Consider the following 144179-nt stretch of genomic DNA (forward strand, 5'->3'; position numbering starts at 1 on the left):
GCATAAAAATAAAACAAAAAAGGTGACTCAACCATGGCTAACAAGGGAAATTAGGGATAGCATAAGATCCAAGGAGTGGACATATAAATTGGCCAGAAAAAGCAATAATCCTGAGGATTGGGAGCAGTTTAGGATTCAACAAAGGAGGACAAAGGGATTAATTAAGAAAGTGAAAATAGGATATGAGAGTAAGCTTGCAGATAACATAAAAACTGACTGTAAAAGCTTTTATAGATATGTGAAGAGAAAAAGATTGGTGAAGTCAAGCGTAGGTCCCTTGCAATCAGAATCAGGGGAATTTATAATGGGGAAAAAAGAAATGGCAGACCAACTAAATACATATTTTGGTTCTGTCTTCACAAAGGAGGACACAAATAACCTCCCAGAGATGTCGGGGAACATAGGGTCTGGTGAAAAGGTGGAACAGAAAGAAATCAGTATTTGTAGGGAAATGGTGTTAGGGAAATTGATGAGATTGAAGGCCGATAAATACCCAGGGCCTGATAATCTACATCCTAGGGTACTTAAGGAAGTGGCCCTAGAAATAGTTGATGCTTTGCTGACCCAGATTCCATCGAATGCTGGAAGATGAACAGTACCCATGGATTGGAGAATAGCTAATATCACCCCACTATTAAAAAAAGGTGGTAGAGAGAAAACGGGGAATACAGACCGGTAAGCCTGACATCAGTAGTGGGGAAAATGCTAGAGTCCATTATAAAAGATGTAATAGCAGAGCACTTGGAAAACAGTGACAGGATCGGACAAAGTCAACATGGATTTACAAAAGGTAAATCATGCTTGACTAATCTACTGGAATTTTTTGAGGATGTAACTGGTAAAATAGAAAAGGGAGAACCAGTGGATATGGTGTATTTGGACTTTCAGAAGGCTTTTGATAAGGTCCCGCATAAGAGATTAGCGTGCAAAGTTAAGGCACATGGGATTGGGGGCAAGGTATTGACTTGGATAGAGAACTGGTTGGCAGACAGAAAGCAAAGATTTGGAATAAACGGGTCTTTTCCGAGTGGCAAGCAGTGACTAGTGGGGTACCGCAGGGATCGGTCCTTGGGCCCCAGCTATTCACAATATATATTACTGATCTAGACAAGGGATCTGGATGTAATATCTCCAAATTTGCAGACGACACAAAGCTGGGTGTGCGTGTGTGCTGCGAGGAAGATGCCAAGAAACTCCAGGATGATTTGGATAGGTTGGGTGATTGGGCAAAAGCATGGCAGATGCAATGTTACGTGGATAAATGTGAGGTTATCCACTTTGGTGGCCAAAACAGGAAGGCAGATTATTATTTGAATGGCAATAGATTGGGAGAAGGGGAAGTGCAAAGAGACCTGGGTGTTCTTGTGCACCAGTCGCTGAAGGTAAGCATGCAGGTGCAGCAGGCGGTTAAGAAGGCAAACGGTATGTTGGCCTTCGTAGCAAAAGGGTTTAAGTACAGGAACAAGGATGCCTTGCTGTAGGGGGGCATCTTTTTACTGGTTTAAGGTAATTTACCTGGTCTTGCAGCCTTTGCCTGCACTCTGACCAATTCCAATCTTTTACCTGGTTTACAGTAATTCACCTGGTCAGGCAGCCTGCTGCTACACTGTAAACCCATTTCCAATAAACCAATTTTCAAACAGCGGTTTCGAATCGCTACCCCACCTTCCAGTTCTGACTGAAGGACTTATAATTAATGATATTAAAACGGACACGTGGTTTGGATGAGAGAAAAAAATCAAGTTTTATTAACTAAATGAACTGCAATCAAATTATAAACTATACCATACGAACACAGTAATTACAGTAAAATTGCTAAAATGGGGGAATGCAGACGGTAAAAACGAGGGATTAAATGGCTACAATGTAAATTAAACAATCTTAGCAATATCCCCTTAATTCACCATCCCCTAACTAGGTTGCTTTGCTGAGGAGTCAGAAACTCTGCTCACATGTGGTCCAGCGAAGTGAGAGAGAGAGAGAGAGAAGCTCACCTGTGGTCCCAGGAAGTAAAGACAGAGCTATCTTATATACCTGGTGAGCCCCCCTGCTATTTGCCTGTCTGGAAAATTTGCACCCAAAAAGTTCCAATGCACAAGAGAAAAGCTGTTGATTGGATGATTCAAAGTGGTTGGAATGGGTTAATGTGTCTGCACTGTGGGGCCGAAATGTTCCCGCCCACATCCGGAGCTCACCTGGGCTAAAACAATAGGGAATGCAACAGCCCTATTGTCCAGAATGATGGGTGATTTAAACCCATTCAATGTTTAAACTGTTCCCATTCAAAATCCGGTCCATGGTTTCAATGTCTCATTGTGTGTCTGAGTAGTTATTGAATGTCTGAATGGCTGTGTAAACAGAAGCAGTTTCGAATCGATTGTCCTGCAGTTATTCTCAAGTGGGCTAATCTCTTAAGTAAATAAGCAATTTCAAGTGCTTCTGAAGGGAACCTCCCTTTGATTGGCAGGTCTATGACTGCCACTGTATCCGCCCACTTTTTTCACACAGACAACTCGAGCTGCTTTTTTTGAAGCTCCATTCTTCGTGGCCAATGCTTGCTGTGGCCATTTTAAAACCTTTTGTGATTGCCCAAACTCCAGGGAACAATTTTATTAATAAAAGCACTGTCTTAAGGTGTGTGAATATTTTCCACAGAGCTCTACGACTCTGGTGTTGTCCATGTTCTGTCCATCTCAGTGCAGTCTTTTGCGGTTCTCGGCACATTTTAAAACACAAGTCACATCACCCAATTCTTCGTCCATGATGTGGACCAATATTTTCAATCTTCAGGGAAATAGGGGATTTTGCAAAACCCCTACATTGCTACAGTTGTACAGGGCCTTGGTGAGACCACATCTTGAGTATTGTGCAGCTCTATGACTCCGGTGTTGTCAACATTCTGTCCATCTCAGGGCAGTCTTTTGTGGTTCTCAGCACATTTTAAAACACTGTAGAGAAGTCACATCACCCAATTCTTCGTCCACGATGTGGACCAATATTTTCAATCTTCAGGGAAATAGGGGATTTTGCAAAACCCCTACATTCCCCCCTTTTGATACTCCCAACCTGCTTGTAGTATCAACTCAAAGGAGTGAGCAAAATTTTCAGACCCCCTCACAAACAACCATCTCCTGTCTTTACCTAACAGCTATCTGCCACTGATCCCCCAAACCATCCATTCCCCTAAAATTCAAGAAAAACCGTGGTATGGTAGGCGTCTTACAGATACATCAGTTTTCAATAAGGGGGTCTCATACCCCTACACGCTTGTAAAATTACAATGCAATCAAAATTTACAATCACCTTTTACATTATAACTTATTACAAAATGTTGCAATCTTAGTTACACAATGTAATCAAAATGATCCCAAGCACGGAGAGGGTCCTACGCTCCTGCTCAACTTGGAGTTGTCACAAAATGATCCCAAGCACGGAGAGGATCCTATGCCTCTGCTCAACTTGGGGCTGTAACACAAAATACAAAAAAACTTGAACAACATGCTTAAACAAACCCCGACCATCATGTGCCAATGATGGGTTGCAAAATTCGAGTGGGTATTGCTCCTCCCACCCGGGCAGTAAATGTACCTTCCACCCCCCCTTTGATTGTCTTAAACTTTAAAACAGACAGAATGGATTTACAGACCAGCCTGCTCCGCCAGCCCCAAACCATTCCCTTGTCCCTTTGTGGAGGCGGGGTACCCCTCATGTTTAAAATTACCTTGGCACAGACCGAGACCGGGGAGTATGGGACCGTGACTCCCAGTCCCTCCCCCTCCCGTCTTCCCTCAACTGGCTGCAGAAAATGATGGGTGCCTGTGTGGCAGCTCTCCCTGGCCCCACACTAAAACTTGGAGCCCAGATCCGGCCACCCACTCATCCTTCCCAGCCACACTTACTCTCTTTGCCCGTGGGCCGCCGGGTGAGTTCCTCCCTCCCCCTACCGCACCCATGCGACTCTTGGGTCTCCCCCTTCTCTTTAAAATCTTTCCCGGGCCATCACCACCCACCTCCGGGGAACGCGTCCCTATCTAACAAGGTGCCCGCGCTTCCCCACCATGACTCCTCAACAGCGAGGTTTCCCGCACGTGAACTTCGGTCAGGATAGTGCTGGGTTGGGGGCCGTGCCCCACCCAGCTGGGGGCATCTCTTCTGCGTAGGAGGAGTAGGCAAGTTCCTCCGGACCCTGTCTGGTTTTTCCCGAAGGTCGCTGCGGGGTTTCCCTCTGGATTCGTCCGATGGCGAGGTGATCCCCAACATTCTGTATTCATATCTTCATTTGATGCCCAGCTCGGGCTGGGCGAATGGGGCAGCTTCTTTGTCCAATCTCCTGCAAAAACTTAAAAGGACATGCAGCCAGGTCTCACTGACCTGCTGCCTTAGGTGGAGACATGGTCGGGTCCCTTGACCTCAGACCAAAATACAAACATTTGGCACACATGTAAATTTAAACTCTTTAAACTTAAACTTAAAAATAGTTATATCAACAAAACTTAAAATACACCTTAAAAGCACACTATATTAACACCAAAGCTATAATACAAATGCCGCCCATCTCCGGATGGCCAGGCTAATCTCTGGCACTGTCGCAGATTGCTGCTGGCTGCAGCGAATCTGGCCTGCCTCCTGTCTCTGGTCCCCTGCAGCTGATGGCTGTTGAGTGGGGACCTCTGTTCTTTGGCTTCTCCCCGGTTTGGGAGGTTGCTCTTTGTGGCAGGTACCCTGGTGACCGCCTTTTCTTGGGCTTGTGGGCCTGCTTGTAGGGGTTGCAAAATTTCCCCTATTTTCCCTGAAGATTTGAAAATATTGGTCCACATCGTGGACGAAGAATTGGGTGATGGGACTTGTCTACAATGTTTTAAAAATGTGCCAGAACCGCAAAAGACTGTTTGGAGATGGAAAGAACGTGGACAACATGGGAGTCGTGGAGCTCTGTGGAAAATATTCACACATCCGAAGACAGTACTTTATTAATAATATCGTTCCCTGGAGTTTGGGCAATCACAAAAGGTTTTAAAATGGCCACAGAAAGCATTGGCCAAGAACCGTGGGGTTTGGAAAGCCTGTACAGCTTGTAATGTTGTCTGTGTGAAAAAGTGGGTGGATACAGGGGCTGTGAGTCAGACCTGCCAATCAAAGGGGGGTTTCCCTCAGAAGCACTTGAAGTTGTTTATTTACATAAGAGATTAGCCCACTTGAGAATTGACCGCAAGACAATCGATTTGAAACTGCTATGTTGACACAGCCATTCAGAACTACTCAGACACACAATGAGAGACTAAAACCCTGGAATGGACTTTTGAAAGGCTACAGTTTAAGCAATGAATGGGTTTTTAAATCACCCAGCATTGGACTATAGGGCTGTTGCATTCTCTTTTGTTTTAGCCCAGGTGAACTCCGGATGTGGGCGGGATCATTTCGGCCCCACAGTGCAGACTCTAACCCAGTACAACCACTTTGAGTTAGCCAATCACAGCTTTTCTCTTGTGAATTGGAACTTTTTGGGCGCGAATTTTCCAGACAGGCAAACAGCAGGGGGGGGAAGGGGCTCACAAGGTATATAAGATAGCTGCTGAGAAGCTATCATGCTCTTTACTTCCTGGGATCACAGGTGAGCCTCTCTCTCACTTCGCTGGACCACATGTGAGCAGAGTTTCTGACTCCTCAGCAAAGGAACCTAGTAAGGAGTTAAGGGATGGTAATTTAAGGGGATATTGCTAAGATTGTTTAATCAACATTGTAGTCACTTACCCCTCATTTTTACCGTCTGCATTCCCCCATTTAAGCAATTTTACTGTAATTACTGTGTTCGTGTGGTATAGTTTGATATTTTGATTATAGTTTCTTTTAGTTAATAAAACTTGATTTTTCTCTCATCCAAACCACGTGTCTGTTTTAATATCAATAATCATAAGTCCTGCAGTCAGAACTGGAAGCTGGGGTAGCGATTCGAAACCACTGTTTTAAAATTGGTTTATTTGGAATTGGTCAGAGTGCAGGCAAAGGCTGCAGACCAGGTAAATTACCTTAAATCAGTTAAAAGATGCCCCCCTTACAAAATGGCGACCGCGGCAGGACAAGAGGCCATTCTTGATATGATAAGTGGTCTGGATCTGAAGAAAGCATCAGCTCTTGTTTCTCTCATTGTTTTCGGTATGTGGGTAGCCCTGTGGATATTAGCAGCAGCGTGTAGGCTGACCTATCATGGTATAGGTGGCTGGGTTAAGAAGGGTGAGAAGAGGGTGCAGGAGGAGGTTGAAGAGGCCAAGAATCGGGAGTCCCAGCTTGAAAAATGCCTGGCGGAGGTAGAATGCCTCAGAGAGGTGTATGAGGCCAGAGCTAGTGGAATGAGGGTGCGGGAGAATGCACGCCTCACACTAGAGGTCACGAAATGCCAGGCATTTATAGAGCGCCTTGTGCAGGAAGTCACAGAGGCAAGGGACTGTGAGATGAGGCTACAGGAGGAAATCGCACACCTCACCCAAGAAGCTAGCGAGGGAAAAAGCCATGCAAGGAACGAGATAGAATTCCTAAAGTACCAAATTATAGGAGTAAAGAGGAGCGAGATGAGACTGCGGGAAGAGAATGCCCGCCTCACCTCAGAAGTAACAGAGCAGGAGGAGAAGGTTAGGGAGGTAAAGGCAGCTTATAAGCTGGCTTGGGACCTAAGGATTGAGGAAGTAGATCATGGCCCCTGTAGAGCAGGTCCAGTAGCAGAAATCTGGGACAAGGGAGGCACACAGGGGATAGTTTTGGCCCCAGACCAAAGGCAGGTCCTAGTCCAAAATTCCCCATTTAAAGCCACCCGGGTAAGAGAACATGAGTTTGCCCATAAGTCAAGTTCAAGTCCACAGACTGTAAAAACAGGTGCTGTGGCTTGTTTCCAGAGTAAAGTTGTCCAGCCCACAAATTGGGACACTTCCCCACCCCAGTGGGACCTAAATGTTGGCCAAAGTGTAAATTCAAACCAAAGTTTAAATTTGGAAAGGTTATGTGGCTTAGAAATGGAGAAACAGCAGCCTGGGATCAGAAATCAGCAGGCTGCTGCCTATCCATTCACAGATCGCTTGGAGACTGCCCGCGCATGCGCAGTCACTGGTCTGGAGACAGGAATCCCCCAGTCTTCTGAACAGAAGGTTCACGCAGGCGCGTCGTGCGCCTGAGGGGAGAGTTTTGCCAGGATCAGGTTTGCGCAAGCGCGGTTCCACAGCCCGTATCCCCAGCGGATTTTCTTAACTTTTCCCGCACAGGCGCAGTCGAGCGCCTGAGGGGAGAGTTTTGCCAACACCGGGTTTGCGCAGGCGCAGACGCGAACCCGGAACACCCAGTGACTCCTTTCCTCTGCGAGGCCGAGCGCGCAAGCGCAGTCGGCCGTTTAAAGATCCCTGCTGCTCAGTTTTTACGTGCAGGCGCAGAAGCCTGCTTGGAAGACCAAGTGGTTCTTCCAAACTTTTTTAAAGAGACCGAACGCGCAGGCGCGGTTGCCTGTGCTAGTGTAGCAGTTCCCCAGCCCGTTAAAGAAATTGTTCACTCTGGCGCGGTTGCCTGTGGAACCCTAGCGGCCCCTCTTCTGTGTTTCCGCGCAGGCGCGATTGCCTGTTTGAAGCCAGAGGCTTCACAGCCTCTGCCGCGGGACTCAGGGGAGGAGGTTCATGCAGGCGCACTCGCCTGCTTAACGGGACCAGCTTCCCAGCCAGCTTCTAGAGTGGTCCCCCCATGATGTGGGACCCGGGGGGGGGGGCAAGGATAGCAATCCCTCTTGCAGGAGACATAGTGAGGGAGCTGACACCAGGTTTTAAATATGGGGAGGAGAATTTCCAGCCACCAGCAGCGGGTGGTAAGAGTATACCTGCCCCCAGCACAGGAGTGGGCAGGGAAGAGCAGACAAACCCAGAGAGAGATTTGCACTGGCAGGCTGCCAGGTACATTATACAGTGCAGGCTACTTGGACATGGGGGAGAAGGTTCCCAGCCAGCTAGGGCTGCGACCCTGGCTCAGGGTCTGCCAGCCAAAGTTTCCCCCACTGAGACGCCCCTTAGAAGGTCTCAGCGGGTCCGCAAGCCCGAGAAAAGATGGTCACCCACTTTGTAGTGGAGTAAGGCAGACTCCCGAACCAGGGAAAAGCCAAAGAACAGGGGTCCCCACTCAACAGCCATAAGCTGTGGGGGACCAGAGACAGGAGGCAGTCCAGCTTTGCTGCAGCCAGCAGCAATCTGTGACCATGCCAGAGATTAGCCTGGCCGTCTGGAGACGGGCGGCATTTGTATTATAGCTTTGGTGTGAATATAGTGTGCTTTTAAGGTGTATTTTAAGTTTGTTGACATAACTAGTTTCAAGTTTAAGTTTAAAGAGTTTAAGTTTACATGTGTGCCAAATGTTTGTATTTTTGGTCCGAGGTCGAGGGGCCCGACCATGTCTCCAGCTAAGGCAGAAGGTCAGTGAGACCTGGCTGCATGTCCTTTTAAGTTTTTGCAGGAGATTGGAAAATGAAGCAGCCATGTTCGCCCAGCCCAAGCTGGGCATCGAATGAAGATACGGATACAGAATGTGGGGGATCACTGTGGTGTATGTGCCTTTAAGAGCCCCCTGTGTACTGTAATGCCGGTAATGGCCACTCGGGCTATATAAGCCTGTATAGTGTCTTGTATCTGTTGGTTCACCTCCAGACTTTGTTCAGTAAACACCTGTGAAACCAACTCCTGCATTCCGTGTCTCCATTAACACACGGATACAACAGTGGCGACGAATTGGAAAAGGACTTAACTGCAATTCGGCAGCACCTCAAGGAGATCGATTCCTCAGACGAAAGTCGAAGAAAAACAAGAAAGAAAAAAAAAAAAACTGTGGTTTCACCAGCTAGCCGAGCTGGTGGCAGGTACTGCAATAATCCTTCCTGGGCAGCGGGCTGGGGCTCCATCGGCTGGCTCTGCAGTGGGGCTGAGCAGCGAAGGTGGAGGCAAACAGAGACAGAGGGGGGGAGCACTCGGGAGACGGCCGGCGCGGCAAAGCAGGTCGGCGTTCAGGCCAAGCAGAGGGAGGGAAAAGTCCCAGAGAGTCCGGCGGAAACGAGTCTCCACCTATTGAAAAAAACCTATGTAAATAAAAACCGCGGAGAACAGCGTTGTCAGCAGCGGCAGCGGCGGGAAAGCGCGGGAAGCGCCATTTTTTCTGCAGGGAAGAAAGGAAAGCGCGGGAGGCGCCATTTTTTTTCAGGATGCCTAAGGCTGGCAATATTAATGCTTTCGATAGCGATATAGAGGATTGGACCACATATGTGGAAAGAGTGGAGGTATATTGCACAGCAAATGAAATAGAGGATGATAAAAAGGCATCAGTACTTCTAAATCTAATGGGCGCAAGGACAAACGGGCTGTTACGAAACTTAATCACTCCAGCCAAACCAAAGGACAAGAATTTTAAGGAGATTGTTGATACCCTACAGGAGCACTTACACCCAACACCGCTGCTGATAGTGGAATGATTCAAATTCTTCAAGAGGAATCAGCACAAAAATGAAAGTAACGCTGATTACCTCACCGAATTAAGGAAGCTGTCAAAGCACTGTCAATTCGGGGCAGGCCTGGCAGATTCTCTTCGAGACAAATTCGTCTGCGGTCTCCTAAGTGAAGGAACACAAAAAAGGCTACTTTCTGAGAAAGATTTGACACTGGACAAGACTTTCAGTGTGGCTGTATCATACGAAGCAGCCGCAAGAGGAGCTGCAGAGATACAGCAAAAGCCACAGGACTTCGGCACCCATGAAATGACACAGGGTTTCGAGAGATGTTATCGCTGCGGCAGATCCACCCATGACCAGAGGGACTGCTGGTTCAAGGACAAATCATGCAGGCAATGCGGAAAGATTGGACACATTGCACGTGTATGCCGATCTGGAAACAAAAAATCCACGGACAGGAAAAAAATCAATAAGGAAAAGTACAGAAAGGTACAAATGATGACGGACAGTAGCTCCGAAGACCAGAAGAGCGATAGCGACTCCGAAAACAAGAGACTAGGCTGTCTCAAATTACATAATGTAATTGCCAAAGAAGATTACCAGACCATTTGGGTTACCCTCACGATAGCGGGGTCCCCAGTTAAAATGGAGCTAGATACAGGATCAGCTCTGACCGTCATAAGTCGACGGGATTACGAGTGGCTATTTCCGCATATACCTTTGAAAGACACATCCATTATCTTGAAACATATACGGGGCAGAAAGTATACCCCAAAGGGAAAATAAAGGTGCCTGTTGTATACAATGGCAAGGAAATACAGAAGTTGTATTTATACGTTCTGCAAGATGGTGGTCCACCGCTGTTGGGACGTGAATGGATCAGGAAGATACGTTTAGACTGGCACTCCATTCAGGCACTGACGGTGACCAGTAAGAAAAAAAATGACGATGATGTCATACCTGAACGATTAAAAGACATCTTGGCCAACGTCAAGGAAGTGTTTCAACAGGAACTAGGAACCTTGAAAGGCGTCACCGCCTCAATAAAAGTGGAAGATGCGGCAATTCCCAAGTTGTTTAAGGCAAGGCCGGTGCCATATGCAATTCGTCCAGCAGTCGAGGCAGAGCTGGAGAATTTGGAAAAGGCAGGCGTATTATCTAAGATAGATTGGAGCGAGTGGGCAACACCCATCGTCCCAGTCATGAAGAAAACATTGAATAATGATAAATCTGAAGAACAGAGAAAAATTTGCATCTGTGGGGACTTCAAAGTGACTGCAAACCCGGTCCTTCACACGATACAGTATCCTCTTCCGAGGATAGAAGATATTTTCGCCTCACTATCCGGAGGGAAACGTTTCACCAAAATTGACTTGGCACAGGCATATCTACAGATGGAGGTTGAAGAGGCCTCTAAAAAGTATCTCACGATAAATACACACAAAGGCCTGTACCAGTACAATTGACTGGTTTTCGGAGTAGCATCAGCTCCAGCTATCTGGCAAAGAGCTATGGAGCAAGTCCTCCAAGGGATTCCGGGGACTCAATGCTACCTAGACGACATCCTTGTAACAGGAGAAAATGACAATGAGCACCTTGCCAATTTGGAGCAGGTGCTCACTAGGCTGAGAGAACGAGGCCTACGAGCAAATCGCCCCAAGTGCGAATTTTTCCAGAAACAAATATCATATTGTGGCCACATAATTAACGAGGAAGGGTTGCATAAGTCATCTGAAAAAATTGAAGCGGTGATAAAAGCCCCAGAACCTGAAAATGTCTCACAATTAAGGTCGTTCCTGGGATTGATAAATTACTATCATAAATTTTTACCGAACTTGTCAACTCTTCTGCACCCTCTTAACGAACTGCTACAAACGGGAGTAATTTGGAAATGGAGCGAAGACTGTAAACGTGCCTTCCATAAATGCAAAGGCTTGATCACGTCCAAGGAAGTTTTGGCTCATTACAACCCATCACTGCCAACCAGACTGGCGTGCGATGCATCCCCTTACGGCGTAGGAGCGGTATTATCGCATGGATTCCCTGATGGCTCGGAGCGGCCGATAGCTTTTGCGTCATGCTCATTGAACTCAGCTGAGCGTAACTGTGCCCAGACCGATAGGGAAGCACTCAGCCTGGTATGGGGAGTGAAGAAATTCAACCATTACCTACACGGACAAAAATTTACCTTGTTGACTGACCATCAACCCCTCATCTCCATATTCAACCCTAAAAAGGGTGTTCCCATTATGACAGCGCAAAGGCTACAGAGGTGGTCCCTTTTCCTAGGGGCACACCAATATGACATAGAATACAAAGGATCAAAACAGCATGGGAATGCTGACGGTTTATCGCGCCTACCGTTGCCAACGGTAGAAGAGGCACCTACAGTGGACCCAGTGGAGATGTTCCACTCAATCATAGTGGAATGTCTACCAGTAACAAATTCTGCCATTGAAAAGGAAACGAGAAATGACCCAACTCTCTCACGAGTCTACGATTTAACGGTGAAGGGATGGCCAGCACATGGCGAACCACTGTTGCCAGCATTCTCGCAAAGAAGAGAACAGCTGTCAGTGTGCCGAGGAACCTTGATGCGTGGATCCAGAGTGGTGATTCCACCCAAACTCCAGGATAAAGTGCTAAAGGAGCTTCACGAGGGGCATCTGGGTGGAGTGAAAATGAAGAACCTAGCCAGAGCGTTTGTGTGGTGGCCAGGTATCGATGGAGACATCGAAGAAATGACCAAGAGCTGCCTAGGATGCCAAAAGGTCCAAAACGCCTCACCACAAGCCCCTCTACATCCATGGGAGTGGCCCTCATCTCCATGGCAAAGGGTACACATCGACTTTGCTGGTCCATTTATGGACTCAATGTTCTTAATCGCGGTTGATGCACACTCCAAGTGGCCGGAGGTAATAAAGATGTCCTCCACCACCATGGAAAAACCATCACAGTATTAAGGACCATATTTGCCAGGAATGGGCTGCCTGAACAGATCTGTTCTGATAATGGACCGCAATTTGTGTCTGAAGAATTCAGGAAGTTCTTAAAAAACAATGGGGTTAAGCACTACACGTCCGCCCCATACCATCCCGCCACCAATGGATTGGCTGAAAGGTTGTCCAGACCTTCAAGAAGGCCATAAAGGCCATGGGTAATGAAGACATAAATCTATAGCATCAGGTAGATAACTTCTTGTTTGCATACAGGAATGCAACACATGTGGTTACAAACCAAACTCCCACCATGATGTTCTTCAATAGAAGCCTAAGATGCCGGCTGGATTTGATCAAGCCAAACATTAGAAGGGACGTGGAGAGCCGGCAATTTCAAGGCATGAATGAAAGGCCAACTAGAACCTTCCAGATAGGTCAACAAGTTTTGGCCCGGGACTACCGTACCGAGAAATGGCAGCCTGGAACTATTTGCACACGACTAGGACCGCTGATGTATACCGTGGACATTGGAGAAAGCATAATAAGGCGCCATGCTGACCAGATCATAGAGTCATCCGAAAAGGGGCAACCTACACCACAACTCCATACGCCTAATGATGAAGCAGAGATACCCATAGTATCTACCTCCGATCCGGTGATACTGGAACCAGATGAACCCGACACTGGCATTCAAGCCGAATCGACCTTGCCAAAAGAACCTACTACACCACCAAAAACTAGTACACCACCGAGGCGTTATCCGGACTGAGTCAGGAAGCCTCCAGAGAGACTGACTTATAATTGATTAACTGCAGCAAATGTGTAGATTATTGTTCTTGTAACATGTTAATTAATGATTACTTAAAATGTTATGTACTGGTTGTCTAAAAGGGGAGGAATTGTGGTGTATGTGCCTTTAAGAGCCCCCTGTGTACTGTAATGCTGGTAATGGCCACTCAGGCTATATAAGCCTGTATAGTGTCTTGTATCTGTTAGTTCACCTCCAGACTTTGTTCAGTAAACACCTGTGAAACCAACTCCTGCATTCCGTGTCTCCATTAACACATGGATACAACACACCTCGCCACTGGACGAATCCAGGAGACCCCGCAGCGATCTTCGGGAAAAACCAGACAGGGTCCGGAGGAACTTGCCTTCTCCTCCTATGGGGAGGAGATGGCCCCAGCTGGGTGGGGCATGGCCCCCAACCCAGCACCATCCTCACCAAAGTTCACTTGCGGGAGACCTCGCTGTTGGAGTCATGATGGGGAAGCGCAGGCGCCTTGTGAAAGGGACGCGTTCCTCGGGGGTGGGTGGTGATGGCCCGGGAAAGATTGTATAGGGGAAGGGGAGACCCAAGAGTCGCGTGGGTGCGGTCGGGGGAGGGAGGAACTCACCCAAGGGCCCACAGGCAAAGAGGGTAAGTGTGGCTGGGAAGGATGAGTGGGTGGCCGGATCTGGAATCCAAGTTTGTGTGGGGCTAGGGAGAGCCGCCATACAGGCACCCTTCATTTTTCTGCAGCCAGTCGAGGGAAGATGGGAGGGGGAAGAACTGGGAGTCATGATCCCAAGCTCCCCGGTCTCGGTCTGTGCTAAGATATATTTTAAACATGAGGGGAACCCCGCCTCCACAGAGGGACAAGGGAACGGCTCGGGGCTTGGCGGAGAAGGCTGGTCTGTAAATCCATTCTGCCTGTTTTAAAGTTTAAGATGATCAAAGGGGGGTGGAAGGTACATTTACTGCCCGGGTGGGAGGAGCAATACCCACTCGAATTTCGTGACCCATCATCGGCATGTGATGCTCAGGGTTTTATTTAAGCATGTTGTTTGAAATGTTTAATGTTTTTTTGTATCTTGTGTTACAGCCCCAAGTTGAGCAGAGGCGTAGGATCCTCTCCGTGCTTGGGATCATTTTGATTACATTTTGTAATAAGTTATAATGAAAAAAGTGTTTGTAAATTTGGTTTACATTGTATAATTTTACAAGCGTGTAGTGGTATGAGACCCCTTATTGAAAACTGATGTATCTGTAAGATGCCTACCATACCACGGTTTTCTCGAATTTTAGGGGAAAGGACGTTTTGGGGGATCAGTGGCAGATAGCTGTTAGGTAAATACAGGGGATGGTTGTTTGTGAGGGGGTCTGAAAATTTTGCTCACTCCTTCGAGTTGATACTACAAGCAAGTTGGGAGTATCAAAAGGGAGGAATGTATGGGTTGCAAAATTTCCCCTATTTTCCCTGAAGATTTGAAAATATTGGTCCACATCGTGGACGAAGAATTGGGTGATGGGACTTGTCTACAATGTTTTAAAAATGTGCCAGAACTGCAAAAGACTGTTCGGAGGTGGAAAGAATGTGGACAACATGGGAGTCGTGGAGCTCTGTGGAAAATATTCACACATCCGAAGACAGTACGTTATTAATAATATCGTTCCCTGGAGTTTGGGCAATCACAAAAGGTTTTAAAATGGCCACAGAAAGCATTGGCCAAGAACCGTGGGGTTTGGAAAGCCTGTACAGCTTGTAATGTTGTCTGTGTGAAAAAGTGGGCGGATACAGGGGCTGTGAGTCAGACCTGCCAATCAAAGGGAGGTTTCCTTCAGAAGCACTTGAAGTTGTTTATTTACATAAGAGATTAGCCCACTTGAGAATTGACCGCAAGACAATTGATTTGAAACTGCTATGTTGACACAGCCATTCAGAACTACTCAGACACACAATGAGAGACTAAAACCCTGGAATGGACTTTTGAAAGGCTACAGTTTAAGCAATGAATGGGTTTTTAAATCACCCGGCATTGGACTATAGGGCTGTTGCATTCTCTTTTGTTTTAGCCCAGGTGAACTCCGGATGTGGGCAGGATCATTTCGGCCCTACAGTGCAGACTCTAACCCAGTCCAACCACTTTGAATTAGCCAATCACAGCTTTTCTCTTGTGAATTGGAATCCTTTGGGCGCGAATTTTCCAGACAAGCAAACAGCAGAGGGGGGAGGGGGCTCACAAGGTATATAAGATAGCTGCTGAGAAGCTATCACGCTCTTTACTTCCTGGGATCACAGGTGAGCCTCTCTCTCTCTCTCTCTCACTTCGCTGGACCACAGGTGAGCAGAGTTTCTGACTCCTCAGCAAAGCAACCTAGTAAGGAGTTAAGGGATGGTAATTTAAGGGGATATTGCTAAGATTGTTTAAGCAACATTGTAGTCACTTACCCCTCGTTTTTACCGTCTGCATCCCCCCATTTAAGCAATTTTACTGTAATTACTGTGTTTGTGTGGTATAGTTTGATATTTTGATTATAGTTTCTTTTAGTTAATAAAGCTTGATTTTTCTCTCATCCAAACCACGTGTCTGTTGTAATATCAATAATCATAAGTCCTGCAGTCAGAACTGGAAGCTGGGGTAGCGATTCGAAACCACTGTTTTAAAATTGGTTTATTTGGAATTGGTCAGAGTGCAGGCAAAGGCTGCAGACCAGGTAAATTACCTTAAATCAGTTAAAATATACCCCCCTACATGCTGAGACCTTCTGAGGGGCATCTCTGTGGGGGAAACTTCGGCTGGTGGACCCTGAGCCAGGGTCGCAGCCCTAGCTGGCTGGGAACCTTCTCCCACATGTCCAAAACCCATTACCAGCTCCCCTGCAAGAGGAATTGCTTTCCCTGCCTCCCCGGGGTCCCACATCATGGTGGGAACCATTCTAGAGGCTGGCTGGGAAGCTGGTCCCTTTAAACAGGCGACTGCGCCTGCGCGAATCTCCTCCCCTGAGTCCCGCGGCAGAGGCTGTGAAGCCTCTGTATTCAAGCAGGTGAGTGCGCCTGTGCAAACCTCCTCCTCGGAGTCCCACGGCAGAGGCTGTGAAGCCTCTGTATTCACACAGGCGGCCACGCCTGCGCAAACCTCCTTCCCCTGGCCCCACGGCAGAGGCTGTGAAGCCTCTGGCTTCAAACAGGCGTTTGCGCCTGCGCGGGAAAACAGGAGAGGGGCCGCTGGGGTCCCGCAGGCAACTGCCCCTGCGCGAACATCTTTACAGGGTTGGGGAACTGCTACACTAGCACAGGCAACTGCGCCTGCGCGTTCGGTCTCTTTAAAAAAGGTTGGAAGAACCGCTGGGTCTTCCAAGCAGGCTTCTGCGCCTGCGCGTCTATTCTGGGAAGCGGGGATCTTTAAACAGCCGATTGCGCCTGCGCGCTCGGCCTCAAACTGAGCAAGAGCCGCTGGGGGTTCCGGGTCCGCGACTGCGCCTGCGCGAACCCGGTATTGAGAAACCTCTCCACTCGGGCGCGCGGCTGCGCCTGCGCGAACCTCCTGTTGGCAAGACTCTCCCCTCAGGCGCGCGACCGCACCTGCATGGGAAAACTGAGTAAGGGCCTCTCAGGGTATGGGCTGGGGAACCGCGCCTGCGCAAACCTGGTCTTGGGAAACTTCTACCCTGAGTCGCGCAACTGCGCCTGCGCGAACCTGCTATTCAGAAGACTGCAACCAGTGACTGCGCATGCACGGGCAGTCTCCAAGCGATCTGTGAATGGATGGGCAGCAGCCTGCTGATTTCTAATCCCAGGCTGCTGTTTCTCCATTTCTAAGCCACATAGCCTACTCAAATTTGAACTTTGGTTCGAATTTACACTTTGGGCAACATTTAGGTGCCACTGGGGTAGGGAAGTGTCCCAATTTGTGGCCTGGACAACTTTTCCCTGGGAACAAGCCACTGTGCCTGTCTTTACAGGCTGTGAACTTGAACTTGTCTGGTGGGCAAACTCATGTCCTCTCACTTGGGTGGCATTAAATGGGGAATTTTGGACTTGGACCTGCCTTTGGTCTGGAGCCAAAACTATCCCCTTTGTGCCTCCCTTGTCCTGGATTTCTGCTACTGGACCTGCTCCACAGGGGTCCCAGAACTCTTCTTCCCTGTTCCCTGGCTTAAACAGCTTACTCTGCCCAGGAATGGCTCCTCCCCCCACACAAGCCACAGCACTTGTCTGTGAACTTGAACCTACTGTGGGCTGAGGATTCCTATTCTCAGGCTCACTCCCAGCTGCCTGGTTGGGGTTGACTTTAAACCCCTTTCTTTCCAGTGGTTGTGGGGAGGCAGAGGTGGGTGAGGGGGCTGCAGCACCACTGATGGCTGCCCCCTTTCCCTGATTGGCCCTCATGAGAGATTTTAACATCTCCAGGACAGATTCGATTGTGTCTGTCTCTGCCTTCTGAGTTGGGGCTGTGGGGATCCTGGCTATATCATCTCTCCCAGGCTTTTAACAATCCCTGCGCCAGTGGCCCTCCTCCCCGCACTTGTAACAAGTGAACTTGTTCTGGGAGGGATGGCTCCCTTCCTGGCACCACTTTTTCTGATATGGAGCCCCAGGTTTATCGAATTCCCTATCCAGCACCATTCTGGGTGCTGCCTGTGGGATGGTTTTACTTGGGCTGCCAGTAAAATCCGGCTGACCTGCCTTCGGGCTGATCAGGCAAATCATTCCCCTTGCTACTTTTAAAGCCACGTTAAGGCTTTCTATCTCTGCCCTACAGGGGCCATGATCTGCCTACAGGGGCCATGATCTGCTTCACTAAACCTTTGGGCGCAGGCCAGCTTATAGGCTGCCTTTACTTCCCTAAACCTTTCCTCCTGCTCTTTTACTTCTGAGATGAGGCGGGCATTCTCTTCCTGCAGTCTCATCTCACTTTCCCTGGTCTCAGTGACTTCCTGCACCAGGCGCTATATAAATGCTTGGCATTTCTCAAACTGGGACTCCTGATTCTTGGCCTCTTTAAACTCCTCCTGCTCCCCCATCTCACCCTTCCTAGCCCAGCCACCTATACCCCGATAGGTCAGCCTACACACTGCCGCTAAAATTTGCAGGGCTACCCACATACCGAAAATGAGAGAAACAAGAGCTAATGCTTTCTCCAGATCCAGGCCACTTATCTAATCAAAAACAGCCTCCAGTCCTGCCACGGTCGCCATTTTGTAGGGGGGCATCTTTTAACTGGTTTAAGGTAATTTACCTGGTCTTGCAGCCTTTGCCTGCACTCTGACCAATTCCAATCTTTTACCTGGTTTACGGTAATTCACCTGGTCAGGCAGCCTGCTGCTACACTGTAAACCAATTTCCAATAAACCAATTTTCAAACAGTGGTTTTGAATCGCTACCCCACCTTCCAGTTCTGACTGAAGGACTTATAATTAATGATATTAAAACGGACACGTGGTTTGGATGAGAGAAAAAAATCAAGTTTTATTAACTAAATGAACTACAATCAAATTATAAACTATACCACACGAACACAGTAATTACAGTAAAATTGCTTAAATGGGGGAATGCAGACGGTAAAAACGAGGGATTAAATGGCTACAATGTAAATTAAACAATCTTAGCAATATCCCCTTAATTCACCATCCCCTAACTAGGTTGCTTTGCTGAGGAGTCAGAAACTCTGCTCACATGTGGTCCAGCAAAGAGAGAGAGAGAGAGAGGAGCTCACCTGTGGTCCCAGGAAGTAAAGACAGAGCGATAGCTTCTCAGGAGCTATCTTATGTACCTGGTGAGCCCCCCTGCTATTTGCCTGTCTGGAAAATTTGCGCCCAAAAAGTTCCAATGCACAAGAGAAAAGCTGTTGATTGGATGATTCAAAGTGGTTGGAATGGGTTAATGTGTCTGCACTGTGGGGCCAAAATGTTCCCGCCCACATCCGGAGCTCACCTGGGCTAAAACAATAGGGAATGCAACAGCCCTATTGTCCAGAATGATGGGTGATTTAAACCCATTCAATGTTTAAACTGTTCCCATTCAAAATCCGGTCCATGGTTTCAATGTCTCATTGTGTCTCTGAGTAGTTATTGAATGTCTGAATGGCTGTGTAAACAGAAGCCGTTTCGAATCGATTGTCCTGCGGTTATTCTCAAGTGGGCTAATCGCTTAAGTAAATAAGCAACTTCAAGTGCTTCTGAAGGGAACCTCCCTTTGATTGGCAGGTCTATGACTACCACTGTATCCTCCCACTTTTTTTCACACAGACAACTCGAGCTGCTTTTTTCAAGCCCCATTCTTCGTGGCCAATGCTTGCTGTGGCCATTTAAAAACCTTTTGTGATTGCCCAAACTCCAGGGAACAATTTTATTAATAAAAGCACTGTCTTAAGGTGTGTGAATATTTTCCACAGAGCTCTACGACTCTGGTGTTGTCCACGTTCTGTCCATCTCAGTGCAGTCTTTTGCGGTTCTCGGCACATTTTAAAACACAAGTCACATCACCCAATTCTTCGTCCATGATGTGGACCAATATTTTCAATCTTCAGGGAAATAGGGGATTTTGCAAAACCCCTACATTGCTACAGTTGTACAGGGCCTTGGTGAGACCACATCTTGAGTATTGTGCAGTTTTGGTCGCCTTATCTGAGGAAGGATGTTCTTGCCATGGAAGGAGTTCAGAGAAGATTCACCAGGTTGATGCCTGGGATGGCAGGAATGACGTATGAGGAGAGATTGGGTCGATTGGGCTTGTACTCACTGGAGTTTAGAAGAATGAGAGGGGATCTCATTGAAACTTATAAAATTCTGACAGGACTGGACAGACTAGATGCAGGAAGGATGTTCCCGATGGTCGTAGAGTCCAGAACCAGGGGTCACAGTCTAAGGATAAGGGGTAGGCCATTTAGGACAGAAATGAGGAGGAATTTCTTCACCCAGACAGTGGTGAACCAGAGGGCAGTGGAGGCCAGTTCGTTAAATATATTCAAGAAAGAGTTAGATATATTTCTTAAGGCTAAAGGGATCAAGGGGTATGGGGAGAAAGCAGGGACCGGGTACTGAATTTGGATGATCAGCCATGATCGCATTGAATGGTGGAGCAGGCTCAAGGGGCCGAATGGCCTACTCCTGCTCCTATCTTCTATGTTTCTATGGGCTCTTTTTCCTAAAGAAATTTCAGGCATAAACCATGGCTTGGTAAAGAAAACCATTATTATACACTAGGAAAAAAAATTGAAATTAGAGTTAAACAACTTTTTCGGTTGATGCATGATTTTTAGAATTGCTTTAACAACAATAATAAAAGCACCTTCTGATTCCCCAAAACGCATACACTTTTGGAAAGTAGAGGCCTATCTTAGACTAAGCCCTTAAAGTTTATATATACTCCTGGTTGGTTCAGGCTTGTGGAGGCCTTCTAAATATCTTGATGGACATGGGTTATGGTATAGCATTTGGTGTTTTCTCATGATCAAGGCAGCTGTTCCAGAAGCAATCTGCACAAAGTGGTGAGGTAGAGAACCCTTCTTCTAATTTTGCCCCACACCTCTGGGGCTGTTGCTTGCCAGCAATATGCTTCTTCAACCCCAGGATTGATTGACACTCCATTAGTTTTCTTTGTGTCTTTAATGTAGCCAAGTAAGGTAGGTCTTCACACGGGCCAGGGCAGGTTCTGCAAGTTGCTATGGTGATCAGTGGTTCTTTTGTTGTCTAAAGTAAAGACTTGCATTTATATAGTGCCTTTCACGACCACCAGACATCCCAAAGCGCTTTACAACCAATGAAGTGCTTTTGTTTTTGAAGTGTAGTCACTGTTATAATGTAGGAAAAGCGGCAGCCAATTTGCGCACAGCAAGCTCCCACAAACAGCAATGTGATAATGACCAGATAATTTGCTTCAGTGATGTTGATTGAGGGATAAATACTGGCCAGGACACCGGGGATAACTCCCCTGCTTCTCTTCGAAATAGTGCCGTTGGATCTTTTATGTCCACCTGAGAGAGCAGACGGGGCCTCGGTTTAATGTCTCATCTGAAAGACTGCACCTCCGACAGTGCAGCATACCCTCAGTACTGCACTGGAGTGTCAGCTTAGATTTTTGTGCTCAAGTCTCTGGAGTGGGACTTGAACACACAACCTTCTCCCTCAGAGGGGAGAGTGATACCAACTGAGCCACGGCTGACACTTTAACGAGCTATAACTCCGCAGCCCGTTTTTCTTCAGCCTGCCTGGAATGGATTTTACCCTTTTATATAAAAACTTTTGTTTGTTGTGTGTATTTTTACTGCAGGTGTTCTAGGTGACAACACAGAAAGCAGAATGTAGTGCGAAACTCATTGCTGAACATCAATTTCCCTAACTTCAGATTGGGTGGTACGTATAAAAAAACCTAATCTATTGTCCCTCCCCACAAGAAAAGCATCAACTCAGAAGAACCATCTTGCAGGAGTTTATCTAGCTACATCTAGTTTATGCTATCAATGTTGTAATGCCAAACTGAGTGCAAGCAACACTGGTTCCTGAATTTTGACGTTGTTTTCAATAGGTCTGCAAGGCCTTGGATTCAGGAACATCTGGCAAAGGTTTATTAGGAGCAATCCTAGAGAGAACATGAAGTAATTAAAAATGTTTATGCAGTAGCACAAGTGGTATAGTTTGTTCAGATCTCATCCAATCTTTTAACAAAGGAACTAACCACAGGCAAAACATCCAAGAAGACAAAAGCCATGTGAAACCTCTCCCAGATTGCTGACCGTAGCCAAGTAAAATTCCAGAATACCAATCTAACAGTGCAGCCCATACCATTGACACACTAAATTGGTGTGCTTTGTGTTCAATAACCAGGCACAACCCATACTAATTTCTACCCCAGTTTCTTTTAAAAAGGCCTTATCTGCTTTTGTTGGGAGTCTATTGCACATATTCATATGTGACCATTTTTCCTATCCTCTAGCCTTTTAGTAATTTCTTCCAGGGTTTATTTTGGGGAAAGGGTGAAAACAGGCACTAAGTGGGTTCTATGCTAATAAAAAACGCCTTTTTAAAAGTCTGGATTTAGTATGCAATCTTGGGGCTAATTGCAGATTACTATGATTTAAACGTGCCTGGAGGTGCTAAAACAGAGCCCTCCAGGTTTAGCACTCAAGCGGTGATGAGTAGCAATTTTCCTGGAGCGGCATTTATAGCTTCCACGCATGCACTTCCACTGAAGGTGTGGAGTGCACTGGCTGACTGTGAAGCTGAAGGAGCAGGACAATGGCACTTCTCAGGGTGGCTCAAGGACTGAGGGAGAGAGCTCACAGATTCTCCGAGGCTGCACTGTAGGTCCTGGTGGTGAAGGTACAGCGGAAGAGGGATGTCCTGTACCTGCAGGGGGGGAAAGGGGGCCACAAAGGCAACTACTGCAGCAGATTTTGGAGGAGATCGCTAAGGAGGTCACAGTCAGGAGCACTACCTCCAGGCCATGACTCCAGTGCTGAATTTTTCATTCATCTAATTTTAGCCTGAATGCACCACCATGTAGGGGCGAAGGGCCTACCTTGCACACTCTTATTAACAATACACTGGTATATGCAAACAGCAAACAACTCCGCCATTACCTCCCTACTCCCCTCCAACAGAAAAGCCAGATGGTGTTACCTGGAGTAGAAGAAGGCAAAGACCACAAGCTGCTGTCAGGAACTGTGAGAGAGAGGGAGCAAGGGAATAAGAGACAAAGGGAGAGATGGAACAAGTGAGTGAGGGAGGAATGATAGAGACAATGATGCAGAAAGAGGGGACAGAGGACAAATGAGATCTAGCAAGGGAATGTATGAAAGAGAGAAAGGATATAGGGGAATTGTGAGGGGGAATGACAGGTAAGGGGTTGAGACAGGTAGAGGAGTAAAGATTACAATTCAGATTTCAAGTAAACAAACAAGGCAAGCTATGTTTCAAACTTTTTGTATGGTGTATTTATAACTAGTGAGAATATCACTAAAAATGCTAGTATATAGCTGAATTTTAAGCAATCACTAATGATAACCTATGTTATTCTCTTAATGGAAAATTAGCACTAAAGCAGTACAGACTATGCCACTCTTAACACTGTTCAACCACTTCAATTGCTATGCAAGGGAAGTGAGTGATTGGTAATAGTAGTACAGCAGTTGCCACCAATTATGTCTATGTTAAAATTGCTTCACCTGTAGTACAGGATTTATAAAATCCAAAGACAAATATATTATGCTTAACATATTATTTTGTCAACAGCCCTTTTACAAGTCAAGTCTCTGGGGAGGCCTCCTCTGCCTCTCTGGGTAACATCTCTCCAGACTCTTTTGCTTTGGGGAATGAATCTGTACAGGTACAGGTGCATCAGGTGAGCTATCAGCACAGGTAGAGCTCTCAGCTGTGGATGAGGCTGGTGCTGATGCTGATGAATCAGGAGTGTCTGTTTCCATGTCAGGTGAGTGTGGGCGAGGTATAGGGGTGTTTTCCACCTGAACATCCAGAATTTGGTCCACATGATGTCTCAAAACGTTCTCTCCCACATCCACAGTATACATCAGTGGTCCCTCTCTTGTGGATATTGTCCCTGGTTGCCACTTTTCCGTCCGGAAATCACGAGCAAGAACTGACTGTCCCACACTGAAGCTTCTTGTTGGCTTAGCATTCAAATGTTTGAACTGTTTGTTCTCTACATCACGACGTACATTCGGTTTAAGAAGGTCCATGCGAGATCTCAGGTTCCTGTTCAGAAACATCATCGCTGGAGTCTGATTAGTGGCTGCGTGTACTGCGTTCCGATAAGCAAAGAGGAAATTGTCTATCTTGTGTTGCAGTGGTAGATTCTCGCTGTACATTGCTTTGATGGCCTTCTTGAAAGTCTGTACGAGTCTTTCTGCCAAGCCATTTGTAGCTGGATGGTACGGGGCAGATGTGTAGTGCTTGATTCCATTTTCCCTCATGAAACCTTGGAATTTGTCAGAGACAAATTGTCGTCCATTGTCTGTGCAGATTTGTTCTGGTAGGCCATTTCTAGCGAACATGGTCCTCAGAACTGAAATGGTCTTTTCAGATGTGGTTAATTTCATTTTAATGACCTCGGGCCATTTGGAATGTGCATCGACTGCAATCAAGAACATGGAGTCCATGAACGGTCCAGCAAAGTCGATGTGCACACGTTGCCATGGTTATGAGGGCCATTCCCATGGATGGAGAGGGGCTTGTTGTGGTGCGTTCTGGACCTTTTGACATCCTGAGCAGCTCTTTGTCAGGTCCTCGATCTGTTTGTCAATTCCCGGCCACCACACATGTATCCACGGGCAAGGCTTTTCATCTTTACCGTACCTAAGTGGCCTTCATGCAGTTCATCTAGCACTCGGTTACGAAGCTTGGGAGGAATCACAACTCGTGAGCCGCACATCAGTGTTCCCCGACACACTGATAACTGCTCCCTCCTAGCTGAAGATGCTGGAAACAATGAGTCACCAAGCGCTGGTCATCCCTTCACAGTGATGTCATAAACTTTTGACAATGTAGGGTCATTGCGTGTTTCTCTTTCAATGAGGGAGTTTGTCACTGGTAGCTGCTCAACTATTGTTGTGTGAAATACCTCTGCTGAGTCAACTGTTGTAGTTCTCTCTGAGGTCGGCAGTGGTAAACGTGACAAACCATCGGCGTTGCCATATTGCTTGGTCCCCTTGTATTCAATGTCATACATGTGAGCCCCTAGGAAGAGTGACCATCGCTGCAGCCGTTGTGCCGTCATCACTGGAACGCCCTTCCTTGGGTTGAAGATTGAAACGAGAGGCTGGTCAGTTAACAGTGTAAGCTGTTGACCATACAAGTAGTGGTTGAATTTCTTGACTCCCCACACAAGGCTGAGGGCTTTTCGGTCAATCTGTGCATAATTGCGTTCAGCTGTAGTCAATGATCTTGAGGCAAAGGCTATTGGTCTTTCTGAGCCATCTGGGAACTTATGTGACAACACGGCACCAATGCCATGGGGTGAAGCATCACATGCCAGTCGAATAGGTAAGGATGGGTCAAAGTGAGCTAGCACCTTTTCTGAAGTAATTAGTCTTTTACTCTCTTGAAAAGCTTGTTCACAGCTGTCACTCCACTTCCATTGTGACCCTGTCTGTAGTAGTGCATTTAGTGGATGTAACACTGTGGATAGGTTGGGCAAGAACTTGTGATAGTAGTTCACCAGTCCAAGATATGATCTCAACTGAGACACATTTTCAGGTGTTGGTGCATTAATCACAGCTTCAATCTTGGCTGGAGACTTGTGTAAACTGTCCTTGTCAATCACATGTCCACAGTATGAGATTTTCTTTTTGAAAAACTCACTTGTCTCAGTTCGCTCGGAGCCCATACTCCCGTAACCTGATGAGCACCTGTTCAAGGTTGGAAAGGTGGTTGTTGTCATTCTTGCCAGTAATGATGATGTCATCAAGATAACACTGAGTACCTGGGATCCCCTGCAGGACTTGGTCCATTGCCCTTTGCCAGATTGCAGGAGCTGATGCTATTCCGAATACCAGCCGATTGTACTGGTAAAGGCCTTTGTGTGTATTTGTCAGGTACTTCTTTGATGCATCATCAATTCCCATTTGGAGATAGCCCTGGGCCAAGTCAATCTTTGTGAAGCGTTCCCCTCTTGACAGGGAAGCAAAGATGTCCTCAATGCGAGGCAATGGGTACTGTACTGTGTGGAGGACTGGGTTAACAGTCACTTTGAAGTCTCCACAGATGCGCACTTTTCTTGGCTTTCCTGGTTTTGTGCTGGAGGTTTTCTTCATCACTGGAACTGTAGGTGTGGCCCATTCACTCCAATCCACCTTGGACAGGACCCCTAACTGCTCCAAGTTCTCCAGCTCTGCTTCTACTGAAGGGCGAATTGCATAAGGCACTGGTCTGGCCTTGTGGAACTTTGGATTTGCATTCTCCTCAATCTTAATTTTTGCTTTCATGCCCTTAAGTGTTCCTATTCCCTTCTTGAACACTTCCTGAGAGTCAGAGAGTATTTGTGACAGTCTCACAGGAGTGGCGTTGCTGTCCTCCTTTGCTGACACAAACAGTGCTTGGATGGTGTGCCAATCCAACTGTATTTTCCTGAGCTATTTGCGTCCCAGCAATGGTGGTCCTCCATTTTCCACTACATAGAGGTTCAATTGTGGTATTTTTTTTAATCACTTTTATTTTACCTTTGGGGCACACTCTTTGTCCTGTGTAGGTCTTTAACAGTACTTTAGTTGGCCTTAGCGGTATGTGTGAAAACAGTAGTTTGTAGTTATGTACAGAGATCACTGTTAAAGCTGAGCCTGTGTCCAACTCCATTTTCAGCCTAACTCCTGCCACTTCTGGAGTAACCCATATTATTCTGTGATCCCCTGTCTCTTTCACACTGTTAGTTTTAGACAAGCCAGATCCTCTTCCTCTGTGTCACTTTTTCCTTTACCTGATCTGTCTCCAGTCACGTGGTGTACCTTCTTGTATCTATCTTTGAAAGGCTTCTTGTTTTCAGTCACTTGATGTACCTTTTTGTTACTCTGTATTGTATCAGTTTTTGGCTTCTTATTTACTTTGCAGACTTTTTCAATGTGCCCTCGTCTGCCACATTGTCTGCAATCTTTGCCTTTAAACCAACAGTCATTGTGGTCATGTGACATTTTGCCACAGCGATAGCACTTCTTTTCTTGTTTGTGACATTTTATTAGTTGAATATTCCAGGGATTTTTGTTGAATTTCTAAAGCGCCACGTGCTGCTGCTTCCATTGATATTGCAATACTCAGAGCCTTCTCCAATGAGGTCTTTTTCAGACAGGAGCTTCTTTTGTGTGCTTTCACTTTGTATGCCACACACAAATCTGTCCCTCACTGCGTCTGATAAGCCCACTCCAAATTGGCAATGTTCTGATAATTTGCGCAACTTTGCCAAATATGCAGAAATGCTTTCATTTTTGCTCTGGTTCCATTTATGGAATTTAAATCTTTTGGCTATGAGCAGTGGTTTGGGGCTTAAATGGTCTTGGAGTGTGTCCACTATTTGTTTAAATGTTGTTTGCTGGCTTTTCAGGGGTTAATAAACTACGTAGCAGCCCGTATGTCTTTGCGTCCATAACACTCAGCAAAACAGTGGCTTTCTTTTCTACCTCCACTCTGTTAGCCACACAGTACAACTCCACTCTTTCAATGCAAGTTGCCCAGTCTTCAATGCTGCTATCAAATGCTGCAATCGTGCCAATCATCGCCATTTTTTTTTCCAAACCCGTTTTTCTTTCTTTACTAGTTAGCTAGCGTCATGCAAGTCCTGTGCACTTTTCACTTGACTTACGTATCCCCTGCCTAGCTTAGCAAGTGTGCTCCGTTTTCTCTGCCTTCTCGCTCCTTTCTTCCAAGTTTCGGTGTCCTCTGGCTGCGATGCCAGAATAGGAAGACGTAGGTTCATAATTCTCGTTGCCAATTTGTTGTGTTTATACCGCTATACACAACTACATAAAATAATAAAGCAGCAGAGACTAAGAGTAACTTCAAGTGATCTTTACTGGTTAACTGGAACTTCGGCACTGACTATACAAATCGATACGCGTCTGTTATATACACTCGCAACTAAGGATGTACATCCGTAAAACAAAGTAGTCCCTTCAATGTTGTATGCATTACAGTTTATCTGCACTGCACAGTGGGGAGAGATTAACCTTAATTAAACCTTTCTTATCCTCTTATTACAGTATTAGTTCCAGTTATAGTGGGGTCGATTTTAACTTGTTGAATTCAGCAGTAAACGGGGCCAGTCAACCCCCTGTCATTTCATAGACACCTACTGCTGGGTGGCTGAAGTGCTTGGGTATTTCAGATGGTAGGCCCCTTTTGCAAGTAATGCAAATTGGGGTATGATGTACATAGGACTGAAAACAGAGCCATTTCATAGGATGTCATAACATGATAATAAACACAATTAAACTTAATTAAGTACATCAAGAGTTAATTTCACATGACATACATACACAAATTAGAACTTACATTTTGGATGAATATTTTTGCCTTTATTCATCCATCTTAGGAAAACTTTCAGGATGTTAACTCACTGTCTTGAGCTTTCAGTCACATATCAAATACAGGAAACTTTTTTTTAATCTGGCACTGACGGGACCGACGTGGTGCCGGTTCATCAAAAATTCCAGATAACCGAGAGCTACAGTAAAAGATACGGAGAGCTGAGAGCTCTGTATAAAGCAACAAACCCTGTTGCTTAGCAACAGGTGCAGAACAATGGCCACAAGTTCCAAGCGTCTGTCGCTTAGCAACAGCTGCAGCCACACCCAATTGCACAGCAACAGATCGAGGAAGGCAAGTAATATGAAGTAAAACTTACCTGAACCTACTCCTGAATTTTGCTGGTTAACCGAGATTTCTGGTTATTTAGGTGCCGGTAAATTGAAAGTTTCCTGTAGCTAGATTGAGGCAACAAATCAAGTCTCTCTTACTTTGCATTATTTAACTAGTTGCTTCTAATTCATAACCTGTGTTGCAAGCGCCTAGCGGTGTTTATACTTGGCTTGTAAATTACAGGCATTTTACTAGTGTGGAAATTCCTCCAAATGTGCACAGATGGATGCCAGTGACTTCAGACTGCAAACCATCAAGGCAAAAGTAACTACAACTTTATTGATCATGTAACAAAAAGGGTGATACAGGCACAAGCTGTTTGTTTTGCTGCACAATATCAATGTACTGTATTCACTACTTTGTACATATTCTACTGCAATGAAATTTAAAACTAAATGAAATGTTCTTTCCAGGTTGTAAATATGCTGATTTGCAAACCATTTCAAGTTGTGGTATTTAGCCACCACAGCCACAATCTGCAAATTCCACCTATGCAAATGTCCATCAAATTCTTCCATTTCAACTCATTAAGCATGGTTTGTTTCTTTCCCACCTTATTACAAGTCATTTGTGAATGTTTTGCCATTAACTTCAAGTAATCTTCCAGTCATAAATACATATTATATTTCTAAACAATGAATATTTCACAATTGTTCTGTAAGTGTTTGTACAAGTAATGCATAGGGTTAACATTGTGCTTACTGGACTAGCATTTCCATTATAAAAATGAAACTCAGACTACAGGTCAAACTTACATTAAGATGACATGTATCCTTTCCACCCCAGGCAAGAAAAAATGCTATTTAAAAAAATCACATGTTCTGTTTTACTTGTGTTTTAAAATCCAATGCCAAACTCCACGATGATTTCTGCCCTTAATCTTGTCCAATGTTGTTTACATTAACTATAAATACACATAAATGTTATTAGGAACACACACACAACAAAATATTGCAAATTACTGTTCTGCTGAAGCTGGATTCTGCAGCAAGTCCTGGACTGGAAAGGATGACATAACCTCCATATTTGAAGTTCTAATAAAACTTATTTCATTTTTTTTAGCCGTCATAATACTGCAACAGGAAAACTTATCATACAAGCTTCCATTGGCTCCACTATTCAACAGACTTCTAAATAAATACAAATATCCCAAAAATAGTCAAGAGTGTTTACTTTACTGCTTATACGGAATCCATCAGATATACAAAGAATAGCATAGATTGTACAAAGTCACTATCATCTTAAATAATTCTCTTAAATAGCAGCCAGCACACAATAAAAGTCACTTCATAGAGCACCGGAATGTAGATGTAAATGTGACATTACACAGGAAACTGATCAGATTTAAAATAAATCAAGCACAACAAACGCAATTTAGAATAAGATTTTCCAACATATCTTTCAATACGAATTAGATATTTTTATTTGGTAGACAATTGCATGGTAAACCTTTTGTGAAACTATTTCAAACTGGAAGTTCAGCATGTCTTTTATTTAAACGAGGGCAGGTTTGGCACTTTTATGCTGATGTCTCCGATGTTAATATTTCGAGGAATTTCAGGCAGGTTCATATTCTTTACTGCTGATACAGCTCTGGCTGGAGCTCCTGCTAGGCCAGCCTATATAAGGGTGTAAATTAAAAGATAGTAATTAGTAGAAGAGTACTCAAGAACACAAAATTCGAATTCAGAAATCGATTTGTTGGGTGAAAAACTCAAGACTGTATCCATTGTTCACTAATTACAACAAAATTGTAGATGTGTTCTTTATACACACGGTCATGATTTTTGGGGTCAATAGCAAACACTGGAAATGTTTTTTCCACCCAGCTTCTGAAGTGATAGGGAACATTTTTAATGCATTAAATTCATAATTTCTCTTTAGACAAACTGGAAACCATGCCTCAGGCACCTGAAATATCCAAAGTGTAATAAACCAATTAAGTTACTGTAGTGAACACAAGGTTTGAACATGTAATTCACTCAATAACCCAAGAATATTTCTAAATCAAGGAACTGGAAAGGTTTGGATTTTGCATTATTTTAAGTGGAACCATGGGATATTTTCTCTTAATATTTTTGGCCATTTCTACAAAACAGGTAGTCACTTTATTTTGTAGCAGTTTCAATATCTACAAAGATGATATCCACATTACTGCCTTAAAAGAGCTGCAAAATTTTATTAAAAACCTTCTGCGATCTGTATAATGAAATAAGTATGATCATGTCCATCTGAAAATACTGCAATATTCCTTTATATTTCTATTATGGTCTGGAATACACTGCCTGAAAGGGTGGGGGAAGCAAATTCAATAGTAACTTCCAAAAGGGAATTGGAACTATACTTAAAAAAGGAAAAAAATTGCAGGTCTATGGGGAATGAGCAGGGGAGTGGGACTAATTGGTAGCTCTTTCAGAGAGCTGGCACAGGCATGATAGGCCAAATGATTTCTTAGTTAATTCATCATATATGATTATTCTGAAAATGGAAAAAAAAAAGTATTTAAACAAAAGAACAAACTTGCGTTTGTCTTCGAAATAGTGCCGTGGGATCTTTTACATGCACCAGAGGGCAGATGGGGCCTCGGTTTAATGTCTCATCTGAAAGATGGCACCTCCGACAATGGAGCACTGCCTCAGCACCGCACTGAAGTGTCAGCCTAGAGTAAGTGCTCAAGTCCTGGAGTGGGGCTTGAACCCATGATCTTCTGACTCTGGAAGTAAGAGTTCTACCACTAAGCTAAGGCTGACACCTTTACAAAAAAAATGTAGATAGTGCTTCTCGATTCTACTTGATCCCTTTTCTCCCCACTAGGAAAATGGCAGTAGTATTAAACGTTTCTGGTGCTTTTTTGGGACAGTTTTAGAAACCGTCAGCTGTAATTACCACAAGGGTTCTCCCAATCTCACACTAACTTTGACGCAAGATTAGTGGAAGACCTGGTGAAACGGTGTAAATGGATATTGTGGAACCCCCGTGGAAATTCTACCCATCTGTACTGCTCCAACAATAACTAACTCTGCAGAGTGACTGGTTTATTTCTCACACAGAGAAGACTGAACTTAATACATCCGAAGCACCAGTTTAAGTCTATGGGGCATCAACTAGAGATGGTCAGAACTCACTTAGCTAGTGAATACCCAACAGATATCATTATCATATAAGAAAATATCCCAGGGCTGTTCATTATTTTGCACAAGTGGAGGCAGGATTTCACAATACCATTTTCAACCACAACCATGTGAAGACCATTTTTGTTGTGCTTTCCTCGAATTATCACCGCTTCAAGTAAAACTTCAACTTTACTCCTCCTTTTATACTCTGAAAGAGTATACTAACCATCCTCTGGGCACAGTTTCAAATTGCAACATTTTTTTTTAGTTGATTCCATCAGTGGACATAGTTATTGGGATGAAAATGAAGGACAAAGAATTTCTTTGTGATGTAACAAACTAAATACTTAGGCTCAATCCATATCTGTTTGAAATCATTTGGAAAAATATGGTTAAGCAGGCAAGGATATTTCCTTTAGGAAAGCATTAACTGATCTGACAGAATTTTTGTGACAAAGGACACTGTCCAGAACATTAACCATCCAGATGTTGATGGACCTTTGTATATTTCCAGCATTATCTGTTGTTAACCTCAGAATACTCTTCTATGTTAAAGTGTTCAAGTCCACCTTGGAAGAAGTCCTAGTACTCGACAAAAATCGAAGAAAGCAAAACAAAATAATAGACATCCCAAGTTGAAGGCAATTTTTTTAAAAATTACGCAACTTCTCAATGCAGAAGAGAACCATAAAGGTTTTGCACAAAATACCCTGCTTCATGTAGTTACATTTGTTCTAACAATATTTTTAAAGTCATGCACTGAAAGTTAAAAAGACAAAAATTATTACTGGGCAAGCTCATGCAGTGTTCAAGCAAGGGAGTCACCAACAGCTTTAACATTCTGGAAATTCATCTGTAAGAGTTCATCCAACATCATAACAAGCGATGCACAGAACTAATGCTTTGCTCACAGCAAATGAAAAAAATATGGAAAATCATTTAGAAAAATGTCAGGCTCAAAATTAGAGAACACACCAGGTATGTGAGCAGCATGTAGAGTTTGATGGAATTACTTTACTATGGTTATCAAATGGTCTTTATGCAAATTAAACAACATGTCACAAATTAAAATTATTTATTGCATTAAAATGATTGCACAAACAGCACGCACAATAGGATGACAATGAAATGTAGAAGGGAAATTAAACATAAAAAATAAAGTAAATTTAATAAAATTACTCTAGTGAAAAGTCAGATGACATAATTGACCAAAGAAAAACTATAAATTAAGTAAAACAATATCAGATGGATTCTAAGGGAGTTTCATAGCTTAAAAGAAAATAAAAATGTAGAGGAAGAAACCCTCATTATTCAGGCAAGATGATCAGATTTTAGACAGCCTTGTATCAGAATTTATGATGCAGCATTTTGCCACTTCAATTGCTTTTAGTCAAAATTATAGATGGATGAGAAAGCATTGTTAATGACTACTGCAAGTTAAACCAACCCCTTTTTATTTTCTCAAAAGGAGAACTATTAGGTAATGAATGGATGAAACTCACGACGGCTAAGAAAGATTCATGTTGCTAGTCTGATGACACACTCTACAGGTTATACTGCATGCATGCAATTACTAGAAATAGAAAACAAAATGAAGTCTGCAAGTAGGAGAACAAAATGAGGAGAAACCTATAGGAAGAATTAAGATCATCGGAAGAATTTAGCATCTAAACCTCATAACGTCCCTACCAGGAGGCGTATGATAATGAGCTGTCTTCCCATGGTTCCCCCACAAGTGGCCCATTACTCTGATGACATCATTTTGCTTTCTAGTTGTGAACAACAAGAGGAGGAATTATGGCGGGCCATTTAAAGGCTGCAGTACCTGAGAGATTATAGTAACAGTATTTATCTGTCCTGTCTGGGAGACTGAAAGATAAAGGTCTGTAAGAGAGAAGAATGGAAATAGCTAGAAAGGTCACAAGTTTTGGAAAGTGAAGAATGATTTCAAGACCACTTTGAGGGGGGGGGGGGGGAAATGCACCTTTTATTGTTATATACACAAATAGTGGAGAATGAACTGCTCCACCACAAACAGACTTTTTTCTCCCATTTCACTCCTGAAGGCATTGGCCCATGCTGGGCTATAATCCTATGGTGCCAGCTATCCCAGTACCTCACCCAAGAAGTAATTTTTAAAATCGGAAACAGCAAGTGGCAGTTTACTATTCATCCATGGAGGGAATAAGTTTAACTTTGTCCTCTCTGATGCTCACAGGAACATTTTCCAATTGAGGTCACTGGATAGCAATCAGGGGTGGGAAATTTAATGTTTTTTCTCCCATCCAGCCCAGAAATGCCAAAGCCAATTGTAGGGCCCAATTAGAGGTCAGCTAACAGCACAGACCAAGGGTCGAACCCAGGACCTTCCTGGTCTGTATGGCACATTTACCAACAATCATTAAGGAATGCTCAGGACACCTTTTAACACCATTCAGCACCTGCGTACAGTATTTTACTGATAGAATCGGAAACCTGTTGTAATTTTTCTCACGCCTGTATATGGCAAGATATTTTACCTATTGAATACCCACCAGCTACAGTATACTGTAGTACAGCAAGTCACTGGGGAACATACAGGCATGTTTATAGAATGCAGGATGAGTGGTGGGAAGAGGGGAGATAAGTACATCTAAGAGTTAAGATACCAGCAAGGAAGAGTTCAAATTACCATTTCATATCCCTGCTCCTCTTCAATGGCTAAACCTCAAGAGAATTTAAAGTGGTCTATTTTCTACCATAAATCAGTTATACTTATTAGCAATATTTACAGGACTACCCAGAAGCTGGCCACTTCAGTCACTCCATTTTTTTGTTCCTGTAGCATATGCTAGCAAGCACTTTACAATGGGCACATAGCAAGAACAGCAATAACGGATCTCATCCCAGCCAGAACAAATTTCATCAGCATCTTCTGGTCGATATGAATTAGAAGGAGGTATCAACAAAAGCCAGCTCCATGACCTAATTACCAAATGGAAGAATTTCTGTCCCTGCCCTGCCACTCCCCAAAAACAGGAAGTAAGTTATAAAAAATATTACCAAGGTGTTTTAAATGTAAATTGCACACATTCTCGGTCAATAATCTCTTACTGGATTCTAATGAACTCTTGATCACTCTCAAGCTGCTTTTATATTATAGCTCCAGTCTTGGGAAAGCAGCCTGTAAATGTAACACTTACCTGGAGTTAGTTGTTGATAAGGCAGTTGATCATCTTGTAAACGAGCTGTACCTGTGGATCCTGATGTTTCACAGATCTTAAAACTGACTATGGTAACTTGGCCAGTGTGCATTTGTGAAGTACTGAAGTCATGATGTCAGTGGAATGTGACATTATGACGCTACAACTAAGAATCATGGTTTAGCTTTGCCATTTCTCCCAGATTGTCCTGGCCATTGCTGTAAGCAACCTGGGAGAAAATAGGAAAGTAGAATTGATGGTCAGCACCAGCACACCAATAAAAGGAGGTGGAGCTTTGATGGGTGGGCACGGAAGCCAATGGGCACAGAGCATGGGTGGGTTTCCGCTAGCAGCTTAGGCTGTGTTGGAGCCTGTGAGAGCACTGGAGGCAGTGAAGTTTCCAAATAGTAGCTGGTGTATGTAACCATTTTAGGCAAGTACATGTGGTAATTTTTCTATTCCAATCTGATCCTTTTTCCATTTTCCTCACCACCACCCCACCACTTTCGCTGCATCTTTCCTAAATCTATAGCCTACCTGTGAGGGAACGATCAGGTAATTTTGGGAATTAAGTGGACAAAAAGCGAATCTGTGAGCAGCCGTCACTCCCTCTCACCAATGGAAACGCCCATCAGGAGCAGCTCTCACTCCCAGACAATCTAAATAATTCTCAAGAGAGTTACAACATCAAAACAGGCCATTCATAGTAATTTTTCTATGCAAAACAACATGAAGTGGTTCCTGAAGGAGAGCGCAATTTTCATGAGCCACTTAACAATCCACCATGTGACTACAACTTGACCTTCACAGCGGACGCAAAAGCAGCTTATATCCTCTGAAGAGTTTAGTGATTGAAGCAGAGATTATGACAACATTTAAGAATAAGTTAGATACCAGGAACAGTATAGTGGTTATGTTACTGGACTAGTAATCCAGAGGCCTGGACTAATGATCCAGAGGCGCGAGTTCAAATCCCACCACGGCAGCTGGGGAATTTAAATTCTGTTAATTAAATAAATCTGGAATAAAAAGCTAGTATCAGTAAGGGTAACCATAACCATGATTGTCGTAAAAACCCATCTGGTTCACTAATGTCCTTACCCGGTCTGGCCTATATGTGGTTGATTCTTAACTGCCCTCTGAAATGGCCTAGCAAGCCACTCAGTTGTGAACGAATAAAAAAAAAAAAAAAAATAGGTATATGGGAACAAAGCAGGCACAGGGAATTAGGGCTATTGCTAGTGTGGAAGTAAACACCAACACTGAGTGTTGTACTTTCTATGTAATTCTGTTTAGGTGGATGTCCTATGCTGTTCTTCAAAAATGTATTTTCCTGATGTCTGGCCAACATTCATCCCTCAACCAACACTACTAAAGACAGATCAAGTGGTCATTCATCTCATTGCTGTTTATTGGTTGTGTGCAAATTGGCTGTTATATTGCCTAAACATCAGTGACAGCACTTCAAAAAATAATTCATTGCTTAAGTGTTTGGGATGTCTTGGGGATGTGAAAGGTGCAATACAAGTTTCTTTCTCACTTTTTAGGGTGCATCCACACTCCAGTTTAAAGAGTCGGTGTGAAGCATTTGATTTTGCCCAGACCCTGCAGTTACTTAGTGTATGTGTAGCCTGAATCTGGCATCAGAGGCCATGCACGTAGATGTCAGCCACAGTAAATATCTGATAGCATGACAAGAAAATCAGAAATTTTATGGCCAGTAAAAGCATGACATCAAGTGAGAATGATTCATGGCTGTTTTGGGTTTTCCAAAGCATCCCATTAAGATTGGAACTTCCCTCTACGAGCTGGAACGCAAATATAACAGAATAAACCTCAAAAAGCACTGTGGGGCACTAACCCAGCTTCCTATCAAGCTAATTATTAATTTAAAAATTACGTTCAGACTTTAGGTAATATACATTTGTAAAAAAAAGTTTTTAAAGCATCCATGTAAATCTTTTGTGAAGCCCAATGTAGAGAGAAGATGCAGAATGCAGATATGATATGCAGTAGGTTTCCCCAAAGGTCACATAAATAACAGCCATCTAACTATCCTCTCCATTTCTACTTAATCGTCGTCTCCATATTTCAAACAAATCGAGACTATTCTGTAAAGTCCTTTTCCTAGGCTAAGAATTTCAGCTGTGTGCTGATTCGAGCTATTTGGGAGGTAGCATAATAATATTAGTGTATAATTACCATGTGTAATTTATCTTTCTCTGCCACTACGTAAAAAAACACTTCCTGCATAGTCATGGGAAAGCTGCTTTTAAAAACAACACATTCTAGGACTCAATTTTAATGGATGCTGAACCAGATTGAATAAATCAATTAATTCCCCATGCTCCAGGACATCCGCTCGCTCCCACGTGAGCAACAGCAGCCAGCATGCATCAATAAACAGATGATGTTCAGCATTACAATAGCCCATGTGTGTTTCTGAGCAGTACGGGACAGGGGCGAGGGCTTTGACCTGCCATAAACAGCTGTATATGATTCACATTGCAGCAGGGATTCTATGGCAAGCGCAACTTGGGGTTGAAAATGTTGAGGATAAGACTGATGATCAATACATTTATGTATTTGTTCATTTCTATGACTCTTCCAATCAATCAATCATTCAGTTCGCATGTAGTCCATTCTTTGTAGGAACCTCCTCCTACAGGGTTTTGTATAGTATTTTTGGCAAAGACAAAATTACCTGAAATGTTAACGCCTCTGTTCTCCCCAGAGATGCTGCCTGACCTGCATGTGTTTCTAGCTTTTTCTGTTTCAGATTTCCAGCATCTGCAGTTTTTTTTTTTTTAATTTAAAATCCTGATCAGCTACATTGTTTAGTTGCACAAGTATGGTTTAAAACCTGTTGCTGCTTAACATTGTACAAACAAACAAAATCCTGACATATCACTTTTAGCTCCCCATTTAAAAAAAATACTATGGGTTTTCTGAATTTACAGACTGGTCGCCTGATTTTCAATTTCCCTTGGAGCCTTTGCTTATTATCAATGTGAGATTGATAAGATAAAAGTGAAGTAATTTTTAGGCAACTTTGCCAATGCTCAGCAAAAGTTTCAGTTGCTGAACATCCTCAGCCTTCTACCTTCATGCTCAGCCCCAGCTGACCCTAGATATCAGGAGTTAGAACCTAAATATTAAGCCAGTACTCATCCCATTTTCCTGAATTTCCAGAAAAACCCCCACTTAATTGACTGTTTAAGAGAAAACACCATTAGAAAAACATTACATTGTATTTAAAAAGGTGCAAGAGTTACATAGGAATGTTAAAATTAAATGTTTGAAAGTACAGGTACAATCTTGGTAGGCTGACAAAATTGTTTCTCCTTCACATCGAAGGATAATTTACTATCGTCAATCTATGTCAAATGCAGACATTGAGTCATTAAAGCAGTTTATCAAGCCTCAGTTAAAATGTCAAGCTTTTAATCCATAAAAATGACCCGTTTTACCATATATGCAGAGTCAGCAGTTTACCAACATTTGGTATAATATTCCTCATTCTTTTGAATGTACATTATTCTCCATACACCAAGGGATTGATACTCAGTTGCTCAACAGGTAAAATCAGAGTTTTTTGAAAGGCCTCCTCCTTCTTCTTAGGCAGTCCCTCGGAACGGAGGATGACTTGCTTCCACATTAAAAAGGAGTTCGCAGGTGACTGATGAGTCCAATGCTGGACCTACAGCCTCTGTCACAGGTGGGGCAGAGGGTGGTTGAAGGGGCGGGTGGGTGGGGTGCTTTGGTTGACGTGCGCTCCTTGCGCTTGGCTTCCGCTTGCTCCCGGCGAAGAGACTCGAGGTGTTCGGCGCCTTCCCGGATGTTTCTCTTCCACTTTGAAATTATTTACCTTGACGAGGATCAATGAGAATGGAATGCTTTTCCACTTTTAACACCCAGGCCTAGAAAGTTTGCCTGGGTGCTGGAATTTGCGCCGCAATAGCGATCGCCGCAAATTCAGTTGAAGTGCCCCTAGAGGGAGACGGGGCGCGGCTCGAGGCACTCCGCGTCCCTCTTGGGGCGCTGAAAGTGAATTTCGCAGCGCTGCGTGCCGCAGCAACACACGCTGCGGTACGGCACGCTGCGGTACTGCAGGCCTTCCTCCCACTGTTAAGGGGGAGGGGCCTGCAACAGCGCGAGCCCCGATCGCGAGTGCCGGCAAGAGAGCCCGGCACCAAGGAGAAGTGCCGGGCTCTTGGGAAACAGCCGGCAATGCCGCGGGGGGCGGGGGGGGGACCAGGAGGCCGGGGACGGAGGTGCTGGCAGGCAGCCGCGAAAAAAGCGGCCGCCCCGCACCTCCACCTTAACTTGTGCCTCTGCCGGCGCAGCAAGGCCCCGTGAACCGGGCAGCGAACGGCGCTACAGCAGCGTTCGCCACCAAATATCGCGATCGGGGCGCTGCGCACACCGATGACGTCATCGATGGCAGCGCAGCGCAAAAGGCTAATGCCACCATTAGCGCCCCTGCTGAATATCGCGGGAGGCGCAGCCAGTGGCGCTGCAGCCACTGACTGCCTCTTTAGGCGCTAACAGGTGGCGCTACTCACCCAATCCCCCCCCCCCCCCCCCCCCCCCCAAGTGTCAGGATCAAGTGCTCCCAGCTCACGATATCATGGGTTACCTATGGAGAAGCATTCATTGTACTCTATCCCAATGACATGTCTCAATTCTAACCTCAAAAAACACTTTTGACAAGTGTCAATTTTTCCAGTTCTTGTAGCCTGAGTGAGCTTGTCATTTTTGTATTAAATTATCTTTTAAGATAAATTCTTTAGTGCCATGAACTAACATCTACCAGACACTGGCCAAACACAGCTTACATAGGTCTCTTACAGATTTTGGTATTTATAAATAGAGTATAAGAGCAAAGACGTAACACTAAATTTATACAAGACTGTGTGCAGAGTTGAGTGCTCCATTATAGAAAGACATTAAAGCCAGAGAGAGTGGCCAGTGTATATTCACTAGGCTGATATCAGGGATGGGAAACTATAGTTTGAAGGAGAGACTTGAGACACTAGGACTACTGCCAATGCAGAGTAAACTAATGGATTTAACAGCGGTTTCTAAAATTATGAATGGTTTTAACAGGGTGAATAAGGTTAAACCATTTCCTCTGGTTGGGGAGTCATTGACGAGGGGCTGTCAACTTCTTTATGCAAAGAACATGGAAAGCTTCATAAGTGGAAGTTAGGGAGAGAGCAGGGCAATGAAATTAGTTTTGGAATGCTGTAGGAAAGAGCTGCCACAGACATGATGGGCCAAAAGGCCGCCTTCTGTGCTATAAACCTCTATGGTTCTATGACAGTCAGAGGAGATTTTCATCTCATCAGTCTGAGCTAGTTGCAAAAGGCAGTGTACTTTCATACTGCAGGACCTGAAATCGCTTCCCCACCACGCTGAAAGATCATGCTATTAAGACTTTGGGGGAAATTTTAACCTAAAAAAAGGGTGAGTTGGGGTCGTGCGCGAAGAAAAAAGTGTGTTAAAAATCTGAATCCTGACCAGAACCCACCTGCCCACTTTCGGTTTCAACGGAGGCGGGATAGGGGGCAGGCAGCCAACACACTCCCAGGAGGCAGGTCCATATTTAAATATTATGAGGCTGGAAGCCTCTGTTTTAACCTCCATTTTGAATTTAACTTTAGCTGGTCGGATTTTGCAGGCCTCGTGAAACCTGCCAGCTAATGCAAGGTGAGGACTGCTGGGTCCAGGAGGTAAGTGCCTTTACACTTACCTCATGGATCCAGCGTCCCTACCTAACCCACCCCCAGCGATCGGAGACCACCTCCCCCACGAGGCCTCCTCTCCCCTGCCGTGCCTCCAGCTGCCGATTGATCCCTAAACCTCCCCGCCCCCCCAGCTTCTCTGGCCCTCCCAGTGTCCCCTGGCCCCCTTGTGATCCCGCCCTCCCTCTTCGTTGCGGCCTAGTGCCACAGGCCTACCCATCTTCCCCATTAAAATTCAGGCCTTTGAAACTAGTAACCTGATCCACATCATGTGGCATGTATCTCCATGCTGTAACCACTATGCCTTTACAGCACTTTGCTAGCAAAGCAGTTTGAAATTATATTTTTGAATGTAAAGTTTTGAACAAATGCCCTCTTTTGTAGAAAAATATAACAATGTTAAGCAGCGAGAACAGCAGGCATGGCAACTTACAAATAGAGTCTATAGTAACAGAATTTACAGCATAGAAACAGGCCATTCAGCCCAACTGCTCTATGCTGGTGTTTATGCTTCACATGAGACTCCTCTCATCCTGCTTCATATACCCCTATCTGCATATCCTTCTATTCCTTTCTCCCTCATATGCTTATCGCTTCTTCTTAGGCAGTCCCTCGGAACCGAAGATAACTTGCTTCCACATTAAAAATGAGTTCTCAGGTGACTGATGAGTCCAATGCGGGACCTACAGTCTCTGTCACAGGTGGGGCAGATGGTGGTTGAAGGGGCGGGTGGGTGGGGTGCTTGGGTGGACGTGCGCTCCATGCGCTTGGCTTCCGCTTGTTCCCGGCGAAGAGACTCAAGGTGTTCGGCTCCTTCCCAGATGCTTCTCCTCCACTTTGTACGGTCTTGGGCCTGGGATTCCCAGGTGTCGGTGGAGGAGGCTTGGAGGGTGTCCTTGAAGCGTTTCCTCTGCCCACCTGGGGCTCTCTTGCCGTGTTGGAGCTACGAGTAGAGCATTCGTTTTGGGAGTCTCGTATCGGGCATGCAGACGATGTGACCCGTCCATCGGAGCTGAGAGAGTGTGGTCAAAGCTTCAACGCTGGCCTGAGCAAGAACACGGACGTTGGTGCGCCTATCCTGCCAATGGATTTCCAGGATCTTGTGGAGGCAGCGTTGGTGGTACCTCTCCAGTGCTTTGAGGTGCCTGCTGTACATGGTCCATGTCTCTGAGGCATACAGCAGGGCGGGTATCACTGCTGCTCTGTAGACCATGAGCTTAGTGCCGGGTTTGAGGTCCTGGTCTTCAAACACTCTCTTCCTCAGGCAACCGAAGGCTGCACTGGCACACTGAAGGCGGTGTTGGACTTTGTCATCAATGTCTGCCCTTGTTGATAGTAGGCTCCTGAGGTATGGAAAGTGGTCCACGTTGTATAGGCTATTCGCCTCAATAACTGCATGGGATAGCAAGTTCCACATTCTTCTTATTTTCTGGGTAAAGAAGTTTCTCCTGAATTCTTTATTGGATTTATTAGTCACTATCTAATTTATAACCCCTAGTTTTGGCCTCCCCCACAAGTTGAAACATCTTCTGTACATCTACCAACAACTTGTATTTATATAGAAACATAGACGATAGGAGCAGGAGTAGGCCATTCAGCCCTTCGAGCCTGCTCCGCCATTCAATGAGATCATGGCTGATCATCCAAATTCAGTACCTTGTCCCTGCCTTCTCCCCATATCCCTTGATCCCTTTAGCCTTAATATATACAACTCCTTTTTGAATATATTTAATGAACTGGCCTCCACCGCCCTCTGTGGCAGAGAATTCCACAGGTTCACCACTCTCTGGGTGAAGAAATTCCTCCTCATTTCAGTCCTAAATGGCTTACCCCTTATCCTTAGACTGTGACCCCTGGTTCTGGACTCCCCGGCCATCATAAACATCCTTCCTGCATCTAGTCTGTCCAGGCCTGACAGAATTTTATAGGTTTCGATGAGATCCCCTCTCAATCTTCTAAACTCCAGTGACTATAAGCCCAATCGACACAATCTCTCCTCATACGTCATTCCTGCCATCCCAGGTATCAGCCTGGTGAATCTTCGCTGCACTCCTTCCATGGCAAGAACGTCCTTCCTCAGATAAGGCGACCAAAACTGCACACAATACTCAAGGTGCGGTCTCACCAAGGCCCTGTACAACTGCAGCAAGACATCCTTGTTCCTGTACTCGAACCCTCTTGATACGAAGGCCAACATACCATTTGCCTTCTTAACCACCTGCTGCACCTGCATGCTTACCTTCAGCAACTGGTGCACAAGAACACCCAGGTCTCTTTGCACTTCCCCTTCTCCCAATTAATAAAATGTCCCAAGGTGCTTCACAGGTGTATTAAAAGACAAAAAAAATGACACCGAGCCACATAAGGAGAAAATAGGGCAGGTGAGCAAAAGCTTGGTCAAAGAGGTAGGTTTTAAGGAGCATCTTAAAGGAGGAAAGAGGTAGCAAAGTGGAGAGGTTTAGGCAGGGTATTCCAGAGCTTAGGGCTGAGGCAATAGAAGGCACGGCCATCAATGGTTGAGCGATTATAATCAGGCATGCTCAAGAGGACAGAACTAGAGGAGCGCCGATATTTCGGGAGGTTGTGGGGCTGAAGGAAATTACAGAGTTAGGGAGGGGCGAGGCCATGGAGAGATTTGAAAACAAGGATGAAAATTTTAAAATCGAGGTGTTGTTTAACTGGGAGCCAATGTCGCAAAGCACAGGGCTCATTGGGACTTGGTGCAAGTTAGGACACGGGCAGCCAAATTTTGGATCACCTCAAGTTTATGTAGGATAGAATGTGGAAGGCCAGTCAGGAGTGCATTGGAATAGTCAAGTCTAGAGGTAACAAAGGCATGGATGAGGGTTTCATCAGCAGATGAGCTGATCCAAGGGTGGAGACGGGCGATGTTACGGAGGTGGAATAGGCGGTCCTAGTTATGCTGCAGATGTGTGGTCGGAAGCTCATTTCAGGGTCAAATATGACACCAAGGTTGCTAACAGTGTGGTTCAGTCGCAGACAGATGTTAGGGAGAGGGATGGAGTTAGTGGCTACGGAACGGAGTTTGTGGCGGGGACGGAAAACAATGGCTTCGGTCTTCCCAATATTTAACTGGAGAAAATTTCTGCTCATCCAGAACTGGATGTCGGACAAGCTGTCTGAAAATTTAGAGACCGTGGAGGGGTTGAAAGAAGTAGTAGTGAGGTAGAGCTGGGTGTCATCAGCGTACATGTGGAAACGGACGCTGTGTTTTCGGATGAGAAATAGGAGGGAGCCAAGGATAGATCCTTGTGGGACACCAGAGGTAACGATGCGGGAGTGGGAAGAGAAGCCATTGCAGATGATTCTCTGGCTACGATTAGAATGGAACCAGGCGAGTGCAGTCCCGCCCAGCTGGATGACGGTGGAGAGGCATTGGAGAAGGATGGAGTGGTCAGCTGTGTCAATGGCTGCAGACAATTCAAGAAGGATGAGGAGGGATAGTTTACCTTTGTCACAGTTGCAAAGGATGTAATTTGTGACTTCGATGAGAGCCGTTTCAGTACTGTGGCAAGGGCGGAAACCTTATTGGAGGGATTCAAACATGGAATTGCGGGAAAGATGGGCATGGATTTGTGAGGCAACACGTTCAAGGACTTGAGAGGAAAGGGAAGTTGGAGATGGGGCGTTAGTTTGCAAGGACGGAGGGGTCAAGGTTGTTTTTTTTGAGAGGGGTGATGACGGCAGATTTGAGGGAGAGGGGGACAGTACATGAGAGAGAACTGTTAACTAACATAGGAGCCAGAAAAAGAAGTTGGGTGATCAGCAGTTTGATGGAAATAGGGTCGAGGGAGCAGGAAGTGGGTCTCATGGACAAGATGAGTGCGGAGAGGTCATGAGGGGAGATCGGAGAGAAACTGGAGAAAGATGCGAGTTCAGGGCTAGGGCAGGGGGAAACCTTAGAAGTTTGGCCCAGTGGGCTAGGGGAAGGAAGGGAAGTGGCAGCTGAACAGATGGTCTCAATCTTAGAGACAAAGAAGTCCATGAGCTCCTCTCACTTCTTGTCAGAAGTGAGGGTGGAGACAGGGGAAGAGGGGTTTAAGGAGACGGTTAGTAGTAGAGAAAAGGAGCCGGGAGTTATCTTTGCATTCCAGAATGATTCTGGAATAGTGAGCAATTTTGGCAGACGAGAGCAGGATCCGATAATGCTTTATGTGGTCCAGCCAGATCTGGCGGTGAATGGCTAAACCAGTTGTCCGCCATATCCGTTCAAGTCTGCGTCCCTTGGACTTAAGGGAACAAAGAGGAGGGCCGTATCAGGAGGAACGGCCAGGGTGAGAGAGAGTAATTGTTTTAATAAGGACTAGGGCATCAAAGTTGCTGGTGAGGGTGTGGTTGAGCAGATTGGTAGCTGCAGAAATATGGTGAATGGAGGGCCAAAGGCTGGACAGTTGAGATTTCATAAGTACAATTGTAAGAGAGTTTTTTCTAGGGGCGGACACAGAAGGAAGTAGGGTTGTGGAGGGGAGGGTGGAAAGCGATACGAGGAAGTGGTCAAAGATGGCCTTATCTGCGATTGACACGATGGGAGAAACAAGGCCACGAGAGATGGCAAGGTCGAGGGGGTGGCCGTGAATATGGGTTGGGGAGTTTGCATGGTTGGAGAGATTAAGGGAAGACAGGGGGCTAGTGAACTCAGAAGAGAGAGTATGATGAATTGAGAGTCATCATGCCCTATCGAACCCCTTCATAGTTTTACAAACCTCTAGAGAAAAGTGTTCCAGCTTATTCAGTCTATCCTGGTAGTTTTAACCTTTAACATTGGCCAATGGAGTGGTTGCATTCTAGTAGAATTGAGCTTTAGCTGTAGTAGAGCATTCCTTGCCCATCATTGGGTTAAAGCAAATAGATTTACCTACTACTATAAGAAACAAGTACTGTATCTGCTTAGCTATGACTACACAATATTCTTTCATGCCATGGTATTATCAATGGCTAGGTGACAAACTAAAATGGATGTCGTGTGTACTCTAATTGAGCTGGTCATGAAGCACTGATTCTGCAAACACTGAATACATTGATAGGTGGCAGAAATATCACTCATCAGGTCAAACTAAAGCCAAAACTTTTCCAAGTTCTAATTTTAGTGCAAGTCAGGAAGATGTTCACCGATGTGCTGGGAGTCAGAACCAGCTGTCCAGCTAACAAAGGAGATATAGGGACAGATTTTTGTTGTCGCCACCCGGGTTGCAATCTTGTGGGACAGATTTCACTCTTTACAGAACCCACCTGATTTTTATTCCATCAATTTTCAATGGAATGAAGATCAGGCCAGTTCTATAAAGGGCGTGGAAGATGAAAATCTACCCCCTAGACGGCGAGGAGAGAGTTTGATCTACCTTCAGTCTAAGCAATAACATAACCAGTTACCACAAAAACGGTTATAGCTGTCACCTGGGAAGGAGAAGGTAGCAGAGTCTATAATTGAATCCGAATACAAGCAGATCTCTTAAAACCACCAGTCAAGGAAACTGACAATGTTTGATTAGCACAAACTGTCTGCAAAAGTGGAGAGAGTTTGAGACCATTGGTTCAACTGTAACAGTTCTTGGCGAGTCTGAAGTTGCAACATTTATTCCTGCCGTCATCAATCCCAGGATCTGCAGGTGGTCTTCTGTTGAAATTCTGCATACTACTGCCAGGGTGCAGTGTTTGCACTGAAGAGTTGTCAATTGATCCAATGGCAATGAGACTAAACACAGATATTTGACACTGATCATCTAGGAGGATACATTTTGCATTATTCGAGCTAGCATTTCTCCAGATGGAGGAGTCTCAGCCTTTCTATGCGGTAACAACTTGCAATCTGTAGCATTGAGGGGAAGTTTAAGTGAAGCAGTCCGGATAAGAAGTTAAAGAAAGCCATATATGAAATGTAAGAAAACACAAAAAATGAACTCCATCCTATTGCCCCCTCCTTCAACCTAGAAGCAAGCTAGGGGTAAAAATTCCTTTGAGTACTATTTTTAAGTTAATGCATTCACATCAAATTTTTGTGTGAGCTAGTTTAACAAAGGATTAACCCATTTATTTTAAAATGTTAAAACTGCACCCAAGAATGTGTCAAATATGTTAATCAGTATACAAAAATTTAAGTGCCCAAAGACCAGAAGGAAATACCAATGTTTATGACTCAGGAACAGCAGTAGAACCTCAAAGCACACATTAAGTAACCATTTTGGAACGGTTATTTTCTTTTTTAAAAAGGGTATTTATCTTCTAATCTTTCCAGTGGCTCACACAACTCCTATGGCAAAGGACAAAATGTTGATTGGCTTGTCTCTCACCTTTGCCAACGCCATTCTGAAATGATCACCAGAAGTACGCAAACGCAGTTCAAGGAACTCGTTAAAATGTTCCCACCTCCCAAGCAGGGAAACGGCTGGGCTCTGCTCAGCACTCTTCCAGAGCAATACGCACGAGATCACAGACTTAGCTTGGTGAAAGGAAGAAATCAAGCCAATGCTCCCACAATCATGCTCTGTACTGGTACGCCAACATGCTATGCCACCAAGCCACTAAATGTGCTTGAAGTGTTGTGAGGGATTATGTTACTTTATCATTAATTGGATTACAGGGTCAATCAATTGATCAACGGACAACAAAATAAAAGAATATTTATTCATTATTTGTGTAGCTCACCAATTCCCAGTTTCTACTGCAAGTTTTTAAATTTAATCTGCTCTACTGAAACCATACTTCTATCTCTTACACCAAATGTTTTTAGTGCATTGTTGTCTATTAACCACATTTTTTAAAAGTGTATATGATAATAAAGGAATCTTATCTGAAAACTAAGATACTAGACGTGTGCTATTTTTTTCCCTCTCATTTGGTTTCCCAATTTTTCTCCCCATTTAGGAGACAAATAGGAAAATTGCAATTTGATGGAAATGTGAAATAAAGATTGAAAATGCTGGCAATTTACAGATCAGTCAGTATATGAGAGACATCAACCCATCTTTCTCCGTCAGATGCCGAGCAAACTGTTTTACAATTTAAGAGATCAGGTTTCATGCAGAAGACGACAGGGCTATGGGGAGGAGCGTGCACTGGGATTAGTGTTGGATTGCTTTAGCAAAGAACCAACATAAACAAATGAGCTGAATGGCCTCCTTCTGTGCTGTAAACATCTATACCTTTGTTTTGAAAGTGAAAACTGCACATTTCAGCTTTCTGCTTCAAGTAGTCACAATTGCTTGCAACTAGCAGCTAGTAGTGGTACAAATCAAAAATTATGCAGACACAAGCTACTTTAAAAAAAAAGGGAAAAATGATTAATTTTCTACTCTAACCCAGAGTAGTAAACGCTTTGAAGAGGAATTTTATACAAAACCTGTTCACAAGCAGCGGACATCCGACAGCATCTTGCCCAAGTGGCCACTATTCATATATGAGAGTCTCGACAGTGACTGTCAACAGGTTATTCGGTTATAGTGAGTGTCATACTTTAGCCAGATCTTGTTCACACTCACACCTCCAGCATGGGTCGCTGAATGGCGGTCCGGAGTGGTGGCCTTGGTCGATTTTTTCTTCCCTAACCCAGAAGCACCGAGGCCAATTACAACTGTTGTCCTGGTTGAGACCAGCTAAATCAGCACAGATTGTATATCAAATGGAAAACTATTTTAAAGAGACAGCCACCTAGAAAAGCTGATAGACTGAAGCTACTATCATGGTGTTTCTCTTAACAATCATTTATGCTCGATGCACTTTTAGTTTGTAGGAACCAGCCCCTTAAACTTGCGGATTTATAAGATTGACTTGTAAAAGCCTAAATTTTTCAGGTTAGTATACATGCAAATTAATTCATGCAGCTTTTGACTTCAATATCGCCAAACTTGCACACCTAAAGTTCTATCACCAATATTTGTGCATATTGCATAGTAATGTTCAAACTGCTAAGTAGGCATTTTACAATGCATCATCACTGCTGTTGATTTGTCACACAGTAAAACTACCAAATTGTCATTCAATAGCCTTACTTAGCACACCAAGCAAGCTGGCTGTTGGCACTAAAGAATAAGCTATGACAGAAGGCAAAAAAACATGCAGGATCCACAACCATGCAAGTTAAAAGATATTTCCTACAAGGTGGAAGATTCTTACCTCAGATTTTTCCATTTTGTTCTGAGCATCAATCTGAGTAACTATTTCATTCATATTGGTCTCTAAAACCATTCCTCCCATCACCATTTCTGCCAAAATATTGTGAACCTTAAAAAAAAAATTAAAATCAGATTAAGTACAGGGCTACACAAAGATTTTAAGATATCATTGGCAAGTGTCAAAACTACATATTACAAGAAACAAAATAATGTCATGGACACAGCATAAATTTTCTTCAAGAGTACAAGATATATTTTGTAGACATTAATAAAAGCAACTTTTTTTTTTTATTTTTTTTTTTTAAAAAGACTAATTGTGTATGGCCCAGAAGTTTGGACTCAACTAGGAAAGGGCAATTTTCCTTTCAGAACACACAGGCGTGGGCAAGACAGATGTTTGCCAATATTAAACGGAAAGTCCAACCTTTGGCATTGCATCCTGTACAACTTAGAACATAGGAGCAGGGGTAGGCCATTTAGCCCCTCAAGTCTGTTCCACTATTCAATGAGATCATGGCTGATCTGCGATCTAACTCCATATACCTGCCTTTGCCCCGCATCCCTTAATACCGTTGGTTAACAAAAAACTATCAATTTCAGATTTAAAATTAATTGATCTAGCTTCAATTGCCGTTTGCGGAAGAGAGTTCCAAACTTCTACCACCCTTTGTGTGTAGAAGTGTTTTCTAATTTCACTCCTGAAAGGTCTGGCTCTAATTTTTTTTTAGACTATGCCCCCTTAGTCCCAGAATCCCCAACCAGCAGGAATAGTTTCTCTCTATCTACCCTATCTGTTCCCTTTAATAGCTTGAAAACTGCGATCAAATCACCCCTTAAACTTCTAAATTCTAGGGAATACAACCCTAATTTGTGTAATCTCTCCTCGTAATTTAACCCTTGAAGTCCGGGTATCATTCTAGTAAACCTACGCTGCAGTCCCTTCAAGACCAATATATCCAGAACTGCTCACAGTACTCCAGGTGTGGTCTAACCAGGGTTTTGTATAGCTGCAGCATAACTTCTACTCCCTAGTATTCTAGTCCTCTAGATAAAAAGGCCAGCATTCCATTAACTTTTTTGATTATTTTCTATACCTGTTCATGACAATCATATGGACTTCCACCTGGAGGACCCTATCCTCCCAACAAACTAGGATATTGTGGATGTTTGGGGGAAAACAATAGAAGGGGTTGGGTACAGGAGAGAAAATAAAAACAGAAGACCTTTTAAGTTTTTGATAGTTATAGTTTCCATGAACAACTTGTGGCATTTCATATTTGCACAAACTATTCTATACCATGCACCAAATGGGGCATGGAGAATTGACTGGTCGCACTGCCTACATAAAAAGAGGGCCAAGACTATTTTGTGACACTGCACGTGTCAGCTGTGGCTCAGTTGGTAGCACTCTTATCTCTGAGTCAGAAGGTTGTGGGCTCAAGTCCCTCTACAGAGACTCAAGCACAAAATCTAGGCAGACACTCCCGTGCAGTACAGAGGGAGTGCTGCACTGTCAGAGGTACCATCTTTCAAATGAGACATTAAGCCAAGGCCCTGCCAGCTCTCTCAGGTGGACGTAAAGATTCCACGGCAGTATTTCGAAGATGAGCAGGGGAGTTATCCCCAGTGTTCTGGCCAATAGCTATCCCTCAAACATTACAACAAACAGACTATCTGATCATTATCACTACAACAATGACTACATTTCAAAAGTACTTCACTGGCTGTAAAGTGGTTTGGGACGTCCTGAGTTAGAGAAAGGCGTTATATAAATGCAAGTCTTTCTTTTCTACCAAAGAGAAAAAAAAGCACAGGAACGAACAGTCATCGACACGTTTATCTCTCCACAGATGCTGCCCAAACTGCTGAGTTTCCCAGTATTTTCTGTATTTACTAAGCAAAAGGGAGTATGGTTCCTCCAATCAAGTACAATGCAGATGAGTGAGTAAAGTGGGGAAGATGTTATTTTGTGCAGGAACTTGGCTCTGGATATATGACATAAACCAGAATCTGATTCTGCATTATACAAAAAAAAAAAAAAAAAAAAAAAAAATCGGTATTGTAAATACTTTCCTTTGATATATACCAAAATACATCATAATGCTGACAAATATTAGCAATATGTTGATTGGCAAAAAAACTACCTTCTAAGCAAATTTCAAATTTATTTTTCTCTTAAAAATTAGCTTTAATGCTTTACAAATGCTACTTAACAACTCAGTTATGAAACACACTATATAAAACTTTGTACTATAATGCAATAGCAAATTATCAGAGACTGCAGTTGGAATCAAAGAGTGGCAAGATTTGAGGGTAGTGCATTTGATGTAGTCTACATGGAGTTTAGCAAGGCCTTTGACAAGGTCCCACATGGCAGGTTGGTCAAAAAGTAAATGCCCATGGGATCCAAGGGAAAGTGGCAAGTTAGATCCAAAATTGTCTCAGTGGCAGGAAGCAAAGGGTAATGGTCAATGGGTGTTTTGGTGACTGGAAGGCTGTTTCCAATGGGGTCCACAGAGCTCAGTTGCAGGTCCCCTGCTTTTTGTGGTATATATCAATGATTTAGACTTCAATGTAGGGGGCATTAAGAAGTTTGCAGATGATACAGAAATTGGCATGTGATTGATCAATGGACTAGTCATGTGGGCAGACAAGCGGCAAATTAAATTCAATCCTGAGAAGTGTGAGGTAATGCATTTGGGGAGGGCTAACAAGGCAAGGGAATACACAATAAATGGTAGAATACAGAGAAATGTAGAGTTACAGAGGGGCCTTGGAGTACATGTCCACAGATCCCTGAAGGTAGCAGGACAGGTAGATATGGTGGCATACGGGATACTTTCCTTTCTAGACTAGGCATAGAATACAAGAGCAGAGAGGTTATGCTAGAACTGTATAAAACACTAGTTAAGCCACAGCTAGAGTACTGTGTACAGTCCTGGAAAGATGTGATTGCATTAGAGGTGATTTACGAGGATGTTGCCAGGACTGAAGAATTTTAGCAATGGGGAAAGATTGGATAGGCTGGGGTTGTTTTCTTTGGAACAGAGGAGGCTTAACTGAGGTGTATAATATATATAAGAGCCTAGATAGAATGGATAGGAAGCACCTGTTTCCCTTAGCAGAGAGAGGTCAATAACCAGGGAGGTGTAGATTTAAAGTAAAGTAATTGGTAGAAGGATTAGTGGGAATTTGAGGAGAAATTTTTTCACCCAGAGGGTAGTGGGGGTCTGGAACACACTGCCTGAAAGAGTGGTAGAGGCAGAAGCCCTCATCGCATTTAAAAAGCATTTGGATATGCACTTGAAGTGCCATAACCTGCAAGGCTACGGACCAAGAGCTGGAAAGTGGGATTAGGCTGGATAGCTCTTTTTTGACAGGCGCAGACACAATAGGCCGAATGGCCTCCTTCTGTGCCATAAATTTCTTTGATTCACAAATATCACAACACAAAATTTGGCAAGGAAAATCTGGATGTGGACCACCATTAATTAAGTGAAATGTGTTAGTCACAGATGGATTTTAATATTGATAAATGTAAAGTGATGTATATTGGAAGAGGAAACATGCACGTGATGATGGGATGCTAATTTAGATAAGCTGGTGTGACTGTGGGATTAGGCAAATCCCATTGGGATACATCAAGTGGAAAAGACGTAATACTCCAAAAATTCTGAATACTAAACAAAGAAAAAAAAAATCAAAGCAAAACAGTAAAATCAGGCACAATCAAAACAAAAATTCTTAGGTATTCAGTTACAAAAGGCATACAGTGAGCCGACAGACACGAGTTGGTGCTCATTAGAAAAGATCCAAAAAAGGAAAGGATTCAGGTGTGCTTATTAACCACTGACTGAAAATTGAGAGTTGGGGTGAAACGGTTATTCCCAAATGTGAAGTCATATATGGAATACTGTCAACAGTTTTCTTCATTCGACTTTCAAACAGCATTCATGCATTGAGATAATTCAAAAGAAAAGCATTAAGGATAATTCCAGAACCTTGTACTTAAAAATGCCGATTAATACAATTCAAAAAAGAAATTGGAGGTCAATCTGGTTAGAAACAGGATTGAGGGGTTACAAGAACAAAGAGAGATATAATCAAATGATGGACAGAACATGACTGTTTCTCAGATGCAGAAGTATGGAATTACCATCCCAAGGAAGCCAACTGGACAAAGGTTAATGCAAGATTGGATACACATTTTGGAGTTTTGCTCAATGTATCCCTAGAGGAAGGCAGGGAGAAACTCCACACAACCCTTCTTCAAATCCTACGCAGTCTGGAAGAAATAAGTTCGATGTCTGAATTATCTTCTCTCATTCCGTGTTTTCTTTTGTTCTTAAAACTATGGTTCCCACTAAATTTTAAAAAAATCTTTAGGGGCAGAGAATAACTCAGCTGATTTTACGAGTGGATCCTCCAAAATGCTTAAACAAGAAAATCATTCTCTTACACATACTGATCTCTGGCAACAGACTTGACTCAGAAATTGTGTTTTCACAAAAAAAAGCAGCTGACTACAGGAAACTTTCTGGTATCCGGCACTGACGGGACCGAGCTGGTGCAGTTAGATCAAAACTGTCGTAAAAACCAGCTCTAATGTTGAAACATAGAGCTTTTCAGCTCCGTGTGAATCAACAAACCCTGTTGCTTAGCAACAGCTTCAAAACAGTCGGCTGCAGCTGCGTCTCTAGCTGAAGCTGTTGCTTAGCTACAGATCTTGCAGAGCCTGACTGGGGAAAAAGAAAAGCAACGAGAAGTAAAAAAACTTATAGAAAACGGCTCCTGAATTTTGCCGGTAGATAGAGCTTTCCGGACTTTTAACCACGAAAGTTTCCTGTAAATCTTCTGACAAATTTTTTAGGCCTGCACAGCAACAGACAGCCCCGCACATATCTACCCAGGTATAATCAGGGTGCTCGAGGTTGGAGTCAAGATTCATTGTCAGGCATAATAATAGGCTAATAAAACCATATCTAACCTGTACTACATCTGACTTGGGAATGACTGATGCTATCACTACGTACAAAAACTAACATTCCTTATAGCAAATGAAATTTATACAAGAAAAACAGGAAAGAAATTTTAAATGCAGAGCTCCAAACCGGAACACCTTGCATTGCAGATTAGAGAATATTTTTTTAATAAGCTGATCGGTCAATTTTCTCCCCTCCTTCCTGCTACAGTATAATTTCACAGGGACTTGACACTCTCCAGCAACTCACCCAAGTATTTAAGCTTTACACAAGTTTAGACAACGAACTTTGGGCTATTTGATCATTTGGACGGGTGGAGTGGGAAGGGAGGGGTTATTACAGTAGAGCAGAATCTGGACATCACAAGTGCACACAGATTTTCAGTGGGAGACACTGGATAGCAATTAAAGGGAACAAAGGAAACGTTATGCCATGTAGTGCTTTATTACATCTCCCAGTAAGATCCCAAACTGTTTCATATACAATGAATGACTTAAAAGGACAATGTTTTGTAGACAAATGCAGCAGCCACTTAGCACACCGTAAACTCTCTCAGCAACAATGAATTCAATGAGTAACTAATCTGTGTTTTTGGTTGGCGTTGGCCAGGACACTGGAAGAATGCTTGTTCTTTGAATAATGTTATGGGATCTTTAACAACCACTTGTACCACCAGTTAAACATCTAATCAAAAGGATGGCACTTCTGACAATGCAGCAATCCCTCAGTATTACATTAGAGTGTCAGATTATGTGCTGAAATCTTGGCCCACACCCTCTGGGTCGTTAACTCTGTTTCTCTCCCCATAGATGCTGTCTGACCTGCTGAGTATTTTCAGCATTTTCTGTTTATATTTCAGATTTCTAGCATCCGCAGTATTTTGCCTTTGTATTTGGACTTTCTGGTCTATATGTATCACACTGGTTTTATCAACTGTGCCATCAGGGGAGCCTGGATGAGAATATTTAATCACCAAAAATAGATCAAGTGGATCAGTGGAATTGGTAACCAATTCAGTTTGTAGACAGGAAACAGTAGTATTTTCAACTTCAAACAGGGGCATAAAATGGCCGGTAACAGATCAGTTGCCCATTGTACACCCTCACGATTTTCCTTTCCATTGAAACTACTACCTGTTTTACACCCCCGAAGTTGAAATTTCCGCCCACTTCTCTGGTGATCTCACTGGCCTTAATTGATCTTAATGGAGATGTCACTTAAAAGTCAGTGTCATAAGAAATTTTGTTTGGATCTCTGGTTCTAGGACCAATTGGGAGAAAGTCTATTCTCCAACGAACGCCTCTTAATTTGCATAAGAACTGGTTGAATTACTCGACTTTATTTTTTTTAAATGTTGGAGCGATAGCAGCCTTCCATTAGGTAATATAGAATGCAAAGCTAAAGCAGCATAGTTGCATTTCTCTTTGAGAACAGGTAGACCAAAAACAAAAATTACCTGAAGAGTATAACACAACTTGAAGGCTGTAGGGAAAGATTCAACTAAATCATTAAGAATTTTATATCGGATGAGAAAAAGCCCAGGATACTTTGCAGAAATAGAAGAGGCGAGATATGGGAGGCTGGACTTGCTCTGCAAGGCCTATGCACACACAGTAAGGCAATGCCAGCTCGAGTACACTCATGAGAAAATAATTTTGAAGACTGTGGCAAAAACTGAGAACAAGTATATTCTGATCCGGCATAAAATAGACGATGCAAATGAAGAAGCGATGCACAGCCTGAGAAGTTGAGAAAAGGGACAAGAATGATAGGAGGCAGAGGACAACAAAAATTAGGTCAATGCAGATGCAGTGAGGAGGAGAACATCAGAGGCCAAATATTGGGTTGTGGTTTTAATGAAGATGACAAAGGTTCATCAACTGTGATGTAATAAGACATCAGGTGTGACCTTCAGTTACTAGAAAAAACACAAGAAGTGGATTGGTAACTAAAGGGAGGCCCAAGAATTATATTTCACAGAATAAAATTTGCAGACTAATGTACTGACAATAGATGTGGTGCTGTTTAAGACAAAATGGGCTGAATTTTCCATGGTGGTAGCGGGTGCGATCGGTGGCAGGTCAGGTGGGAAAGCTTTTTTTGCCAGCGGGTCAGGAACCTGCTGTCATCTCGCTCCCACATTCCTTTCCCACAGGCATATCTGTCAGCGTGGAGCCAACCCAACCTGCAGCAGCGGGGGACCCAACTGAAATCATTATGAGGTACATTACAGGCACTTAAGAGCCTTTCCCCCCCCCCCCTACTTTTTAAATTTCTCTGCATGGCCACGGGATTCACACAGCTCGGGAACTACATCTGTCAACCTGAGTCGTGAGTTCCGTGGCCATTGCTCCATTGACAGCAAGGAAAACAAACCAAAATAAAAACATGTTGATTACATCAGCTAACAGATTGATGGAGATTCTGTTCTACTTGAAAAGTTACTGGTAAACGTAAATTTTTCACTGGCCATTCTCGGCTGTTGCCTTCCAACTGAACAGTAATTGCAGTGAATTGATCTGCACTATAAAAAATGACAAATACCATTTAAATAAATTAGTGTTTTTTCTGGTCAGGTTTTTCTCAGTATACTGTGATTGTACAGTTACATATTAAATCAAGTCATCAACGGTAACAATTTCATTATCATTCATTCCACTGGTTCAATTTGCTTTCAGTCCCTGAATTTTTCAGTCCGAGACTTTAGGGTGAATTTCTGCAGAGGTTCTCTCACTTGGCCATTGTTATCTTCAACGGAAGAGCTACAGAAACCCCAGAAACACATTGGCTCGCAATTTCCAATAGGAGGCTTCCTGCATGCGGATCCCCCTTCACACTTTTGACAGATAGGACTTGTCAAAAGTATGAATGGGGATCACTGAAAAGACATCAAAACATTAAAAAAAAAAAAATTTTTAATCACTTTTTAAAATGAGTTAAAATGACATTAAATTAAATATTTTAAACAAAACTTAAATTTTACAGGGCTAAAAATAAACTTACCTTTTAAAAAGTATTTTTAAATTATAAAATGAGTGAAAAAAAATTTTTTAATTTTTTTTTTTACTTTTTTAAAACTCTTATGCTGGTAAAAGCAGTATGATTTTACCAGGTGTAAGATTAAGTAATTTCAGTGGGTGGAGGTTCTGCAGAAAGCGGAACTCTCCACCCGCAGAGGCCCTTCTCCAGGGCAGGCGTCCGATCTGTCAAGAGGATTCTTGACGGATCGGAAATGCCGGTTTTCAGCGCATGCCTGAAACCGGCATTTGAGAGGTCCCTACGGGTATGTACACAGTTCATACACACCCGTAGGCATCGGAAAAAACGGCCCATTTACCATAAGCACCACTTACGCCATTTGTCAGGGATTCTGCAGCTGTTTCTCTGAACTTGCAGAAGATATTAAATCCACCCCTTTACAATTACATTTAAAATCTGTTTATTTTTTTGTATTACCCACACACACATCTTTTATTTGTACCAGTTACTGATACAAAAGTCTATAGATTTGTGACTCAAGCATCAATAACTTCACAATTAATGTATTTTTAATTATGTTCTTGATCATATTTGTAGATGAGTCAATTACTTATTGATAATTTTATTTAAATATTTCTTTGTCACTCATATAACATATTATTCTACAGTAAAGATTCAACACCCACTATGTTAGATTGAATTTGAAATGTAATGTGGCCATGGTGCCTTTAAGGATCCCGGCTTAAAACACGTCATGAATGACGTCATCAGACCTGCTCCATCTAATTGGGCTGGGTAACGTGCTGCGCGGGCATAATAGGCCCCATTAAGGTAAGTTAATTCTGTACAGCGTGATAGAGCCAGCATCGGGGTTGGGACACGCCATGGACACTGACCCCGCCAGGGTAAGCAAAATTCTGGCCAATGTTTCGCTCACTTGCAGGAAGATGATGAATGTAGCAGATAGAGAGACGACAGGAAAAAAAAGAACTGAAATTAAGCAACAGACCGTACAAGGCATGAAAAGTCATTCTGTGGTGAGCAACAAAAATCATTCCCTCCAAGTACAATGGGTAAATTGAGCAATTCGATGAAGCAAATCTGTTCCATTAAGAGATTGCAATGGAAATTTATTTCTCGGGATTAAATTGTGTTGGGTGCTGTTGAATGCAGCTTTCATTAATGCAACTCATTTTGTAGGGAGATGATGTTCTGTCAAGATGTTTTAATCTAATCTTTCACTTCATTTGTCTTTTAGCTTTTTTAGTCGTATTTCATTCTCTCCTCCCCGCTCCCCCCATTCACTTTAGGTGGGGAACAATGAATCGAATTCCCTCCTCTAAGTGCAAACCTCAAACTCACAAATGGAATTCTAAGTTGTTGTTTAAAAAACACTGCACCAAATGGCAGGCTGCCAATCAAGCAGGTGGTTCTATGTATGATGGGTTCCTGATCTTGCAGAAAGCACTGAGCAGACATTTGCTGCTTCTCAGGGGAGGAGGTCAATTCAGCCCTCCTGGTGAGAAGTCACAAAGTAAATCATTCAAAGCTGTGGAAGTAGGCCTCGACCTCCCAGCTAACTGGGAAATTAGAAACCCGAGAGATGGATTACAATCTTTCTTTTCTTAAAAGGGGGAACATAATTTTTTTCAGGTCATTTCCTCGCTCCCCCTTGCATCTCCTCCTGGACTATACACCAACCTACTGCCAAAAAGAAATGCAACCTGCTCATGAGCCAGCCACTGGCAGAATGTAACTGCAATCAAGTCATAATTTTCCCTCTTATCTTCTTCAACAAGAAGGGTATGATCGACATTCACCTATGATCGACATTCACCATTAATCTACAACTGGGTAGCTGAGATCAACTAAGCACTGTGGATACAAATCTAGATGCCATTCAGTTCATTTTCAAATTGTTGTACTATATGAAATAAAAATAAAATAAAAATCAAAACACACCCAAGTGAATCACTACAGATTTTGAGACATCAGAACAAATAAATGCTTATGAGCTGTAATAGAACTACAATTCAGAGAAAGACTGCTGCACTTATCTATAGTACAAAACTAAAACAGATAAACAGCCAAGACAATTTAGAGCTCGTCTTCATAGAGCTCTATAGCTCAGAAATTCGATTAAGCCCGAAAACAGGCTAAGGTTAACGGCCGCCCACAAAGAGAGCGCAGGCAGCACCAGTATTTTGGTGCTGCCTGCTGATTTAAATGAGCGGAGCGCAGAATCTCCTCTGCAATGGCTCCAGTGGTATCAGCAGGAGGTTGAAGGTCGCATCTAAAGGATTGGTGCAGCATTCTCAGGCAGTCAACTATTAACAGTGCTGTTTGGGATAATTTGGTGGCAGTTCCTGGGTTTTGCTGGGTCACAAGGCCCTTGTAGGGTTGGAGCATTGTCCATTGTGGCACATTAGAAGGCATTCGTTTGTCCAAGGCGCCCCTCTTACTTTTTCGGACATTTGTCTGGGTCTTGTGTGGGGTCCACAAATGGGTACCAGACTGCCTGGTACTCTACCCACCTTCGCTGGCTGCCATAGGTCCACAGATGTTTCACCCAGATATTTGCTGTGTGGAGGTTTCTGCTCCGCTAGTGCTGAAGGAAGAGGGGGATGGGAATGCACCATCTTGCAGCGGCAGTGCACTAGCCTGCATATCACAAAGGGGATTCACTCCCTGGTGAGTGGGTCTTAAACCGCAGGCTCAGATTTGCAGATCGTGTTTGACTAATCTAATTGAGTTTTTGATGAAGTAACAGGCAGGATTGATGAAGAGAATGCAATGGATGTTGTCTACATGGATTTTCGGAAGGCGTTTGACAAAGTACCAGATAGAAGGCTGGTTAACAAAATTGAGGCTCATGGAATAGGTGGGTCAGTGGCAGCTTGGATAAGGAATTTGTTAAGTCTGTGTGTTATAGTGAGAATTACTACACAGACCACAAGAGTAAATTTTAACAGGTCTTTACTAGTCGAAGGTCAGGGCTGAACTACCCAATAAATCATTACACAGCACTTATATACCGGTGTGGTCACCACCGGTATTACAGTATACAGCAGCCAAGATAAAGTAGTGCATCTCTTAAAATTGTTCTCTTAAAGGTGGAACGGTTACATACACCACAATCCTCCCTTTTTAGCTTAACATTATATATTCCCCATTAAACATAACATATATACAATACTTCATGTAAAAACAGTTCACAGATTCAGTCTCTCTGGAGGCTTCCTGACTCGGTCCGGATAACGCCTCGGTGGTGTAGTAGGTTCTTTTGGCAAGGTCGATTCGGCTTGAATGCCAGTGTCGGGTTCATCTGGTTCCAGTCTCACCGGATCGGAGGTAGATACTATGGGTATCTCTGCTTCATCATTAGGCGTATAGAGTTGTGGTGTAGGTTGTCCCTTTTCGGATGACTATGGTCTGGTCAGCATGGCGCCTTATTATGCTTTCACCAATGTCCACGGTATACATCAGCGGTCCTAGTCGTGTGCAAATAGTTCCAGGCTGCCATTTCTCGGTACGGTAGTCCCGGGCCAAAACTTGTTGACCTATCTGGAAGGTTCTAGTTGGCCTTTCATTCATGCCTTGAAATTGCCGGTTCTCTACGTCCCTTCTGATGTTTGGCTTGATCAAATCCAGCCGGCATCTTAGTCTTTTATTGAAAAACATCATGGCGGGAGTTTGGTTTGTGACCGCATGTGTTGCATTCCTGTACGCAAACAAGAAGTTATCTACCTTATGTTGTAGATTTATGTCTTCATTACCCATGGCCTTTATGGCCTTCTTGAAGGTCTGGACAAACCTTTCAGCTAATCCATTGGTGGCGGGATGGTATGGGGCGGACGTGTAGTGCTTAACCCCATTGTTTTTTAAGAACTTCCTGAATTCTTCGGACACAAATTGCGGTCCATCAGAACAGATCTGTTCCGGCAGCCCATTCCTGGCAAATATGGTCCTTAATACTGTGATGGTTTTTTCCGTGGTGGTGGAGGACATCTTTATTACCTCTGGCCACTTGGAGTGTGCATCCACCGCGATTAAGAACATTGAGTCCATAAATGGACCAGCAAAGTCGATATGTACCCTTTGCCATGGAGATGAGGGCCACTCCCATGGATGTAGAGGGGCTTGTGGTGGGGTGTTTTGGACCTTCTGGCATCCTAGACAGCTCTTGGTCATTTCTTCGATGTCTCCATCGATACCTGGCCACCACACAAACGCTCTGGCTAGGTTCTTCATTTTCACTCCACCCAGATGCCCCTCGTGAAGCTCCTTTAGCACTTTATACTGGAGTTTGGGTGGAATCACCACTCTGGATCCACACATCAAGGTTCCTCGGCACACTGACAGCTGTTCTCTTCTTTGCGAGAATGCTGGCAACAATGGTTCGCCATGTGCTGGCCATCCCTTCACCGTTAAATCGTAGACTCGTGAGAGAGTCGGGTCATTTCTCGTTTCCTTTTCAATGGTAGAATTTGTTACTGGTAGACATTCCACTATGGTTGAGTGGAACATCTCCACTGGGTCCACTGTAGGCGCCTCTTCTACCGTTGGCAACGGTAGGCGCGATAAACCGTCAGCATTCCCATGCTGTTTTGATCCTTTGTATTCTATGTCATATTGGTGTGCCCCTAGGAAAAGGGACCACCTCTGTAGCCTTTGCACTGTCATAATGGAAACACCCTTTTTAGGGTTGAATATGGATACCAACGGCTGGTGGTCTGGGTGGTCTGTCAGCAGTGTAAACTTCTTGCCCTGCAGGTAATGATTAAACTTCTTTACTCCCCACACAAGGCTGAGAGCCTCCCTATCTATCTGAGCATAGTTGCGCTCAGCGGAGGTCAATGATCTGGATGCAAATGCGACTGGCCTTTCCGAGCCATTTGGCAACTTGTGTGAGAGTACTGCTCCAATACCATAAGGAGAAGCATCACAAGCTAAACGAATAGGTAGCGTTGGGTTGAAGTGAGCCAACACTTCCTGAGGTGATCAATGCCTTGCTTTTGCGAAAGGCCTTCTTACAGTCCTCGCTCCACTTCCATGGTACTTCTTTCTGCAAAAGAGCATTCAGCGGGTGCAGCACCGTGGATAGATTTGGCAGAAACTTATGGTAATAGTTAATCAACCCTAGGAACGACCTCAACTGGGATACATTTTCCGGAGCGGGAGCCTTCACAACAGCTTCGATCTGGTCAGGTGACTTGTGCAGCCCCTCCTGGTCAATGACATGACCACAGTACGAGATCCGTTTCTGAAAGAACTCACATTTCTGGCGATTAACTCGAAGGCCATATTCCTTCAACCTGGTGAGCACCAGTTTCAAATTTGCAAGGTGTTCCTCATCGTCATCTCCTGTAATCAGGATATCGTCCAAGTAACATTGAGTGCTTGGAATTCCCTGTAATACCTGCTCCATGGCCCTCTGCCAAATTGCTGGAGCCGAAGCCACTCCAAAAACCAGTCTATTATATCGATACAAGCCTCTGTGCGTGTTGATTGTGAGATACTGGCGCGACTCTGCCTCAACTTCCATCTGCAAGTACGCTTGCGCCAGGTCTATCTTGGTGAAGTGTTTCCCGTCAGACAATGAAGCAAAGATATCCTCAATCCGCGGAAGCGGATATTGCACCGTGTGAAGCACCGGATTAACTGTGATCTTGAAGTCTCCACAGATGCGGACCTTCCCCGGTTCCCCTGGCTTGTTACTCGATGAACGCTTCATGACGGGAACAATGGGCGTGGCCCACTCACTTCAGTCCACCTTAGACAGTACTCCTGAACGTTCTAGCCCTTCCAGCTCAGCTTCCGCAGCAGGTCGTATCGCATAAGGTACCGGTCTGGCTTTGAAAAATTTTGGGTTTGCATGTTCTGCAATCTTGATTTTTGCCTTAATTCCTCTCAGTGTTCCCAGTCCCTGTTGGAACACCTCTTTAGCCTCATCCAATATTCTGGACAATCGTTCAGGTTTGACATCTTTTTTTCCGGAATCTACCGTTATTGCTTTTAGGGAGTGCCAGTCCATATTTATTTTCCTGATCCACTCCCGTCCCAGAAGTGGTGGACCTCCCTCAGGTAGTACATATAAGTCCATTCCTTGGTGTTCTTTGCCCTGGTGTATCACCTTGACTTTTATCTTTCCGATGGGGTATACTCTTTGCCCCGTGTATGTCTACAATACTATCTCCGTATCCCGTAGGGGAATATGTGTGAATAACCTTTTGTAATCTTGCTTATTCATGACCGTCAACGCCGATCCGGTGTCCAATTCCATCTTCACTTGGACTCCTGCGATCTGCAGTGTGACCCAGATAGTTTGTAGGTCAGCTTCCTTACTCACATTGTGAATTCTCAGACTACCCAGTTCCTTGCTGTTGGAGTCTGAATCCGAATTCTGTTCATCCGAACTCTTCTCAGCCACCTTATGTACCTTTCTGCACTTTTCCTGTGGTGACTTTTTGTTGCTGGTCTTCTTTCCTGACCGGCATACTTTAGCTATGTGACCAAGCTTGCCACATTTTCGACATTCCTGGTTTTTAAACCAGCATTGGTTCTGATCGTGTGTTGTCTTTCCACAACGATAACATTTCGTTGTACCCAAAGCCATTTGATCTACGCCGAGTACCGCTGCCTTCAGCTGCATTTCCGCAGTGCCTCTCGCTGCGGCTTCGTGCGATGCTGCAATAGTGACAGCCTTATCAAGTGTAAGATCATTCTCTTCAAGCAGCCGCTTGTGTGTTCCTTCTTTCGACAATCCACACACGAATTTGTCTCTCAGTGCCTCTGTCAGTCCTTCCCCAAACTGACAGTATTTCGCTAGCTTACGCAGTTCAATTAAATACTCCGCGTTGCCTTCCTCTTTCAGTTGCGTTCTCGCATAAAATTTAAATCGTTCCGCTAACATCAACAGTGTGGGGTTCAAATGATTTCTCAGGACAGCAACAATCTTAGCGAAAGCCTGATCCGCCGGTTTAGCTGGTGATAGAAGATGCTTCAATAGCCCGTATGTCTTCGCACCCATTGAGTTTAGTAAGGTTAGTGCTTTATCTTCATCTGATATTTTATTTGCCTTACAATAAATCTCTATGCGTTCTACATACGTGGCCCAATCTTCAACATCGGGATCGAAATCGTTAATGTTACCACGCTTAGGCATCCTCGCAATCTTCTTGAGAAACAAAAAGAAATTTTTCTTTTATTTTTTTTTCCAATATGGCGGTTTCCCGCGCTTGTCTTCTTCCCCCGCTGGCTGTAATGGCGATTGCCGTATTGCTGCGTTCGCCCTCCCCAGCGGTTCTCAAATCGTGCCGCCCAGCCCCTCTTGCAGTCCGGTCCTTTCCCCCGGCTGCGGCTGAGTTCTCTGCGTTTTTTTTTAATTTTATTTTCTCCCGCGCCTTACGCTGTCCCGGTCGCTGCGCCTCGCGAGCTGCCCGGCCTTTTTCACCGGTCGCGGTGGAGCTCTCTCTCGACGCTGTTGCGTCTCCCAGCCCGCTTGCAGCCCGGTCTTTTACACCGGCTGCGTTTGCATTCACCACAGCTCCCGTGCCTTACGCTGCCCCAGTCTCAGCGCCTCTGGCCCCGACTTCTGACCGGCTCTTTTCCCCGGCCGTGGTCGAGTTCTCCGCCCTTATATCCTCCGTTTTTCCCTCCCCTACTTCACAGCCAACGTGGCCGACTTGCTGCTCGTCGCTGATCGGCTTACCCACCACCGTGATAGAAGGGATGATCACTGCCTGTTGCTGATAGAAGGTTTCGTGTCAGGATTCTTCCTTTGCTCTTCAGACCCGCGTCTTTTCTCAGCAGGATGATGAGGGCGGATGCCTCCTCTCAACGCCCGTCAAACTGCCTTGGATGCATCACTGCCGCAGGGTAAGATCGTACTCGTCGCCACTGTTAAGTCTGTGTGTTATAGTGAGAATTACTACACAGACCACAAGAGTAAATTTTAACAGGTCTTTACTAGTCGAAGGTCAGGGCTGAACTACCCAATAAATCATTACACAGCACTTATAGACCGGTGTGGTCACCACCGGTATTACAGTATACAGCAGCCAAGATAAAGTAGTGCATCTCTTAAAATAGTTCTCTTAAAGGTGGAACGGTTACATACACCACAGAATTGGCTTAAGGACAGAAAACAGCGAGTTGTGGCAAATGGCTGTTTTTCAGACTGGAGGATGGTGGACAGTGGTGTTCCAAGGGTCAGTGCTGAGGCCACTGCTTTTTTTGAGATATATAAATGACCTGGATATTGGAATACAGAGTAGAATTTCTAAATTTGCCAAGGACACCAAACTTGGGGGTGTGGCAAACCACGATGATACCAATCGACTGCAACAGGACATAAAAAGACTAGCAGAATGGGCAGACAAGTGGCAGATGGAATTTAAAACAGAGAAGTGCGAGGTGATGTATTTTGGCAGAAGGATCAGGGAGAGGCAACATACACTTAATGACACAGTTTTAAAGAGTGTGCAGGGACAGAGGGACCTGCGAGTTAATGTGCATAGGTCCCTGAAGGTGGCGGGACATATTGAGAGAGTGGTTAGCAAAGCATATGGGATCCTGGGCTTCATAAAGAGAGGTATTGAGTACAAAGGTAGTGAAGTTATGCTGAACATTTATAAAGCACTGTTTAGGCCACAACTGGAGTATTGCATCCAGTTCTGGTCACCCCACTTTAGGAAGGATGTGAAGGCCCTTGAGAGGGTGCAGAGGAGATTTACCAGAATAGTTCCAGGGATGGGGGATCTTAGCTACAAGGACAGGTTGGAGAAGCTGGATATGTTTTCATTGGAGTAAAGGAGGTTGAGAGGTGATTTGATAGAAGCGTACAAGATTATAAAAGATGTAATAGCAGAGCACTTGGAAAACAGTGACAGGATCGGACAAAGTCAACATGGATTTACAAAAGGTAAATCGTGCTTGACTAATCTACTGGAATTTTTTGAGGAAGTAACTAGTAAAATAGATGAGGGAGAACCAGTGGATGTGGTGTATTTGGACGTTCAGAAGGCTTTCGATAAGGTCCCGCATAAGAGATTAGCATGTAAAGTTAAGGCACATGGGATTGGGGGCAAGGTACTGACTTGGAGAGAACTGGTTGGCAGACAGAAAGCAAAGAGTTGGAATAAACGGGTCTTTTTCCGAGTGGCAGGCAGTGACTAGTGGGGTACCGCAGGGATCGGTCCTTGGACCCCAGCTATTCACAATATATATTAATGATCTAGACAAGGGAACTAGATGTAATATCTCCAAATTTGCAGATGACACAAAGCTGGGTGGGCGTGTGTGCTGTGTGGAGGATGCCGAGAAACTACAGGATGATTTGGACAGGTTGGGTGATTGGGCAGAAGCATGGCAGATGCAACATAACATGGATAAATGTGAGGTTATCCACTTTGGTGGCAAAAACAGGAAGGCAGATTATTATCTGAATGGCAATAGATTGGGAAAAGTGGGAGTGCAACGAGACCTGGGTGTCCTTGTGCACCAGTCGCTGAACGTAAGCATGCAGGTGCAGCAGGCGGTTAAGAAGGCAAATGGTATGTTGGCCTTCGTAGCGAGAGGGTTCGAGTACAGGAACAAGGATGTCTTGCTGCAGTTGTACAGGGCCTTGGTGAGACCACATCTTGAGTATTGTGTGCAGTTTTGGTCGCCTTATCTGAGGAAGGATGTTCTTGCCATGGAAGGAGTTCAGCGAAGATTCACCAGGCTGATACCTGGGATGGCAGGAATGACGTATGAGGAGAGATTGGGACGATTGGGCTGGTACTCACTGGAGTTTAGAAGAATGAGAGGGGATCTCGTTAAAACTTATAAAATTCTGACACGACTGGACAGACTAGATGCAGGAAGGATGTTCCCGATGGTCAGGGAGTCCAGAACCAGGGGTCACAGTCTAAGGATAAGGGGTAGGCCATTTAGGACAGAAATGAGGAGGAATTTCTTCACCCAGAGAGTGGTGAACCTGTGGAATTCTCTACTACAGAAGGCAGTAGAGGCCAATGCATTAAATATATTCAAGAAGGAGCTGGATATATTTCTTAAGGCTAAATGGATCAAGGGGTATGGGGAGAAAGCAGGGACCGGGTACTGAATTTGGATGATCAGCCATGATCGCACTGAATGGCGGAGCAGGCTCGAGGGGCCAAATGGCCTGCTCCTATCTTCTATGTTTCTATATTATGATGGGTTTGGATAGGCTAGATGGGAAAAGGCTGTTCCCACTAGTTGATGGTACAAGGACTAGGGGACACAGATTTAAGGTTTTGGGTAAGAGATACAGGGGGGATGTGAGGAAAAACTTTTTGATGCAGTGAGTGGCGAGGGCCTGGAACTCGCTGCCGACAGAAGTGGTGGAAGTGGAGACGTTCAATGTTTTCAAGGGGAGACTGGATAGGCACTTGAGGGAAATAAACTTGCAGGGCTACGGGGATAGAGCGGGGGAATGGAACTGACTGGATTTTATTCGCTTATGGGATCTGAGCATTGTTGGCAAGGCCAGCATTTATTGCCATCCCTAATTGCCCTCGAGAAGGTGGTGGTGAGCTGCCTTCTTGAACCGCTGCAGTCAGTGTGGTGAAGGTGCTCCCACAGTGCTGTTAGGTAGGGAGTTCCAGGATTTTGACCCAGCGATGATGAAGGATCACCGATATACTTCTAAGTCAGAATGTTAGGGTTATTGACCTGAAATGTTAACACTGTTTCTCTCTCTACAGATGCTGCCTGACCTGCTGAGTATTTCCAGCATTTTCTGTTTTAATTTCAGATTTCCAGCATCCGCAGTATTTTGCTTTTATGTTCAAATTTCTAGGCCTGTATCTTGGTAATTTCAGATTGTAATTACTCACTGAATTTATTTGAATAACCATAATTCTCCCTTTTCGGTTCTTCAATATGCAATGCACCTTTCTCCGGCCAAGATAATGGTCTACAGATCTGCTCCCCGACATCTGCCAATGCCATTAATTTATGTACTGGACACCCTGCCTGAACCCTGATTTAGCCTCCCTGTGGAAAAGATTCTGGCATCTGCTTGATGGCACAGTTGAGACTGCAAATGCACCATGCAAGGAATTGAAGGTGCAAATCCTCAAAAAGCTGCAGTTCCCTTCCCTACCCTCACACCAGCCCCTGTCCTCCAGCAGCTTTCAACCCTAAATGAAAGCTGCAAGTCACAGAACAGACACTTCTAAGCAAGAGTAAAACACTTCAAACCTATGGTCAATTGACTAGACCATTGGAGACTGCACAGGATGCTGCGTTGCGGTGATGACTACCTGTAAAGAAATGGAAACATTAAGGCCCGATTCCTTAATCACATACTCCTTGTGGAAAATTAGGCACTGCAGGCCCACGATTTCCCAACCTGCACTCCTTGCCAGAGCTGCTCGATGCCTGGAGAGTAAGTTCTGTAAAGTAATGTTTGAAAGACAGCAGAAACCCACGTGTAACCAACTTATGAAGGTTAAGCTGGTTTTTGAGTCATTAAAGCAGCTTCAGGTTAAAAAAAATGAACTCTAAAATGCTCATTCCCATAAATTAAAAGCTCGATTTTAACCTCCGGCACCCAATGAGAATGGGGCATGTGGTGAGTGGAATTTGTGGCAGTGTGCACCTCACCAGCAGCAGTCTTGTAGAAACATAGAAGATAGGAGCAGGAGTAGGCCATTCGGCCCCTCGAGCCTGTTCCGCCATTTAATGAGATCATGGCTGATCATCCAAATTCAATACCCTGTCCCTGCCTTCTCCCCATATCCCTTGATCCATTTAGCCTTAAGAAATATATCCAACTCCTTCTTGAATGAATTGGCCTCAACTGCCTTGTGTGGTAGAGAATTCCACAGGTTCACCACTCTCTGGGTGAAGAAATTCCTCATCAGTCCTAAATGGCTTACCCCTTATCCTTAGACTGTGACCCCTGGTTCTGGACTCCCCTGCAATCGGGAACATCCTTCCTGCATCTAGTCTGTTTAGTCCTGTGCCGTGTGACATTCTAACAAGCATGCATTGGGCAGTTTTGAGTACTCCTCCAGGCCCCACAAGGAAACCCTGGGCCTCCCCGGCCATGGGCTTCCCCACCTCCTCTGACCGCTATCAGCCCTTCCAATCTGCTTGTCTGAATGCTGGGGATCATTCCCATGGGTCCTTGAAAGTGATGTCATCTCCCAAACCCATGCCAATCTTTCCTACAACTCCAAATTTGAATCTCTCCAATCAAGTTTCTGTTCCTGCTACAGCACTGAAACAGCCCTAACCAAAGTCACAAATGACCCTCTGTGACCATGGTGCACTATCCCACCGCGACCACACAATCCGCCGCCAAAGCTTCTCCTCCATTGTCCAGCTCAGTGGGACTGCTTGGGTTCACTCGTATCTATTGGATCGTAACCAGAGTATCTCTAGCAATGGCTTCTCTTCCTGCCCCCAGCATGGTTAACTCTGGAGTCACCCAAGGATCTATCCTTGGCCGTCCCTTTCAACATCTACTTGCTGCCACTTGGCAACGTCACTCATGGAGATGGGAGTCAGCTTCCACAAATCAGGAAGTGATAGTGTGGGGGTAGGAAAAAAATAAACATCGCAGGAGAGGAGTTGGCCCAGTCAGGCAGGCAGAAGTGAAATCATGCAAGGGAAGTCCCACTGAGCTGGACAATGGAAGAGATAAATGGAGGTAGATGGTATAGGTGGCTGTGTTGAATATTACAAAGATATTGAAGAACTTACAAGATTATGGACAAAAAGCAGGGATGTGGGACTAAACCAGCCTGCTCTTTCAAAGAGCCAGCAATTGCTATACCTGCCTAACAAACATCATATTGTGACTTTCCTGTAACCAAAAGCAGAATACAAAACTGGAAATACTCCAAGGTCAAACATTATAAAGGGGAAGTGTATTCAATTGAACTATTACACAATCCTGAATATTACACTTTACTAGTCACGCTAAAGCTCAGCGGCAACTTGGAACTTGACATTTGCACGGAAGTCCTTGTGAACGAAGACCATGAATTGGGAATACTGCTCACAGCTATCTTACATAGTCACTGTTGATGAAAAATGCATGCTTCCATGCTGCCTCCAAACATCAGTTTCAAAATCTAATACAAAATAAAAAGGGACCGAGAGGTACCATTAAGTACACACTGTAAGATGTGCAATTATGTGGTTATTCCGATGATTAAATTTCTTCTGAAAGGTCCTTTCAATTAGAAGGTAGTGTCAGGAAACCAGAGTCAAACATCAGAAAACCCTCCAGAAATGGGAATGGGGAAAACAAAACATTTTAAATAACTTCACTGTCTAAATTGAGACAGTGAACTGTTCATTCTTTTGGTTGCATCACCTAAATCCCTCAGGTCAGATTATCTTGCGAGTCTTTAGAGAAATTAGACTTCATTGAGAATTTTCCAATAATCTTAAAATATTCTCAATGTTGGAGCAATAATAATACAATTATAAATCCTATTATGCAAGTACTAGTGAGTATTTGTCCAGACAGTGTCATAAGGCACAAAAGCTAAACAAAAATAGATTAGATTAAAATACTCATAAAAATTTAATTTACTGTAATATACATTATACACAGATGCACAATATGAAAGGAACAAATTTCAAGACTAATTTAATTAGGAGATTCGGATATTTATAAACTGTAGCTTTATTTTCAGATCAACTGAACTATTTTGTAATCAACTCCCATTATCTATTACATAGTAAATTCAGTATGTGGGCCATGCATTGCATTGCATCAAAAAGTCATAAGAACCCACAGTGTCAGTTACTCCTGTAGGTATTGCTATGATGGGTATTTTCAATATTAAAAGGCATCATGCTTTCTGTCACTTCCTGTGACACTCACTGTAAAATAGCAGCTATTGTGCGAGTACATCACCATGTGATTGAGCAACAAAAATTTAAGTTCCCTCAAAATACTTACTGAAAATTCTCATCTGCCATTTTTTCCTCAGTAACTTAAATTTTTAATGTCCAAACTAAGGGTTTAAACAAAATTTTAAAAAACACATTTCATAATAACATGAATATATCAACTGAATTTTTTTAATACTTCTTTAAAGTGCAGCATTGCCAACCCCAGAGCCTCATAAATCAAGAGACAAACTCTGAAAAATCATGATGTTTGGTAAGAAATCTTGAGTTGCCATTTTCTCCTGACCGGACCCCTTCACTGACCTTTGCTCCTGGATAGGAAGCAAATTCTGTGACCTTTGCTCCCGGACAGGAAGTGCATTCGGCCGTCACTAACCGATTACTGACATAGGAACATAAGATATAGAAGCAGGAGCAATGTTCCGTCTAATTTTTTTTTCGTGCGGAGTCCCTTTAAAATTGCTGCGCAGTATCTTCCAGCCGCAAAAGTTTGCGAGCAGCCTGTGCGAGATCTCATGGTTGATGCACAGCTGCGCACCTTAGGGGGAACATTGAGCAGGAGGTGGATTGGTGGCCCCGCTGTCACGTCACTTGCAGGCCAGCCTCACTCTGCTTTTGAACTTTACTTTTTCCGGAACATAACCTCCTCCAGTCCTACAACCATCCAAGATCTCGGTGCTCCTCCAATTCGGGCCTCTTGTGCATTCCAGATTTTAATCGCTCCAGCATTGACAGCTGTTTCTTCAGCTGCCTAGGCCCTAAGCTCTGGAATTGCCCCTCTCTCCTCCTTTAAGACGTTCCTTTATACCTACCTCCAACAGTGCAGCACTCCCTCAGTACTGCCCCTCCAATAGTGGAGCTCTCCCTCAGTACTGCCCCTCCAATAGTGGAGCACTCCCTCAGTACTGCCCCTCCAATAGTGGATCTCTCCCTCAGTACTGCCCCTCCAACAATGCAGCTCTCCCTCAGTACTGCCCCTCCAACAGTGCAGCGCTCCCTCAGTACTGCCCCTCCAATAGTGGAGCTCTCCCTCAGTACTGCCCCTCCAATAGTGGAGCACTCCCTCAGTATTGCCCCTCCAATAGTGGAGCTCTCCCTCAGTACTGCCCCTCCAACAGTGCAGCTCTCCCTCAGTACTGCCCCTCCAACAGTGCAGCGCTCCCTCAGTACTGCCCCTCCAATAGTGGAGCTCTCCCTCAGTACTGCCCCTCCAATAGTGGAGCTCTCCCTCAGTACTGCACTGAAGTGTCAACCTGGATTTTGTGCAAGGTCTCTAGCGTGGGACTCAAGGGGCTGAATGGCCTTCTGCTGTTCCCAAGTGATTCCTGGCTGTGACTTCGGTGGACTTTGTTGTGCTTTGTATTTTCGTCCTCCCACCAGAGAATTAAAATGTTCCACTGACACGACAGAGCTAATCTGGAAGAGTTGTCATGAGAACAGTTCCACCCTCTCTCACGCCATCATTATACCTGTGATAAACAAAGTGGCCTCCAGGTGTTTTATGACTGCCTCCTTGGAGACAGGCAAGGGATCATTTTACAGGTGAGACACTGGTATCAGTCTCAGGGTTCGAGCTGGGAAAAGTTTTCCTGGCAGCACCTCAGTCTCTGCCTCTACATGTGGACTGTGCCTACAATCCAGCTCCATCTTATTTATCTCTGTCAAACGGGAGAAACTTACAGCTGTTCAGAATGAGACTTCTAGAAAAATGGGTCAATTACAAGAACACAGACAGCATCAGTCAGGAAATAAAAGTGTTGGGAGTCCAACAGGTGAGGCGGGCCTGGAGAGGGAGAGGTGGAGAGAGCGGGTGTGGGTATTGGTAAGTTTACCTTGAATCCTGTTGATTCCCTTCAACTTTCAATCAGTTAGGAGGATCCCTTGAAAATATGTCAAGAAAGCAGGGTGTAAATGGAAATTCATCAGAAGGATGTTGAAGCGGATACTTCTTTAGTGGCAAATGTTTGAACTGAGTGCTCTCCAATCGCTGTATTTTTACGCGCATGCGTAAATCAGTGTTTTTCTTGCCAAAAATAAATCCCGAGATTTAGGTGTTCCATCGCGAGTGATGGCAATATTGAAAGTGCTTTACTTGAAAGCCTCAGCCTCTTCCAAAAGCCTGGGCTTGGATTTGACACTTTGCCCCAGACCTGTGACTTTGAGCTGAGTTTGGATTGTGCAGTCTGAGCATGTGGAGTGTACCTAATTACCCAGGATGCAGCAGCACCAGTCCACTGTATTGATGGGATTACACTCAGGTTTTTCCAGAATGATTTGAAGACAAGCCAGGGGACAAATTTCACAAACTTAATCGATGTAAAGTAAGAGAGTGCGAGTGAGTGCAAACACACATGCATGTACTGAGACAGGAAAAATTTACTCTTGTGATTATCTACCTATTGTAGCTTGTGTTCTATAAACTTCAGGGAGCAGGAGAAGAGACACACTAGGGTCAGAGACACGGACAGATTTTTTTACAAATCAAATCAATGCACTTGTAAACATACTGGTGGCCACTGCGAGTAAACATTTCTTTGTGTTTGTTCAATGCATTTTTACAGAGGTTTTCACCAATCCAAATTCTTTGTCCATTTGACGAATAGGTGCACCTGACTTAGTTGCAAATTTTTTTAAAAACTTTAAAAAAAGTTATGTGAACTACCAGTGTTTAACTGCAGTGGCCAACCTTCCACTGATAGTTATTATACTTGCTATCATCAAACACCAATTGTCAACAAATACTACCTTGTCTAGGTGGAAAATTAAATCCAGCTCACAGACGTTCTCAAAACATTTGTCTAATGTTTCCACAAACACCTGTCAAAAGAAATATATAAAAAAGTTTTAAGGTAATTTTCCTTTATTTGTAAAGCTAACAGATAAAACACAAAACTAGATGTCAGTTAGTGCAAATAATCTAAAAAAAAGTTTTACAAAGTGAAGTATTTGTAATAGCAGTTATGGAAGCAAGAGAACTGGAGAAACTATGAGCCATGGTCAAAGTGATTCAGTGAAGACCAACTTCACAAGCGAATATTAAGTAGGATTTAAAAAATTAAAACAAGGGCCTCCTAAATAACTTATGAAAGATGTTTCAAAAATTCCTTACCAAATCATTGAAGATAGTTCAAGTACTAGGGGATGGATTATGTTACACAAGCAACCTTGATTCAGAGGACCGTTCTCAGCTGTCATTGGTTAGTGTATCACTACCACATGGAGGTTTTGGTGTAGTGTTCCATCTTGTGGGTAGGATAACAAAGGAAAACAAATTGGTGCAGACAAGGGTGTAATGTTTGAATTGCAAGTTCTCTCTGATCATGAAGCTGCATTCGATAGTGGTTAAGGAGAAGTGGACTGAAGGGGTTAAGGTGCGACCATCAAACTGAAAAAGCAGAGGTGTTTTGGAAAGCTGAATTCCCTTCAAAGAAAAGCTAGAATTTTTGTTTTGGTGGGGGGGCGGGGGAACTAAAAAGGTAAACAGGTGGTGGTCCGGACAGTTTCATCTAGTTGCCACTTTCAGTACCTTTTCCAGTAGCTGTCTACTTTCATAAATTCTTGCTGACCAATAGATTAAAGAATGCAACAATAACTATATTTGCTTAACACACAACTGAAATAGTTCAGCGTTGTGTAGGTCAATTCATACCGGTTATCCCACATAGTTTTATGGGAGTGCAGACTAATTTTTGGAGCTCTTTACTAGGTGGATAATAGTAGCCATCAGAAATCAAAGTGTCAAATGTAAAAATTTGTGTTTAGTAGAGAAAAACTACAGTAAGGGAGACACCAAACCTGGGCTTATGCAAAAAAAACTGTTCTAGGTTGTTCCTTGGAGTGGATACATACCCCTCTCAGCCACAGGAATCATATTTGCCAATATCAACTACACTTCATTTTCCTAGTTTTCACACAATGCTATACTGGGTTAAGTACCCTTTAGGACATATTCGCATCTCAAAATACATCATCTTTTCACAACCCTGAACATTTGTGCAATGTTGAATGTGCCAAGCAAAATTAGAGAATTTTATAGAATCAGATGATTTTATTTTCAGTAATCTGTAAAAATGAAATCCAACTTTGGATCAAAACAAAAAAGATGGGCAAAAAAGCTGAAGCACAACAAGGCTTTGTGTAACCACAATCCTACTGGTTGTTGGTCTCGGTTGTGCTATCAAGGAAGATGAAGTGGCACGATCCCATAGTAAAGCAGCTCAGGAATGAGACTTGAGAGCAACAACTCATTTGTTCTTTCAGCTAGGCAATGGCTTGTACAGAAAATTCATATCCAACTTTTGCTTATATCAAATTATTAAAAACACAGTTGGAAGGCAACTAATCAACAACATATGCAAGCATTCCAAACTGTTTTCTTCACTCCAACTCAAGTGGCCTTATGTAGATTACCTTTAACATTAGCTTGACCTTAAAAATCACATTTCAATTTTGCACACATGTCCCAGCAAAACCATCACAATTAAAGAGTACAAAATGAGCCTTCTACTGGGTTTTCACCTTTTTGAATTCATTGTTGTAAATTCATTTTTTTAAATGTATAATAACCTTAAAATTAGTAAAAACAAACTATAGTAAAATGAACAAAGGCTTCTAGTTTTAACAGGTATAGCAATGGCAATCACTCACTCAACATCCACTATGAACCTACATCAAATACAAACAAACCAATTGGAAAGGCTGTTTCTGAATACTCCATTTTATATTCTGCATTCTTTTTAAAACAAAAGTTCTTCACAATAATCAGTTACTGACTTCACTACCAGAAATAGCCACAGAATTATGCAAGATATACCCATAAAACCCAGGACTCAATCCAAATATCAAAGCAGTGCTTAGACATCAATGTTTCAGGAAAATAATTAATGTGACAAAAAGGTTAATATTGTGCGCTCAGGAAAAAAATATGAATGCTTTAAATAACAGCACTGCACACAACCCTGAGAACATGTGTGGAGAATCGATTGGGAGTATGGAGAATCAATTGAGAGTATGGTTTAATGAAAAAACTATAAACACAACCCATATAGCTCACAACTTAGATAGTTTAAAATAGTCATCTAAACTGATGTCAGTCTTTCAACATAATGTACAGGAAACTTTGGTTTATCCGGAGGTTATATGTCCGGAATACTTGATCTAACGGCAAAAATCAGGAGCCGTTTTCTATAAGTTTTTTTTTAGTTCTCGTTGCTTTTTTCTTCCCCAGTCAGGCACTGCAAGGTCTGTAGCTATAGCAACAGCTTCAGTTAGAGACGCTTGCAGCTGCAGCCGACTGTTCTAAAGCTGTTGCTAAGCAACAGGGCTTGTTGATTTACATAGAGCTTTTCAGTTCCGTATGTTTCAACATTATGTCCGGCACGTTTGATGGTATGGCACCAGCTCGGTCCCGTCAGTGCCGGATCACAGAAATCACAGAAACCCCACAGTGCAGATAGAGGCCATTTCGGCCCATCGAGCCTGCACCGACACATGTCCCACCCGATCCCCGTAACCCCTACACCAACACATATCCCACCCTATCCCCGTAACCCCACGTATTTAATCCCCCTAACACTAAGGGTCAATTTATCAAAGCCAATCAACCTAACCCGCACATCTTTGGACTGTGGGAGGAAACCGGAGCACCCGGAGAAAACCCACGCAAACACGGGGAGAATGTGCAAACTCCACACAGACAGTCGCCCGAGGCCGGATTCGAACCCGGGTCCCTGGTGCTGTGAGGCAACAGTGCTAACCACTATGCCACCGTGCTGAAAGTTTTCTGTAACTAAGTCATAAATTTACAAAGTACTTTAAGTAACTCCATTTATAAAGTAGATTTAAAAGTACAACTTTTAACATTTTTCCAGTGAAGTCAGCCCTTTTTAAAAAAAAAAACGACAACTTTCCAACAAAAAAAAGTAGGAGAAATTACTGTCTCAAATCTCCTTTGGATTTGACCATTGTGACAGAGAGAAAGAGAGGAGATAAAGGAGAGAGCAAGAGAGAGAAAAGACAAAAAGAAACAGAGGACAGAGAGAAGAGAAAGAAAGAATGCAAGTGATAAGGTGAGAGAGAGAGAGAGAGAGAAAAGGAGTGAGAGAAAGGGGAGCGTGTATGTGTGAGTGAGAAGTAGAGAAAGAAAGAGAGAGAAAAAATATATATAATATACCCCATCACATCCTCGGGACTTCCAAAGCACTTCACAAATCAGCCACAGTTGTTATGACGAAACATAGAAAAATAGGAGCAGGAGTAGGCCATTCAGCCCCTCGAGCCTGCTCCGCCATTCAATGAGATCATGGCTGATCATCCAAACTCAGTACCCTGTCCCTGCCTTCTCCCCATATCCCTTTAGCCTTAATATATCTAACTCCTTCTTGAATATATTTAATGAATTGGCCTCAACTGCCTTCTGTGGTAGAGAATTCCACAGGTTCACCACTCTCTGGGTGAATAAATTCCTCCTCATCTCTGCCCTAAATGGCTTACCCCTTATCTTTAGACTGTGACCCCTGGTTCTGGACTCCCCCGCCATCGGGAGCATCCTTCCTGCATCTAGTCTGTCTAGTCCTGTTAGAATTTTATACGGTTCAATGAGATCCCCTCTCATTCTTCTAAACTCCAGCGAGTATAAGCCCAATCGACCCGATCTCTCCTCATAAGTCATTCCTGCCATCCCAGGTATCAGTCTGGTGAATCTTCGCTGCACTCACTCCATGGCAAGAACATCCTTCCTCAGATAAGGTGACCAAAACTGCACACAATACTCAAGGTGTGGTCTCACCAAGCAAGACATCCTTGTTCCTGTACTCGACTCCTCTCGCTACAAAAGGCCAACATACCATTTGCCTGCTTAACCACCTGCTGCACCTGCATGCTTACCTTCAGCGACTGGTGCACTAGGACACCCAGGTCTCGTTGCACTTCCCCTTCTCCCAATCTATTGCCGTTCAGATAATAATCTGCCTTCCTGTTTTTGCCACCAAAGTGGATAACCTCGCATTTATCCACATTATACTGCATCTGCCATACATCTGCCCATTCACCCAACCTGTCCAAATCATACTGGAGTTTCTCAACATCCTCCTCACAGCACACACGCCCACCCAGCTTTGTGCCGTCTGCAAACTTGGAGATATTACATCTAGTTCCCTCGTCTAGATCATTAATATATACTGTATTGTGAATAGCTGGGGTCCTAGCACCGATCCCTGCGGTAACCCACTAGTCACTGCCTGCCACTCGGAAAAAGACCGGTTTATTCCAACTCTTTGCTTCCTGTCTGCCAGCCAGTTCTCTATCCAAGTCAGTACCTTGCCCCCAATCCCATGTGCTTTAACTTTACACGCTAATCTCTTATACGGGACCTTATCGAAAGCCTTCTGAAAGTCCAAATACACCACATCCACTGGTTCTCCCTTATCTACTCTACCAGTCAAAAAATTCCAGTAGATTCGTCAAGCACGAGTTACCTTTTGTAAATCCATGTTGACTTTGTCCGATCCGGTCACTGTTTTACAAGTGCTCTGCTATTACATCTTTTATAATGGACTCTAGCATTTTCCCCACTACCGATGTCAGGCTTACTGGTCTGTAATTCCCCGTTTTCTCTCTACCACCTTTTTTGGATAGTGGCGTAACATTAGCTACCCTCCAATCCATGGGAACTGTTCCAGAATCTATAGAATTTTGGAAGATGACCAGCAATGGATCTACTATTTCTAGGGCCACTTCCTTAAGTACCCTAGGATGTAGATTATCAGCCTTCAATCCCATCAATTTCCTCAACAACATTTCCCTACAAATACTGATTTCATTCAGTTCCTCCATCTCATTAGACCCTATGTTCCCCGACATCTCTGGGAGGTTATTTGTGTCCTCCTTTGTGAAGACTTGGCCTCCACAGCCTTCTGTGGTAGAGAATTCCACAGGTTCACCACCCTCCGAGTGAAGAAGTTTCTCCTCATCCCAGTCCTAAATGTCCTACCCCATATCCTGAGACTGTGACCCCTCGTTCTAGGCCCCCCAGCCAGGGGAAACATCCTCCCTGCATCCAGTCTGTCTAGCGGTCAGAATTTTACACGTTTCAATGAGTTCTCGTCTCATTCTTCTAAACTCTAGTGAATACAGGCCAAGTCTACCCAATCTCTCCTCATACGACAGTCCTGCACTCCCTCTATGGCAAGTATATCCTCTCTTAGGTAAGGAGACCAAAACTGCACACAGCACTTCAGGTGTGGTCTCACCAAGGCCCTGTACACCTGTAGTAAGACATCCTTGCTCCTGTACTCAAATTCTCTTGCAATGAAGACCAACATACCATTTGCCGTCCTAACTGCTTGCTGCACCGGCATGTTTGCTTTCAGTGACTGGTGTACAAAAACACCCAGGTCCCTCTGTACATCAACATTTCCCAATCTATCACCATTTAAATAATATTCTGCCTTTCTGTTTTTCCTACTAAAGTGGATAACTTCACATTTATCCAAGTTATACTGCATCTGCCATGTATTTGCCCACTCACTTAACTTGTCTAAATCGCCTTGAAGTCTCTTTGCATCTTCCTCACAACTCACAATCCCAGGCAAACACAAATCCACAAAGTTATTCTGATTTAAAAAAAATTAAATTGATGTTAAAATGTTGGCCAGGACACCAGGAGCGCTCCCTGCTCTTCTTTGAATAGCGCATACAGGGCCTTGGTTTAATGCCTAATCTGAAAGACAGCACCTCCTACAATGCAGCACCATCCCTCAGTAGGTTATGTGCTCAAGCCCTGAAGTTGGGCTTGAACCCACAATATTTCGACAAAGGAGAGCGTACTACCAACTGAGGCTCCACAATACACTGGGGGATTGCCCCAAAATTTGCACAGGAAACCTTATTTATCATGGGACCTTTGTTTTTTCTTGTCTGAAGAATAGCACAGGTTTCAGTTTGTTATAATGCATTAGCACAGCAGGGCTGAGATGATATAATAAACTAAAAGTAAAGTGCGATTTACTAAGGTCAGCCAACAGGTGTTGAATTTTGAAACACTGCCCTACGCCCATCACCATTGCTCTTTATAACATGTGTGTTATTAAACCATTGGCTGCTTAAGTGAACAGAAGGCAGTTTCAAGTGAACAGCAAATGCACTGCACTGCACATTAATTGGAAGTAACTTACCCAGTAACTTTACATGACAGCACAGCAAGGCTTGCAAGCACCATTTCAGAGGTAAATGGATACTTGTAAGTGACTTGTATGGCAGTACACTTAAGTACTAGAAACTCATGCAGTTTATGACCATTTGAACTCAGATTTGAGATTGCATTACCCTCTTGTAATTCACCAAGTACAATTTAGAATACATACTATATTGTATATTTTTGTTTTAAGTTCTTTTCCATGTGGTTTGGAGAGACCTGGGTCACAGGATGCATCAACTCTATGATTTGGTACCTGAACAAGCATGGGGTTGTGACTGGATCCAAAAAGTATTAGTAGGTTATATTTGGCAGCAGGTGACAGGCTGTGACATGAAACAGCACACATTCCCCCAAACAAGCTGTCAATCCAACCACACTCTCAAAGGAATTCACCAGATAAGGTACTGGGCCACTGGGAAGGAAAGATAAAAAGTTACAAAAACTTAAACACATCACACAGTTTTCTTTGGAGTCAATTATTCCAAAATAATTAAATGAAAAAAAAACTTAAAAGTGTGTTATATTTAGAAAAGCATAAACTTTTAAAAGAGTGATCGGTGCTGTGGGAAGTGTTCAGGTGAAAATTCACCAAAAAACATAAATTGAATAAAAACAAAAGCCTCCCTCCTTCCTTTTAGGTTGGACCCTGCCCAATGGCCCAGGACCTTATCTGGTCAATTCCTCTTAGGGTTTCCTCTGACAATGATGTTCTATAACAGGCCACCAGGGAGTTCATGGGTTTTTCCCCCTCTTTTGAATGAAGAGGGGCCTGGCTTCCATTCAGTCGCTCCAAAAGTTTAACCAAAGTGTCCTAGAGCGCATTGTGAGGAGTGTTAATCCATGTCCTATGGCTCCTGGCACAGGCACCAATGACATTTTATAAAAAATCTCATCTTAAAAAAACATACATATTTGTACATTAGTGAAACAGTTATTGAGAATGTATGCTGTAGCTGTTTCTAGCTTGTAGCACCCCTTGTTGGACTTACTGTGGAACTACAATGGATGTTATAAATCATGAAGCAAATCCAACTGGAACAATAATATGTATAAATCCAGATAATTATTGTTGGTCTGTAAAGATTCCATTGTTTATAGTACAGACTATCCTTTATGCGAAAACCTCGGGACCAGCCTCGGTTTTCGGAAAATTTCGGATTTCAGAAGGTATTTTATAAGACTGGGAAATTTGTCGGGGGTGGGGGTCGGCGGGTCGGCGTCATGCGCACGACTTACGCTGAACGAAAAAACTTTTGGTTTTGAGAGGTTTTCGGAAGTTCGGATAAAGGATAGTCTACCTGTATATGATGTGTGGACAGCAACAGCAGGGAAATCCAACATTGACAGTGACTTGCCAGCTACTCACTTGGAAAAATTACTACTGTAGTACAAACCAGAACTGCAAAGTAAAATGAAAGTTTTGTTTCACATGAAATAAAAAAAAATGTAACCAGTGAGATTTTGTTTTCTAATTCAATTGCATTTACTGCAATACTTCTAAAATCAGCCAAGTATCCATAAAACACTAAGTAACTATCCAAGTTTAACTTAAATTGAGGAATAATAAATACTTGGGTGTGTAAAAAAGACAGTGATCATTAAGAGTTCAGACCATCAGTATTCAAACTAAAGTCACAGACCCTAATAACGTGTGAGGTAATCCCAAAGGGTCTGCAAGGTCATTAGATTTCTAACCATGTGTCAATTTTTTTTAATGCTTGCCGACTTACTAGCCCATTATTTCCATTGTGTGCACCAATAATGTTTTCTGTAATTACAGCATTGGTTTTCCTTTGGGTATCTGAATGTCATTCTGAAGTTAAGACAGGCAGTCCCATGGAAATTTCATGGCCCAGAATTTGCAGTCAGCGGCGAAGCAAAGGCATTCATCACTGGCCCTGAAAAAAAGCTGCCCACAGAGATCTTGTGATCACTGTTGAGAGGTTTACCTTTTTCGACACGCAAGTGATTTCAGCGCTCTATAGTGAGGATTACTTAGCAGCGATCTGTGACGTCAACAAGCTGTCTAAGCAGCCAATCACATTGCAGAATTCTCACAGACAGGGAACCAGGAAATGAGAACCTGCTTTTAATCATGACTTTTGAAAAATGTTAGAGCAAAACATAGATTAGGGCTCGCTCTCACATGGGGATAAGGTAGAACCTGAAATATCATGAACAAACCTTCAAAAATAAAAAACATTAAAACAATTCTTAAATTGTAATTTTTATTATAAATGGAGAAATTTGACACTCCATACAATTTAAATTAGTTTTTCAGGGCCATACGTTTGTTTATCAGCCAATATGCTGATAAAACTCCAGTTATACCTAATCCAACAAGGCCTAACATTTAAATGGGGTATTTAACAGCAATATCACCGCAGAAAAGCCCAAGTTTTCGGCAGTTTCATTGATTTCACCGATTGCCGCCAGCTAGGGGGGGCCACAGCGCAGCCAGTGGTGGAGCAGTGAATGACTGACCGCAACTTCAGGATTTCCGTGTTTAAATGCACATACATCCTGAAGTTGGTGTCAGTTTCAAAGGGGTAATAACGGCGAATGCTGTTAGTTCACTGTTATTACTCACTGCAAATTCCAGCCCAATAATGATAGGGAGTCTCCCACACAGAAATATTTGAAAACTGCTGGCCAACAAACTCTGTACTTTTATCATCTGTACTCCCAAGATCATATTTTCTTAAAAGCCTTCTATGGTATCTATTTAATAATTTACACTGGTTTAATTTTATGGAGAACTTGGATCAGATTTTACACCAGCAATGAGCTGTCAGTGAGTTCCATGTCATGGTGACATTGGCACTGCAAATTTAACCATCACAAGTTCATTGCTACAAGTTTATCAAGAAATAACTGGCTGTTGATTACTAAAAATTCCAGATTAGTACATTAGCATTTCATTGCTTGTGAAGTCATTGGATTGGCTGTGGGGGGGGATAAGCGAGAAGAAAACCTGTTCTTTTGTACTTGCCAGTTTTACAACATAGAATTGAAAACGGTAAATACATTTAATGTTCAATAGATTTCATTTTCCAGGTCTCCGATGGTTTAACTGGTCTCAGACTAGGATGGAGTTGCAAGGAACCATTCAATACTATTTGTTGGAAACCAGACCGGAATTACTGGAAAGCCTGTCATTCCACAGCAAAGGGCAGAATTCCAATCACATCACTCAACGACAGGCTCTGGGTGGCACATCACTCAACAACAGGCTCTGGGTGGCACATCACTCAACAACAGGCTCTGGGTGGCACATCACTCAACAACAGGCTCTGGGTGGCCATGTACAGATGGTTTTTCCCCCCAATTAAAATTGTTAACAGTGCTCATACTTTTAATGGCTTAAACAAAAGCTCCAGCAGTGCACTGCTGAGTGACACCAAATATTCAGCTTCTGAGGTATTATTCACTTATACCTTTTGTAGCTTGTGGGTTACACAGTCACAGCACTCACTGCGTGACACTGATATTCCACTACACCTCTGCCTTCTTTATATTATATACACACATACCACCTTTGAAGATCTTGCCAATGACTGCATCAGCGTGGCGTTTCCTACAACCTCTATAAATACCTCCGACTGAAACCAATGTATTTCATGGCAATTTCTGCCCTATCATTGGATGATGCATATACTAAAAACAGGATTGAGAGTGCCCCAGCTTGTTTAATTTTCATTAAGGCTATATTTTTAAGTGCCCCAGTACAACAGCAGGGATCTGCCGTGCAGGCTCTCAGAGTTGTATGACAGCTCTGTGCACTGGGAGTTCTTGTTTTTGGCTGAACTCTCATTACGAAGTAGAGACCCTTAATTTCCTCTCAGAAACTGCTACAGAACACAAAGAGACAAAAAAGAGAAAGAAATGAACAAAGAACTTAAATATAAGAAATTAAACGTAGACCAAAAAAAATGGCCCCAAAAAATTGTTCTGCAAAACTTATGCCAATTAAAATCTTTCAGGAAACGCTCACTTGATTTTTTGCTAGGTAGTAAAAATTACTTACTGGAATCAATCATTGTAGTACTTCTAAATTTTATGAACTACTGTGAAATGTGCAGTTCATTTTGTAAAAGTAAATGTTAACTTTATGCAAGTTAACTTGCAAGTGTTCCTGGTAGACAAGACAGAAAGCATTAGTTCCAGGTATTTTGTGTCAGAGTATTTCAGTTTTCAGGCAATCAATCTCTTGTGGATGGGCTGATACTGCCTTCCTACCAAGAGTGAAGTCACTATTAATCCTTAGAATACCGACACTTTAAGGAAATCATCTCCCTTTTTTTGGTAACATTTTCAAGATGCGCATGGTAACAAACTCAACTGAGAAGAAATGACAACAGTCTAGAAATTAAGTTAGCCCCCAAAAACAAGCACAGGGATCGAGATGCAGGATCAACCCGCTCCCGTTCAAAATAATGCCGTCAGCAGGCCAACTTCATGCTGCCTGCTGATTAACATGATTGTGGCATGCAGCCCAGCACTAAACACTGCGAATGCTGGAAATCTGAAATAACAGAAAAAACTGGAAAAACTCAGCAGGCCAGGCAACATCTGTGGAGAGAGAAACAGAGTTAATGTTTCAGGTCGAAACCCTTCTTCAGAACTGAGGGAAAAAAAAGGGCAGGAAATGAAACAGATGAAAAAGCAAGTTGGGGGCTGGGAAATGGGGGAGGGGGATGAAAGAACAAAAGGGAAGGTTTGTGAGAAGTAGAGACATTAAGAGATATTCAAGGCGAGACGAGATGGTAATAGGACAGATTAAAGAAACAAAAAGATGGCTCTGGATGGAGTGTGAAATGCGCTTGCAGAATGAAAGACAGCTGCCATGTGGGAGAGAAAAAGAGAGAAAAGGCACAAACTAAAAGTGTGGATAAAAAATATATAAATATGATAGGGGCTGAGGTTATGATCTGAAATTGTTGAACTCTATATTAAATCTGGAAGGCTGTAAAGTGCCTAAACGGAAGATGAGGTGCTGTTCCTCAAGCTTAAAACACGTTGTCGAGTGGCTTCATGCTTAGCAGGGCACCCAAGTTCGTGCGAGGCTAGCACAAATTAAAGCAAGCCTGCACTTTTTAAAGGCAGTCTGTACCTCTTAAAGGAGGTGCATTCTGGCCGCAGCAGATCCTGGAAGTGATTGTAGAGGAGTGTGTGACCTACAGGAAGAGTCAAGATGGCACAACATGGCAGAGAGAGGGCTCGCAGATTTTCAGATGCAGCACTCGAGGCCCTGGTGCAGCAGGTAGACAGGAGAGGTTTCCTTTATCCACAGGGGGCTAGGAGGCCCTCCAGAGACACAGTGAGAAGGCAATGGGAGCAGATACCATATCTGTCAATGCAAGCAGTGTAGTCCCAAAGACCTGGACACAGTGCCAGTAGAAGTTTCATGACCTCACACGAGGTCAAGGTCACTGAAATCATCTTCAAATGCCATATCCCAGCATCTGCACCACTGGCCTCACACCCTACCAACTCACTCACCTACCAACAATCTCGACCATGCCTCACATTCATAGCTCCACCTCACCCTCACACATTACCACAGCTGCAAGCCTCACACCCACATCTCAGCTTGCACATACTGCCAGCTATTCAACCGTGACAGGCACATCACCCAAACACATTGCGCCACACTCAATGAGACACTTCCCCCCTTTCTCTTGCAGGACAAGTTGGCGCATAACCGCAGGCAGCAGGGGCTACCTGCAGGGAGAAAGACGCGACTGCATGACCTTACCTTCATGGAGGAGACGATGTTGGAGATAATTGTTGTGGCCATCGCTGAGCTAATGGCCAGCGGCGGGGCTGAAACAATACAAGATGACGGTATGCTCATACCTAATCCACCTTCTCACATCCCACTTCCCCCTCATCCCACGATCTCTTGTGACTTGCAAACTGCAGATGGTGTAAGCATGCACGTCTTGTTTCCACCCCACTCCCCTCACCTGAACCCTACCCTTGTGCCTTTTTCCTTTTAGATGTTCAAGAACTCCAACCCGGCCAGGCAGTGGTGCAGGAGCAAGAAGTGGAAGAGGAAGAAAAAAGTGATGCAGATGAAGCACCGTCACTCGGTTCACACTCTCAGCCACCAGCTCAGATACTGACACTCTGCATACTTCAGAGAATAGGTTAGACGCGGGATATGTATGTAGTGAGACACCGGGCACAAGTGACCTGTCCATCAGATTACTAGGATTGCTGAGGCGCCACCCCAAGGGAGTGGCAATGGCTCCGTGGAGTGCGAACTTGGTGTCCTCTCTCAAGATGACAGCATTCGTCCTCCCACCTCTGCCACTTCACCAGTGCCCTTGCAGTTGCCTGTCAGCCAGCCAGCTCAGACTGCTGTCGTTCATGCCGAGGTGGTGCTGTCTAAAGCCAGGCCTTCTAGGCCCAGAGCTGCTCGAGATCATCTTGCAAGGTTATCTGCAGTCTCCCCCACTGAAAGTCACTCGTCTTCCACCAGCTATGCTGCAGCCACTGGGGTAACACTTCATAGGAGCACTGGGAGAAGCAAAAGCAAGACAGGCACGAAGGGAATGCACAAGGGTGATTAATCCATCTAATACTACAGAACAAAGTCAACTAATGTATAAAGTTGGTTTGGAATGTTTGTCTTCTGCTGGCTTTTATTTTGGCATTGTGGCCAAGAGGATGCAGTCATGGTCCTCATCAGAGGGATGGCAAGGTGTGCGACTGTTCCCTAGCCACTGACTCCATCCATCGCCCTAGCCACTGACTCCATCCATCTCCCTAACATCTGTCTGAGGCTGAACCACACTGTTCACAACCTTGGTGTCATATTTGATCCTGAAATGAGCTTCCGACCATATATCCGCAGCATAACAAAGACCGCCTACTTCCACCTCCATAACAGTGCCCATCTCCGCCCTTGCCTCAGCTCATCCGCTGCTGAAAGCCTTATCCATGCCTTTGTTACCTCTAGACTTCACTATTCCAATGCACTCCTGGCTGGCCTCCCACATTCCACCCTATGTAAACTTGAGGTCATCCAAAGCGCGGCTGCCCATGTCTTAACTTGCACCAAGTCCCTTTCGCCTATCATCCATGTGCTCGCTGACCTACACTGCCTCCCGGTTAAGCTGCGCCTCGATTTCAAAATTCTCATTCTCGTTTTCAAATCGCTCCATGGCCTCACCCCTTCCCATCTCTAATCTCCTTCGCGCCCCCCCCCCCCGACTGCTGCCAGGATACCGAGCATTCGCCATCATGATGTGCGGAGCTCAGTCGCACACCAACTGCACATCCGGTGAATGGAAACCTTTGCAGTTGTGGTACATCTCAGCATTTAAATGCGGCGTCCACAAAGCCACGTGCATGCAGTCGATGGCACCCTCCACCATGGGGAAGCCAGTTCTCCAGGCAAAGCCACGTGCATGCTCCGCCTGCTTCTCTCTAGCCAGAGAGAAGACAATGAACTCCCCTCTCCTGGCATAAAGAGCATCCGTCACCTCTCTTATGCAACAGTGGACGGCGAACTGCAGGATGTTAGAGATTTTGCCTGTTCCAGCCTGGAAGGATCTCGACGCAAGAAATTCAAGGTTACGGTCACCTTCACAGCCATGACAGCACTGTCCTTGCCCTGGTGTGAGGCTGCAGGTCTAGTTGCAAGAAGTGGCAGAGTTCTGTGAGCACCTCCCTCAAAGCGCAGATGCCTCATACACTGTTCCTGGCTCAGGCCGAGGTAAGAGAATTGCTCTCGGAAGATCCTAGGTGGGTAAGGCCTCCTGCGGAGAGCACTTCTCTGCCTCCTCCTCCTCCTGTGGGCAGCTTGTCCTTTTCTTTGCTGCCTCTGCTCCATCTCCCTGTCATGGGGGATGGCAACTTCAGCACCCATGACTGGGAGCAAGTGGTCTGACCAGAACCCTTGAAGTCAGAACCAAGGCCTTCTCCATTTGCAGCACCACTCCCCATCACCTCACCAATTTTAAACAACTCTGGAAAGCACCAAACACTTCTACAAACTTACACAGAACCTTTTGCGCACGCTTCCAATGCCTGCCCTACCAGTCACCAAAATACCGTCCGGCGCGGCCCGTGCCAGAAGTGTGCGCACACGGTGTGGACGCCATTTGACAAATAGTGCTGAAAAATCGAGCACTATGGAGCCGAATTTCTAGCTCAGCATCTATATAGCACCTAACCACATCTTGAAAACATCCCAAAAGCACTTCACATATAGTTATTATTGTTACGTAGGTAAACATGGCAGCCGTTTTGTGCACAGCAATAATGGTGGTGGTAACTGAGAGAAGAATGTTGGCCAAAACACCAGAATTCCCTGCTCTTTGAATAATGTCACGGAATGTAAGCTACTCAACCTTCAATATAACACTCTTTTACAGCTCGATCTTTGATACAATGCCATTTTTGCTTGGCTTTGAATTAGAAATGCTCTATCGTCTTCTTTGCAGTACAGTATAATGGTTGATCAGTTCATTTCAGACTGGAATCTCATGGAGCACAGTTTTTGAGCAGGCATGGCCTGAGAGACACCTAAATAGCTGCAAATTTTATGGCAAGAGTCAGGGGTTGAGAAGGTGGCAGCTCTGACTACAACTCGGGCTCATGTCCCACACTGAAGGGACCAGAAAATACTCAAAAGCCACTGTCAAGTAAATGTAAGAAGAATGAGAGGAGCTACTCCTAGCGATACCAACAATCGGACTATGGAGATAACAGAATCGGAATACTTTAGTGAGGAAGGAATTAGGATTTACTCCCCCCCAGTGATCAGAGTTCACTCGACACACAATATTCTTACGTGGTTCGCTTAAGTGGTGGTATATTGAGTGAGGCCTGTGCTTAGAAGTCTAGAGTAATTGTTAGAAATAAAATTTAACTGCTTTATACTTTTGCTCATCTCATCTTCCCTTACATGTACATGTATGTACACCAACTGTGACACATCCCTGATTATAACCCATTTTTTGCTACATTTCCCAAGAACTGCAACTTAGTATTGCTGTGTAGAAAGAACTAGAGCCTTTTCCTTTTCCTAATTTGATTTCAGCTTTATTTCTAATATACTCTCTTCTACCCTCTACATCGGCCTGTGTGTGTCACCATTCATTTTGGAAGTGCAATCCACCTCAGAATTGGCCTCATTAAATAAAAACCTTCAAAAAGCCAGCTTCTCAGCCAATCAAGTCTAAATTGATGAAGTTACATCATGTGGACTACCAGCTTACCTATTGATGCCTAACCATGAAAGAGGAAACACTAGTAATTGATGAGTTTCTCTTTAGTGACCCTGGCAGCTTGGGATCACCCCAACAAGGCAGCCTTTGGGGTACTCCTAACAAGAACTAGAATACCTGAAATTGTAATGGGCTGGAAAAACATTTAGCTCACAGCAAGTTAAAAGCCAATACTATGTTGCTGTACTGTTATAACCAGGGGCAATGTCAGAACTGGTGTTGTACATGGGCTCCCAAGACAGAGGGAGCTCTAAACAAGGGCTATAGTTAGAGTCACTGGTATATCAAGATGCAGTGAGATAGAGCCTGCCATAAGTGAGTGTCAAACCAAACATTTTCAGCGAGTAAGGAGGACTTACATTTAAGAAAGGTGCCCATGTCATCAGAACTAGACTGTTCACAACCTGGAGCGGAGCTTCTGATCCTACATCCTTTCCATCCCCAAGACCACTTAATTCCATTTCCTCTTCCATAACATTGCCTGCCTCTGCCCAAGCCCAGCCCATCTGCTGCTGTAACTCTCATCCATGCCTTTTCCACTTCCAGACTCGACAATTCTATTGCTGTCCTGGCCAGCCTCCCATCCTCTACACTCTATAAACTTCAGACCATTGCAGCAGTCACTGAGAAGTCCTCTTAAGTGTAGGCCATGGTGATGCGCTCCTCTAAGTAGTTCTGGCATCAATAGAGTTGGGGCCTCCTTGCTTACAATATCCAGCTCTTTCTATATGGGGAAGTTGTGAAGGGCACACCAGGTTACAGGAAACTTTGTGTTATCCGGAGGCTAAATGTCCGGCAAGCTCGAGCCACCGGCAAAAATCAGGAGCCGTTTCGTTAGTTTTTTTTTCTTTTCGTAGGTTTTTTTTCTTTTCGTTGCTTTTTTCTCAACAGTCAAGCTCTGCAAGGTCTTGCTGAAGCTGTTGCTAAGCTACAGAGACGCTTGCAAGGTACGGCTGACTGTTTAGAAGCTGTTGCTAAGCAACAGGGTTTGTTGCCAGATACGGAGCTCAAAATCTCTATGTTTCAACATTAGCGCTGGTTTGTCCGGCAGGTTTGATGGGACAGCAACAGCTCGGTCCCGTCAGTGCCGGATAGCACAAAGTTTCCTGTACAACTATGTGTGACACACAATCTAGAGCATACTGCAGAGCTCCTCAAACAAAGTCAGGCAGTGAAAGAATGCCTTTAAGACCCTGATGGTCCTCTCAATAATCTTGTAGAGGCACATACCTTGGCGTGACACTCCTCTGCTGCTATTCAGGCCACTTTTAGTGGGGTCACTAACTATGGGAGCAGGTTAGTACCCCAATTATGCACCAGAAATAAGTTGAAGATGGCTTTGAAATTTACCCCCAGCCTTTTGTGTGGAACTTTGTTAAATGGCTTTTGGAAATCTAGGCACACATCGTAAGGTTTTCCCATAGTCCACTCCAGATGCCACTTCCTCAAAGAACATTCATCAGGCGAAATACAACTTTTTCTAAAGCCGTGCTAGCTATGGCTGCTGGATCACTGGCTGGAATCCACAGATTTGGGTTATGCTGACAGAATTAGCATTTTTGCTGAAAATTACACCCTCAACCATTTATCAAAACAAGTTGCCAAGCTTGGAATAATAACTGGCCTCAGCTGAAATCAACAAGTTTTTATTAACAACCTCTATCAGCTGCTTTTCTACAAGTCAGAAAGAACACCATCAACAACATCAAACAGTTCATCTACTTGGTAAAACCTCTTTGACCAAGCTTTTGGTCACCTTTTTCAATATCTCATGTGGCTCAGTGTCAAATTTTGTTTGATAATCGCTCCTGTGAAGCGCCTTGGGACATTTTACTACATTAAAGGTGCTATATAAATACAGGTTGTTGTTTTTGTAATATGTCCTTTACGCAATTAAATTACTGTCAACACGTTGGTTCCACATCCACCTTATCTACTCTTCAACAGTGCCTGAGAGTGTGTAGAATGATTAGCCTGCAGTCAAAGCTTTTGATCTTCGGTGCTGCACTCCTATATAGCATTAAAGTTGTAACTCTGGTTAGAATCCTACTTTATAGTAACTTATCAGCCTTTCCCATGAACATCTAGCCACCTATTCTGCATTAACTGCCAACACATCAAATGTCACCAACGATCAATAGACTAACACTGATCCATTAGCTGCAACACTAGCCAACCAATCACTACGTGTACTTATCAATAACCCCCAAAAGGCACTAGTTAACCAAATAATCTTTGCCAACCAAGATCACCAGAATGAAAGAGTCCTCAAGGCTGACCAGCAACTCAAGATCATCAAATACAATGAGGCATTCTTTGAGTCACCCAATCATTAAATAGAACAGAAGCACCAGGAATCATTTTATTTCAAAATCCACTATGATTTAATTGGCCATATGGAATTGGTTGATTACTGCCAAACTGTAATGTGTTCATAGGCCATGCAACGCAAACAAAACACTGAACTGACTACATCTACTTGCTTGTATCTGTAATTAGTATCAAATTAGGATAAAGCAATATGATTTCATGTTGTAATTAAAGCCAGAACAAATGAGTAAGTGTTCGGTATGGGCTGTTCTCTGTAAAATAAAGGAAGCACTGCATTGAAAAGTAGTTGCAGGGTGGGACAGAAGAGACCTTTTTCCCCCTCTGGATTGGTAAGCTAAGATGGGCAAATGGCTCCCTTATCTGTATTTAGCTTCTGATGTCATTATTCATGGTACGACTTAACAGTAGAGTCGAACACTGTGCCCCAACACCCACACAAACTTCTTTTAATCCACCAAGTCAAATATCAATCATGTCGCCACGCCACAATTTTAGTCCCGAGTCCTACATAACTGAAGTTACAGTGCAAAGATCAGAAACTTGTATAATTCTGTGCAGCAGGCAACTGCTGTAGATTCTATTCACTTGTACCTGAATAGGGATCTATCATCTAGAGCAGAAGTGGTTAGAGACCAACTCCAATGTCTTTACCAGATACCTCATTAAAGCTGAGAGAACATATATGCACACGTACCTGAATTAGGTCCAAGATGCCCAGTTCACTCTCTGAGGAATCCACACAAAAGACAAAATATAAAGTTGCATAATGTCTGTAAATAAGTTTATTATCTGCACCCCCAATTAACCTGAAAAAGAAAATTACAGAAAACCAGAAAGTTACAATTTGCATCGAGGCACAGCTTTTATCAAACCAGCAAAATAGCTTTATTTTACATATTACATATAGTTTTCCCTATTTATTCTTCAAATGACTGCTTAGTAAATGTCAATTGGAACAATTTGTTACTCACTTTTAAGATGAGCAATGTAAGACTGGCATTTTGGTTGCAACTCCCCCATTTCCAGAAAGTTGCATAAATAGTTAAGTGTGTACACTATTTATAAGATCTGAAAGGCAATCTTCTGACCTTCAATTCTATAGTGCGTATTCTGGTACAGACACACCGTGTTTTACTGCATACACTATTTTTCAAATAGAAAATGCATAGTATCCGTGCTTTGGAAACCTTTGCTTTGTGGCCACAAAAGAAGTGGCTTGTTGTTCAAACACAACCTATTTCAGGTAGGTAGATCTGAATGTCAACCTTGCTTTGATAAGATGCTTGTTTAGCACAGTAACCATGCAAGACCTGAACACCCACACTTACATAAGAAAATGTAAATAAAGCACAGAACACTGTCAAAGCTTGTGACTTGGAAAAAGTAAATATGTTACTCCTGAACTCTGGTGCTTTTAACAAAAAATAAGCATCAGGTTACCTTACAGTTATATAGAGCTTAAGTTAGCTTAACACAATGTAACACAATATGCAGCCTGGTTCCAAATTTCTTTGAGCAGTTACACAGTATCCATTTTCACTGATATTCTACACGCAGATGTCATTTATTACAGAAAGAGTTTTTGGTTCAAGTGAAGTGCTGATCTCTGAATCGGCTTTTTCTAGGACTTTTTTTTTTAAAGAAATCACATTACTTACATGCCACCTTCCAAGAAATTACAGACATTTTCATCTCTTTTTGACACCAAGTGGAATGTCTCCCTTATAATTTGTTGTTGTGTGTCTTCACTCTGTAAATGAATACAGGTTGATTTATAATTTAAAAGCAGCTGTCATCACATAAAAAGCTAATACATCTTTTAAAATGAAGTCTTTATGCAGACACTAGCAGCTGCAAGGCTCAAAGTAGACAGTACTGAACAGTAGCAAAGGCATGAAATAATGGAAAATACCAAATACAAAAAAGACTGGACCACGTATGTGGAGAGAGTCGAGGTATATTGCGAGGCAAACGAAATAGCCGAGGAGAAAAAGGCATCGGTATTGCTAAATTTAATGGGCGCAAGAACGTACGGCCTATTGCGGGACCTGATTACTCCAGCCAAACCGAAGACGAAGAGTTTTAACGAAATTGTTGCTATCCTACAGGAACACCTAAATCTGCTGCTGCTGATAGCAGAAAGATCATGGATGATCATCGACCTCAATTCCACTTTCCCACCCAATCTCCATATCCCTTGATTCCCCTAGAGTCCAAAATTCTAGGTCATTAATATAGATTGTACATAGCTGAGACCCACCACTGATCCTTGCGGCACCCAACTAGCCTGCCAACCTGAAAAAGATCCGTTTATCCCTGCTCTGTTTTCTGTCCGTTAACCAATCCTCTATCCATGCTACTATATTACCCCAACCCTATGAGCCCTAATCTTGTGCAATAGCCTTTTATGTGGCACCTTATCGAATGCCTTTTGGAAATCCACTGGTTCCCCTTTATCTACCCTGCTAGTTACATCCCTTTTATAAAACCATGTTGATTCGGCCTAATCATGTTATGATTTTCTAAGTGACTTGATACCACTTCTTTAACAATGGATTCCAGCATTTCCCGATGACTGATGTCGGGCTAACTGGCCTGTAGTTTCCTGTTTTTCTCTCCCTCCTTTCTTAAATAGCGGTGTTACATTTGCGATCTTCCAATCCGCTGGGACCATCCCAGAATCTAGGGAATTTTGGAATTAAAACCAATGCATCTACTCTCTCTTCAGCCACCACTTTCAGAACCTTCAGATGTAGGCCATCAGGTCCAGGGGATTTGTTGGCTTTTAGTCCCATTAGTTTCTCTAGTGCTTTTTCTCCACTTACATATTACGTTAAGTTGCTCCCCCTCATTAGACCCTTGGTTCCCCACCATTTTTGGTATGCTTTTTGTGTCTTCTATTGTGAAGACAGATACAAAATATTTGTTTAACGTTTCTGCCATTTCCTTATTCCTCATAATTTTTCCTGTCTCAGCCTCTAAGGGACCAACGTTTACTTTTGCTACTCTTCCTTTTTATATACTTGTAGAAACACTTACAATCTGCTTTTATATTTCTTGCTCGTTTTCTCTCATTCTATTTTTTCCCCTTTTTATCAATTTTTTGGTCAACCTTTGCTGGTTTCTGAAACTCTCCCAATCCTCAGGCTTACTATTATTTTGCAACATTATAAGCTGCTTCTTTCAATCTAATGCTCTCCTCAACTACTTCAGTTAGCCACGGTTGGCTCACTTTTCCCGTGGAGTTTTTGTTTCTCAATAGAATGTATTTTTGTTGAGAATTATGAAATATTTCTTTAAATGCTAGCCACTGCTTATCTACCGCCATACCTTTTAATCTAATTTTCCAATCTACCTTAACCAACTCGCCCCTCATACCTATGTAATTGGCTTTATTTAAGTTTAAGACTCTAGTTTTGGACTTAGGCAAGTCATTCTCAAAAGTAACGTGAAATTCTATCATATTATGATCACCTCTGCCCCAAAGGATCTTTTACTATGAGATTGCTAATTAACCCTGTCTCATTACACACTACAAGATCTAAAATAGCCTGTTCATGGTTGATTTCCATGACACATTGTTCTAGGAAACTGTCCCGAATGCATTCCATGAACTCGTCCTCCAGACTACCTTTGCCAGTTTGATTTGTCCAGTCTATATGAAAATTAAAATCCCCCAAAGATTATTGCATTCCCTTTGTTGCAAGCTCCTACTATTTCTTGATTAATATTCTGTCCAATGGTATAGCTACAGTTAGGGGGCCTATATACTACTCTTACCAGCGTTTTCTGCTCCTTGTTATACCTTATTTCCACCCATACTGATTCTATTTCCTGATCTTCCGAGCCGAGATCCTTTCTCACTCTCGTCCTTATGCCATCCTTTATTATCGGGGCTACTCCTCCTCCATTTCCATTCTGCCTGCCTTTTCAAAACGTCAAGTACCCTGAACATTTAGTTCCCAAACTTGGCCACCTTGCAACCATGTCTCTGTAATGGCTATTAGATCAAACCCATTTATCTCTATTTGTGCCACTAGTTTGTCTATCTTGTTACGAATGCTTCGTGCATTCAGACAGAGACTTTAAATGTTTTACCATTATTCTCTGCTTTGACCTTATTCTCTACTGCACTGCTACCATTAAACTTCCTGTCCCTCTCTGCTTATTTTTACCCAAATTGCTACACTGCTCTATTGCCTTGACCTTTCGCCTTTAGATTTGTAAATTTTCCCTCACCTGACCCCTCCCCCCCCCTTTTTTTTTTTTTTTTTTAGTTTAAAGCCCTATCTACAGCCCTAGTTACTCGATTCGTCAGGACGCTGGCCCCAGCCCGGTTTAAGTGGAGCCCGTCCAGAGTACTGGTGCCAGTGCCCCATGAATTGAAATCCCTTTTTCCCACAGCACTCTTTGAGCCACACCCTATTTTTTAAAAAAAAGGCTTGGCTGCATATTTGGTAAAACAAAAACACACTGGTGTGCAAGGCTGAGAGAATAATCTGTCTGTGCAATTAGTAAGAAAGAACATAAGAACATAAGAAATAGGAGCAGGAGTAGGCCAATCGGCCCCTCGAGCCTGCTCCACCATTCAATAAGATCATGGCTGATCTGATCCTAACCTCAAATCTTCTATCACTCTGCATCCACCCGAACCCATGTGATCTCCCAGGAGAGGCGAAAAACCAGATAAAGACCCAATGGCCAATTTGGGAGAAAAAAATCTGGGAAATTCCTCTCCGACCCATCTAGGCGATCGAAATTCTTCCAGGAGATCACTCTGTCCCTACATTTTCTACAGTACTTACCTTCTGTAAAGGCGATCTCCACCCCAGCCAGGAACAGGAATAAAACCATCTCCTGAAATCTAACACAGAATTAGAACACAGTAGGAGCAGAACAAGGCTACACGGCCCCTGGGCCCACTCCACTACCCACAGGGCCATGACCATTCCGAACCTAGACTCATGTCCAATTTCCTGCCCGCTCCCCGTAACCCTTAATTCCTTTTACTTCTAGGAGACTATCTATTTCTGTTTTAAATTTATTTAATGATGTAGCTTCCACAGCTTTCTGGGGCAGCAAATTCCACAAACCTACCACCCCCTGAGTGAAGAAGTTTCTCCTCATCTCAGTTTTGAATGAGCAGCCCCTTATTTTAAGATTATGCCCCCTAGTTCTAGTTTCACCCATCATTGGGAACATCCTCACCGCATCCACCCGATCAAGCCCCTTCACAATCTTATGTTTCAATAAGATCGCCTCTCATTCTTCTGAACTCCAATGAGTAGAGTCCCAATCTACTCAACCTCTCCTCATATGACCACCCCCTCATCCCCGGGATTAACCGAGTGAACCTTCTTTGCACACTGGTGTGCAAGGCTGAGAGAATAATCTGTCTGTGCAATTAGTAAGAAAGTAGGCTGAGCATTGACGCAAGTATTTAACCAATGTTAGGCAGTGGACTCGATGCAATGAGAAGACTAATATTGCATGTGAGTTAGAAGGCTGAAATTGCTATATCAGAAGTCGAGCGTGCCATTAAAGAATAAGAAGATAGGAAAGGCAGATGAGAACATAAGAGCTGCAGATTATTGGGGAGATTTGATGTACAGAAAATGTCCCAAGTCTGTAATGTGATCTAAAGCTCTGGAATGCTACCCATGGACATTGGACAAAAGAAATAGGAGCAGGAGTAGGCCATACGGCTTATCGAGCCTGCTTCGCCATTCATGGCTGATCTTCGACCTCAAATTCACTTTCCCGCCTGATTCCCATATCCCTTGATTTGTTTAGAGTCCAAAAATCTATCGATCAGTCTTGAATATATTGAACGACTGAGCATCCACAGCCCTCGGGTAGAGAATTCCAAAGATATACAACTCTTGAGTGAAGAAATTTCTCCTCCTCTCAGTCCTAAATGGCCAACCCCTCATCCGGAGACTATGCCCTCTAGTTCTAGACTCTCAGCATCTACTCTGTCAAGTCCTCTCAGAATCTTGTATGTTTCAATGTCTCATTCTTCTAAACTCCAGAGAGTATAGGCCCATTCTACACACTCTCTCATCATAGGACAGCCCTCTCATCTCAGGAATCAATCTAGTGAACCTTCGTTGCACCACCTCCAAGGCAAGCATATCCTTCCTTGGGTACGGAGACCAAAACTACACAGTACTCCAGATGTGGCCTCAAGTCCTGTACAATTGCAGCAAGAGTTCCTTGCTCTTGTACTCCATTGCCAGATTCAAATTAATACCCCTAAAAGATCAAAAGTCAGAGTGTGAACAGCATAGTGTCATCAATCTCAAACAACACTGCAAGTGCTGCTAAAAATCATACTAGAAGTGATAAAAAAAGGAAGCTGGGAATTAAGTAATGAATGTTTTTGGTTTTAAGACCAGGAAATGAAGACCCCGGAATATTTGAGAGTGATTTGTGAACAATCGATAGATATCGATGCAAGTTGAGAGTTTTTGACAAGGCGAAGTACAAAAGATGAATGGAATTGATTAGGAAATTCATGGAACCTATTCATGGATTTTTTTGGGAACTGCAAACTGTAGCAAAGAGTTAATGGACCAAATCTTGCTGGAACAGGGCATCTCGCAGCATATGTTGTTGGTTAGACTTTTTCCTGCAACTTTCAGCTCAAATGTTTTGCAACGTAACTTGCTGGAAGTGCGAGCTGGCAATGGGGTATCTGGGACCTTGGTGAACGATGGGACCAACAATGTATCTCAATCAATTCAATTTAAGAAGTGAGAAAGAAACAGATGGTGAATTAGAGTCAAATTGCATACTGAGAGAGAAATAGAGTGGGATAGATTGGATTAAGAGAGAGAGGAAAAAAAGAGACAATGGTAAAATAAGAAAAAAAAATGAAAATTTGACTTTTTAAAAATCTCTTAACAATTTGCTATATGCAGGAATAAGACTCAACAGTTTAAACTGTTCCTTTTCTGGGCCAGAGTGATTGATTGGCATTGTATTAACAAATATCACATCACATCGCTATTAATTATGAGCCCTAATCTACGGCAAGTGTAATGGAAATCAATGTGCAAACCCAGCAAGTTCTTAAATTTAATGTGGAGGCGACGGGCGAGACGCCATTTGTGCGAAGCAAATGGTGGGCAGCGTAAATTGATTTGCAACTCACTGCGTATCTTTTCATCCTCTGAACCTGCTGGCCAATTTGTGCATTAATAAGAGTGCGACGTTAACACACAGTTATTTTTTCAGCACGATTTAGGGGTCTAGAACTCACTGCCTGAAAGGGTGGTAGGGCCAGGAACCCTCCACACATTCAAAAAGTACTTGGATATGCACTTGAAGTGCTGTAACCTACAAGGCTACGACCAAGAGCTGGAACATGGGATTAGGCTGGATAGCTCTTTTTTCGGCCAGCGCCGACATGATGGGTCGAATAGTCTCCTTCTGTGCTGTAAATTTCTATGATGTCGAGGAGTCCACACCAAAGTTGTTTACTTGGGCAGTCTAATAAATGTAGATGGCCAAAGTAACAATTACAACAGGAGGCTTTAAGCTGGTGATAAGTAGTGCACTTGCATGTTATTTGTAATTAGCAGCATTTACGGATGTGAAAACTGGACTTTCAAAGCTGCAGTAAGAAGAAAGCTGAAGGCATTTGAGTTATGGAGCCGCACACATTTGCTGAAAATTAGTTGGACAAGAAGAATGGCTAATGAGATGATTATGAGGAATACAGTGGCATAGTGGTTATGTTATTGGACTAGTAATCCAGAGGATCGGACTAATGATCTGAAGGCATGAGTTCAAATCCCACCATGGCAGTTTGGGAATTTAAATTCACTTAATTAAATAAATCTGGAATTTAAAAAAAGGCTAGCCATGAAATGGGAATTGTTGTAAAAAGCCATCTAGTTCACTAATGTCCTTACCTGGTCTTGTCTGACTCCAGACCCACTGTGGTTGACTCTTAACTGCCCTCGGAATTGGCAAGCCACTCCGTTGTATCAAACTACTACAAAAAATTATAATAAGAATCTAACCCTAACCCGGCATTGATCTAGGCAGCAGATTCGGACAAGACAGAGGCCCACACTAACATCTGAAGAACTTGTGCCAAAATTGGGAGAGCTGCCCCAATGACTAGTCAAGCAACATCCCAGAAGGTTTGCAACCATCTTCAGTCAGAAACGCTGAGTGGATGATCCATCTCTGCCTCCTCCGGAGGTCCCCAACATTACAGATGGCAGTTTTCAGCCAATTTGATTCACTCCATTTGATATCAAGAAACAGTTGTATGCACTGGATACAGCAAAGGGTATGGGGCTCCAGCAACATCCGGTTGTAGTGCTGAAGACTTGTGCTCTTGTCCAGAACTAGCTGCACCTCTAGCCAAGCTGTTCTGTACAGCTACAACACTGGCATCTACCAACAAAGTGGAAAATTGCTTAGCTATGTCCTGTCCACCAAAAGCAGGACAAATCCAATCCGGCCAATTACTGCCCCATCAGTCTACTCTCAATCATCAGCAAAGTGATGGAAGGTGTAATTAACTGCTATCCAGCGGCACTTACTCACCAATAATCTGCTCACTGATGCCCAGTTTGGGTTCTGCCAAGACCACTCGGCTCCAGACCTCATTACAGCCTTGGTCCAAACATGGACAAAGGAGCTGAATTCCAAAGGTGAGGCGAGAGTGACTGCCCTTGATATCAAAGCAGCATTTGACCGAGTGTGGCATCAAGGATCCCTTCGTAAAATTGAAGTCAGTGGGAATCGGGGCAAACTCTTCATTGGCTAGGACCATGTACAGCAGGCACCTCAAAGCACTGGCGAGGTACCACCAACGTTGCCTCCCCAAGATCCTGCAAATCCATTGGCAGGATAGGCGCATCAACGTCTGTGTTCTCGCTCAGGCCAACATCCCCAGCATCGAACTTTGACCACGCTTGATCAGCTCCGATGGACGGGTCACATCGTCCGCATGCCCGATACGAGACTCCCAAAACAAGCACTCTACTCGGAACTCCGACATGGCAAGAGAGCCCCAGGTGGGCAGAGGAAGTGCTTCAAGGACACCCTTAAAGCCTCCTTGGAAAAAGTGCAACATTCCCAATGACACCTGGGAAATCCTGGCCCAAGACTGCACAAAGTGGAGGAGAACTATCCGGGAAGGTGCCAAAAACCTCACGTCTCTTCGCCGGGAGCAAGCGGAAGGCAAGCGGAAGAAGCGCATGTCAACCCAAGCACCCCACCCACCCACCCCTTCAACCACTGTCTGCCCCACCTGTGACAGGGACTGTAGGTCCCGCATTGGGCTCATCAGTCACCTGAAAACTCATTTTTAAGGTGACTCAATCATGGCTAACAAGGGAAATTAGGGATAGCATAAGATCAAAGAGCGGACATATAAATTGGCCAGAAAAAGCAGTAAACCTGAGGATTGGGAGCAGTTTAGGATTCAACAAAGGAGGACAAAGGGATTAATTAAGAAGGGGAAAATAGAGTGAGAGTAAGCTTGCAGGGAACACAAAAACTGACTGTAAAAGCTTTTATAGATATGTGAAAAGAAAAAGATTGGTGAAGTCAAGCGTAGGTCCCTTGCAGTCAGAATCAGGGGAATTTATAATGGGGAACAAAGAAATGGCAGACCAATTAAATACATATTTTGGTTCTGTCCTCACAAAGGAGGACACAAATAACCTCCCAGAGATGTCAGGGAACATAGGGTCTGATGAAAGGGAGGAACTGAAAGAAATCAGTATTTGTAGGGAAATGGTGTTCGGGAAATTGACGGGATTGAAGGCCGATAAATCCCCAGGGCCTGATAATCTACATCCTAGGGTACTTAAGGAAGTGGCCCTAGAAATAGTAGATGCATTGCTGATCATCTTCCAACATTCAATGGAATCTGGAACAGTACCCATGGATTGGAGGGTAGCTAATGTTACCCGACTATTCAAAAAAGGTGGTAGAGAGAAAACAGGGAATTACAGACCAGTAAGCCTGACATCAGTAGTGGGGAAAATGTTAGAGTCCATTATAAAAGATGTAATAGCAGAGCAATTGGAAAACAGTGACAGGATCGGACAAAGTCAACATGGATTTACAAAAGGTAATTCGTGCTTGACTAAACTACTGGAATTTTTTGAGGTGAAATAGATAAGGGAGAACCAGTAGATGTGTATTTGGACTTTCAAAGGCTTTCGATGAGGTCCCACATAAGAGATTAGCGTGTAAAGTTAAGGCACATGGGATTGGGGGCAATGTATTGACTTGGATAGAGAATTGTTTGGCAGACAAAAAGCAAAGAGTTGGAATAAACGGCTCTTTTTCCGAGTGGCCGGCAGTGACTAGTGGGGTACCGCAGGGATCGGTCCTTGGACCCTAGCTATTCACAATATATATTAATGATCTAGACGAGGGAACTAGATGTAATATCTCCAAGTTTGCAGACAACACAAAGCTGAGTGGGCGTGCGTGCCGTTCAATGAGATGGCTGATCATCCAAATTCAGTACCCTGTCCCTGCCTTCTCCCCATATCCTTTGATCCCTTTAGCCTTAAATATATCCAACTCCTTCTTGAATATATTTAATGAATTGGCCTCAACTGCCTTCTGTGGTAGAGAATTCCACAGGTTCACCACTCTCTGGGTGAAGAAATTCCTCCTCATCTCTGTCCTAAATGGCTTACCCCTTATCCTTAGACTCTGACCCCTGGTTCTGGACTCCACGACCATCGGGAACATCCTTCCTGCATCTAGTCTGTCCAGGTGTCAGAATTTTATAAATTTCAATGAGATCCCCTCTCATGCTTCTAAACTCCAGCGAGGATAAGCCCAATCGACCCAATCGCTCCTCATACGTCATTCCTACCATCCCAGGTATCAATCTGGTGAATCTTCACTGCACTCCCTCCATGGCAAGAACATCCTTCCTCAGATAAGGCGACCAAAACTGCACACAATACTCAAGGTGTGGTCTCACCAAGGCCCTGTACAACTGCAGCAAGACATCCTTGTTCCTGTACTCGAATCCTCTCGCTACGAAGGCCAACATACCATTTGCCTTCTTAACCGCCTGCTGCACCTGCATACTTACCTTCAGCGACTGGTGCTCAAGGACACCCAGGTCTCGTTGCACTTCCCCTTCTCCCAATCCATTGCCGTTCAGATAATCTGCCTTCCTGTTTTTGCCACCAAAGTCGATAACCTTGCATTTATCCACATTATACTGCATCTGCCACATCACCCAACCTGTCCAAATCATACTGGAGTATCTCGGCATCCTCCTCACAGCACACACGCCCACCCAGCTTTGTCGTCTGCAAACTTGGAGATATTACATCTACTTCCCTCGTCATATATATATATATATATATATATTTAAGACCCGTTTATTCCAACTCTTTGCTTCCTGTCTGCCAGCCAGTTCTCTATCCAAGTCAGTACCTTGCCCCCAATCCCATGTGCTTTAACTTTACATGCTAATCTCTTATGCAGGACCTTATCGAAAGCCTTCTGAAAGTGTAAATACACATCCACTGGTTCTCCTTTATCTATTCTACCACTTACATCCTAAAAAAATTCCAGTAGATTAGTCAAGCATGATTTACCTTTTGTAAATCCATGTTGAATTTGTCTGATCCTGTCACTGTTTTGCAAGTGCTCTGCTATTACATCTTTTATAATGGACTCTAGCATTTTCCCCACTACCGATGTCAGGCTTACTGGTCTATAATTCCCCATTTTCTCTCTACCACCTTTTTTGAATAGTGGGGTAACATTAGCTACCCTCCAATCCATGGGAACTGTTCCAGAATCTATAGAATTTTGGAAGATGACCAGCAATGCATCTACTATTTCTAGGGCGACTTCCTTAAGTACCCTAGGATGTAGATTATCAGGCCCTGGTGATTTATCGGCCTTCAATCCCGTCAATTTCCCTAACACCATTTCCCTACAAATACTGATTTAATTCAGTTCCTCCCTCTCATTAGACCCTATGTTCCCCGACATCTCTGGGAGGTTATCTGTGTCCTCCTTTGTGAAGACAGAACCAAAGTATATGTATTTATTTAATTGGTCTGCCATTTCTTTGTCCCCCATTATAAACTTCCCTGATTCTGACTGCAAGGGACCTACACTTGACTTCACCAATCTTTTTCTCTTCACATATGTATAGAAGCTTTTACAGTCAGTTTTTATGTTCTCTGCAAGCTTAGTCTCATATTCTATTTTCCCCCTCTTAATTAATCCCTTTGTCCTCCTTTGCTAAATGCTAAACTGCTCCCAATCTTCAGGTTTGCTGCTTTTTTTGGCCAATTTATATGTCCTCTCCTTGGATAGTATGCTATCCTTAATTTCCCTTGTTAGCTACGGTTGAGTCACCTTTTTTGTTTTATTTTTATGCCGAACAGGGATGAAAAAATTCTGTAGTTCATCCATGCAATCTTTAAATGTTTGCCATTGCCTATCCACCGTCAAACCTTTAAGTAACATTCCCCAATCAATCCTACCCAACTCGCGCCTCATACCATCATAGTTTCCTTTATTTAAGTTCAGGACCCTAGTCTGAGTCAAATACTTCACTCTCCATCTTAATGAAGAATTCTATCATATTATGATTGCTCCGCCCCAAGGGGCCTCACACAAGATTGCTAATTAATCCTCTCTCATTACATAATACTCAGTCTAAGATGGCCTGATCTCTAGTTGATTCCTCGACATATTGGTCCAGGAAACCATCCCGTATACACTCCAGGAATTCCTCCTCCACAGTATTGTTACTAATTTGGTTAGCCCAATCTATATGCAGATTAAAGTCACCCATGATAACTGCTGTGCCCTTATTGCACACGTCTAATTTCCCGTTTAATGCCATCCCCAACCACGGCATTATGTTTGGGGGTCTGTATACAACTCCCAGTAACGTTTTCTGCCCCTTGGTATTTCTCAGCTCTACCCATACAGATTCCACATCAGAGCGAATATGCTTCGTTACTATTGTGTTAATCTCCTCTTTAATCAGCAATGCTACCCCACCTCCTTTTCCTTTTTGCCTGTCTTTCCTGAATATTGAATATTCCTGGATGTTGACTTCCCAGCCTTGGTCACCCTGGAGCCATGTTTCCGTAATCCCAATCATATCATATCCATTTACATCTATTTGCACAGCTGATTCATCCACCTTATTACGAATGCTCCTCGCATCAAGACACAATGCCTTCAGGATTGTTTTTTTAACACTCAAAGCTTTTAGAACTATTATTTACTGTGGCCATGTTTGATTTAAACCCTTGACTTCTCTGCCTGCCACTTTTGCTTTTCTCCTTCCTGTCTTTTGCTCCCATTCCTGTCTCCCTGCACAGGTTCCCAACCCCCTGCTATTTTAGTTTAAACCCTCCCCAACAGCACTAGCAAACACTCCCCCCTAGGACATTGGTCCCGGTCCTGCCCAGGTGCAAACCGTCCGGTTTGTACTGGTCCCACCTCCCCCAGAACCAATTCCAATGTCCCAGGAATTTGAATCCCTCCCCCTTGCCACGTATTCATCTGAAATATCCTTCTATTTCTACTCTGACTAGCATGTGGCACTGGTAGCAATCCTGAGACTACCTTTGAGGTCCTATTTTTTAATTTACCTCCTAACTCCCTATATTCAGCTTTTAGGACCTCGTCCCGGTTTTTACCTATATCGTTGGTACCTATATGCACCACGACAACTGGCTGCTCACCCTCCCCCTCCAGAATGCTCTGCAGCCGCTCCGAGACATCCTTGACCCTTGCACCAGGGAGGCAACATACCATCCTGGAGTCTCGTTTGTGGACGCAGAAACGCCTATCTATACCCCTTACAATAGAATTCCCTATTACTATAGCTCTCCCACTCTTTTTCCTCCTGTCCTGTGCAGCAGAACCACCCACTGTGCCAGGAAGTTGGCTGCTGTCTTCCCCCGATAAGCCATCCCCCCAACAATATCCAAAGCAGTATATCTGTTTGAGAGGGGGATGGCCATAGGGGACCCCTGCACTACCTGCCTGCGCCTACTACTCTGACCCTATCTTTTTTTTTCCTCTCTCTCTCACATGGCAGCTCTTTCATTCTGCCAGTGCCATTTACACTTCATCTAGAACCATCTTTTGTTTCTTAACTTGTCCCATTACCATCTCATTTTGCCTTGCACCATCATCCCTTTTGTTTCTTAATCTCTCCTGCCTTCCATCCTATCACAGACCTTCGTTTTTGTTCTTTCCTCCTCTTCCCCCCACCCCTGCACTTGCTTAAAAACCTGTTCCATCTCCAGTTTTTTCCAGTTCTGACGAAGGGTCATCGACCTGAAATGTTGACTCTTTCTCTCTCCACAGATGCTGCCTGACCTGCTGAGTATTTTCAGCATTTTCTGTTTTTATTTCAGATTTCCAGCATCTGCACTATTTTGCTTTTGTTATCAAACAGAATGACATCGAGCCACAGAAGGAGATATTAGGCCAGATGACCATAAACTTGGTCAAAGAGGTAGGTTTAATGCAGCATCTTAAAAGGAGGAAAGCGAGGTGGAGGTTTAGGGAGGGAATTCTAGAGCTTAGGGCCTACGCAGCTGAAGGCACAGCCGCCAATGGTGGAGCGATTAAAATCAGGGATGCGCAAGCTGGCCAAGAGAGCATTGGAATAGTTAAGTCAAGAGGTAATAAAGGCACGGATGAAGGTTTCAACAGCAGATGAGCTGAGGCAGGGGCAGAGTTAAGGAGGTTTCAGTGATAGAGCGGATGTGTGGTCAGAAACTCATCTCATTGTCAAATACAACACCAAGGTTGCTAACAGTCTGGTTCAGCTTCAGACTGTTGCCAGGGAGGGGGATGGAGTTGGTGGCTAGGGAATGGAGTTTGTGGTGGGGACCAAAGGCAACGGCTTTGGCAGTCTTCCTGATATTTAGTTGAAGGACGTTTCTGCTCATCCAGTACTGGATGTCGGACAAGCTGTGTGACAAATCAGAGAGAGACAGTGAAGGGGTCAAGAGCATTATCATCAAGTGAAGGTGGTGAAGAAGAGCTGGGTGTCGTCAGCGTACATTTGGTACCTGACATTTTGTTTTTGGATGATATTATCAAAGGGGCAGCACGTAGATGAGAAACAGGAGGGGAGCCAAGGATAGATCCTTGGGGGTCTCCAGCAGGAAGAGAAGCCATTGCAGGTAATTCTCTGGCTACGAGTGGCTACGCAAGAATGGAACCAGGCGAGGGCAGTTCCACCAAGCTGGACAATGGAGGAGAGGCACTGGAGGAGGATGGTGTGGTCAACTGCATCAAAGGCTGCAGACAGGGCGAGAAGGATGAGGATGTCATTTGTGACTTTGATGAGGACCGTTTCAGTACAGTGGCAGGGCTGGAAATTTGACTGAAGGAATTCAAACATGGAGGTCTGGGAAAAATGGGCACGGATTTGGGAAGCGACAACACATTCAAGGACTTGAGAGGAAAGGGAGGAAAGCAAAGAATGATACAGGGCTATGGGGAGAGAGTGAGACACTGGGATTAGTTTTAAATTGCTCTAGCTAAAAACCAGTACAAACAGAGCAGGCCAAATGGCCTCCTTTGTTGTATACTCACTCCTATGGTTCTATTCCGCTACCAGCCCAACACCCCAGGTAGATTTCAGTGGAGGCGATGCATCCTGAGCTGCTAGAGATTTAATGTCTCCATACACAGAAATTTGCACTGCATTTACCACATGGAGTATAAACATGGCTTGAAGGTACTTGTATAATAATGGAATCAAGGCACGGTCACTTTGTGCTGTATAATCCGCATAAAACAGCAAGGTGTGGCCTCGTAACCAATTTGATTTAGATACTAAAGTTTTCTTGCCCATTATTAAAATAATTAACAGCTATAAATGTTTACTGAAAGGAATATAAAATCAAAACTATAAGGATCAGATTATTTTTCTGTTGTGCAAATGTTGTCGCTAGCCTTGTTTATTATTCATATTAATATACTACAGAAGAGACAAGCTTTAATGTTGTACATTATGCTTCTTGCATTTTACGTTTAATTCATCACCACACATTCCCTCCACCACTATTATCATCAGTGACACTATCTGTAACCAAGTGGAGTGAATGCCATATCCCTTCTCCATTACAGAGCTCAGGCTGAAGTACTCGGAGTTAGAGTATTGTGCTGAAATATTGCTTGGAAAGCTCATGACTTTTGCTTCAATTCCATATCCATTGGATTAGTATACTTGCACTCAGTGCCTTAAAATGTGGCAGAAAGCCTCAAAATTGTTTCACACAATTACTTTTTTATGCAGTCAAATACAGCAGCCAATTCCTTAGCAGCAACATTCTACAAACAATGACATAAAAGGATCTTTAACATCCACTGAACAGATAGGACCTTAGTTTTAAAGTCTTATCCATTAGAAGGCACTTCAGGCAATGCAGCACTCCCTCAGGCATACACTGAAGCATCAGTCTAGATTATGCACTCAATACTCGGTGTGGAACTCTAAATTTAATAATGGGCAACTGCATTTTGAGCAATGCTAACCTTTGTAGAGAGTACTTTTCATACTGTTCCTGCTATAATTCTCATTGCATAAATACAATGCAATCCAATCCGAGAGATCCTGGTCGTTCTGAAATCTCACCTTACAAAGCAGTTTCTGCATTTACTCCTGAACAAATCATTAGATTGAATTTTTGAAATAAAACAAAGTAATATTTTGCAATTTGTGTAACTGATGCTGTGAAAGAGATGTTGTAACAGAGAATGCAGCTAGTTATTAGAGTGTGAAGTAACTGTTAAATAATTAATGGCTGCTTCAGGCACAGTTATAATTAACTGGTTTTCTCAACTGAAACGGACCTAACCGCAACTGAATTGAACAGATCAAAAGAGAAATCAACTTATTTATTCACTTTAACTGCAATACCTTTTAAAAGCAATTTTCTTTTGTGCGAGTAACTTATCACAAGTTGCAAACTCCAGAGTTGCTCATTTGGAAAACACACTAATCATTGATCCTGTAAACCACAGACACGCATTTTTATGATGGCTAACAATAGGCAAAATAGCTCATCAAAAGCTTTTCCTGGTTAGTCTAAGGCTAAAACCCAGTTATTCTTAAAATTGCAAGGTTTTTCATACAGACCTGGGTATAAATCACATAAGTGATACAACATAGTTTGCATCAATGCAAAGCAACGCCGCCTTCAAATCGATGAAAGCAATATGGAAATAACGGCCAGGGTTTCCTGCTTCTGCAATTGACAGCCCACAATTTCACACTTATTAAAAAAGTGAATGGGTGGAAAATCATGGGCTGGCAAATACAGAAGCAGAAAATGCTAGGAAAAGTCATCTAAACTGAAGTTAGGCAAGAGATCCAAGACTAGCTCTAGGAGGCTGCCTCATTCTACTTTGGCTTCAGAACTGCAACCAGTAAGTTTTAAAGTTCATGCAGCATATTGGATCACCTGGAAACTTTTAATATTCTTAATGTTAGCCAAGAGAAAATGGCACAGCCAACTCTCTGCTAACATTATGCCAGAGAGCAATACTGTGCACCAGCAGTTCAAATCGTTCTGCTGGCCCTGCATCACTCTTAGCAAGTACCAATTTCAAACTGATATTTTGTAGCTTAATATGTCAGCATTCTAAATCAAATTGTACGACTATTTTTAATCAACTGAGTATTTGCATCCTGAAATGTTTTAACTAAGAGGAAAAGGAAAAATAGTGTGCTCCAAAGCTTTATTAAGGAAAGATCAGTTTAAAAAAGTTATTTGCTTAACAGAACAGGCCTGGCTTGAAGCAGCATCATGAGTGTCTGCACAATTATTTGCATCCAGCATTGAAAATTATTTGATCAACTGCAAACATCCAAATACATTTGATTTTCACAGCAGATATAGGTAACTCAAGCAGCAGTTTTGAGCAGATGCATAGTTACATAAATTACTTAATCATTAAATTACTGAAATAAAGTAAATTAAGACAAAGTAAGACAAAGTAAAACAACTATTTATTAATTGGACAGCAACATCATGTCAATGTAGTAGTTGATATTTTCACTGGTGTACCATCAGACCTGAATTATAGCACAATGTCTATAATGCCTTATACCTAAGTGACACTGGCGCTGTTACAAGCTGTTGGAAAAGCTGGTTAGTTCCAAAAACAGCAGTTGCACAGAATCACTCAACTAATAAGCATGCTATCTACACTCAATAATAATTAGGTTCTCACATACGTAAACAATTTTTAAATTTATTTTGACAGGAATAATAGAACACAATACATACAGCTGGGCATGTAATGTCACTTTCCAATTCACTGATCAACACACAATTCAACATTAACGATTTAGGTACCATCCATATCACACCTTCCTTCCCCTCAGTCGCTCTCCTTCCCCCAACTAAAAAGCAAACTATCACAGGGTAGCCCCTGTTGTCTTTAAACGACTTTCGAAAATACTGTATTTGGGAAACGTTTGCCTTCGATAAGCGTAAAGTCCACTATAACCCATTGCGCAAATAGGCTGATTAGGGCTCGTCAAACAGCTCTTCCTGCAACTGATATCTGATTTCACGCACCTGTACACATCATTAGTTCAGCCGCTACATCATGAGAATTGCGAGCAGCCGACCTTCTGAAGATCAGCATTTCAAAATAAGGAATACCGTCTGGTATTCTGTATAAATCTGAAATTCCACTTTGGAATATTCCGTACATAGGATTAATTGAGTAATTACTGAAAAATCTTGGGAATAAATGGGGATCTGGTACATGCTCTTTTGAAAAAAAGCGATGCATCCACTAACTTCACACGCACAAACGAGCCTAGAATTCAAAACAAGCTCTTTCTATGAGCCCCAGTTTAATGTATCAGAATGCTTCTCTCCAGTGAGGTGGAGCGCTCCGCTCGTGCCCTATGATTGCCCAATGTTAAACCTCACCCTCAACCCCGCATCGTCAGCCCAGGCTGGGAACCTGGCCCGGGGCGCGTGTCCCGGCTCATTCTCCGGGCGGAGCGCGCGCCGGCTGTTGAGTTAGCGGCCACCTCAAAGAGCCGCAATCCCCGCGTCCCCCGACCTGCTCATACTCACATATCGCTCATAGAACTTGGAGAGGCGCGGCTTGCCGTGGTTGTTAAATATCAGAATGGCTTTAATCATGATGACTGAACGGCTCTGCTCTCGAAACACCGACTGACAGCGGGAATCGCAGCGGAATTTCTCCGAAACATGAACGAAGGGGAGGTGGATACAAGGAACTGAATACTAAACAAACCGTCCGTCAGAAGGCGCCGGAAACTCCCCTGTCGGCACGGCGACGGCAGCCGCAGCAGTTCAAGGCAGGCGGCAGAAAGTAACCGTGCTATTTCGAATAAAAATGCTGGAAATACTCAGCAGGTCTGACAGCAGCTGTGGAAAGAGAAACAGAGTTAACGTTTCAGGTCGATGACCCTTCGTGCTATTTCGAAATGCCACTGATTGGAGACGGAGTGTTATTTTTGGAATAACTCATTTAGTTTCTAAATCGAAATCTTAAAAAAAATTCAAAGATATTTTTCTAAATTCAGCAGACTTTATTCTTGGTTTAGTTAAGAAATAAAGAACTTGCATAAAGCGTTTCACAACTAATAAATTACTTTTGAAGTATAGTCAAAGTTGCAAAGGTGGCAGCTAATTTGCACACAGTAAGGTCCTGCGAAAAAAGCAATGAGATAAATAAATTAATCTGTTTTTGGTAGTGTTGGTTGTGTGATAATTTTTGGCCGGAATTGGAAGATTAATTTCCAGGACTCTGCTAAGTGCAACCCAAGAGAAAAATCATTGGGGCATTAACAAAAGACTTGTGCGTGATTCTTTTCATTTTCTTTGAACATTTATTAGTTATAAAAATATTGGAGATGGGATAAAAAGGCTGTATGACTGACATTCAAGTATCATCCAATCAGGTAATTGGATGATCCCCTTCCAATCAACAGGGGAGGTGGTGCGCCACGAGGATGGGCGTGTCAGCCAACCAATGTCTGGAGCGGGAATGGGGCAGTTGGAGGCAGGAAGTCATGTGATGAAACCCCCAGGAATACGACACCCAAATCAAAAGAGGAGGAAGTATCACATTTCTCAACATACTTGTTTGCATTCCGTGCCACCAGGAAATTACACTTACAGTAATTCAAACTGTTTCTAGTCTTCTTGAATATGCACAATCTTATAATGTCCTACAGGATTATTAATTCCTCCTATGTACATTGTAAAATAATTTTAGTTGGTTATTTTCAAATATCAGCTGAATATTTTCTAATACAAGGCAGATAAATAGAAAAACGCTGCCATGTCTAGTCTCTTGGACTAAAAGGGATTGTGGACAGAACATGCTGAAGAAAATGCTATACCTAATATCTACTTACAGGAGAAGCCCTGTAAATTACAAAATAAAAACACCAAAATAATTATTGGTGATCATAAAACTATATAGATAAATGTCAATCAGTGATGGTACTTGTCATACAACTACCTTCCTCTTTGATTCAATAGGTAAGTGCACTTTTTTTTAATTCATTGATGGGATGTGGGCGTCGCTGGCTAGGCCTGCATTTAGTGCCCATCCCTAATTGCCCTTGAGAAGATGGTGGTGAGCCACCTTCTTGAACCGCTGCAGTCCATATGGTGTAGGTACACCCACAATGCTGTTAGGAAGGGAGTTCCAGGATTTTGGCCCAGCGACAGTGAAGGAACGACAATACAGGTCCATGTCAGGATGGTGTGTGGCTTGAAGGGGAACTTGTAGGTGGCGATGTTCCCATGCGTCTGCTGCCCTTGTCCTTCTAAGTGGTAGAGGTCGCGGGTTTGGAAGGTGCTGTTGAAGGAGCTTTGGCGAGTTGCTGCAGTGCATCTTGTAGATGGTACACACTGCAGCCACAGTGCGCTGGTGGTGGAGGGAGTGAATGTTGAAGGTGGTGGATGGAGTGCCAATCAAGCGGGCTGCTTTATCCTGAATAGTGTCGAGCTTCTTGAGTGTTGTTGGAGCTGCACTCATCCAGGCAAGTGGAGAGTATTCCATCACACTCCTAACTTGTGCCTTGTAGATGGTGGAAAGGCTTTGGGGAGTCAGGAGGTGAGACACTCGCTGCAGAATTCCCAGCCTCTGGCCTGCTCTTGTAGCCACAGTATTTATATGGCTGGTCCAGTTCAGTTTCTGATCAATGGTAACCCCCAGGATGTTGATAGTGGGGGATTCAGCGATGGTAATGCCATTGAATGTCAAGGGGAGATGGTTAGAGTCTCGCTTGTTGCAGATGGTCCTTGCCTGGCACTTGTGTGGTGCGAATGTTACTTGCCACTTGTCAGCCCAAGTCTGAATGTTGTCCAGGTCTTGCTGCATATGGACACTGACTGCGTCAGTATCTGACGAGTCTCGAATGGTGCTGAACAGTGTGCAATCATTAGCGAACATCCCCACTTCTGACCTTATGATGGAGGGAAGGTCGTTGATGAAACAGCTGAAGATGGTTGGGCCTAGGACACTGCCCTGAGGAACTCCTGCAGTGATGTCATGTGATTGAGATGAATGACCTCCAACAACCACAGCCAACTTCCTTTGTGCTAGGTATGATTCCAACCAATGGAGAGTTTTCCCCTTGATTCCCATTGACTTCAGTTTTGCTAGGGCTCCTTGATGCCATACTCAATCAAATGCTGCCTTGATGTCAAGGGCAGTCACTCTCACCTCACCTCTTGAGTTCAGCTCTTTTGTCAATGTTTGTGTAAAATTGGATTGGACCAACCAGGTTGATTCCAAGTCTGATTTTTATCTGTGTTGAGTTACAACAATTCAACTGGATCACGGGGCAATCTGATGTAATAAATGTCTTCAGCATTCTTAAGCTGGGAAGGAAAAAACTATAATAACAACAGAAAATGCTGGAAAAACTCAGCAGGCCAGGCAACATCCGTGGAGAGAAAATAGAGTCAACGTTTCGGGTGAAAACCCTTTGTCAAGACTAAAGCACAGGAAATGAAATAGATTAAGAGGCCAGGCTGGGAGAGAACAAAAGAGAAGAGACATTAAGAGGTATTCAAAATGAGACGAGATGGTGATAGGACTAGTGGAGACAAAACACGGCTCTAGATTAGGTGTGGAAATGTGCTGGCAGAATGGGAGACAGCTGCCATGTGGGAGAGAGAAAAAAAGAAAGGGGGGGGAGGCCAAAACAAAGGTGTGGATAAAAAATATAAGTAAAAATGTAATAGGGGCCGAGGTTATGATCTGAAATTGTTGAACTTGATATTGAGTCCGGAAGGCTGTAAAGTGCCTAATCGGAAGATGAGATGCTGTTCCTCGAGTTTACGGTGAGCTTCCGTGGAACAATGCAAGAGGCCGAGGACGGTGAGGTCCGAGTGGGAATGGGGCGGTGAACTAAAATGACAGGCGACCGGAAGCTCGGGGTCACCCTTACGGACTGAACGGAGGTGTTCCGCAAAGCGGTCACCCAATCTGCGTTTGCTCTCCCCAATGTAGAGGAGACCGCATCGTGAGCAGCGAATACAGTATACTAGATTGCAAGAAGTACAAGTAAATCGCTGTTTCACCTGGAAGGGGTGTTTGGGGCCCTGGACAGTGGGAAGGGGGGAGGTGTAAGGGCAGGTGTTACATCTCCTGCGCTTGCACGGGAAGGTGCCAGGCGAAGGGAAGGGGTGCTGGGGGTGATAGAGGAGTGGACTAGCGTGTCTCAGATAGAGCGGTCCCTACGGAATGCTGAAAGGGGAGGGGAGGGGAAGATGCATTTGGTGGTGGGATCACTTTGGAGGTGGCGGAAATGGCGGAGGATGACCCTATCGTGGTTCCGGGAGGGAGGGGCGGGGTGAGGGCAGAAGTGCGGGAGATAGAACGGACACGGTCGAGGGCTGTGTCAACCATGGTAGAGGGGAATCCTCGGTTGAGGAAAAAGGAAGACATGTCGGAAGCACTGGTGTGGAAGGTGGCATCGTCGGATGCCTGGGTCCACTCCTTATCACAATCCAGCAACCCATGAAGCATTGGAGGGTTTTCCCTTGTTTTTAGTTATAGTGTAAGGTATTTATTTTGACTTTCTTTTACAATTTTCTGTCTTTATAACAGAGCAACTACTCTTTCTTGGTGACATTGATCTTCTATTTGAGCCCTTGTTGCTTTTGTAGCTGCTGGAATAGTTTGAATTGATCTAGTTTGATGTTTTGTTGTAAACCTTGCACGAAAGGATGAAAAAAATCTAGCAAAATTGAAAAAGTCGCAGGACAACAGATGTTGTTAGGTTTATGTTAAAAAGCAGACTACCTACTCAAAAAACAGAGGGGGAGAAATGGGGTACCTTTGCGCCTCCCGTTAGCGCCTCTGGGGGGGCGCTAACTGCTTACTGCCTGGGTGCGGCAGGATAATCGCCTCCCGCTAAATTCGGCGGGAGGTTTGCGGCAGCGGTATGGCATTGCACCCCGATCTTCACCCAGAGATCGTGACACCATCGGCGTGCGCATCGCCCCAGTTGCACCACAGACCCGAACTTTGGTTTCACCCCCTGCAGCATCGCCAGGCGAAAACACCGACAGCTGCAGGAAGCGTTCATCGGGAGGCCGAGCAATTCAGGGGCGATACTTAATTGTTAGGTGGCCGAGGTAGGGGAAAAAAAATCAAATGCTCCTTTTCTGTTTTACTATTTTTCCCCAGCACTCGTTCAGCCCGGCACTCTATTGCAGTGCATCGGGCTGATTGGGCCGGATCGCGGCTGCCATCGGGGACCAGGTAAGTTTTGCCCTTGCAGAGCCTGCAGCGATGGCCCTTTCCTTTAAAGGAGGGAAGGAGCCTTCCAACGCGGCAGCGCTGCATAGCCCATTGTGCAGCGCTGCTCACCTACTGCCCCGCCTGCTGCCTGTTGTGCTCCAGGAAGGAAGTGGCGCGCTTGATTTAGCGCTTCACTTCCTTCCTGGAGTGCGAAACCGAATTTTTTAAAAGTTATTAGCGCCTGGCTTTTAAAAGTTTGCGCTCCAAATGGGGCTATAATGAATTTCTCCCCCAATGAGTTTCACAAAATAGTGATGGTAACTCTTGTGGCTGGCACCCATCATTCAGCATGAGCCAGTATGTTCAGGAGGAAAGAGGCAAAATCTGGAAAAACAGCACATTAATAATACTTGTTTCATCTTTTATTCTGATACAGAAATAATACTCCACTCCTCAGTGGGATCATTAGGACTGAAGGATGTGTTGCTTTCATATGTTATTAATGCACCTTAACAGTATACTTAAAGCTAATTGAGCTTGTTAAAGAATGGGACGGGTAGAAAAATCCATGAAATTCAGAGCGCCATCAACGACACACGTGGCTTTGCAGGCACTGTATACCAATCCTGAGATGTTCTGTCACCACAAAGACACCAGTCACTTAACGTGCAATTGTTGTGCGGCCACGCCCAGTGCATCATGATGTTGAATGCACGCTATCCTGGCAGCAGTCATGATGCATCTGTCCGGTGTGCCAGCGATCTTCCAGCCACCACATCAACCTGAGGGTGACTGCTCAGAAACAAGGTCTATCCGCACTGCGCCTGCCCTCTGCAACCCCACCAATTGTGGCCAGCACTCATATAATAACAGCCATGCTGCCGCCAGGAACATCATTGAGAAGACCAGCGGGGTGCTCAAACAACAGTTCCACTGCCTTCACTGCTCGGGAGGAGCACTCCTGTACTCGCCAGAGCGGGTGTCCCATTTTGTGGTGGTCTGCTGCAAGCTTCACAACTTGGCCATCATGAGGGTGCAGCCCTTGCCACCCGGGATTGCGGGACCACCTCGGGGAGAAGGAGGGAGAGGAGGAGGAAGACAATGAGGAGGAAGAAGAAGAGGAGGGAGGGGGGAGGCAGGCAGCAAATCCCCGTTCCGGATCGGTTGTCTGTGAATGCCTCATCAGACTCCAATTCCAGTGAATGGAACCCTGTTGCTCACCACTTGGCCATCATGCCATCCATCTGTCATGGACCATCACAGCGTTCTCATAGAAACATAGAAGATAGGAGCAGGAGTAGGCCATTCGGCCCCTCGAGCCTGCTCCGCCATTCAATGCGATCATGGCTGATCATCCAAATTCAGTACCCGGTCCCTGCCTTCTCCCCATACCCCTTGATCCCTTCAACCTTAAGAAATATATCCAACTCCTTCTTGAATATATTTAATGAATTGGCCTCTACTGCCTTCTGCGGTAGAGAATTCCACAGGTTCACCACTCTGGGTGAAGAAATTCCTCCTCATTTCTGTCCTAAATGGCTTACCCCTTATCCTTAGACTGTGACCCCTGGTTCTGGACTCCCTGACCATCGGGAACATCCTTCCTGCATCTAGTCTATCCAGTCCTGTCAGAATTTTATAAGTTTCAATGATATCCCCTCTCATTCTTCTAAACTCCAGCGAGTATAAGCCCAATCGAGCCAATTTCTCCTCATACGTCATTCCTGCCATCCCAGGTATCAGCCTGGTGAATCTTCGCTGAACTCCCTCCAGGGCAAGAACATCCTTCCTCAGATAAGGCGACCAAAACTGCACACAATACTCAAGATGTTGTCTCACCAATGTCCTGTACAACTGCAGCAAGACATCCTTGTTCCTGTACTCAAACCCTCTCACTATGAAGGCCAACATACCATTTGCCTTCTTAACCGCCTGTTGCACCTGCATGCTTACCTTCAGCGACTGGTGCACATGGACACCCAGGTCTCGTTGCACTTCCCCTTCTCCCAATCTATTGCCATTCAGATAATAATCTGCCTTCCTGTTTTTGACACCAAAGTAGATAACCTCGCATTTATCCACGTTATATTGCATCTGCCATGCTTCTGCCCAATCACCCAACCTGTCCCAATCATCCTGGAGTTTCTCGGCATACTCCTCACAGCACACAGGCCCACCCAGCTTTGTGTCATCTGCAAACTTGGAGATATTACATCTAGTTCTCTCATCTAGATCATTAATATATATTGTGAATAGCTGGGGTCCAAGGACCGATCCCTACGGTACCCCACTAGTCACTGCCTGCCACTCAGAAAAAGACCCGTTTATTCCAACATTTTGCTTTCTGTCTGCCAACCAGTTCTCTATCCAAGTCAATACCTTGCCCCCAGTCCCATGTGCCTTAACTTTACATGCTAATCTCTTATGCGGGACCTTATCGAAAACCTTTTGAAAGTCCAAATACACCACTTCCACTGGTTCTCCCTTATCTATTTTACCAGTTGCATCCTCAAAAAATTCCAGTAGATTAGTCAAGCACGAGTTACCTTTTGTAAATCCATCTTGACTTTGTCCGATCCTGTCACTGTTTTCCAAGTGCTGTGCTTTTACATCTTTTATAATGGACTCTAGCTTTTTCCACACTACCGATGTCAGGCTTACCGGTCTGTAATTCCCTGTTTTCTCTCTACCACCTTTTTTAAATAGTGGGGTAACATTAGCTACCCTCCAATCCATGGGTACTGTTCCAGATTCCATTGAATATTGGAAGATGATCAGCAATACATCTATTATTTCTCGGGCCACTTCCTTAAGTACACTAGGATGTAGATTATCAGGCCCTAGGGATTCATCGGCCTTCAATCCCATCAATTTCCCTAACACCATTTCCCTACAAATACTGATTTCTTTCAGTTCCTCCCTTTCATCAGACCCTATGTTCCCCGACATCTCTGGGAGGTTATTTGTGTCCTCCTTTGTGAAGCCAGAACCAAAAAATGTATTTAATTGGTCTGCCATTTCTTTGTTCCCCATTATAAATTCCCCTGATTCTGACTGCAAGGGAGCTACACTTGACTTCACCAATCTTTTTCTCTTCACATATCTATAAAAGCTTTTACAGTCAGTTTTTATGTTCCCTGCAAGCTTAGTCTCATACTCTACTTTCCCCTTCTTAATTAATCCCTTTGTTGAATCCTAAATTGCTCCCAATCCTCATGTTTACTGCTTTTTCTGGCCAATTTATATGTCCTCTCCTTGGATCTTATGCTATCCCTAATTTCCCTTGTTAGCCACGGTTGAGTCACTTTTTTAAAATTTTTATGCCAAACTGGGAAGAACAAATTCTGTAGTTCATCCATGTGGTCTTCGAATGTTTGCCATTGCCTATCCACCGTCAACCCTTTGAGTGACATTCCCCAATCAATCCTACCCAACTCGTGCCTCATACCATCGTAGTTTCCTTTATTTAAATTCAGGACCCTAGTCTCTGAGTCAACTACTCCACTCTCGATCTTAATGAAGAATTCTATCATATTATGATCGCTCCGACCCAAGGGGCCTTGTACAACAAGACTGCTAATTAATCTTTTCTCATTACATAATACCCAGTCTAAGATGGCCTGATCTCTAGTTGGTTCCTCGACATATTGGTCCAGGAAACCATCCCGTACACACTCCAGGAATTCCTCCTCCACAGTATTGTTACTAATTTGGTTGGCCCAACCTATATGTAGGTTAAAGTCTCCCATGATAAGTGCTGTGCCCTTATTGCACGCTTCTCTAATTTCCCTTTTAATGCCATCCCCAACCCCCGCATTACTGTTTGGAGGTCTATATACCACTCCCACTAACGTTTTCTGCCCCTTGGTATTTCTCAGTTGTACCCATACAGATTCCACATCATCAGAGCTAATATCCTTCCTTACAATTGTGTTAATCCCCTCTTTAACCAGCAATGCTACCCCACCTCCCTTTCCTTTTTGCCTATCTTTCCTGAATATTGAATACCCCTGGATGTTGAGTTCCCAGCCTTGGCCACCCTGGAGCCATGCTTCCGTAATCCCAATCAAATCATATTCGTTTACCTCTATTTGCGCAGCTAATTCATCCACCTTATTACGAATGCTCCTCGCATTAAGACACAAAGCCTTCAGGCTTGTTTTTTTAACGCTCTTAGACCTATTAGAATTATTATTTACTGTGGCCATGTTTGATTTAAACCGTTGATTTCTCTGACTGCCACTTTTGTTTTTCTCCTTCCTATCTTTTGTTTTTCTCCTTGTTTCCCTTTCCTCTGTCTCCCTGCTCAGGTTCCCAACCCACTGTCATTTTAGTTTAAACCCTCCCCCAGAGCACTAGCAAACACTCCCCCTAGGGCATCGGTCCCGGCCCTGCCCAGGTGCAAACCGTCCGGTTTGTACTGGTCCCACCTCCCCCAGAACCGGTTCCAATGTCCCAGGAATTTGAATCCCTCCCCCTTGCACCATTCCTCTAGCCACGTCTTCATCTGAAATATCCTATTTCTACTCTGACTAGCACGTGGTACTGGTAGCAATCCTGACATCACTACCTTTGAGGTCCTATTTTTTAATTTACATCCTAACTCCCTATATTCAGCTTTTAGGACCTCATTTTTTACCTATATCGTTGTACCTATATGCACCACGACAACTGGCTGTTCACCCTCCCCTTCCAAAATGTTCTGCAGCCGCTCTGAGACATCCTTGACTTTTGCACCAGGGAGGCAACACACCATCCTGGAGTCTCGTTTGCGGCCGCAGAAACGCCTATCTATTCCCCTTACAATAGAATCCCCTATTACTATAGCTCTACCCCTCTTTTTCCTCCCGTCCTGTGCAGCAGAACCACCCCTGGTGCCAGGAAGTTGGCTGCTGCTGCTTTCCCCTGATAAGCCATCCCCCTCAACAGTATTCAGAGTGGTATATCTGTTTGAGAGGGGGATGTCCACAGGGGACACCTGCACTACCTGTCTGCGCCTACTACTCTGTTGGTCACCCATTCCCTTGCTGCCTGTGCAACCTTTACCTGCGGTGTGACCAACTGCTTAAACGTGATAACCACGATGTCCTCGGCATCACGAATGGTCCAGTATGTATCCAATCGCAGCTCCAGCGCCACAGTGCGGTCTGCCAGTAGCTTCAGCTGGTCATCAGGGACACAGGAGTTCCCACATAGCGCATGGGGCCGAGCTCTCCTGCCATGACTTACCCTTTAATTAATTCAAATTAAATCAAATCAATCCCACCAATTACACTACAGTTAAATGATATACTTAAGGGCCCTGGTTTAACAACAGTCCCCGCTACACCACAGAGAGCTTAGAAACCGTTGTAGGAAAAATGATTCCTCGGAAACTAGACTTTGAGTAAGAGAGACAACTTTATTAAATGACAGAGCTCCGGGAGAAGCGTCTGCAACCACGCGGTCTGCGAGAGCACCTTCTCCCTGATTGTAGTATGTGCCGAGCTTATATACAATTCCAAGAAGTTGGTTTTAGATCATTTACATTCATCCAATCAATTCGTTTATTAGCGCATATCGTTATTTTCCTCCAGTCAGGAGTTTACACACTTGTGTTGCCAATTCTGCCTCTTCAGGTCTTCATTCCGTCTTGTTCCCCGGCGGAATGTGATTAGTTCGATAATAGGATACAAGTGATTAGTTCGATGATAGGATACCAGTGAACCTTGTTAGTCCTCAGTGATTCAATTAGTCCCAGTCAGGACACGAGATGAACTTTGTTCCAGCCATGCATAAGCGTGGCATGTCTCACTGTGCAGTGATTCAATTAGTCCCAGTCAGCGAATTTGTTGTTTGTGTCTTTTCCAGCAAAATCTTGTCCAGCAAAATTTTATTCTAACAATCCCTCCTCTTGGTCCTGGAGCACGATTCATTTGCTCCCAGATGACCATCCTCTGTCCCCCTTTCGTCGGTGCTTACAGCCACTGGCTTATGTCCGGGGGTTCGGTTGTTCCTTCGACAGTGTCGTATTGGTGTTCTTCGTCCCTTGGTAGCAGGTTGGTGTGTTCCTCCTCGATAGAGGCGATCGGCATCACGGTTTTCATAGCAGTTTGGCAACACAACTTTATAAGGCTCAGCGCACAACACATCAACATACAAATTACAACTATTATTATTATCCCTTGCATCATCCACGCTCCCCACCCAGTTTTCCCTAGCAACCTATCAAGCCACCCTGTGCTTGTGGGTTGCTGGAGCTTCTTTATTTCTTCTTGGATATGATTTGCTAGGCTCGTGATATTCTCGGAGCTATCTGGGACATATGTACAGCAGTCTGTCCCGATCAGGGCACAGGTGCCTCCTTGCGCCGCCAACAGATAATCTAGGGCTATCCTATTCTGTAAGGCAGTGGTCCGGATCGCCACCATTTCGGCACTCATTTCTCTCAGGGACTCAGCTGTATCGTTGGCTATTTGTTCGAGCACTGCTGCCATGTTTATGGATTCCCTTGCTATTTTTCCTGTTCCGTACCAGGGGAATGCTATAGCCCAGAATCTTTCGGTTTCCGTAATAGCTCTCTTAACACGCTTGGCTGGTTGCCATAATGACTGGTACCTGTAGTGGTGGGTTAGGGAGGATAAATAATGGATGTATGGTACTACGTATCCTATATAGCATGACCCAGTCCAGGTTCGTGGAAGCCATGGATACGCCTTATATCCGCAAATGAAATAGGTATTATTATAGGCCTCAAATTTGTTCCAAAGTTGGTACATGATCCCAGGTATTCCCCTCCAGGGTAGATTGCTAGTCCGGTTTAGCACTTCGGATAAATTAAACGTTCCCACGTAGGGCCATTCTAGGGCACCTGGTGGTTTAGTACTGGTTTTGGTTAAAGTGTAATTATACTTGCACTTACTCCATCCAACCACTAACCCTGTCTTGTCATAGTTTACCAAGCAGACTTCCCCCTCTGCATTGTTTAGTTTTCCCCCTGTGCTGACTAATAGCTCTTCTGGATACCTTCGATTATCGTACTGGGGATGAAACCATCCTTTAAAGTTCGTGGGGTTATACCCTGCCTGTTTCCACTCATGTTCCAGCTGATCTGGATTCAAGCTATTTTGGGTTTGTATGGTATCCTCCTTATTCCAGGTGGTATTAGAGTATAATAACCACCCTACCATCTCCTCTACCTTAAAGGGGATAGGCCTTAATGGGATTCCTCCCCCCGTATGGGTGGGCACATGGGCGCACACCCAGCAGGAGCTTTGGCCCATTTTTTTCGCATAGACATATGACATATACAGAAAGGTATTTACATGCAATCCTCTCTCTTTACGTAAATCGGGTACCGCGCTTCCCGTGACAATATGAAATAACGCCATTACTCATAATACTCTAAACATGATTAATATATCACGACAGTCCAGTCTTTACAGGAATTTTATGACAAAGGGTATGCAGATCACCTGTAAAACAGATTCAGAAAGTAGCCAGTCAGTTGTCTTTATATACTTTCAATTGTGTCCAATGCTTCCATACTCCTTTACCCCTTATGTCTAGACAGGCACAGGTATGCCCACTGATTATGATTTCATATGGCCCACTCCATTTTGGGGCGAACCCTGGTTTGCTGGGCAGAGTTTTCACCATGACTTTACTACCCGCTGAGGGAACATAAGCCGTCATTGTGAGCTCTTGTGCCCGATCCTTGTCCTCCTGATTATCGCGGACATTCTTTCGCATCTCCTTTAATTGAGTGCTAAGCTCCAGAACGTATCGTTTTAGTCTATCTTTTAAAGGGCCTACATCGGCCCCACCTGTTATGATGCCTTCTGGCAATTGCATCGCCCTTCCTGTCATCAATTCATAAGGGGTCAAGCCTGTCGTTCGGTTTTCAGTGGCTCGCAGCTTCATTAGGATAATGGGCAATACTTCAGTCCAGGTTTTCCCCGACGTCTGCATTGCCTTTGCCAATGCATTTTTAAGGGTTCGGTTCATTCGTTCCACCATGCCCGAACTTTGAGGGTGGTATGGGGTGTGGAATTTTTGTTTAATTCCCATTAATTGGCATACCGTTTTTATGACACTCCCGGTAAAGTGGGTACCTTGATCAGAGTCCATTTGAATTGGTATTCCCCACCTGGGGATTACTTCTTCAGCTAAGACTCTGGCAACCGTCAAAGCGGTGCAATTTCGCGTGGGGAAAGCCTCTACCCAGCGGGTGAATTGGTCTATGACCACGAGGCAGTATGTTTTTGACCTTTATGGGTCGCCCGGGGTTATACTGCGCACAGGTGATACATTGATGGCAGTATCTCGCGATATCTCTTCCCATCCCCTTCCACCACCATTCTTTGCTGAGGCTTCCCATCATCGCTTCTCTCCCTGAGTGTACAAGCCCATGGTGGAGTTCTAATAGCGTATTTTGAATGCACTTGGGGGCCGTTACCCTGTTATCCTTTCGCCAGACATTATCGCTTCCCCGCTTTGCACCTTGTTCTTCCCACGTACCTTTTTCGACGTCGGGGGTGTCCTCATGGAGTTCGTCAATACTTATCTTGTCCTCGGAGCTGCTCACAGCGGCTATTGGTACTTCTTCGATCCTTTCTTGCTCTAGCGCCCTTTGTGCTGCTTGGTCCGCAGCCTGGTTCCCCTGGTGATTTAACCAGTCCGGGCTAGTCCGGTCCGGTTCCCTCTGATGTGCCTTAATCTTAATTACTGCTACCTGTTGGGGTTTGTCGCTAGCTTCTAGGAGGGCTTCTATCCTCAGCTGGTGTTTTATGGGATTGCCTCCCGTAGTAATGAATCCCCTCCTACCCCATGCAGCCATATAATCGTGGACCACCCCAAAGGCATACCTACTATCTGTGTAAATGTTCACGATTTTATTCTCTGACAACTCTAGTGACCTGGTGAGAGCCACTAGCTCTGCCACTTGGGCCGATAGGCCTCCATCAATCTGTCCTGACTCTATGGTTTTTAATTCGCCATTAACCACCGCCCACCCCGTTCGGGGCAGCCCATCTATATACTTGCGTGAACCATCTACGTACAACGTCTCTTCCGCTGTCGCTAAAGGGGTGTCTTTTATCCTATCTTCTTCCAGGTTCATATCTACGTCCCCACAGTTGTGGGGCTCCCCAGTTCCCAGTATTCCTTCTGCCGGGTTCTCCCCTGTGTCTCTAACAATGGTTACTGCTTTACTTGGAGGGAGGAGGACGGCCTCCCACTTGGCACTTCTCATGTTCGAGACGGATCTTAATTTCCCGGTATTCAGCATCTCTGCCAGAGTGTGTTTAGTGTGCAATATAATGTTTCCTGTCATTACTATCGGCTCACTAACCTTTACTGCCCAAGCCGCACAATCCAATGCAGCTATGCACCGGGAGAGCCCTGTGACTACCAGTCCCTCCGCTGTGGAATAGTAGGCGACGGGCCTTCTTTTATCCCCATGATCCTGTGTAACTACTGCTGTGTAAAACCCTTCTTCATTGTTGCAATGTATGTGGAAGTCCTTACTCATATCTGGCAGTCCTAGCCCTGGGGCTGATACTAGCTCAGACTTTAGTTGAGTATAAGCTTCCTCTTGTTCCGGTCCCCAATCTATCGGTTCCAATGCAGGTTTACCCCCTTTCACTAATCTTTGTATAGGTTCTGCTAATTTAGCGAACCCCGGGATAAAATTTCGACTGTAATTAAAGAGCCCCAGTACCTTCCTGACTCCGCGTACTGTTATGGGTCTCGGCATGCCCTGGACAGCGTGTTTCCTGTCCTGTGGCATTTCTTTAAGTCCTTGGGAGATTAGATGTCCCAGGTATAGGACCTGAGTTTTTCCTATCTGTGCTTTTTTAGGGCTTACCTTGAGGCCAGCCGTCTCCAGGGCCCTTAGTACTAAATATAGGGTTGCCAGATGGTCTGCCTTCGTTTCCGAGGCTATTAGTATGTCGTCGACGTACTGCAAAATAGTGCTTCCTTTAGGTACTTCTATCTGTTTTAGGATATCACTCATGACGCGGTGAAAAATAGCTGGGTTATTATGGAATCCCTGTGGCAATCGGGTCCACGTATATTGTTTATCCCCTACTGTGAATGCAAATTTCTCTTGTGATTCCGGATCTAATGGGAGTGCCCAGAATCCGTTAGCTATGTCTAAAACGGTGAATATCTTCTGTTCAGGGGATAGCCCATTCAAAATTGTTGAGGGGCTGGCAACGACGGGGTGTAATTTAGGAGTGACACTGTTGAGGGCCGTATAGTCTATAGTCAACCTATAGCTCCCATCAGGTTTCTCTACTGGCCATGTGGGGGAATTAGTAAATTAGTAAAATCTCGACTTGGTAGGCGAGGTATGACGATGCTGCTCGTGAGCGGATCCTTACACGCGTCGTGGCGAATAAAACGTATCCGTCAGGCGAAGGACCATAGAGACGTGCGAAACAGCAGGCCTTATCAGAGTGACGGGCAGATTGGGCGGACGCGGGCGATGTCTCCGTTGACTGGTGAGCGAAACCTTCAGGAGGCTGGAACGCACGGAACAGTGCGTGCCATAATGCTACGACATTAACAGAACGGAGGGTGAAAAGTTGCTGTGTTGATCTGTGATCAGAGCAACTTCCACGTGTTGATCGCGGCCGCAGGATGCCCGTTGGACCCGTCCTCGATGTATACAGCTTCAATAGACATTTGCATTTGTTAAAGGGAAAACTGGAGAAAGGGCGGCAACGGTCCAGGTTGTTGTTGCTTTCAGGAGGGGTTAACTCTGCCTGGAGGGCGGCAACACTTGTAACTGTTGTAAATTTAGGAGAAAACAGCCGGGAGGGCGGCACGCTTTTTGTTCACGCCGAATCGTGTAGTAGGTAACACAACCAGCAGGCTGAAGGGCTGGTGCGTCGTCGGCGGAGAAGGAGTCGTCAGTGTTCACGAGGGATGGGTTCTCGTGGTTCGCGAGGGATGGGTCCTCGTGCACGAGGAGTGCGTCCTCGTGTTTTGCGGGGGTGAGTCCTCGTGGTATCCCCGCGGGGCGCGCTCCGATCTTGTGGGCCCGAACATGCTGTACCCTGTGCTTGGAGAGATTTATACTTGCTGTCGCTGTGGACGTAGAGGCGGACGATCCGTGTGGCGGTAGGAAAGACGAGTACGGGGACCGTGAGCAAGTGCGTGGTCGGCGCCGCATCGATGTTCTCGTCGAACAGGGCTTCTACCAGTATAAAGCACGAGGGAGACTGTGGCTCCCTGGATTGCGGTAGCGACAGCAAAACGGCTGGTGCTTCCATGGCGTGCTTCTTTTGTGAAAATTGGTCACAAAAAAAAACGGGGTCCGGTTGAGTTTTGTCCGTGTCAAACGGGATCTGCTCCAGGCTGCGCTTACCTTGCGAATACGTTTGCAAAGACGGGGTCGCCTTTGGAGGAATCGGTGTTAGGCGGCTGCTGTTCCGTGGTTGTTCGTCGGTTGTGCGTCGGTCGTCTTGTGGGAAGACGAGATTCAGGCTACGCGTTGCTACCGTGAAAATCGTTCACGGATACGGGGTCATCAATTGTAGTGTTGGAATTGATGAGCTTCCGTACTCACGTCGTTGGGTCACCAATGTAGCGGTTAAAGTAGATCGCCACTAAATAAGAGAGTTTGACTTCGACGAACTATTAACAAGTTGTTTATTTACAGGAGCAGACTAATTACATCAGGTAAGATGGCTGACTGTAGGAGCACCGTGGTATAGGTCTTGTCCCAGCGGGGACTCCACGAAGACTGAGTTCGCAGTCCTGTGGAGAGCGTGATGACGTCATCACGCTCTGCTGTGTGTTCCCGCGCTTTGGGCGTCACGTGACCGCGTCGTGATGTCAGCACGTTCGCGTGCGCTTAGGCGGTCACGTGACCTGCGCCGTTGCATCGGTGCGTCTCCCGGTACGGAGGCTGGCCGTTGAGGCCAAGGTCGCGAGGCCGGGATGTGCCGGTGCTTGCCGCGGGGGCGGAAGATCGCGTCGCTCCCGTCAGCTGGCCGATGCAGCCGAAGTCGCGGTAGGCCGGGCTGTGCCGGCGGCCGTCTTGGAAGACGGAGTCGGGCCGGCGGCTGGCGCGCGTGCGTCACGTGATGCGTGACGTCAGCGCGTTAGGTCGCCTCTTAAAGGGGCAACGGCCGAACAGGTAAGTTAAAGGGGCAACAGCCCCAACAAGTAAGTTATACATACATAAGTAAGTTAAGTACATACAGTTAGGTAAGTTAAAGGGAATTATGTGTCTCAATGTAAGGGACAACCAGTGGTACCACCACAGCTCGTGGTTTCCCTCAGGATACCCCTTTCTACTAGCCCCTTCACTATGTCCACGACTGCCTTCCTGGCCTCCGCCTTTATTGGGTACTGGCGGTGGGATTTGTGTTCTGGTCCGGGAATCTTAATAGGGTCGATACTAGCTTTTCCTGTATCTAACTTTGTTTCAGCCCATACCCCAATCACGGAATCACAAATGGCTCCGTATCCTCCCGTATCTTCGTGCCAGTCCCTGGTAGTTACGGTGGCCACCCCAAGGGTGCCAGTGTTATTTGCCAGTTGTCTAATCTTTTCCTTACGGCCATCCGCCTTTGGCCATGTTAACCTTCCTTTGCCACAATCAATTATTGCTTTGTACTCCCTCATTATATCATTACCTAATATTGTACCTTCATTATTTTTACACACATAGAATTTCATGGGGAGGTATATATTATCGATTTCCACCAGCTGCGTGGTGCTCAAATAAGCTGGCACTTTAGTGCCATTGAGTCCTCGCAGGAGTATTGACTTACTAGTCGTGGGGAGGGGGAGGTTAGTGACAGAAACTGATGCGCCTGTGTCCACCAGCATTTCACATTGTCGGCCCCCTACTAGCGCAGACACATAAATTCTCCCCTCCCTTTTACCTTTTATGGGGGCCACAGGACGTCAACTACTACGCTTATATTCCTGCCTTCTTGGTTTTATCCTTTGTCTGTTTAGTCTACCAGCTTCTCTGGAGTTCTAAAGTCTGTGACACATCCCAACCGTCTTTCTGCATCTTCTTAATTAACGACTGTCGGTTTGTCATATAAGAATATGTGAGGGAGCCCGAAGGTCCCCTCTTAATTTCCTCACCTGACATCGCCGCTGCTTCACCGATCGTTCCTTCGTGTCTGGAGATCTGTTCCTTAGAGAGCCCCCCTATTCTTTCCTTCCGAGAATACCCGAGCTTCTTGTCGCACTCTATGCCAGCGTTCTCAGAGGTCTGGGTTTGTCTTTCTCTCAAAACTGCCCGGACGTGTAACGGTTGCTTGTTGGACGGGGTTTCTACCCCTCCCCGGTGTCTGTTTACCTGATCAGGGTCCTACAACACCGACACTAATAATCTCCTAGTTCACTTAGCAACATGATATAATGCAGAAAAATGTTAACCGTACTCGACTAGTATCACGACTTTAGAACACCTTGGAGTCTCGGCACCTACTTCATGGTCCTGGCCTTCGCGTGGGGCATTTGCCCTCTTAACAACCGGCCTGAGGCTAGGTGTCTGAGACAAGTGTCCTCCTGATCCGAGGTTTTTCTTAGTTACTTAGTTACTATTACACAAATACGAATACACACATACAAATCAAGTAGTGTCTCTTACCCACTCAGTCTGTGTCCCAGATTCGTTTTGGTGCCGCTTCGCCGTTCAGTCGCCTTGTCGAGTGTCTGTGATTTATGGGCGGTCAAAAATCTGACTACTCACCCTGGTCACTGATTCAAACGACTGTTCAGCTCTGTGGCACCCTGCTCGCAGCGTCAATTTGTTGTAGGAAAAATGATTCCTCGGAAACTAGACTTTGAGTAAGAGAGACAACTTTATTAAATGACAGAGCTCTGGGAGAAGCGTCTGCAACCACGCGGTCTGCGAGAGCACCTTCTCCCTGATTGTAGTACGTGCCGAGCTTATATACAATTCCAAGAAGTTGGTTTTAGATCATTTACATTCATCCAATCAATTCGTTTATTAGCGCATATCGTTATTTTCCTCCAGTCAGGAGTTTACACACTTGTGTTGCCAATTCTGCCTCTTCAGGTCTTCGTTCCGTCTTGTTCCCCAGCGGAATGTGATTAGTTCGATAATAGGATACAAGTGATTAGTTCGCTGATAGGATACCAGTGAACCTTGTTAGTCCTCAGTGATTCAATTAGTCCCAGTCAGGACACGAGATGAACTTTGTTCCAGCCATGCGTAAGCGTGGTATGTCTCACTGTGCAGTGATTCAATTAGTCCCAGTCAGCGAATTTGTTGTTTGTGTCTTTTCCAGCAAAATCTTGTCCAGCAAAATTTTATTCTAAAAGAACTATAAACCACAGAGTTAAAGTTTAAAAAAGAGAGAAATACTCACCAACCAATCACTTACCTGCTTTCTGGTGATGTCACACTTCGATTACTTTTTACTTCTCTCCCTCCCTCGGAGCTCTGAGATTGGAGATTGGTAAGCCTACTTGAGCCTCGCCGCTTCTTATAGTCACCGCCGCCGCCTCGTTCCTCGCAGGTCCACCGCCGCCCTGAGGCCTACCTGAACCTCGCCGCTTCTTATAGTCACCGCCGCCGCCGCCTCATTCCTTGCAGGTCCACCGCCGCCACCGTTCTGAGGCCTACCTGAGCCTCGCTGCTTCTTATAATCACCGCCGCCGCCTCGTTCCTCACAGGTCTGCCGCCGCCGCCGCTCTGAGGCCTACCTGAGCCTTGCCGCTTCTTATAGTCACCGCCACCACCGCCTCGTTCCTTGCAGGTCCGCCGCCGCTGCTGCTCTGAGACCTACCTACTCGTAAACCCAGCCATGATGGCAGCAGTCTGAGCTTCTACTACAGCATTAGGACGTTGGGTCACTTCCGCCTGTACTGCAATGGAAGCTGCGACATCACCCATCACATGCAGCATCATGGCTGGATCCACAAGGTCTTTTGGAGTTGTCCATCATTTCCATTCAGGAAATCATGGGCTCCAAGTTCTGCGCAATGCCCCGTCCAATGTTGAAGCCAGACTCGTCCATGCTCCTTGACCCTGACAAGAGGCTCTATGGCAAGCTTGCACCAGTGCAGCATCTGAAAACCTTTTTGCTCGCTCCCTTGGTTGCTGTGCCATGGCTTGCTCTACAATGACATTGAGGTGCTTCTGCAACAAAGCACCAGCCTTTAAGTAGTGCAGAGAGCCTTTAGATTGCACCTGATATTGGCCCCTCCATTCAGTGCTAAGCCAACCAGTAGCACGTATATCGCTGAGATCAGTGCTCCAATCATTATAATGAGCAGGCAGCATGAATTCATTGGCTGTAAAGCGCCTTGAGACGTCCGGTGGTCGTGAAAGGCGCTATATAAATAAGAAAAAAAGACAGACTTGCATTTATATAGCACCTTTTACGACCACCGGATGTCTCAAAGCACTTTACAGCCAATGAAGTACTTTTTTGGAGTGTAGACACTTGTAATGTGGGAAACACAGCAGCCAATTTGCACACAGCAAGCTCCCACAAACAGCAATGTGATAATGGCCAGATAATCATTTTTTGTTATGTTGATTAAGGGTTAGATATTTGCTAGGATATCACGGAGAACTCCCCTGCTCTTCGAAATAGTGCCTTGGGATCTTTTACATCCACCTGAGAGAGCAGACGCGCCTCAGTTTAACATCTCATCCGAAAGACGGCACCTCCGATAATACAGCATTTCCTCAGCACTACACTGGAACGTCAGTCCTAGATTTATGTGCTCAAGCCCCTGGAGTGGGACTTGAACCCACAACCTTTTGTCTCAGAGGTGAGTGTGCTACCCACTTTTTTTATTTTTTTTATTATACTTTATTGAACATTAAGAACATTTACAACATCGTGATCATTACATTGTATGATACAAATCAATTCCACCGCCCTGCACAGCCATTCCACCACCACATTTTAACATCAAAACCTGAAGTTTAATTTATCACCTGTAACATATATTAATCGATTGTACTTTAAAAATTGGTTGTAAAATACTGTCCTTAAATTCCTTTCTGAATAAAACATCCACAGAGCCTTATAATGGTCTTTTAGCTTATATTTAAAATACTCTTTTAGATTGATTCTCCTCCCCTTAAAAAACAGAGCATTCCTTCTTTGCACAATCACGAATCTAGCCAAACTGAACATTAAATTAATTGCCGCTCCGCTAGACTCGGGCAGACTCTCCTGCAATCCCCATCTCAAAATTGAATCCCACGGGATTCCCATTCTCGCTGTTTGGTCCCCACCCAGCAAAAAAGCTTCACACAACTGTCGAACATAGTACTTAAGGTCATTTAACTGCGGACATAACACCAGTAAATGGGACAGAGTCTCATCCTGTGTCCCACACATTGGGCAAGTTGCCGCCTCCACTCGTCCAATCTTGCACAAGACCGTCATGGTAAAAATCCGGTTATGAGCCAATTTGAAATCCAGTTCAATCCATTCTGGGCATTTAAAATTCGCCCACGCTCCCTTCCAAATCCTGTTGAAGTCCAGCTGTGGGTATATACTCTGCCAAAACTCCTGACCAGCAGGTGTCTTGAATCTCCATTCTGTGAATACCTCATAGAAATCTTGACTATTACAGATGTCAAATTGGACTAACTCTCCCCCTTTCTCCAGTACAAAGCTTGGAAAAGCAGGACGCATTTTACTTCCTTTGGAGATTTCCGCATTTATTTCTTCCATCCAATCCTGTGGCATTGCCCTCACAATCTTCTCATACATGATTCCTATTGCTTTTCCTTCTACCTCCTGATCCTCCTCCCACACCATGTCCCTCACTATCGCTTCCGGCAACCAACCTAGAATCACCTCGTATAATACATCTTCCACCGATACAATCCCAGCTTTTATAAAAGCTTGATTAAATAAAACCTCTCCTTCAATGTCGACCCACCTATTCAAAAATCTTTTTAATTTTCATAACCTTAGGTTCCCAATTTAATCGATCCACTTCTTCCCTGTTTTTCTTGCACCGCATATGCACCCCAGAACTTCCAAAACCTCCACCACCTTAAAGGGACATACCCCCAACCATTCCCCCCTACCCCTCCCTGCAACCAGGCATTGGGACTTACTATAATTCACTCTGGCACCTGAAGCTCTACAATATTCCTCCACTACCTCCATAGCTTTCCTCACTGACTCCCCATTTCTCAATGTTAAGGTTGTGTCATCTGCATATTGGTGTATCACCGACACCAGCCCAGAACTGGGGACCACAATCCCAACTACACCTAATGGTTCTGCTACCAATGTGTACAGCAGTGGGGACAGGGGACAACCCTGTCTCACTGATCTCTGTATCGGAAAATACTTAGATAAAAAACCATTACATTTAACACAGCTAAATATGTTTGAATAAAAAATCCTTATCCACTGAATGAAATTTTCCTTGAAACCAAATGCTTCCAAAACCTTCAATAAAAACTCATGAGAGACCCTATCAAAGGCTTTCTCTTGATCTATCTTTAATACATAAGCCTCCCTCCCACTCTCTTCCATGAGCTCTATCGCATCTCGGATTAAGACCACAGAGTCTGCGATGTCCCGGCCTATGACTCCATAGGACTGAGAGGGCCAAACTATCTCCGGTAACACCTCCTTCAAACGATTTGCCATAACCCTCGCCAAGATCTTATAATCCACATTTAATAGTGTGATGGGCCTCCAATTCTTCAGATCCCGTCTATCCCCTTTATTTTTATAAGCTAAGCTTATGATACCTCTCCTCATAGATGGGGCCAAGCTTCCCTCCATTTTAATTTCCTTAAAAACTTCTAAGAGCAATGGACTTAAAATCTCAAAAAATTCCTTATAAAATTCTGCACTTAGTCCATCGGACCCTGGGCTTTTCCCCCCCTTCACTCCACTTATTGCTATTTTTATTTCCGCTAATCCTACTTCTTTATCACACATGCTTCTCTCATCCTCCTTTAAACCCTTTTCAATAAAAGCAGTAACCTTCTCCATCTCCAAATTGGAAATGTCTTCTTTTGTATATAGCTCTTGATAAAAGCTGCTAGCCGCCTCCAAAATCTCCTCACTTTCATGAATGATCTTCTCCCCAACCTTCAACTCCTCAATTAACGATAATCTCTGTCGCAGCTTCTCTTGCTCTAGAAAATATCTAGTGCATCTTTCGCCCTCCAATGCATCTCTAGCCTTTGCACGGAGAATGGCCCCCTTGCATTTTTCAGCTTGCAATAATTCCCACTCTTCCTTTAGCACCCGGAACTTAGTCTCAGCTCCCTTATCCCCTCCGTCAACTGCTTTACAGACATCCGTAAACCTTTTGTTTATATTCTCTTCTCGATGCCGGTTAGCTGCCGCCCTCTTTTTCCCATACGTACCGAAAAATCTTTTACCTCATATTTGAAATTGTCCCACCAAACTCTTCTTTCTTTCAAGAACAAAAGTTCCTTCCGAGCATTCTTTATTATTTTTATAATCCCTTCTTTATAAGCACTTTCCTTCAGGTATTGATTGTTTAAAATCCACACCCCTGAACCAATCTTAACTCTGCTGTTCCTAATTCTAAGAACCAAAGCCGAGTGATCACTAGAAAATACTTTTTTATAATAAATCTCCATCACCTCCGAACTTAACCCTTCCCGCATTAACACAAAATCTATTCGGCTCTGTTTTAAAACATCACCCACCCAACCTGCTCTGGAGAACTCCCTTTTTATGGGGTTCCGGTCCCTCCATAAGTCTCTCAAATTTAAATTTGCCATCATTTTTATAATCATCCCTCTGGAGTTATCCTCTTTAAAGGTCATCTGGGCTGAAATATCCATCCAAGATAAAAATACATTAAAATCCCCCACTATACAAGGATTTTCCACCTCTGCCACTTCAGTGAATAACCCCCGAAAAAACTCGCGACGCTTGCAATGGTCGTTCGGTGCATAGATATTAAAAAGATCACAATTAAATCCCTCCAATTTTACCCTTAGCCGTAAAAATCTCCCCTCAGTGTCCTTGCCCACCAAGGCAACGTTCTCTTCTATGGACGGACTCACCAAAACAGCCACCCCTCTACGGTTATTGTTTGCACAACTTGCAAACACCTCTCCCTTCCAAACCTTCTGAACTCTTTTTAGAATATCCTCATCCCAAAAAGTTTCTTGCAGACACAAGTCCGTGCCTTTAAAACCCTGCAACAACTGCTGCAATTTCTTCTCACCCCTCAGTCCGTTCACATTGATCGAGACCAATGTAATCATGGCTCCAAAGAAGGGAAGTATGCCCAATAATCTCCCTATCATTTAATCTCAGGCTTTTCCCTCCTCTCATGCTCCTTCTCAACTTTTCGGGCAGCTGTTGCTTTTTCCTGCAGCCTCCGGCTCTTTTTCCCCTCCTGTTTGACCCCTCCCTGCTGTTTCAGCCTCTTCCTTGCCTTAAGTTTGGACCCAGGAGCTGCCCTTTCTCCCTCCTTCTGCCCCTCACTAACCTTTCCCTTTCCACATGATGCCACCCCATCCCCGACTTCCATGTCTCTGTCCCCCTCTAATTCCTCACACTCAAGCAAGCTCTTCTGCAACCCCCTGTGCCTGCTCCCCGTCAGATACTTCATCTCCCATTGAGAGTCTTCCTGCTATCGCAGTTTCTCCCACTGTGCCGCCCCCTTCGACCACGTCTCTACCTCTGACCCTTGCACCTTCTTCCCTCACTCCATGGGACAATGGCGCACCTAAATTGTTCCCTTCAGACGTCTCTATCTCGCTGATCCCATTCTGCTGTCCCTTTAACGCTCCTGCCTCTTGCACCCTCTCCCCGCCCTGCCCCCTCCCGCTCACCAAAATATCCGACTCCCCGCCTCTCCCCGGAGCACTCACTTCCACCACACACCCCGCTCCTGCCTCCTCTCCCCCCACAGACACCAGACTCCCCAGGGGGAGCCGAACTGCACTAAGGCTCGAGTCTGCACTCGACCCTTGTTGCCCGCTGCTGTCTTTGTTCCCCTCCATAGCACTCGCCGTGTTTTCTGCCATCTCCATCTCGATCTCCGCTCCGCCAACCTTTGCCTCTTCCTGTGCACCATTTTCCTTCATTTTACTGGCTGTGTCCTCCGACTGCACCGCGCCGCCGGCCGTTCCACACTCCTCTCCTGTTCCTTCTCCCATCTCCTCATCACTCATTTCGCTCCCTTCTGCCACACACTCACAGCGGGTGGGGCCTTTACAACACACCCCACAGCTCTCCACCTTGCAGCTCCGCGCGATATGTCCCGACTCACCACAATTGTAACAATACAAATCAGGACAGTTTCTTACTATTGTCTGGGACATGACCATCTCGTAACACACCTTTACTTGGTTATTGATATACCTATCAATTCATTCAATGAAAAGCGACGAGTTAAGATAGTAACTATAGGTTTTTATTGGCTAAATAACAGAGCCCACCCTCGTGGGTGATCGGGTCCAACAAGGAGGAATACCAGCCGGTCGACCACCTTTATACCTGGGCAAGCAGGCGGAGCCATGGGCAGAGTCAGCTGTGGTCAGCCCAGGTATAACAGCGTGACAAGAGGTGACCTTGTGTAGTGGTACAACAGTGTAAACAGTGATAACCATAGTGTAACGATATAAACATAGTGTAACGATAGTGAACGATAAAAGTGGTTTACCACATTCACCCCTTGTTTAAATTTGAGTCCGGCGGGGTGAAGTGTACTACCAGTTCGGGTATGTCAGTCTGTCCGGAGGCCTCGTAAGTCTTTCTGATCGGCGCAGCAGCGGCGGCGGTGGTGCAGTATCCGATGTTAATGCTGGTGTCTGCGGGGTCAGCGAAGGCTCGTGGGGTTCTGGCATGCCGTCTACCTGGGCTGGATTTGGGGGGGTGGTGGGGGGTAACGGTGGTGTCTCAGGGGTGCCCGAGGGTGCAAGGTCTCGTAAGGAGACTGTATCCTCCCGCCCGTCTGGGTATGCCACATAGGCGTACTGGGGGTTGGCGTGCAGGAGGTCCACCCTCTCGACCAGGGGGTCCGTTTTATGGGCCCTCACGTGCTTTCGCAGCAAGACGGGCCCCGGAGAAGTCAACCATGTTGGTAGCGAGGTTCCCGTAGTCGACTTCCTGGGGAAAACAAACATTCGTTCATGGGGGGTGGCGTTAATGGCCGTGCAAAGCAGTGACCGGATGGAATGCAGCGCTGCCGGGAGGACTTCCTGCCAGCGAGAGGTTGGGAGGGCCTTAGACTTTAAGGCTAAGAGAACGGCCTCCCAGACAGTCGCGTTCTCTCTTTCCACCTGGCCGTTCCCTCGGGGGTTGTAGCTGGTGGTCCTGCTTGCAGCAATACCTCTCGCTAGTAGGAACTGGCGAAGTTCCTCGCTCATGAAGGATGAGCCCCGGTCGCTATGTATATAGTTCGGGAACCCGAACAAGGCGAAGAGGTCGTTCAGGCATTTGATGACTGTGGTACTGGTCATGTCTGGGCAGGGGAAGGCAAAGGGGAAACGGGAGTACTCATCAATGATGTTGAGGAAGTACACATTACGGTCAGAGGACAGGAGGGGCCCCTTAAAATCGATGCTCAAGCGCTCGAAGGGGCGGGTGGCTTTGATCAGGCTTGCTCTGTCCGGCCTAAAGAAATGCGGTTTGCATTCGGCACAGGTTTGGCAGTTCCTGGTCATGGTCCTGACCTCCTCGATGGAGTAGGGCAGGTTGCGGGCCTTAATGCAGTGGTAAAGTCTGGTGACCCCGGGGTGGCAGAGGTCGTTGTGGAGGGTCTGCAGTCTATCAATTTGCGCGTTGGCGCATGTACTTCGTGATAGAGCATCTGGGGGTTCGTTCAGTTTACCAGGCCGGTACAAGATATCATAATCATAGGTGGAGAGCTCGATTCTCCACCTCAAGATCTTGTCGTTCTTGATTTTGCCCCTCAGCTTGTTATTAAACATAAAAGTGACCGAACGCTGGTCGGTGAGGAGGGTAAATCGTTTGCCTGCCAGGTAATGCCTCCAGCGTCGTACTGCCTCCACGATCGCCTGGGCCTCCTTCTCGACTGAAGAGTGTCAGATCTCAGGGCCCTGGAGGGTCCTTGAGAAGAAGGCCACAGGTCTCCCCGCCTGGTTAAGGGTTGCAGCTAGGGCGAAGTCGGATGCATCGCTCTCCACTTGGAAAGAGATAGACTCATCCACCGCGTGCGTTGTGGCCTTAGCAATGTCTCCCTTTATGAGGGAGAAGGCTGCGCACGCTTCTGCCGTCAGGGGGAAGGAGGTGGACTTCATGAGGGGTCTGGCTTTGTCCGCATAATTCGGCACCCATTGGGCATAGTAGGCGAAGAGCCCCAGGGTTCTCTTCAGCGCCTTTGGACAGTGGGGGAGGGGAAGCTCCATGAGGGGGCGCATTCTTTCGGGGTCGGGGCCGATGACTCCGTTCTCTACTACGCAGCCGAGGATGGCAAGACGCGAGGTGTTAAACACACATTTCTCCTTATTGTAAGTGAGGTCCAGCCGTTGGGCCGTACGGAGGAATTTCTCCAGATTAACATCGTGGTCCTGCTGGTCGCGGCTGCAGATGGTGACATTATCTAGATAAGGGAACGTGGCCTGCAGCCCGTTCTGGTCAACCATCCGGTCCATCTCCCTTTGGAAGACCGCAACCCCGTTGGTGACGCCGAAGGGAACCCTAAGGAAGTGGTAGAGGCGGCCATTCGCCTCGAAGGCGGTATACTGGCGGTCCTCAGGGCGGATAGGGAGTTGGTGATAGGCCGACTTAAGGTCGATGGTAGAGAAAACCCGGTACTGTGCAATCTGATTGACCATATCAGATATGCGGGGAAGTGGGTATGCGTCCAGCTGGGTGTACCGGTTTATGGTTTGGCTGTAGTCGATGACCAGGCGGTTTTTATTGCCGGTCTTAACGACTACGACCTGGGCACGCCAGGGGCTGTTGCTCCTCTCGATGACGCCCTCCTTCAGGAGACGCTGCACCTCAGAGCTAATAAAAGCTCTGTCCCCGGCGCTGTACCGCCTGCTCTTGGTGGCGACGGGTTTACAGTCGCGGGTGAGGTTAGCGAACAGGGAGGGGGTGGGACCTTGAGGGTGGATAGGCCGCAGGTGGTACACGGTGGGCGGTTTAAAGGCTGCTGGTTGTCGACTGTGAGTGGGGGGGAGGGGTCCACCGTATGCCAAAGTGACACTTTGAAGGTGGGATTGGAAGTCCAGCCCTAGTAGGACGGCAGCGCAGAGCTGGGGCAGGACGAGGAGTTTAACATTTTTATACTCCGTGCCCCTAACCGACAGGGTCACAACACAGTAGCCGCTGATGTCTGTAGAATGGGACCTCGACGCCATCGAGATCCGGTTGCGCGTTGGCCGGACAGTGGGGGAGTAGTGGCTCACCGTGTCTGGATGGATGAAACTCTCCGTGCTTCCGCTGTCGAACAGGCAGGTCGTGGCGTGGCCGTTTACTTTGATGTCCATCATGGACTTGGACAGGTGATGCGGGCGAGCTTGGTCCAGTGTGACGGAGGCTAGTGTATGGCTGAGCGAGCTGCTGTAGTCTGCGGGTGAGGCGGTGGTCGGGTCTGGAGACAAGGTGGCGGTCGAGTGTGGTGGACAAAATGGCGGCGCCCACGACGTTGAATAAAATGGCGGAGAAGATGGCCGCCCCCACAACTCACATGAGGCACTGCTGGCGTCGGTGGCCTTGATCAAAGATGGCCGCCCCCACGACTCACACGAGGGGATACTGGCATCTGTGGCCTTGATGAAAGATGGCTGCCCCCACAACTCGCATGAGGCACTGCTGGCGTCTGTGGCTCTCCCCCTGCAAGCCTTCGCGAAGTGGCCTTTCTTGTGGCAGTCGGAGCAAGTCGCGTTTCTTGTAGGTCAACGCGTCCTCGGGTGTTTCGCCTGGCCACAGAAGAAGCAGCCGGCGGCCCGATCGCGGGGCTCCGATGTCGCAGCCGGTACCGGGGGTGGCGGTCCCGATCGGTTCTGGGACGCCGACGCTGAGGTAGGTCCCAGAGGCGGCGGTGCGAGGGGTATTGCGGCCGGGGTCGGGCCCGGGTCCCAGGGTCGCGTAGCACAGTACCTGGAGTACGCCTCGAGGTCCCGATGGGCCACTTCCAGAGAGCGAGCGAGGGCTGCAGTTGTATTCAGGTCGAGGTCCTTTGATTCGAGCAGTCTTTGCCGTGAGTAGTCGGACCGAAGGCCTTTCACGAAGGCATCGCGGATATTCCCTTCAGTATTTTCTGCAGCCGTTACAGCTTTAAAGTCACAGTCCCTGCCGAGTGTTTGTAGCGCCCGTAAAAATTCATCTACAGACTCTCCTGGCTGTTGCGAGCGGGATCTTAGGAGATGTCTGGCATACATAGAATTTACCGGGCTCCGTTACTGCTCTTTCAGCAGGTTGAGGGCGTCCTCATATGTAGCAAGGTCCCGGATGAATGCAAATACTTTAGGGCTCACCTGGGCGGTCAGAACTCTTAGTTTGGATCCCGGAGGCACGCCGGATTCTCCCAGGTAGGATTCGAAACAGCTCAGCCAGTGTTCGAAGTCAAGGGCTGAGTTCGCTGCCTGTGGGTTTAGATCCAGATACGGCGGTCGGAGGGCTCGCAGCCAGGCCGGCTGCTGTGGCTGTTGTAGCTGGCCGTTTGGCTGGTCGTTTGGCTGCTCCGATCCACTCATTTCAAAATTTAGCCAATAAAATTGATATACCTATCAATTCATTCAATGAAAAGCGACGAGTTAAGATAGTAACTATAGGTTTTTATTGGCTAAATAACAGAGCCCACCCTCGTGGGTGATCGGGTCCAACAAGGAGGAATACCAGCCAGTCGACCACCTTTATACCTGGGCAAGCAGGCGGAGCCATGGGCGGAGTCAGCTGTGGTCAGCCCAGGTATAACAGCGTGACAAGAGGTGACCTTGTGTAGTGGTACAACAGTGTAAACAGTGATAACCATAGTGTAACGATATAAACATAGTGTAACGATAGTGAACGATAAAAGTGGTTTACCACAGTTATCGTGCAGCACACAAAAGTACTGTACTCCTTCCAGTGTCTCGAACTTCATACTGTAAGGCAAAGACCTCACCCCCTCTGGGAACCGTACCTTTACATACCGGGTTCCGTCTGCTACCCGTGTTCCCGGATAGTACCTCCTCTTTATTTCGGAACAGATTTTAATGTCCCACGACTCCAACTTTTTGCTCAGCACTTCATCCTCGATGTACACAGGCAAGTTCAAAAATGAAACCACCACCTCCTCTGAATATAGCAGAGTCACCTCCAAAAATTTCTCCCCAACTTTCAGGCTGAGCAGCAGTTTTTCCACCTCCTCACGGCCACTGACCGTCACCTCAAATCCCACATTTGGTTTTGGTCAGCAGGCAAAACAGCTTTCCTCATGAACTGCCTGGATTATATCCCAGGCTCAAATCTTCTTATCTTCACATTGCACCACCACTGTATTTTCTTTACCAAACCTCCTGAGGTCCCGGCCCAAATCTTTGGGCCTTTTTTTCCCCCTTCCCACCACAGTTTCTTCCCTAATAAAATTCCTCTCGGGAATGTTGTCCTCTGAGGGGCCCGGCACTCCGGACCACTCAGCAGCCATCTGGCTGTTTTTTGTGGGCCAAAAAGGGCCTAAAACCTGATAACAACACCCCAAAACCCTCCACCAACTTTTTACAAAACTTCCTCCAACACCCAGCTGCAATTAGGCAACCAGTCACACCTGGCTCACCCCTAGCCCCTCCCACCTAGAGAGTGCTACCCACTGAGCCACGGCTGACACATGTAAGTCTTTCTTTCTTTTAAAAAGGAAGAGAGTAGCAAAAGTAAGCATTGGTCCCTAGAAGTTGAGACAGGAGAAATTATATTGGGGAATAAGGAAATGGCAGAGATTTTAAACAAATATTTTGTAACGTTCTTTACAACAGAAGACACAAAAAGCAGACCAAAAATAACGGGGAACCAAGGGGCTAGTGAGAGTGAGGAACTTAAAGAAATTAAGATCAGTTGAGAAAAAGTACTCGAGAAACTAATGGGACTAAAAGGCGACAAATCCCCTGGACCTGATAGCCTACATCCTATTGTTCTAAAAGAAGTGGCTGCAAAGATAGTGGTTGTGATTTTCCAAAATTCCCTAGATTCTAGAAGGGTCCCAGCAGATTGGAAGGTAACAAATGTAATCCCACTATTCAAGCAAGGAGGGAGAAAGAAAACACAGAACTACAGGCCAGTTAGCCTGACATCAGTCGTTGGGAAAAATGCTGGAACTCATTATTAAGGAAGTGGTACAGGAAACTCTCTTTTAACCGGCACCTAAATAACAGGAAATCTCTGTTAACCGGCAAAATTCAGGAGTAGGTTCAAGTAAGTTTTACTTCATATTAGTGGCAGTTCCTGGATCTGTGGCTGTGTAACTGGGGTTCGTGCACTTGTTGCTAAGCAACAGGGACGCTTGGTCTGTAGCCGGAGTTCCTGCACATGTTGCTAAGCAACAGTGAAGCCTGGATTTGTTGCTGTGTACGGAGCTCTCATACCTTTTAACTATATCTTTCTGTAATCCGGACTTTTTGATAAACCGGCACCACGCCGGTCCCGTTGGTGCCGGAAAATAAAGAGTTTCCTGTAACAGGGCACTTAGAAAATCATAATGTGATTAGGCAGAGTCAACATGGTTTTATGAAAGAGGAATCATATTTAACAAATTTATTCGTGTTTTTTGAGGATGTAACTAGCAGGGTAGATAAAGGAGGACCAGTGGATGTAGTATATTTGGAATCCCAAAAGGCATTCGATAATGTGCCACATAAAAGGTTATTACACAAGATTAGGGCTCATGGGGTTGGAGGTAATATAGTAGCATGGATAGAGGATTGGTTAATGGACAAAAAACAGAGAGTAGGGATAAACAGGTGCAAGAGAGGTTGTTGGGGAAGAGAGTGGAATGTGAAAAGAGTAAGTTGCTTGTTGGTAAATAAATTTATACTTATTGATCATCAAAAATGCCGGCTCAGCGCCAAAAAGCTGCCCAGAGACTCAGTGTTGCCTCCCTGGAAATCCTGCTCCAAGGAGTCAGGGCCCGCAGGGAGGTCCTCTTCCCTGGTGATGGGAGGAAGAGGCCAGCTGCCGAGACCAAGAGGGAATGGATGGAAATTCCGGAAGAAGTGAGCAGCAGGAGTATGTACGCAGATCGTGGATACAGTACAGGAAACACTTTCATGACCTCATGAGGGCAGGAAAGGTGAGCACAATGCCACATTGCCCTACATCCTGATGTGTTTGTCACCCCAAACCCCTCACTTTGCCTTCCCAAGCCTACTCCTCATACCAACCTATCTTCAAGGTGCACCCATCTCTCTATGTCTATGCACTACTCAAATCCCCTTATGACTATCCACCACTGACACTCACCCTCATCTTAATGCAATTATAGAATCACAGAAATTAATGCCACAGAAGAAGACCGTCAGCAATGTCATGCCTATCCCTCATAGTCAACCTCTACAGATGTTGCCCATCCACCCCTTACACTCATTCCATGCCTCTCACTCAAAGGTCTTTTGTTTTCTTCCTTGCATAGAACACTCAGGAGAAGCAGAGAACCAGAGGTGGTCCACCAGTAACGATGCCACTGACTGCAGAAGAGGAGGAGGCGCTGGAGATCAGTGGAGTTGCGGAGCTGCTGGCAGTGAGAGATGGAGAAACGGGGAACCTCCCAGCTACCTGGTGACAGAATTAAATATCATACAGCCACATGGCATATAACAGTCACTCATGGTGACTTGATGTCAGCAACCAGTGAAATATGATCATGTGCATAATGGTAACTTAAAACATTCTTATCATAACAGTTCTAATTCATGTCTTGACTCTCCCATCAAGTGCCCCCCCTACTGTCCAGCCAGAGGAGGAAGATGACTCCTCAGAGGAGGCCGCGGTCTCTGAGGGTGCACCGTCATACAACCCATGCACACCCAGCACCAGCGCAGATATGCACAAGTCGGTGGGTCCAGTAAGAGAGTCGTATTGTCACCCGGTGTCTCACAGATCACGTGAGCAAGAGCAGATAGCGGAGACAAGGACAACAGTGGAGAGTCCTCGTCGGATGGCGCAGGATGCTCCAAGCTCTGCTCAGCTGGAAACATGCTGAACCTCAACATAAGAACATAAGAAATAGGAGCAGGAGTAGGCCAATTGGCCCCTCGAGCCTGCTCCGCCATTCAATAAGATCATGGCTGATCTGATCCTAACCGCCAATCCACTATGACAGGACTATCTCCTGAATCTAACAGAATTATACACACGAAACAGGAGCAGGATCAGGCTACACGGCCCCTGGGCCCGCTCCGCTACCCACAGGGCCATGACCGATCCGCACCTAAACTCATGTCCAAATTCCTGCCCGCTCCCCATAACCCTTAATTCCCTTTTCTTCTAGGAAACTGTCTATTTCTGTTTTAAATTTATGTAATGATGTAGCTTCGACAGCTTTTTGGGGCAGCATATTCCATGGACCTACCACCCTCTGAGTGAAGTAGTTCCTCCTCATCTCAGTTTTGAAAGAGCAGTCCCTTATTCTAAGACTATGCCCCCTAGTTCTAGTTTCACCCATCATCGGAAACATCTTCCCTGCATCCACCCGATCCAAACCCTTCACAATCTTCTATGTTTCAATAAGATCGCCTCTCATTCTTCTGAACTCCAATGAGTAGAGTCCAAATCTACTCAACCTCTCCTCATATGTCCATCCCCTCATCCCCGGGATTAACCGAGTGAACCTTCTTTGTACTGACTCGAGAGCAAGTATGTCTTTTCTTAAGCATGGACACCAAAACTGTATGCAGTATTCCAGGTGCGGTCTCACCAATACCTTGTACAACTGAAGCAATACCTCCCTATTTTTATATTCTATCCCCCTAGCAATGAAAGCCAAGATTCCATTGGCCTTCTTAATCACTTGCTGCACCTGCATACTAACCTTTTGAGTTTCGTGCACCAGGACCCCCAGATCCCTTTGTACTTCAGTACTTTCCAGTTTCTTGCCATTAAGATAATAACTTGCTCTATGATTTTTCCTGCCAAAGTGCATAACCTCACACTTTCCAGTATTGTATTCCATCTGCCAAGT

General features: G+C 44.7%; 1 protein-coding gene across 4 annotated transcripts; it reads right to left on the reverse strand.

The window, feature by feature from the left end:
• Nucleotides 1-28772: 28772 nt before the first annotated feature.
• ap3s1 (adaptor related protein complex 3 subunit sigma 1) lies at nucleotides 28773-110988 on the reverse strand. 4 transcript variants are annotated; one of them, XM_085987073.1, is made up of 8 exons: nucleotides 110974-110988; nucleotides 110429-110746; nucleotides 92981-93072; nucleotides 92017-92128; nucleotides 73299-73370; nucleotides 48692-48799; nucleotides 33458-33516; nucleotides 30051-30138 (listed from the first exon to the last, which is right to left on the reverse strand). In XM_085987073.1, the coding sequence occupies exons 2-7, from the start codon at nucleotides 110495-110497 to the stop codon at nucleotides 33481-33483; spliced, it is 489 nt and encodes a 162-aa protein (XP_085843199.1). In that variant the 5' UTR covers nucleotides 110498-110746; nucleotides 110974-110988; the 3' UTR covers nucleotides 30051-30138; nucleotides 33458-33480. The 4 variants fall into 4 exon arrangements, with proteins under 4 accessions (XP_085843197.1, XP_085843198.1, XP_085843200.1 ...); XM_085987071.1 differs by lacking the exons at nucleotides 33458-33516; nucleotides 110974-110988 and having other exon boundaries at nucleotides 28773-30138; nucleotides 110429-110747; XM_085987072.1 differs by lacking the exons at nucleotides 33458-33516; nucleotides 73299-73370; nucleotides 110974-110988 and having other exon boundaries at nucleotides 28773-30138.
• Nucleotides 110989-144179: the final 33191 nt, after the last annotated feature.

The sequence above is a fragment of the Somniosus microcephalus genome, chromosome 1 (assembly GCF_052327205.1).
Source record: "Somniosus microcephalus isolate GS21.2 chromosome 1, FLI_Smic_1.0, whole genome shotgun sequence".
Classification (NCBI taxonomy): domain Eukaryota; kingdom Metazoa; phylum Chordata; class Chondrichthyes; order Squaliformes; family Somniosidae; genus Somniosus; species Somniosus microcephalus.

What these genes read in the sequence shown, in the direction of transcription:
- ap3s1 (XM_085987071.1), bottom strand. Translation starts at nt 110,497, where the DNA reads ATGATTAAAGCCATTCTGATATTTAACAACCACGGCAAGCCGCGCCTC. An exon ending in AATTTCTTGGAAGGTGGCAT is followed by an intron (nt 92,129 to 92,980) that starts GTAAGTAATGTG and finishes TTTCTTTTTCAG; the next exon opens with GTTAATTGGGGGTGCAGATA. An exon ending in TAATTTTCCACCTAGACAAG is followed by an intron (nt 48,800 to 73,298) that starts GTAGTATTTGTT and finishes TTTTTTTTTAAG; the next exon opens with GTTCACAATATTTTGGCAGA.